A 128,891-nucleotide genomic window follows, 5' to 3' on the forward strand; every position below is an offset into this window, starting at 1 on the left:
TTCAAGCCAAACATTACGCTAAAATATTTGCAAGGTCATAAGCTTATATTTTCTAAGATACAATCGCTCTCATAAATAAGACTTCATTACTTTTTTTGGCTCGGACCAAGTCTCTGATAGCGATCTGCGATGGTTTCAATGTGATAGTTCCGGAGTACAGTCCAAAGCAGATCAGACTGTATATTTTTCTTGGAAAATAGCTCTTATTGCAATGGTATTAAGATGGTACAGTTAAGCTTGATGTGCTCTCGTTTGTAAGCGAATATTTCGAGTTACGTCATGATCCGTCGGAAGTAGGCGAGCCGGGCCGGTCGAGAATCTGTACGGAAACGTTGCCGACTTAGGAATGTAACCTTTGATAAACTTTAGCTTGTTGCTACGTAAGTTACGGATGTTTCATACATTTTTGCCAATCGTTCGTTCGTTCGTTTCAACCAAATGACGTCCACTGCTGGACAAAGACCTCCCCCAAGGTTTTCCACAATGAACGGACCTGCGCTGCCCGCATCCAGGATCTCCCCGCGACCTTTACCTGATCGTCGACCTTTACCTAGTAGGAGGCCTGCCCACGCTGCGTCCTCCAGTCCATCCATTTTTGCCAATAAAACTCTTAAAACTAATTTATTTATGCAAGTAGGCTTTTAAAAAGCACTTTTACACGTCCCAGTATTAACCCTACCACTGCTTCAGGACACTAAATGGGCCAGTGCTGAGAAGAAGCAGCGCAAGAAACTCAGTCACTATTGTCAGCCTCAATGGCTCAAACGTCGACACCATAAGAAATTGTATGAACAAGTGGTGACGTTGTTCTGGTCAAATGCGTAAGAGTAGTTAGTTGTGAAAATGAGAGCCAACTTGAATTGCGTGGTTATCGATTTCCTCGACAAAAGAATTGAGATCTGAATGGATGCCAAGTTCTGAGGATGTGACAGGGCTAGTTTTGTTATTATGTTATGTAATATAAAATACAGCTGCTACATTGCCAGGTCCATTTCCTTGGCTTGAACTTGGCTTCGGAAGTTCTTAGTCACTGTTTTACTTTTTTTTAATAATAATTTTCGAAAGTGTTTCCAACCACTCTACCATTAAACCACTCAAACTTTTATTTCACACGATAATTATTCAAGCTTTAGCACTAGATTTGCGATAGTAAAATTATAAGTTGAGTAACCTTATTATTAAATGACACGCTGGGCAGGTTATTAGTGTATAATTGAAGTGACGACATTTCCTCTCTCTGGTCTTAAGCTGATGTTTTTTATATCATTTCCGTTCGATCTAGATTAATCATCCTAGACCATCGACAAATTAGCATAGGAAGGAATTGTAGTACAACAATTTCCTGTGTACTTTACGTAGGTGAATTTTAATAAGGTATAATTTCGAACAAAAAATAGAGATAAATCGAGTAATTGGTTCCACAATTATTACTGAAACGTAGCTGGAACATGCGCCGTTCTTGTCCACATGAAATTAATTAACCTTTAGAATTAGTTGAAAAATATAACTTCCTTTTGCATACCCTAGATTCACATCCTTGATGCAAATCAACCGGTTATTGATTGTAATCTTACGGACAAAATCAAAATTATAAAAATCTATCTAAACTAACTTAAAATAAAAACTGAATAATGAAATAAATCTTTCAAATAATTTATGTAAAACAACCATTATTGACTGATCTATCAACACATATTTGGCATGCAGTTATTATGACATACGCGTCCGCTAAAAAAGGATTTTCAAAAATTCCAAGGGGATGAAATGGGGGATCAAAATTTATATTGAGAGACAAGACATAGTATTAGTAAACGTGGCCAAAAATCTAAAGTAAAACGAAAACTGAAACTCCGTAGAGGCTCATACGTCTGGGCTGCGCGCGCGCAGACGCGTAGACGGGAGCCGGTCGTGAGTCACGCGCGTGGCGGCGGACATGTTAATTGCAATAGATTCATGGGCCTATCAGTGCGGATCGTTTCCGTAAATATTGGGTATATTGCTAAATGCTTTGATTGCATACATTAGGTAACATACTCGTAGATCGGAAAAATTTCAAAATTATGGTCGTTTGGTTCAAAGACTTGATGAATTTGTAGAAATATGTAGTAAATTACTGCTGGAATGGAAGCAAAGGCTTCCATTCCAGCAGTAATTTACTACATATTTCACATCAGAGTAGGTAAAAATAATTTCATTCAAGAATTTCACATCAGAGTAGGTAAAAATAATTTCAAGGCATAAAGAATTCTTGACGCTTTAAAATGTTTGAATGTTGTCAAAACTACCGATTTTTTTATGATCACCAATAGAAAACAAACTGTAAATCATGGTGAGTTTAAGGCTGAGTTGCACCATCTTTAACTTTGACAAACGTCAAAAATCTGTCAAAATCCATACAAAAACACCGGTTATCGTCATAGTTACCGTCAAAGTTAGGTGGTGCAACTCAGCCTTAGAATCTGGCGATTATCCCTACTTCCAGGCTCGGTTGCACCATCTATCATACTTTAACTTTACCTAACAAACGACAAAATCTGTCAAACTTCATGCGAAAAACATCGGTTATCTTTATAGTTACCTACACCGTTAAAGTTAGGTGGTGCAACTCAACCTTAGTAAATTTTTGGAATATGTGCGTTATAAATACATAAACTTATGTATGGGCAATGACGAAAGAACTTATTAAAAGTATAGCTGTTTACTAGAGCCCTGATTTATCAAGTTAGGTAACTACAATAAACACATGGGCCCTTAAATAGGTTCTAAAGTCTACTTAGCGGTTATTAAAATGAGTATTACGTAGCGACTGCTCGATTAAATGAGTTAAAGAGCGTGTTTACCGGTAATCATAGTTACCAGAGTAAATTATTGCTGTGTAAAGCCAATCTTGGGCAATGCCTGTTGTGACGTGTGGAGCCTGTCAATGTGCTGATTATAAGGGAGGGTATTATTAGGTAAAATATTATAAAAGTTATTTATTGGTTGTTATACTCGTATTCTTGATTTACTGCTTGAAAAAAATCTTAATTTTGTAATTAATAACGTATTTTTAGGACAAGGTGGACCGACGACCTCATAAAGGTAGCAGAAAGGCGCTGGATGCAGGCCGCTACCAACCGGTCATTATTGGAAATCATTGGGGGAGGCCTATGTTCAGCAGTGGACGTCCTATGGCTGAAATTATGATGATGATGTATTTTTCTTGTCCGTCTCTTCAACCTTCAGCCTTCAGCGTAATTTCAAAATGTTCGTAGGATTAATGTCACATGGTTATTCAATATTTCTAACGTGCAAAAGTAGCGTAAAAAACAAATGACTATCAATTAAAACAAAAACAAAAGATATCTCATGACGTTACAGACGCCACACCAACTTCGTGTGGAATATTTTTAAATCCCGCGTTTATATTTAAGGGCCAGCGTACACTTAAAGCTTGGTTATGGTCACAAAGCAGTACAAACGTTCCTAAGAAGAGCCGTCGAGGAGTGTCGAGGCGTTCACAGGCGCATTTCACCGGGCGGAGATGTCAACCGCCGCTAATTTACAGCTTTGGCATTTACGAGTAATTATGACAAAAATTAGGGTTTTGTACAATACAAGAGTTAGTGTGAAATCTGGTTATTGCAAAGGTATGATTTTCCAAAACATGAATTGGTATGGCGCTATGGGAGGTATTTCTTGGGGATTACTAATGTTTGGCCAAAAAACGTTTCCCAAATTATCACATCGCAAACAACGTTTCGCAAATTTTCATTTGGCAAATTCTCATTTGGCAAAGCAACTTATTGCAAACTTTTAATTCGCAAATGTTTTTTTTGGCATATTATTGTTTAGCAAATTATTGCTTCGCAAAGTATGGTTTGCCAAATGTTTCATTAGGCAAAAATATTTCACGATAAACTATTTACAAAATAATTTGATTGGTGCATAGAATGGTATACAAATTACCTTGTGGTTATTATTTTGTTTAGTGGGGAGTTAATATAAAATTTGTTCTACATTAATTTCCTTATTTCATTCTTTGTATCGAAATTTCCAAATGATTCTTTAACAATATAGGTGATTCTAGCGCTCGGCGGCCGCTGCCGCGGCACGCTTCGCTCGCCTTCGCGCATTAAGGGTCACTGTTCTAACCTAACCTAACCTACTATTTTCTGCAATACCTACTTTTTGCAACCATACTATTTTCTGCAATGTTTTACATAAAAATTAAAATTATTGTGAAAACCATGATCATATGCCTTATGCTTTGATTTGTGGGTAACGGTGGGTAAGTATGTGAAGTGTCAATTTGACCAAACAAATTATTTGGGATATAATATTTGGCAACATAAAACATTTGCTATATAAACATTTGCCAAGTAAAATTTGGCCAAATGATAATTTGACCAAATGAATTAGTTGCGAAATGTACAGTTGCTAAAAGTTCATTTGGGAAATGAAACTTTGGCGATAAGTTGTTTGCGAAGTGAAATTTGGCGAAAAGTAATTTGGCCAAACGGAAGGATACCATTTCTTGGCGTGTACCATAATAGCTCTGAACAGACTAACGATTGGATCTTGGCGCCATAGTAACTTTTATAGTTAATAGAAGAGTTATCCAATGACGCATCACACTCATTACTATTAGAGGTGAGTACCAAAACCATAATCCTTTAAATTATTTTCTTATTTTCTTGTCTGCGCTGGCCCTAAATGCGCTTGGCGATAGCCACCGGGGGAGTCCGATAGCGGGTTACGCGTTGTATAATGAATGACAATCTCTGTAGGCGTAATGTATAACTAGTTTATCTTTGGTAAACTGGATTCATGGACAACACGTGTTTTGTTGATGGCAGAGAGTGTGGACATTTGCTCTATCACTACTGCTCATCAAGTATGTAAGTTTTAGTGAGGTACTATAGCAACGCTAAGAAGAATACCGCGTAAGTAAAAACTTGCTGGTAAGTATGATATTTTTCCCTAAAATACTTCTAATGAATTTGGAAAAAAATTAAGTATAGGATTTTTGTTAATATTCAAATTAGAATTATACAGATTAAGGAATACGTATCTAGATATTCAATAAAGTACATTGCGTAATCTTTTTAAAAACTAGCTTTCGTCAAAGTAAAGAAGAATATTCTTATTAAACTAACCTTGCCTCTGAATCAAACGTCATTAATTGTCATTGAACGAAAATATCTTCATGCATTAGTGATTCTATAAATAAGTTTTTGTTACGGCGAAAGCCTTCATATGGCGATAATAACATCATCTCTATTCAAGTATAAGCTTCGTGGAAGGTCAAAGTTCCCGACAAGGTCACCTTAGCTGCCATTAATATACTAGAGGTTGATTCATTCATTAATCTGAGTTATCCGTGTTATTTAAAACGAGCAATTTATTTTATAATACTAGCTTTCCGCCCGCGGCTTCGCACGCGTGGAATTTTGTTTGTGACAGAAAAACCTTATCGCGCGCGTCCCTGTTTCAAACACCGAGATAAAAACTATCCTATGTCCTTTCCCGGGACTCAAACTATCTCTATGCCAAATTTCATCAAAATCGGTTCAGTGGTTTAGGCGTGAAAGCAAGACAGACAGACAGACAGAGTTACTTTCGCATTTATAATATTATATTAGTATAGACGTATAGATTAGTATAGAAGTATAGATTAATTTTGTGCGAGGCTTGTTACATTATACATTGAAGTAATTCGACAGCACATCAGATTATACAAGTTTATTGGGAAATGACACTTATTTTAAGCAAATAAGGTGCCTGCCCGAGTGTTTGACTTGATATGCAATCTTTCGAACTAGTATAGGAACATAATCTAAATTATATAACTCAAAGGACTGACTGACTGACTGACTGACTGACATAGTGATCTATCAACGCACAGCCCAAACCACTGGACAGATCCGGCTGAAATTTGGCATGCAGGTAGATGTTATGACGGACGTAGGCATCCCCTAAGAAATGATTTTACGAAACTCCACCCCTAAGGGGGTGAAACGGGATTCATGCGTACAAAGTCGCGGGCGGCCGCTAGTTGTACAGCAAAAACTGAACGTTATTTTCATGCCCCGTCAAGTTATTTTCTTTTTGTTTGAAGTTTAAAGACGAACTTCTCTTTAATTGACCACACGTTAGTTAAAGTTCGTGGTTTGTGTAAAGTACAAAGCTACCGACAAAGGATTTGAGTGGTTTGAGCTGTGTTTGATAGCTCTGTCATTTAGTAACGGTTGCTATTAACAGAAGATGAAGGAATATTGACAGAAGCCCTCATAAAGGTAGCAGGAAGGTGCTGGATGCAGGCCGATACCAAACGGTCAGTCTGGAAATCATTGGGGGAGGAATATGGTCAGCAGGGGACGTCCTGTAGCTGAAATGATGATGATAAGGAGATATCGTACATTTTCAGACAGAGCCGTCTTTGAGATAAACTATTGGGCCAATTTTATGTTAATTGCAATAATTAATTAGCTATACCAAATAGGGTTAAAAGATGGCTACAAGAACTTTCACAGCAGGTTGGTGTGAAGGCTGAATAATATCATTACACCGAATAGACAATAAACATCTGAGACGCGGCTCTGTCACGACCCGCAGTGCATAAGGGGCATAATGACAACAGCTAAACAAGACCAGCAAAACCAAAGAAAACTAATCGCAGCTGCCGAAGAAGATGAATTTAAAAAATTAAAATAGACGGTGTGAATTCCTGATTTAATTTTTAAGAATTTGGTATGAATGTGGTTTAACTCGTGGACTTGTGAAAATACTAGGCTCATGTATCAACTTATCATCATCATCATTTCAGCCATAGGACGTCCACTGTAGAACATAGACCTCCCCCAATGATCAACTTATACCACATTATTATTCTGTGTTACTACAGAAGCAGGAGTAACCTTTAAATTTGAATAACATGCCGGTCAAAACAGGGAATCGTATTTATAATGGCAAGTTACAAAACGTTCCAAATTATAACTTACCTACACCATTTATAATCTCCATAATTTACCACGGTGTCGGTGATTGTAACACATTCGTTTGACCTTCATAACGTACCTGCAACAATAACATAAAGCTATTAATTGTTTGTTTACAATTGTAATTATAACTTACAATTATACGCTGTTATAATTTTAATTGATCAGATAAAATGGATTACTTTTTTGCAACGTGTTAAGCTAACTAGGTAACGAGCAAAAGAAAAACCTCAAGTTTATTTCTTGACTAATTATGGAGACCTATTAGTAACCAATCTAGGTCAACACTTACTATGTTTATTGACACTAATATTATGAGTCTTTATCAATTTCTGTCAAGCATACGCACGCCCAGACTTCGACATTCAACATTTCTTATTGAACTGACAGGGCAAAGAGCTCCCGCGCAAGCTGGCTGTTCTTCTCCGGCTGTGGCCGCGATGGGCATAAGGGGCATCATGGCTCAGTGGGAATGGACGAGCCATTGTGATGTCAGGCGCACGCCGAAGCGAGGATGCGAGTGATAAATTTGCGCCGGGTTGGGGTTACGGACACAATTTAGCCTAAGGGAAGCACTACGCTGCGCAGGAGTTGGTAGCGAAACGAGATCAGTAAATCAACGGTGAAATATGATCGGATCTCGAGCGTGAGTTACGATCTACAGCCGATAACAGCTTTTGTCTGGAGCACAGGAATTGAAAGTATGTAATAGATAGAGTCGGCCGTTTGGTGTAGTGGTTCAGAACGGACTACTATGCCGAGAGGTCCCAGGTTTGATTCCCGGCCGGGCGGAAATGGAAATGATGAATTTTAATTTCTGTGACGGGTCTGGGTGTGACTATGTATAATATGTATGTATTTAAAAAAAAAAGTATATAGTAGTATATCCGTTAAGCTAGCACCCATAACACAAGCATTAAGTTGCTTACTTTAGGGCTAGCTGGCGCTGTGTGAAATTGTCCAAAAGATTTATTATTATTATTATTATTTTGTTTCTTGAAACCCTATAATTTAGAAAATCTAAACGTGAACGATTGTGAGATTGGATGGAGAATTTCGACACTTCTTTACCCAAAAGCCGTTGGAGAGATTTTGATGGAACTTCACAATTTCATAAATTATACGTGTGGACAGCCCATAGGCTGCAAGAACAAAGCCGCTGGCAGAAGCTAGGTAACGAATAAATAAAACAGTGCATTTTTTATCATAAAAAGCCACTTGGTAACAGCAAAGATAACCGCATAAACTATACCATTAATCTTAATGGCGGTGCATTTTTACCGTGGCATGTCTTACCCTATGCGCGTGCGACGCTCGCACGTTTTGGGTCAAGGCAGCTGGGCCGGTGCAAGATTACAAATTACGGTTTAGTGCCTTTATCACAACCTTTGAGTGAGTTCAAAAATCGTAGTTATGCTAAAATACTGCTTATAGTTATATTTATACGTAATAGCTTTAGTGCTGTCTTAAGAGATTTTCGTTCAAAAAGTAGAGCTAAGTTTAGAAGTGAATCAAAGGATGCATGGTGTTGATGGTAAAAACAATTCCTGAAAATTCTATTAGGTTTAGATAGGGATTCCCTGAATCAATGGCTTTATTATGGCCCAATATCAATAAAACGATAAACTACATACATTTATCTCATAAACGGGGAGTTCCTTATGAGTCATAAGACCAGACGCACTTATACATAAAAATATGAAAACCTACTTATTGTATTTTTGGGCTCATTCATTTAAATTTTCAATTGAATTGTACAAATGTATGTAAACCCAATTTAATTAATCTACTCTATCGCATGTTAGAGATATGATTGTTGTTCATTTAATAAATAAATAAAAATAAAAATAATGTAGATTCTATTTTTGCCATCCTTTAGTTATTATTGTAACAAATCTAATTGGTAAGAAAGAGAGAGTTATTGGTGTTCCGGTTGGCAACAATAATTTTAGTTCAAGCACTCAAATAGTGCCAATACTCACACTTCGCGTACACTATCAATATGATAAATTCATTGTTAGTTTCCGCGAACCGACGCAGGAATAGTCCTATTTGTCTTCAAACGATCAAAAGCAGTTATTTTGAACTCTACCCCGATAGACATAGAGCGAAATGTGTAATATTTCCGGATGTACCAAAATACAAAGTAAAACATTCTCGGCGTTGATATATTACATACGTATGACGTATTGGCCGCAAAGCTGGAAATATTACGTACGCGTCTGTGCCAGTTATTTGAAGATATCGGAAATTGACATAAGACTGTAGCAAGAAATTCTACAAGACGATTTAGATCTCTGTCTTCTTCTTTCAGTTGAAACACCGCTTAAAAAATTAATAAGAAGCTAATTCAAGGTGTTTACAGTTATTTAATTTATTAGCGTTAAGAGTCGCATCTCAAACTAATTTGAAAATGTTAAATAACTTGAAAAAATGGAACTGCCTAAGGCGGGAATGTATACCCAACATTAATGAAACAAACGCTGGCCGTAACAGCGTATTACACTTGAAAATTTCGACGTGCTTACAGTGTTCATAAGACTGTAATATTAAAAACTTTATGCGAAATTGAGCAATTGAAATTCAAGTATGCGATTGGTTAAATTCCAACGTGGTGTTTTAGAACCATTCTACCTACTTTTATCTGTAAATAGTTCCAAATATGAAATAAAGCTTGAAAAGTAACTCAATGGTTAGAAATCGCTGCTAAACCATCGTCTGAGGGTTGACTGCATTAGTTGAGTCGTGCTGATGACACAACTGAAAAATCCAACAAAAAGCGAAAATCCCTTACGTTCACTCACAAAACGCAGCGTTTCATAATCGTAACTATCCATACGCTTTGATGCCGATTGCTTTTCTGGTAACCGACGTTAACTAGAAATTGAATCTTGATTCAAGCCCTTTAGGTAACTGGCCAAATTGGCATTGCATAAAGAGGTATCGTACCTATATTTACATGATTGTAAGGTAATAATGCCAGAATCTAGAGATGTCCCTTAATGTATTAAGCAAGCAAGTTATGTTTCTAGAATTTAACGTATACGATTCAAGCACTAATTGATTTTTAATTGGTTATTAATATCAATTTTGATTACTTGATTCTTTTTCACTATTTTACAGATTTATAAACACTTCAAGGCACATCCTAATAAACATAATGCCAATGTATTGTGAAATAAAGTACTCGTAATTAATTAAACGCCATACTGTAATTTACATTTCAAAGGTCATGCTAAACCATGTTGGTGTAACCGTCACGATAGAAGAAAACTTTTTAAGGATCAGTATGTGGTAAATAATGCCTCTTCAAAAAGGCTCATCCAGGATTTACGAGTCTCTACAATTATGGCAATACGGCGATCTAACATTTAAAAGTAAAATAGGAAATATTTGCATCATTTTAGCATTTCAGCACATCACTAGCTAAATCAGAAGTCGGCGGAGCCGCGGCCGTGGGAATGATAATAATTGAACAGCATGGGAATGGCCGGTGGTCGTGATCGCGACGGATCCGCGGCGAAGGACCTAATGGGTTCCATGATGGAAGAGTGACGACTGACGGTAGACTACACGATGTTATGTTATTAATGGAGTGTTTAAACAGTTGGTTATTGCCTTTTATTTCGAAACGTCTTTTATTTAACAAGGTGTTGTATGTAATGTTTTGTAATTAGTGCAAATTATTTTCTTGTAATTTTTCGCTTCCCATACTAGCACTTTTCCTCAAAAGAATCCATCTTTTTTAGACCTTCATTCACGACTCACTTTTTTAGAAAAAATTATTTACGTAATCTCATGGAAGTACTGTACTATAGGTAATATTTATCGCTTCTATTGCACCTTATAATTTTATTGAATGACTCATTTACAGTCATTAAATTGATTTGCGTCTCATAACACTGGTAGGTAAATAAAATTTATCAGAATCGCCTTTCAATTCCATTTCAAATTACCCTCCTCACATTTCCTAGGCGTCATGAGGAAATAATTTTGATTCCCAATATGAATAGTCGAATCGAAACGTCTTTACGACTTTCGTTTATGTAACAGTTGATAAAACGGACTGAAGTCACACGGGGAGTTTGTATAGGTTATATAATATTTAAAAACCACTGGCGCTGTTAATGTCGACAAATAACCACAATTACAGCGTTTTATGGCCTTCGATGGCGACGTTAAGCTGCATAGTGGCGTTTTAAAAAGCGGTAAAGAACACATAATTGCTTTTTGCGAAGATGTTATTTAAGCAAGCGGGTATAAAACAACGTAAATTGGCGATCGGCCACGCATTGCAATATTTTAATGCTGAAGCCTTCTCAAAAGTGATTGAGAGAGATCGTCCCGCAATAACTGATGTGTTTATTCTAGTAAGTGCTCGCTTGAAGATTTATGAGCCTTTTAAAGGCAACTAAACAGAAAGTTGACAGTTTTTAACCAATTTATGGAAGGCGATGGAGAATAAATTGAAAATGTAAGTAACTATTGTTCTGAAACGTCTTTATTTAGCCTTTCTCCGACTACTTTTTTATTGTCTATCGCAGGAAATGAAAGACTTCCACAGTTTATTAGAGCCTTAATCAAGCATGATACCCTCGAATTCAATATACAAAGTAAAAGTGGAGGGACCGATCCCTTCTTATTACTTATACACATCCTTCCGTGGGAATAAAGACAACAGGTGACGTATCACATGTGTTGTCACGGAATGTGCACACCGAGGTGCAAGACCGAACGGTGAAATGGAATATCGGATGATAAGTCACGTGATATTTATGCTTACGAATCATGTGATTTTAAAATTAGAATCGCAACACCTGAAGCTGACTAGAAAAAGAAACAGCTGTGACTCAATACCTTCGAACATCACGCTCGGTCATAGAAAACAAATATAACTATGTTTTATCTCCCATCGAGCCATTGAACGCGAAAATACACGATACTTCCGCCCGTTAAATCATTTCGCGCTAGAGAAGCGAAAATTGATGCATTCCGATGTGTCCCAGTGTCACACGTTAATCACGTTATGCAAGTTATTTACGAAAAGTGATTTTGTGGGGTAATTTATCATTTATCATTTGGGCATAATTATAGGGCTCAAAGCATCAACTGAAATGAAATACGTTTCTTTATGGGCATAATAATATGATTTAAATTGCATATTTGTTATTTCGTATCTTGAACATTATCATTTGTCTTATGCTTTTTATCAAGGCAAATATAAATCAACAATGTGGTAGCGCTTTACGTAACTGCTTCAGTGTTGATATTAATAAAATACAAATGACATTGGAGAGTCTTTACATGTAAACAGATATGGACGATCAATCATTCATTGTTAAGTACATTGTATCAAAATATGTAGAACTTATTACGGCAATCAAGATACAAATAAGTATAAAACAAGACCTAGAGAATATCACGCCCTAAATGTTAAATAAATGTATGTGCCTAAAATGACGGATTTTTGACGTTTCTTAAAGTTAAAATAACATGGTGCAACTCAGCCTAAAAGAAGCCACAAGATTTCCAGGTTGGGCGGTTGGTAGCGGCCAGCATCCGGGGTGATCCGGGCCTCCATGCTATCTTTATGAGGTTATGTCTAAAACCACCAATCTAAAATAACAGTAAAATACTTTTGTCACAGTTTCAGAGCTGTGACAATCACCCCCCACTAGTTAGTGTAACGGAACGTACCGACATTTGCTAAAGGTAAAGTGGGGTGATCGTCGAACTGTGTCCCCGGTGAGGGGCATACCAACGTTTTGTAAAATTACTTGTACTGTGTAGAAGGGTTTTATTTTCAAGACCATTTGTATCGAGGAGATGATATGAAAAGTATTGAAAAGGGTATTTGACACCACCAATCAATTGAAGTACTATAAAAAACTGTCAAAACGAGACTCTCCCATAGATTTTGTATTGCAATACTAGCCAGTGATGTCACTATTTTGTCAACTCAATTAAACTACTTTTATCAAAATGCAACCAAAAATCTAAAAAGAGGTAATTTAAAATTAACTAAGATTTAATAAAGAGTCATTTTTAAAATCTTTGTGCTTTAGAATTATTGGAGAATCGTGTCAAATACCAAATTCTCGTCGTGACATTATTGGAACAGTTAGTTATACTACTAAGCACCACTAGACTGGAATCTTTTCAAGTGAATCCAATCATAACTTTTACGTAACTATCTAAACAAACACCTGTTACTTCAATACCATTCTATTATTGCGTCTAAAATAAATCGAACTTTCAACAATACTTGCTGATATTAAAACACAGTTGTTGGATTTTGGCGCAACATACAGACGACATTAGACTATACATTTTTATTGCAAAATATCATTTATTACAACGACTTAAGTTACTATAATGTTTAAGCTTGATATGCTGTCGTCCGTAAAATCAGCGTCAAATAGTTCGTGACACCCAAAGTGGCCAAAAAGTTGAAACACAACCTTATTCCAACTGTAACAAAGACGTATTGCGAACTTTTTGGCTACTTCGGGTGTCACGAAATATTTGACGCTGACTGTACATCGTTCCTTTGGGACTAACAGATGTTGCGCCGATATTTTTTGCTGTAAGAACGCCACAAGTGAATGTTATTGTTACTTTTTGTAGTGCCCTTTTATTTAATAGCTATATTTTGGAGTTGGGCAAAAAGTTATGTGGATTTAGGGTTTTGCCTTTTGGTGGATCATCGATAAATACAAGTCATAGTTATTTCAGTGAGAGATATGTATTAGAGCTTGTAAAATTGACATTGTATGATATTTAGCTAATCCTAAGTTTAAAGTTAGTTTTTAGTAACATTTTCTGGGATCATAAAATACATACATAATTTAAGTATGCTGTTGTTTTATTATGTATTCCACCCATTACACTACGATGTTCATGTCAGAGTTCGATCCAAGATTTATTTTAAAATCCATCCCAACTAATATTATAAATGCGAAAGTAACTCTGTCTGTCTGTCTGTCTGTCTGTCTGTCTGTCTGTCTGTCTGTCTGTTACGCTTTCCCGCTTAAACCTCGCAACCGATTTTGATGAAATTTGGCATAGAGATAGTTTGAGTCCCGGGAAAGAACATAGGATAGTTTTTATCCCGGTTTTTGAAACAGGGACGCGCGCGATAAAGTTTTTCTGTGACAGACAAAATTCCACGCGGGCAAAGCCGCGGGCGGAAAGCTAGTAATCAATAAAACCAACAATATTTACATCACAAAACAGTACAGCGTTAACCCTCCGAGCACCCGATTTAATTCTGTTGATTTTTTGCTTTTTCACATTAATCCTGTTTAACAATGTCGCGCTCAACCTAAAGGACGATGATCCATGACAAATGATCAGATAAAGTGGGGTTAACTTGCCATCATCTGGGGGATAACGTATTAAAGCAAAATGTGTCTCTTTACTGTACAAATATTTTACTAACTTGAAAGATATTTATGTAGAGAAATTGTGGAACTCGCGCCTACTTTAATATATTATAGACCTGTGTGATATTTCTAATGGCCTGTCCTATAAATAACTGAAACATATTGAGGTTGTCTGAATGTTAATATGTTTATGAAGAGTCTGACCTCTATAACCAATATGATTAAAGTTAGGCTACACTATATCTGATAAGCTACAACATACTTCTATGATGAGCGGAGTTACTCCGAAAAACGTCCGAAGTTTCGAATGTTGCCATCTCTCTCAAAGATGCCAGCGAGAGACGGTAACACTATACGTTAACAGAGTTTCGGAATTTCAAAATATTTGTGTCTTTATAAGCCGCCAAAGGGTTAATTGAAAGCTCTCAGTCAAAAGCACTAAGCCTGAGTTGCACCACCTTATTTTAACCGTGACAATAGCTATAACCGGTGCTTTTTCTATGGTATTTGACAGATTATTGACGTTTGTCAAAGTTAAAGTAAGATGGTGCAACTCGGCCTAAATATTTATTTATTGAATACTGGTAACTCAAAACTAAGTACACATAAAGAAGTTCCGTTATAGGTAATAAGTGACTAAGTCATTGTCTGACTGACCTAAAGCTCTACCATTATAGGTAGTAAAATACTACGATGATTACTGAACCATTAGCTTTTCACAATATTATGAAAATCGCGTTTGCGTACATCGGTAGCGCGAATTCGCTATTAATTTTGCCGCCATTGTCGCCGCGCGCGCAGCGTGACCCAACTGTTTTGCGCAACGCTTTGTTAAAAAATACGGAGAAAAATTGTTTTATAATGCGCGTGCGCTCTTTGTCGTAAGGGGGGCGAATAAAACGCCCTCTGTGGAGGGATGTTATTATCGGTAATCATTTCTCACGGGTACATTTAATATGGTCCATTTCTTTGCCAATTCAATATTTCATCATCATCATCATCATCATTTCAGCCATAGGACGTTCACTGCTGAACATAGGCCTCCCCCAATGTTTTCCATGTTGTTCGATTGGTAGCGGCCTGCGTCCAGCGCTAAATTAAATATTTGTAAGTTAGTAAATAACTTACCTACCTTAATGAACAAAACATTTTAGTGATTTTGATTGGAGAGAATCAACTGATTTTGAAAATGAATTTAATGAATGAGTGATTTAGAAACATTGATTTTCCGACATTGTGTTTCATGTACGTTAGAGACTGTAGGTTTTATTACAAAAAGTTAAAAGTAAGTTGAACACTAGCTTAAAATTACATTTCCGTACTAAATGTCAATTTAAATCAGTGTTTAATGCGCGTTTAACTTTTTTGTAATGTGGCCCTGCATTTCAGATACATACACGGATAAAGCTAAGGCAAAATGTAATATTAACTTTAAGAGAAGCGTTTTATAACGTAGCTTAGTATATCAATTCTATTTCACGCGGCTAACATTCTCACCGAACCGAACCAAACGCCATTACACACGGTCGAAATAGCAACGGCCGTTCAAATTGCGTTTCCCATTGATGAAGTTATCAAACCTGATGCAGAATTCCCGTAATTTACAGACGAAAGCACATCAAGCTTCAAAACTGTTGCAATATAGACCTTATCACAACGACATAAGGGATCACAGTAAAGCTAAGCACAGTGATGCGTTGGCGTTGGTACCACACGCGCCGCCACGCGTCCCTTAGGCCCTGAGGGAAGGGAGCGAATGTCCCTCCCTGAGGCACCCCACTGTCTCGCAGATTCATTATTCACGCATGCATGGCACATATTACTGTTATGTGCATAGCATACTGATGACGCAAGAATATGTATGTTTTGGAAGACAATCAGACTAAAAGGTTGGAAAAGTCAGACTTGGGAATTTTTAAGCCGATTGAAGGCACAAGGCAGATTTGTACCACATTACGATATTAGACAATTACCTGTCAATATTATGGAGTTAATAGAATATTAGGATCAAAATAAAACAAAAACGCAACTACACACCCATATGCGATTGAGAAAAACTCCGACAAATATTTGCGTTATTTTTAGTGACATGCATAATAAATCATAATGTAAAAAGAAAGACTGAACGGTGCAAAATCATTTCTAAAAATAACGATGAATGAATCGTACGATATTTTACTTTCGTACGATACTTTTCGGTGATCGATAAAAGTTTATCATGAAGAACAAATCTTATCAAATTGCTGTGAAATGTTCAGGATAATATTGATAACTTTCTTTTTTCACGAAAATTATTGCACAATCGAAATCCGTGATCTAAATAATAATGTCGTACAAGTGTCAATAGTAAAATGTATGTCACAAAGGTTGTGCGAAAAGATATCTCTTTTTCCAGGACGGCGAATGTTTGGTTTCCTTGCCAAAAGTATACCTTAAGAAATGCCACAACCTTATTAAGTCAGCGCCTGAAGCCATCCAGGGAAATGTCCCTGCACAGGTGGAAATGGGACCGTTGACCTTTCCGTCCCAACTTTCCGAGTTGTACCCTAATAAAATTTGATTTACATTTATCCTACACTGACAGGCGGTATTTGGCCGTTTTGTCCCGAAATAGCGATAAAGGATTGAAAAAATCGACATTATCACGTTATAAATTTTCTTTCCCATTGTCCTGGAACGGTTTATAAATCGTCAAGCTATAGCGGGGTAATATACGCAGGGTACAACCCTTCATATTCCGTTATTCCCTTAAATCTCCAACGCGAGGGGTAAACTCGCAGATTTATTGGAGTATTGACAACGTCAAACGCATGCTCTCCCTGTCGTATTACATAGGCTTAGATAGGGTTAGGTATAGTGTGAGATTTGCATGGGGACAATTCGACCCCTGCAATTTGCATCATGATGTTATTACAGCGAACAATGGGGTTTCAAATATTTTCCCTTTGATACTAAAATAGTAATCATCTGATGAATAAAGTGCTGTTTTAGTCTTGATTAATTGGAAACATTTTAGTTCGATAAAAGCCAGCCACGGTTCATTTTTATTTAGCAAATAAGGATAGTTATCTATATAGTTACATACATACGTTAGCACTATTAGCATAGAAGTATAAATAGACTGTCGCATAAATAGGTATGAAAGCCAGTAAAGCGTGATGCGCGCTCCAAATACCTGCGCGTACGCCGACGCAGCGGAAACGCACGCGCAGCGCACGCATATAACTGTTGCGGTGTTGTTGTTTTACGTACTTTGTTGGTATAGTTTGCAAACAATGCGTTTTTGCATTGTTTATGATTGTGGTCGTTCGTCGTTTCAGCCAAATGACGTCTACTATACTACTGGATATACTACTGGACACAGGCCTCTCCCAAGGGTTTCCATAGCGACCGCTTCTACGCTACCTGCATCCAGATTCTTCCCGCAACCTTCAGCAGATCGTCGGTACACCTAGTGGGGGCCTGCCCACCTGGCCTGGGGATATTTTTGCAATTTTATGTCGGTCACTTTGGTTTTCCTGGGGATATCCTAAATTCTGTTCTGATTCATGGTAGTTTGTGGATTGTGTTTTAATTTGGTAGTAGGTAAAGTAAATTGATTTTTAAATGTCATAATTGCTTGTAAACAGATAGAGCCAATTAAATGACTCAGTAGCAATGTTGATTTTGAGTTAATAGCTATGTAATTAACTTTATTGATAGATAATATATCAATTTAATATAGTTATTATTTTACAAATCCGGATAAAGGCAAGTTGCTATTAGCTTAAGTTTTTCGGTGTCAAATGAGTCTACAAATGATTGAAGTAGGTAAACACGTTCAGAGCATATGATATAATATACACTCGACATCAAATAAATCGCACCTCCCGCGACAAGCATTTTCAAACGTATGCTTCCCCACTTCCCACCAATATTGGCACCATTTGAAAGCCTAGTTCTAACCTTCATTTCATTAAAGGAAAGGTTTTTACCCCAAAAATGTGTCTTTAGAAGGATCCAGAGTCACTTCTTCAAAAAATAGGTAGTTACGCTAGAGCCAACTTTTATGGCTATAAAACTGTTAAGTTGGGATTAATCGCTATCCATCTGTTAAAGAGGACACGTGAGATCATTATTTGGTTTTATAACCATAAAAATTGGTCTAATTGATCCCATAGGTTGGCCCAAAGTGAGGTATTTTTTCAAGTCACATTTATGGTATATGTTAATCATTTATTAAGAAATTAAATGTGTTTTTCTTTAAGGATATTTATTGGGCTTTCAAATAACACCAATATTGTTGGGGCACCATGATTGTGTCAGAAGAAAATCGTTAAAGTTCGCGTCGCGGAAGGTGCGGTTTATTTGATGTTGAGTATATTTTGTGTGTGACGAAAAAGTTTTTAATTCACCAAACTAGTAGTTTTTCAATTACCAATACATACTTTATTTCTCGACATTGTCAGTTTTGTATCGTGTACAATAATGAGGATATACCTACCTATCTAAAATTCACATAATATAATAGCACGAAAAGGAGAAATGAAAACGAACCGCTTCGGAAATTGAAAGCGCTGCACAGATCACTATAGCAATACCAATTCACGATTTACTTGGAAGCAATATCGGTGAGAGTTACCACAGTGAGTTTACAGCGGAGCTATTTGTATTCTATGATTGATTTCCTATTTTCCCTCGCGACCAGAGACCAGTCTTGAGCGCTAAGTAGCACTGGTGCCTTTACACCTAACGGGTTTGCGAGGACAGTAGCCTTTGTGGTGGGCAATTGTTTTAATACCATGAGTTTACATTAAACGTCATCGCTAGCGTAAAAACCTCTACGAAGAGAGATTTCGTTCTTGAAAGGAACCGCTAGGGGCGTTGTACAATCTGTCATACATTTCATATCATTTTTTTACGCAAAGCACACCTAATGCAAACTTACATGTTGATCTTTGCTTTACAAATTGAAACACTGGTTTTCATCAGTTAATAGAGTCGCCGTTCAGCCGTTGAATATTTTTTGGTTTCGAAAATTATGGCACAAAAGCTTTTTAGATTTAGTAAAAAATTTATAATATGGTAACAAAAATCAAAGGAACTACATAGCAATGACGATTTTTGTAATTCTGTGCTGACTTTGCAAGTATGACGGAGTGTGCACTCAAGCAGGGTAATGAGACTAAGCAAAAACAGTCAAAACGACAATGCAATCATTTAATGATCATATGACTGTCTGTTCAACAATAATTTATTAATGATAGGCATATTTTAAACTCATAAAAATCGTTCTGTGTAAACGCCCTTTGCCTTTCAAACCCGATACTTGGGCAAACTTGTTTCAGCAGATTAAACGTTTATCTTCCGAAGATAAAGCAACAGCTTATTAATGTCAAAACAAACTATCTATCATTGGAATCAAGTTATCTGAATGATGGGTGGCCATGATCTAGTGCAGATACACTGGTTTGAAGGTATTGTGTTTGAGTATGGGGAGCTTGGCGCCATAGGATAAGTTTCTATGTTTATTGAATGTTATGAGACTGCTTCTATACAAAGACTAGGAAAATTGTTTTTGAGTACAATGTAAGATATTTTATTTTATTTTATTTTATTTAATAAGTACACATACAGGTTACAGTCATTTACATATCAAAGTACATAAACAAAATGAACACTGTCTAGACTCCAACCTACAAGTAGCGTACATTTAAGTTACGATGATTTCATTTACGTTGCACAATTAATAAACACATACAAAATGCTCAAATACACAACCCTACAAACTGTGTTAAAAAAGAAAAAAGGAAAAAGTTATCAATTATTTTTTGTATTATTATCAATATTTATATTTAAAACTGTGTCAATGCTTCTGCGAAACGAGTGTAATTTTTGTTGAAATATATCAAATTCCGGATTCTCTAACGCCATGTCATTATAAAGTCTGCGCATCCTAACCAGGGGATTGTAAAAAGAGGTGTTATTTTTGTAAACTTCTAGTGGGAACAGTTTAGAACGTCTACTTCTATAATTGGTGTTAAAATTCAGTTGAGTCACTAAATCGGGACAGTCAATGAATGAGTGTACAATTTTGTGTAGATATACAATATCAATTTTCTGGCGACGAGTATGCAATGAAGTTACTCCGAATTTAACCATTCTGTCATTGTAATCTTTAAGAGTTCTACCAAATCCACAGCGAAATGACACTATCCTTAGGCATCTCCTCTGGACACGCTCAATGCTATCCGAGTGAACTTTATAATATGGAGACCAAATAGGACAGCCATATTCCAGTATACTCCTCACCAAACTGTAAAATAATTTCAGGGTGCTACGTGGGTCCTTGAATCGACTAGTGCACCTCACAATGAAACCCAGCATTTGGTTTCCACGCCTAATAATATCATCGTAATGAGAACGAAATGTCAACTGGTCATCAAAAAGAACACCCAGATCCCTAACTACCGCCTTCCTCTCAAGGATATGATCCATTAATTTATATTCAAAAAGTAATTTATGTTTTTTATTAGAAAAAGAGATAACGAAACATTTGCCTGTATTCAAGAACATTCCATTACTGGCACACCAATTGGAGAGAGTTATCAAGTCGTTCTGCAGGCGCTGACAGTCGTCAGAACCATTGATTTCCGAGTAAACTTTTAAGTCGTCAGCGTACAACAGGCAGGGGCTATTTATAATATCGATAAGGTCATTTATGAACAATACGAATAAAAGTGGTCCCAGATGGGAGCCCTGAGGAACACCTGACGTAACCTCCCTGGGGGAAGACAGAAAGCCCCTAACAGCAATCAACTGACTTCTATTTTCCAAGTACGAACATACCCAGCGATACAATGGACCATGAATCCCAAAAGCTTGAAGCTTACTGCAAAGTAGGCTGTGATTTACTTTGTCGAAGGCCTTACTGAAATCGGTGTATATTGAGTCTACTTGTCCCCTAGAAGCAAATGATTTACACAGATAATCTTTGTAGACCAGCAGGTTGCTTACAGTCGACCTATGTTTAACAAAGCCATGCTGTTTTGTGGATAATGACGGTGATACGTGGCGGTAAATGTGTTCATAGACTAGGGACTCAAAAAGCTTAGGAATGCAAGATAACATGCTAATCGGCCTATAGTTTTCACACCTGGATCTGTCACCACTCTTTAATATAGGTACAACATGAGCAGTTTTCCACATGGTTGGAAATGTTGCAGTTTCAAGCGACTTACTAAATATTATTGCAAGTGGGACAGATAGTTCTTTGCAGCATAGTTTAAGGAAACAAGCCGGTATTCCATCCGGTCCAGGTCCCTTGCTTGGATCGAGGCTTTTAATATTTTCCTCAATGACATCGCATGTGAGCTGTATGGTAGAGATACAATAGTTGTTAGTTGTATATGCTAGGTCATCGCAGCGATTATTAGTCTGAGCCTCGAAAACAGAGCCAAAGTACGCAGAGAACAATTCGCATATGCCTGGTCCATCGGAAGCGGTGTGCCCATCGTAACACATGGTTTGTGGGATCTCCGACTGAGATTGGTTATTCTTAACATATTTCCAAAAATACTTTACGTTGTCCTTTAAACTATTTTCAACAGACTTGATATATTGGTCGTGGCATTTTACAATTAGTGACTTGCAGCGAGCCCTTAGAAGCGAGAAAGAGTCATAGTCTCTTGGGTTACCGAATTTTTTAAAACGCTAATATTCGTCTGTTAATACGAGTACTTACTAGAATTTAAGGTAATGCATTATAATTTATTCAAACCTATCATGACCTTATCAGGTGCCTACACTTACATAAAATAGAATATATTTATTTGTAATAAAATATTATCTTTTTGGTGCAAAATATAGCTGGAAAAGAATATCCGTAGCCTAATGTCTAATAAAAAATCTCTAAGGCCAAAATAATTAAATATAATTCTGCTTATCTGGGCACCTCAGTTCCATTAAAGATAAAAAGATAACTCTGATGGCAACTGTGGTCAGAGAGGCGAGAGCTAGTCGCAAGTTTCATATTTGCAAATAGAGCCAATCTACCCGCGTTCAGTTCCCGGTGACAGCACCAACTTTATGGTCAACTAGTTATACACCATGACTAGTTGGGCCCACAAGATACGACTAGTCCAACAATAATTATCAAGTTGACATAATTTTTAACTGCTACGGGTCTTCATAAACCAATCACATTTAAATGATGTGACAAGCCATTAATTTTTATCGACTTGTCCGAACAAGGTTTATCGATATTAACTCATAGGGATGGTTAGTTTTTTGTTCCTTGAAATTAATAAGATTGTATGAAAAGATCCATCATTCCTTGATTAATTTTGTAATATTTTTGCTACTTCCGCGTCCCTGAGTGATGAAAATGTAGCACAGTAAGAAGTGTGGGATTTTGATTCTATTATTTCTGGTAGTTATCAAAATAAAATATACTGAAAAATTACCTGAAAATAACTATGAATTTCTAGCTTTAGATAATAGACACGTTAGAGAATTGGCAGTTATAATGTTTTGAAAACATACCTACTTGCATCTGTAATGTGTTATGACGTGAAAACTTCAAACAATACAGTAACAAAGGACATTATTATTATACAGACTTAACGAGAGTTTAGCCATAGCATTAGCTGAGAACAAATCAAATCAAATTAAAAAAACAGGTTTGACCAGTATTTTGGCACTTATGAAATAGTTAATATTAAAAAATAAAGGTTGTTAGGGGGCACTTTACATGTCTCCTTATTCTTATGGCCCTAACAGCTATGTTATTACTTTACTAAGAGCAGTATCAAATATGAAGAAACATTCATAAACTGTTTTCTGCCTCTTTTTCATAAATACTCGTAATACGAGCCGGGCAAATTGCAATACATAAATGTGTCACTATTTTAATTAATCTTTTATGCTCTAAAGTACTTTTAATATGTAATTTAAAATTACGAATTGGTGTATGAATAATCTTATAAAGATACGAGTAAATATAAAAATTATCATCTACAAAACAACACTCAATGACTGATAAGCTATCATAAACAATAAATAAACATTCGAGATTCTACAATCAATTGTTGTTGATATGTTGAAGACACGAAGTAAATAAAATAAGATTACTAAGCAAGAATAGCTCCTATAAGGGTGATCACCATGTCTACCTTATTTAAACCTGAAACTGCATAATTTAACTCTTCAGTAACTTCAATGAAATCAAATAAAATATCGTACAAGCCAAATTGTTTCCAACCCATTAAAGGCTTAATTTTAATGTGTTGCTTAACTTTTTGCCCCTTTAAGATGTACAAGGCATACATTGCCAGAAGTTTTAAAATATTTAATACCAAAGTACGTAGTAAAACAAACTTTAGTTTAAAGCCTCAAAGTTCATTTTAAGTTCTGTCCAAAGTTACACAAGAGACAATGTATGCTCCAGTTCCAAGTACGGCGTTAAGTTTAAATTAGTTAAGTTTTGCCTTAATAACCACTCCCTGGCTTATAGTTTACACTATAGTTAGTTTATTATTATTGTCTCTTTAACAAGAATTGAATACTAATACTATAAATGCGAAAGTAACTCTGTCTGTTTTGCTTTCACGCCGAAACTACTGAATCGATTTTAATAAAAAAAATTGGCATAGAGATAGTTTGAGTCCCGGGAAAGGACATAGGATAGTTTTTATCCCAGTTTTTGAAACAGGGACGCGCGCGATAAAGTTTTTCTGTGACAGACAAAATTTCACTAGTCTCAATGGGCGGAAAGCTAGTACTTAATATACCTGCTTTTGAAAAATACCTTTAACTAGCTATGCCCCGCGGTAAAACGTAGCCTATGTGTTAGTCTAGGATTTCAGCTAACTCCATACCAAATTTTATTAAAATCACTACAGCCGTTTAGATGTGAAGAAGTAACAAACATACGCTCACAAACTTTCACCTTTATAATATTAGTATGATTTCTTGAGAAAAAAACCCAAAAAAAGTATTCGGATTATTTCTTCGAAAAACTTCTTTATCCAATGACCGAAAGATTAATATTTGTTTATAGACGGATAAAAGTTATAAATGCAATTTATCATAACACTTTATAGTGATAAATGATATGGATAAGATAGATACTGCAATATCTGCATTGTTTTTAGTACAGTTGATAAGACATCAGGCGATATTTACATTTGAGTTGCAAAATATTGCTTATTTCCAACTAAGTAAGATTCCACTTTACCTTGATATGAGATCATTGGTACATGATACTAAAATTTTCCTTTTCTTGTTTGATAAACCTATTTTTCTGATTTGTTTATTACTATTACTAATAATATCTTATCCTTGTTGCTTATTACTAATAATATCTTATCCTTCTTTCGGCATAGAAACTCATTTTGTAACAAAAGGATTATACATTACCTTTTAACAGAATACCTATTATCTTGCTAATGTCATTTAAATGGATAGCAAACAATGATTAAATTAACAAGCGGTCTTTACATTAAAACTCGTTTTGTAATCGGTGTATAAGTCCAGCAATATTATAGTAAATAAACGTTACAATAGTGAGATAAAAACACGTGATTCGATATTAATAGGTACCTACCACAACAGCTGGCAGTGGAAGAATAGTGATACAAGTTCAATTTTTATATTTTAAAGAAAGTAGGTAAGTTGTTTCAAGACAATTTCAGGTAATGATGCCGTTCAACATGGTTGCTGATATTTTTACCTCTATTAATTAAAGTACCTAACTTATTTTTGACTGCAAAGAGAAACAATAACGAATGTACTATGGTAGTTCATAAATGTATCACAATCATTTTAATCATTAATTGCATTTTTTTTTTAAATTCACTGATTTGTGTTGCTGTTACTGCACCTTACATGAAGAAGATGCGATGTTCCTAGACCATATTATAACATTTTCATTTACTTATAAAATAAAATAAAAATAAATAAATAAATTGCATTAGATGAATCAAATAAATGCACGTCAGTTGTTGATCTACAACAGCAGTTAGACCACTATGACTATGCTCCCAAACTCACCGAACCAAGTTGGTGACCAAATCAACACTTATTCAAACGATCGTAATTTGTTTATTCATGGCCCCGTATCATCCGCCCGCATGCCGCATGCCACAGTGCGGGCAATGAGTTAAGTGCGATTGACGATCTTTATGGCCATCGAGGTGGTGACGGTAGGAGGTATAGAAGCTGATTGAGAGGACTTTGATGTAGCCGAGAAAATATTTTTTAAGAACATCAGTAACTTGTACAAATCACTAATAGTTCCGATAAATATACAAAGATATACCTCTAGAGATAAGAATCAGTGAAAAAGTCATTAGACAAAATCTGTCTGCCTTGTTCTGCACAAAAATTATAATTTAACCAATAAGTATTTTATTTGATGTTTGTCAGCAGCTAGATATAACCTGCTTATTTTGAATCAATTCGAAAATCAACTAATTGATTTTACATTTTAATCGAATCAACGTACAACTACCAAATGGAATGGAATTAGGCGAACTGGAAAAAGTCAGTTTAATGCAGAAGCAGAATATACTTGTAAATATCACGATCAATTTCAGTAGTTCCAAACAGTTTTCATCAAAATTTCATTTGGACGCCCGCCGTTCTGACGTTCAACTTTATTCATTAACTTTTTAACTGCTAGTTACAGTTTGTAACTCCAGTTTTAATTGCAGCACTATAAAACTCCCATATTGAGTTCAAAGTTGCAACTGCATTTCCTGTAAAAATGGACTCTACATATTAATTTTCCACTGGATTTCATTTATGAGGCATTGAAAATTCACAACCCCAGGTGTCCAATTCACTAACAAACTTTTTTGTCAACACTAATTAAAAATACATTAGCGATGGCCCTAGTTACTGATTACGGGGAATCCCAGCTACACTCACAGATAAATAGAAATCAATAGATCCAATTATCCAAGAGAAGACCCCAAAAGTCACGAGCCACATCAATCAAAAGCATTATTTTCAACAATCTAGCAGCTCATTCTCCATGATAAAGATCGGTCGTGTGATAAGAGTCCATCCGACGAGGCGGGTCAGGGGATCATCCGTGCACCATCCGTGATAGGTTCTGAATCTGAACTTGACAGTGCTGACCTTAAAAATTGTACAGACGAGCACTTCAAGCTGAACACAGCTGTGTCTAATGCAGTTGGAATAGATGCTAAAATGCAAGAAATATGTTTAGGCTGATATGATGTTGTAGTCCTACTCTTATAATGATAGATTTCAATGTCAATCATTTATAGACTCTATAGACGAATGAAATGACAATAAAATTGAAAGAATGCTTCCTGGAAATATCATTTTGACTCCATTCAAATTGGGATTGATGATAGGATAGTACTTATCTTATAAAGTCAAAGTATCTTATAAAAACTAAAAAGTTGCTAGTTGTCAATTGCGAAGGTAATATTGCGTAATGTCACCAATCGTCATTGTAATTGTGCCATTGGGGCCAATTTCTTTTTACTCTTGTCGATAAATGAATAATTAAACTTTCTGATTTCCAACTAATAACCTAGACCTAAACGAAACAGAGATAGTGAAAAATTAATAAAATGAATAAATGCGTTTGACAATAACTTCGAATAATAAAACGCTCGTATTCTCACACTAAAATTAGCCCTTTGCAGGATTCGAACCCATCATCCCAGTCATCTTTGTAGACCGTTACACAAACCACCAGGTCTAAATGCATAACAACAAACCATTATTATATTGGTCGTAGTATCAAATGAATAAAACGCGTTCAAACCGATCAAATAATCGCGTGACTTCTAACCGGGATGGCCGGAAACTAGATTAATTTATCAGTTAATGGCTTGAACTATTTGTTCTAGTCGATATTTGTTTATAGATAGTTAGCATAAACACCGGATAACATACCAGCTGCTACTGGATTAGGTATAAACTTGGCATTATAAACTGTTTCACTATAGACTTAAGGCATAAGAAAAATTATGTTTATATTCTTATGTCTCATTACTATTTTAACTAAGTAGTATAACTGTATCCCCACGAAATCTCAAGTAGAAGATAGACCATTTCAAGAATTAAACGCAAAATAATGTTGAATACGATTGCACTAACTTTTGTGAATTTCAGTGCAAAAAGTAGCAATATGCGCGATAAGAAAATTCGCTACGCGGTGTACTAAAATACGCGTAAGAGTAAATATTTTTCTGGCTGAATTTTATGATTAGAAAGATCATTAAGTATAATTGTATATCAAATATCATTCAGTATGTAACATATGCTCAATAATCACTACGATAATAAACTTTCTGTATATTACTGGACACGTAACTAGACAGTTTCTGACCATCTGCGATTGATTTACGAAAAAATAATGACGCAACAGAGAACATCAATGAATTCATTACCCATTCATTCATTTATCTACGCACCACGACAAAACATTGATTGATTCGAATCACGACACAGGCAAATTCATAACAATATTTAACGTACTAGTACACACTCTTATACGCAAATCAACTTCTGTTCTATAGTTAGTAATTTCAATGATAAGAAGCATACAACAGTGTATAGAATTATGGGAAAAAATATGGAACCATTATAGGCTTTAGAGTCTTGGACTGCAATAGCACAGGCGTTTCTGATAGCTTAGTAAGAGTAAAGAGCAAGAAAGAGAGTTGATTGTGACGTTATAATTGTAGGTACACACACTAGGAGAGGTGACATTATTCCATATTAGACTTTGGTATGGTGAAGTGTCAGTATCGTGTAGATCTCGCTCGACAGAATTACCCGCTTTGCCAATTGTGAACATTTCTACAAATAAGTTTGAAATCAAACACCAACTTTTACATTCTCGGAGTAAAGAACGCAGCTCGCATTAGGACCGGTACAGGTAAGGAATTTTCTCTTTCCCGCTACTGTAATTCGCGGAAAAACTTCAATGTGAATTTAATTAATTGCTTGTCACAGAGATCTGTCTGTGACGAGCGATTGAGGTCTCTAACCTAAAGAGATACGGCTCACACTTAAATTGCAATCAGGGGAAATTAATGCCTGCTTGATTGCCGTGTTCGCTGTAATTCATTAGGTCTTAGGTTACCGAGACGGGTGCAGGTTGCGACACCTTTCGCTGGAGCCTATATGGGCCCAGCTGCCGTTTTTTCAACCATAAAAGACGCGTGCTCACCTGGACCGGTCGTTTTATTGTTACCAGGAACATCACCGATTGCTCGAAAACGGCAAAAAACGAAAGTAACGCAGAATACACTTTCACGTAACTTTTGTGCATTTTTGTCAGAATTAACAGAAGACAGCCAAACAGCGATCGTGTGGCTCCGTGTGTTTGCTCGCGATAACCAGCGCTGATCGGAACCGCAAACATTGTGTTTGGACATGACAAGACGCTAATCTCGTGAGCCAACGATCCAAGCCCGGTCGATGATCCACACAATGCTATAGATCTCTCGTCAATGTTTGACGTTACAGTTCTCGGTATATTTATGTCATAGTCAAAGGTCGATATGCAGTCTCTTCGCGGAATGACTGGTCTATCCTAGGTTTGACCAATGCTTTCGGGCCAACCCCGAAATAAATTTCAATTTCTGCCTTTGACTAAGTCAAACCTAGGAGTTCCTAAACTGTTCAGTCAAAGGTCGATATGAAAATAATCTGTTTCGGGCTTTGCCTAGTCAATCCTAGAAGCGACTGATAGACTCGGTTAAAAGTAGACGCGGCGTTACAAAGGCCGGCAGCAATTATAGAAAACCCACCAAATTCGAGTCGGAATCACGAAGAGTTCCTTACGACTCTTTTAATGTTGTATAGGAGCCCCCCCCCCTCTAAATATTTATTTTATTTTCATTTTATGATTTATTTTTAAGTAAATATGCCACTAAATATTTGAATATTTAATATTATATTTTTAAAGTGAATATAAAACTAAATATTTTGGGAATGGTTCATGAGTGCTGTTGACAGACAAACAGCGAAGTTATAGTAATAGGATCCCATTTTTACCCTTAAATCCTTAAAGTACAGAACCCGCAAAATAGTAATTTCAAGATCGGTCTAGAAACCCTGACAAACATCACAGTTACTGGTACCTTCACCTAAAGATATAGCTGCGCATGCGCGAGAAAACCGACCGTAAAGCCTATGCAATAACTTCGAAATCAAAATGAAGTATAGTTAGTTAATGTCTTAATTTAGGTTTGACTAGTCAAACCCCGATTTAATTAAAGTGAGTTTCGACGTTTGACTGACCAAATTAGTTACTCCTAGGTTTGACTAACATTATTTAGTCAAAGGCCGAAATGTTTGGGCTTTGACTAAGACTTCTAGTCAGACCTGAGGATTGACTAGTCAAACCTAGGAGCGCCTGAGCTTCGAGGTTTGACTATAACATTTACATTTCCCTCGTGTTTTAGTGGGACACGATCGCTTTGTTTCCAGGTAATCGAATCTTTTACAGCATTTCTCTTGCACCATCAAAATTTATTGCACACATCACTCATAGGATATGTTACATTGTTATGTTTTAAGAAACTAGGGTACTGCACTAAACGGTTTCTCGGAAGAGGTTTAGATACGTTCAACACATTCTTGAGTTAAGGAGCAGTGTCCCATTACTCCAGACTAGTTGATAATGCGACGTTAAAGTGGTGTACCGTTACCCACTCTCGTCGTGAGTATTTTTCTCTTATAATGCCCGGCATTTAAAACTATCTGGTTCACGAGACAGTGTAATTACGATAATTTAGATACAGCTTCATGCCTTTTAGCAGACCTCAAAACAAGATACAACACGCTCGACCAGATAGCTGAGTAATTATAACACCTAAATCAACGGTTAAAAACGTGGAATTGGTGATCAATCAATTCTAATGCCGATTGTAAATTCAATTGTCAATTTAGCTACTAAAAATTTGCAACTAACTGGATACTTTCAATTGATTTCCATTTTGTAGGAAGGACGAATTTATTACGACTGGATTAATCATAATAAACATAAACTTAATTACAAACAACTAATAGCATTAGATCTCTACATTAATTATACGATTTCAATTTCATTCGTACGGAACGATTGAATGTGAAAGACCGTAATATTCAAGATACTATCTACTACAGCAACAAGAACTGGGCGTAAAATATTTTTCTTCGTCCCACGACGATGTTAATTGAAATTCTATTTTAATATAGGCTCCAGGCGGACGGTGGCGGCCGTCTTTCCTTTTGGGACAGATCTTCGTCGACCACATTCCAAATGACCTGCCAATTACGCGGGATGGCAACACTGAAACGCATTTTTTGCTGCAAACCAACCGTTATTCGACGACTTCGACAATCGTTAACAACCCAAACCCGCCGTATAAGGGCAGTCTTGTTCCGATTTTCTAGCCTCATCGCACATTTCCACTTTTTTCCCACACCCGCGACCCTACGCCTGACATATTGGTGTCAATGCAACAATAAAACTTTACGTGCATTTATTCATAAGAAAGACGCATCCAGTTTGCAGCGTCGTGCGAATTGTCGTCGAATTCGATTTTACCGATACGCGACCTCTTAACCAATATTTGGCAAACATTAAATCTTTGGCCGAAACAAATGAGGCCCCACTGTTTTTGTTCGGAAACGAATTAATTTAAAATAATTGCAGCAATCAATCCGTACGACACCAATCGTGAAGCCGATCTTGCTGCGATCTCGGACTGAATCGCATGAAGGCTGTTCACGGATTACCGATACAGGATCGGAAAGTGAAACCGAATCGATATCTAATTACAGCGATTAGTCGAACACGAATAGGTCACATGGACCGGTCGCGAATTTCTCGCTTCACTTTTTTGGCGATGTGACACGAATAAATTAAGTCAAAATTATAGACTCATTGTTTTTTGTTTTCTATTGACACAATTAAACATCCTTGATGCAATTTACAACGCTGAGCTACATTCAAATTCAACAATCAAATAAAACATCAAGTAATCTATCCCAGAAACTCATCCGAATCTAACATCTGCAATTAGACGCTTGACGCTTACAAAATATTATCCAAGGTTACAAGACGAGGGACCTACATAACAACGTAAACGATCCATGAGAACTAATAATAACAAGTAACAATGAGTGCGCTGGGTGTGTGGCGTCATAGCCGCGCGCGCCACTCGTAAAACTAAATCAGTCCAAGCAATTCCCAGCTCAAATGCAGCCGGGAGTTGAGAAACACCAGAACTATTAATACTTAGGACTAAAACCACCGCCAGTCTGGAAAACCACCCAGACAGATGTTCCTTTTCTCAATGAACAACCACTTGCATAAATTCAAATCAATCACTCGAACATATAAAAATATTAGTTTATAGCTCGTTTAAAAACACATAAAACGAAACCGTAAATTTCAATCCGTCTCAGATCACGATATTGGAGCTCACGTTTCTTGCAGAAATTGAAAAAAATTCGCGCGATGCTGACGAAAGTTTTACTTTTATGTTGGTCACCGCTGGAATTGCAAACGCGGTCGACAAAAAGTGTCGCAGAAGGGGCTTTCACTGCGCCCGTAAAATGTTAGCCCATCAGAGAGACATCGGGCGTCCACGGGAACGTGATTCAATTTCGCAAACAAACTACACGCGTCAATGTAAAAGTGGATCGAACCTTGGCATATGATGTCCTGGCCAAAGGCCAACACAGCAATTGAATGAGTGACGATTAGCGCCGACCGAACCAGGGGTAGACGGTCACGCACATTCGGTCTATTTTGGTGAGGTCGGATCTTCTGAAGTACCTGATTCAGAAAGCACTTGTAGCGATCCCATTGAATTAGATCAAAACCGTAGCGATGTGTGCCGTGCCGTAGCTGCGTATAACACTAAATTTACGTCGACCACAAATGCGTCTGCCGAAAGCAATATAATTTGTTACCAGTGAATAGAATAAAACAAATTGCCTGAAGTTCAACCAGTCATATCATTTAAGATAATTATCTCGTATGATTTCTATGAACATACGCAATAGCAACATCAGAAACAGAAATAGATATGCGCAACGGATTTTTACGGGTCCTTTAATAATTTCGACACGTTTAGGGTCGGACCGTTTTAATGTCGGTAATTTCATTTTATGGGAGCCCAGGTCGTTGATGTTCAAAAATCCACGATCCAACGGAGGTTTGTAAGCAAATGGGCGTTTAATACTGACTGTTAGATATGAGGCAGCACCGTCGAATACTGTGTCAGACGTGACTGGCCAACCAAAGAAGCCTTGTTGGTGTCACGTACGCGGCGCGCTGTCTGACCACCGACTCTTATCTGACCACCAGTCGCAGACATGATGTGTTCCACAATCGTCAATGTCAATAGATACGACAAGTTCATCAATCAGGCGAAGCGAAGCTAACAAATTGTTTCAAGAACCGGTGAAAGATAAAAATAACACGGATTATGTTGTTCGAGGAATCTGTCCGAATGTAGACCGTATCGACAAAAAAAGGTTCATTGAACATAAAGATCGGGTAGTAGCATATGTCGACAAGATGTTCGCTTTGTCAATGTCATCAACACTTTGTAATGCAAATTAATACGCTCAAAATATAATCAATTATCTCAAGATGCCGGCAGCCCGCGGAAATTTAGGTGGCATTGAAAGATAAATGTTAAAATTGGCCTAAACAACCTGACTCAACAAAATAGGATCATCATTTCAGCCATAGGACGTCCACTGCTGAACATAGGCCTCCCCCAATGCTTTCCATGTTGATCGATTGGTAGCGGCCTGCGTCCAGCGCTTCCCTGCTACAAAATAGGATCGCTACGATAGATTTATATTCCCACCTAAAGATCTAGGAGTTATCGCACACCGAATAGTAATCTCTTCATTTCTTTAGCAATGTTGTATGAGTGATTGGCTCGATTGGCCAGCTCGTCTGATAACCAGCCGAAGAATTTGGCATCGAATTCGCCACAGAAATACAACGTCATGCATCAGAGAATATTTGAGGTGATTCTACATAAATTCCTGTCGAAATATCAGCAATGTAAATAGTTCGTAAAAATAGCATTGTTTTAAAGTTTTTTCGGATAGCAACGGTGTTTTTGCGTGAGGTAAATTTATTTCGAATGTTGCCTCGTACATGTTAGACCTAGTTAGTTAAAAACAAGGACCTTTTTCTGAACTCACGTTAAGTCAGTAGGTTAACGACAACGGTAATGAAAAAACAACGTTAATGTTAGCGAAATGAATGATGTTGGATTCGCTGAGAATAATATGGCGGCAGATAACTCGATAACCATAATTGTGCCCTTGATAAAGTACCTACTTGATAACAAGCATAATAATGATAATGACACGCTTGTACCGTAACCTTGGATAAGTACAAAAATGATTTATGCTTTTTTGGTTGCGGAAATTTTCAACGATACCGCGCATATTATTATAATGTATAATTAATATTTGCTTTATCGATGGGAATAATAAGATATATTGGCGGTGCTTTTGATCCTCGAGGTCTCACAATAACATAATATATTTAAAAAAAAACATTTATGTTCTTTACCAAAATCATAATCGACATTGCCTCTTGAAATTCTTTCCTAGTATTAATGGGATGAGGTCAATTATTGAGGCGTGAGGAAAACTGTAACTAATGACAGTATGTATTTGTAAAATAAACGTAGAGCACGTAACGCAGGCATAAAACAATAGATTGCGTGCAATAACATTCTGTTTTTCCGTGTAACAAGTTTCTTCTAAGGATTACTTGATGAAACGGTATTGCGGTTTTTTGAAGAAATTGACTTGTGCTCTATCAACTTTACTGTAATTTATGCATCGTTCAATATTACGTATTTCAATTCGACACAGTAACTCGGTAGGTTTTTCTGGTAAACAGGAATTGGGCGTAGGTATTATAAAACTGCGACAAGCGGAACGTTAGATAAGACTCCATTGACGCAGATATCAACGGTCCATGGTTTTTGCAAAAGATATAGCGAACGAAATACATCCGATGTTTGGTAATTTCGCTCACCTTAGTTGCGGAGTTGTTGGCGTTCATCCAACTGTGGATGTGGACTCTTTGGCTGTCGCCGAAAACCGTGTACCACCTCAGTTTATGAATCTCCAAAAAACCGCAAACCAACAGCACAGTTCAAAACACAACACTCACACACCGTTCTATTGAGAGATCGTTTTTTGTTTCGATATAACACAACAACCAATGCTGGTCTTTCACATCACATCAAATATTTGCGTAGTCACAGGTGTATGGGTGTAAATAACGCGGCGTAAGATACTGGCATCGACACGTGCGCTTTCGTCGGAAAACCGCGAATAATTGTGGACGGCGCGCGCGTTCCCCTCTACCACGACCGTAGCTCGCACGCGGCGCAGCTAGACTGTCGGCGCGCCGCTGCCGCCCAACCCTCGGCCGGACCCCGGCTCACAAAGCCATACTTTTTACCCCGAGCAAAAAATGAGATGCCAAGCATCATCCGAGCACTGCGCGTTTTAGCCGTGGAATCCGACCGCTTTTTCTGTCAACCGAGTAATTATTCACGCCTTTTAAGGCTCCCTGAATTTAACGTACATGCGTAAATAATGACAGGCGACAACGTCATAACAATTCTCGTGAGAATGCGCCCCTTTTCCTGAACCAGTGTTGGTGCCCATAAATTTCTAAGCGGTGCGCGATTTGCATTTTTATTGGAACAATTTTTCACAATTATTGGCGCTGCTGTCGAGAAAGCTGATCGGTAAGAGGCAATTAATTGTTTTAATCCTCTGGTTTCCTGCTATTATGATGAGAAACGAATTTTAATGTCACGCTGACTTTATCATTATCGGAATAGGTAGCACCTGCAATGAGTTCGTTGCCTTCATTGATGACAGTTTCACTTTCAAATTGTTCTAATGTAAAATTCTAATCCAGGCAGGTGTGAGTAGATAGTAGAAGTAAATTGGATATGTTATTCAAGAGCAAAAGTGTGTCACATCCTGGAGGCAAGTTAATGGGTCGATAATGATAGGCACAGTGTGTCCCGCTAGGCGCTAGGATCACGTACAGCCAACGGTACCATGTCTGCACATCACCGACGCCAAAAAGGACAGCCAGGTCGTTATTCAGACGCGGTATCAGAGCGCACATTTCGACGGCATATTTGGAGCGATGCCAATAACTTTGCTGAGAATGCAAGCATACTTCCAAGTTCATTCCCGAATGGAATTTACTTGGACCGGATGCTGCAAACACTACCGATAAAAGTGTATTTTAAGCGCAAGATAAAGCCGTCGCTGCTGGATAAACAATGCCAAAAAATATAATTATACCACTATTTGCATATCCGTTTCCATAACTATTTGCAAATTATTCATCAACTAATTATTATGTTGACGGTTTATAACAAATAATAATTCGGATTTAGCTTATCTTCTGTAAACAACATTATCGATAACTTCATGTTGGCTCCTGATTCATCACCATATAATCGTTTGAGTTCCGAAACGTGGATGCACGCCAAAATCGATAAACGAAGATTCAGTTGATAGACACCAGCGGCTGGGCTAAATTTTGAGGCTGTTCTACCCCACCTGTGTCCAGGGACGTATTTGAATAATCGTCTCACCTTAGGTTTCGGGGACAATTGGTGGTTTGATATAACGAGTCGTAATTACCGCGGCCGGCATAGTTCGCCGTACATCATCCGGGGCCATCGCGGAGGTGTTTCAGATTTACGATGCGATATCAATTATTATTACGAGTTTATTCTGACGTGTAGCGGTTTGTGCTGTAGGGTTGTGTTATTTGATCATCATAGATAGCATTTCTTCAATAGAGTTTCTGGGTTAAAAGATAGGATTCACAATATAATTTTTAGCATACTTACTCTTTATCTTCTATCTAACTTATTTTCCCTCTATCTTTTGTCTTTTTCACTTTGGACATAATTATGTAGGTAGATCAATTAAAGTGTCAAAAAATTATACCATTCGGTATTATGAAGATTGAAAACGTTAGTTGCATCAAAAAATCTAATCCCTGGGTTTACCTCAATTTTTCAAATCTACTCCAAAGAGAAATTTGAAATAGGTAATAAGAGCAACAAAATAAAAATAGCGCTCAAATTGTAGCTCTACGAAGGAAAACTTCCCACTCAGGATAAAATAAATGATAATTAACTTGATTAGAAGCTACGCAAAGTTATTTAGAATTACATGAAAAGGGATTTCAACGGAAGCCATCGCGCGATGGTTTAAGAGAAGATATTTCGTAACGAGCCATCGCCAGTCGGCGAGATTAAACGGAAATCTATGAAGTGATGTTATTAATCATGGCTCGATTGAATCTGATGCGACCGGTGTAGGCCAGGGGCTGGTAATTAGTTCAATCACTTTTTAAAATATATTTGAATATTTGAAAAATATAATAAAAAATGGTTCGGACAGAGCTAATCTACTGCAAGGATGTAGTAAATACTTACTGAGGTAACATAACTATTCTATTACATAGTACTTTACATAGATACTTACGTATCTATATTTTTCTACCAGACAACTAAGAATAATGTGTCGAAATAATTATCATTAAGATCGGGTAATAATAACTCCATAAGTTTTTTTGTTTTGGTGCATTTTTCATATTCTATCTTTATTAACGAAGTCGTTAGCCCCAATAATAATTTTAAACCTAATAGTTAACCGTGTTTCTAATTTGATATTTTATATGAAAAACTAATAAGCGTCAATTCTTTAAAATAAAGGTACTACAGTCCCCAGGCCTTTTTACCCGAGTTCTCCCGTAAGGGACGGTCGTGTCCGCGCCGTTTGATGAACACATAGATTCGATCGGGCATGTCGCTCGTTACGGCCTCTTCCGCATGCTCGCCGCACGCTCGCGCGATCACGAGCGCATTGATCGCTTCATTTGAGAACAGTCTACATTGTCGAAACAATGGGGGTCCAATTCATGTTTTGTCATGACGTATTTTTTATTGTTTAAGGCGCGTTCATCTTGGTACCGATTTAAATCTAAACATGAAGTATTAAATGTGTATGTAACTAGTATGGTGTTGATGAACTGACATAGCCCGACGGATTAGTAAGCTGAAGTGACAATGGGCAGGGCACATAGTACGCAGACTGACGGCCGATGGGGCAGCAAGGTTCTGAAGCGGAGGCTGGGCCACCCACAAGGTGGACCGACGTCCTCATAAAGGTAACAGAAAATCACTGGATCCTGGCGATGAGGAAGTCATTGGGGGAGGTCTATGTTCAGCTGTGGACGTCCTGTGGCTGAAATGATGATGATGGTGTTGATTGTTATTTTTTTGTGCTATTTTGTATGACATTATTAAGGATCGTGATCGTTTTAGTCTTTACTGAATAAATCTTAATTCGCTAACATTATACCGAATGAACTTCCTGTATGGCAGTGCAACGAAGTGCCTATTTATTTAACTAACTCTTCCGACTATAATCACAAAGGTCGACTTTCTCAATTTGTCACGACAATTATCACAAATCGTTATTTCCTCACGACTTAGCGTATTTCGTGAGCGAAATTGGAGTCATGATTTGTTTGTGTGCGTGCGATCCGCTATTTATTACTGAAAGAAAAACAACATCAACATGCAAATCAAGCTTGACACTGTAGCATCTTATGTGGTTGAAGTTGGAGCTATTTCGCCACGAATATGTAAAGTTTTATGTGCAGTAGACTGTAATTTGAATGATTGCGTGTGAATAAAAACAATTGACGTTAGGGTTACCGTGGAAGCAAACAAGAAAGATCGAGCAAAAAAGGCAAAAGCAGTTAATAGAGTTAAGTTTATTTACCTGTACTTTAAAATATTAGCAACCTTAGCTATGAGCTAAGGCTTGGTAGACCAATCACAACATTAGTGCCAAAATATTTGTCTAAGCTGAATAAAATATTATTGATTGTGATTTGATATACTTTATACTCTACATGCAAAATATGTTTCAAGTGTTACAACAATGGACACTATAGCTTGTCCACTTTATTAAGGAAATAAGAGCACTTACATTTATTAATAGCAATAATAATTATAGCGGTTAATCTTTTACTAATTGTTGTGTTTATTTTCCCTGCCCATAATAACCTGTCAAATAGTCATTTTAGTTCAATTTATGGACGCTACTTGAATTGCATGAACTTAATAAGCAAGTTCCCTTATAATCTGTGTAATTTCATACCTACTTTATTAAATAGTTTATATTAAGGGCTATATTTCACCAGGACACCATGGCGGCGCAACCAGTCGCCGGCTACCAACAAAATGTATACAGCTCTACATATAGAGAGTTACTCACCTGGTATCCGTTTGGTTGCGCAAAGCTCTATACATTTTGTTGGTAGCCGGCGACTGGTTGCGCCGCCATGATGTCCCGGTGAAATATAGCCCTAAGTACCTAATATTAATTAATTGAAGCTTCATAAGTTTTAATCGTAATGTAACTTCTTTATAGTAATCTTTTTTTTTTAATAACCTCTCGCCTCTAGTCCTAAACTAAGCAAAGCTTAGACTATGGGTAGTAGACAACTAAATTAATAACCATCTTTAACATTAATTAATTTCTAGGTTACGTATTCGAACAGCAACTTTGTATTTGGCCAATCACATTTGCAAATAGAAACACGGTTGTAAATGGCCTCCGAGACCCCATGCAATAACACACACGATATCCGCAATGAGAGAGATCATATGAAAACTCTACTAATCTGTTGGTGGTCTTTTAGGCTTAAACTACAATGTAAACTTCCTCGAATATTCAAGATTAAGCCTAAAGGCGACGATTCGCGCCGCGACAGAAACAAGTGACCGAGACGGTAGACCGCGAGCGTGTCTCTTGCTTACGAACTGATCCTTATGCCGTATGTACACTCTCGTCTCGTCAAGTCTCGTCCGAGGGCTCTCGCCCAGCCTCGCCCGAATGTTTCGCGAGACAGCCCCATGTGCCAACACGGGACCGAGAGCGAGAGAGCGCCAGCGAGAAACCCCGAGACTTCCTGTACTCTCTCGCACGCGGCCTGTCTTGTGGTCTCTTGGAGAGCTCTGGGAAACTGCAACTGCTAGTTACTTTTGAGTTGCATCTAAGTTTCTGCCATAGCGTCCGTTGAGAGACCACACATGACGCAACCAGTTTGAAACTTTCAGTTTCAGTTTCATTAATCAGAATCATCAGAAAGTTGCAGTTTCGTTGCAGTTGCGTTTCACTGTCTGTTCTGGGCCTAAAGGTTCCGTCAAACCAACTCGATCACACGCGATCAGCCGGCGTGCAGCGATGGCGATCAGACTTAAATGCATTGATCGTCATCGCTTCACGCCGGCTAATCGCGTGTGATCGAGTTGGTTTGACCGAACCTTCAGTCGCGGCGCGAACCACCATTAAGTACGTAGCATATACGTCACAGAATTTATAGTTTTACTGCTTGCTATTACGGATCCCCATTTACGCGGGCAAAAGCCGTTTACTGTTTTATTGATCCATAATGACTCGTAACTTTGATTAATTAGATTGGCCATTAGCACCGTAATCAGACCTGGGGCAGGATAATATCAATTAGAAAGCGGTATAGCGAATTATTTATGAACGCGATGATACTAATTGTTCAACTCTTGCAAGGGACGTGTGGGAGGTACAGTTAGTAACAGTGATATGTAAATGGTATGTTCCATTGACCCATTTGAGAGGTATAAAGTCTTGTTTGATCACGGAAGTACGGTGTTAGTACTTGCAGCAATAAGTTAAGGTAGAGTCGGGTTTTTCAATATCTTGTATCTTAATTAGAACTCAATTAATATCTTCTTTCTTCTAAGTGGAATGGCATATTAATATTTTCTTTAGGTTTAATAATGTTATAGGAAATATGAAATAGATTTTCCGATTTCACGGAAAAAAATAAGGCCTTGCAAGTTGACTCTCTATGCAGGTTTATAAAATAATTTTGCGATAAAAGGTGTCAATTTTGATTCGTCCTCAGTCCACATGACTTAAAACCTCTTTCTATGTACCCTAATTTCCATATAATGCTCTTTCATATACTTATGGGTAGAAAAATAAATCCTTCTACCATTTATTCTTCTTGTTTTTGCCCATTCCAGTAATATCTACTTTCTCTTCCCATTGTAGTGTTCGTCGCGATTTATAGTCGAACACGGACGACACGACTCGGGAATCGAACCCGTGATAACAAAGCCATAAACATGCCCGAGCGGGTTGCGACTGACCCGTTGGTACACATATGGGGCTGTATGGTGAAATAAGACGTTTGAATGTTGATAAGAGATTGTCTATGATGTGTTACAGTGTGATAATTTTACGTCAGGCAGTGGGAAGAAACTATGTTGATGGTGGTAAGATTTTGACTTCTTCTTTGCCTGGCCCATTCCCATTTTATTTGGGGTCGGCCCTCCGCGTCATGCGTCTCCAGGCAGCTCGGTCCTGGGTTGTCTCACTGTTTACTTAGTGGTGGTAAGATTTGACTGTGGAATTTTAATCATAGAAGGAGTAATGTTTTCGCACATCTAAATAAAGAGTTAGTGTCACTTTTTACAGCAACAACCAGTAGTTTTCGCGTGTTTTGACGCGAAAATTCTCGATTTTGGATTACTTTGAGTGGTGCTACCCATATTTTAGGTGGTTTAAGAATCATTTATTTAGTTTACACAGCATAATCTATTTCATGTCGATTTAGGACTATTATAAAAACCGTTTATGTATCCGAAACCACTCTTACACGGATCGGATTGTGAATAATTCAGTAAAATGTTAACGAAGCTCAAAAAACGGACTAAAAGAGTAGTAAGTAAACACTGGGCCATGTTAATTGAATTAAATCTGAAGTTGGTAAATTCAGCAACATACAGACCGTGGCTAACGGAAACAGCATATCACGTAGCGATAAATGCTACCAATTAATACCTGCGCGTGCGCCTGTTCGGGGCAGCTACCGCGGGAATAGGGTTGCCACTTTAACTAAAATTAGATTTTAAGCACTTTATTACTTGTAGTATTGCTTATGAGTTTATGAGTCTACTTTGGTGATTTGGCTTGATTAATTTAGGTATATTGTACCTATTTAAAATCACTAGAATATGTATAAGTAGATAAGCACCTGGATGCGAATAGCCAGGACCGACTGTTGTGAAAATCCATAGGGGAAGCCTTTTTCCAACATTGGACGGAAGTGGAAGTGAACCGAATTGCCTTGCCGTCATTAGAAAAAATTAGAAAACATTCATGCTCGAACAAATATGCACCTTGAAGGACAATAAATGAATGTTTATGTCTAAGTTAGTGTTCAAACCATTGTATAATAAATTAGTAAAGTTTTCTAGTGTCCGACCGAAACTAGTTTTACGACCGAAACCGAAACCGAAAACGAATTTCGGCAACGGTGTCTGTTTCGGCCGAAACCGAAACCGAAACCGAAACTTCCTTACAAGGCTCATATTTTGAGGGAAAAATAAAGAAAACGTTATTATAATCAGTCAGTCTTTATTGTTTTCTCTTTAAATTGCATTAAAATTGAACTTATAAAGCGCCTTTTTATTCTAAAAGGTATCAAATTATGTATTAAAAAAGAAAAAGAAGGATTTATATGGTCTAGATTTTTTTTTAATTACTCGCAATATTCGTCCCATGGTCGGGTCTTTTACCTTAATAATTTCTCAAAACAAAATTGGTAGTACGTAAGTTAGTATCTACTGTACTTGCCACTTGGATACCTTGGTGATAAATACTAATTTACCAAATTCAAAATAAATCACTCGAAAACTAGCCACCACAACAAAACAAAACTATAGTCTGGTCCGTGAGCACGTAGAATTTTGTCCAATGACCCCTAGCTACCCATCCTTATCGCTCGCGCGTAATTACATTGCTATCGCGTTCGCACACTCACTGCGGGTGCCAGTCGCACAGTCGCGACAGCAATATAATTACGCGCGAGCGATAAGGATGGGTAGCTAGGGGTCATTGGACAAAATTCTACGTGCTCACAGACCNATTGCTATCGCGTTCGCACACTCACTGCGGGTGCCAGTCGCACAGTCGCTTGTTTGTTTAATAGCAAACAAACAAGCGAGCGAATCACGACATTGGCTCTGATCGGATTCATTCACTCATTCAACGCGCCGAACATGACCGATAACAGCGCGGAAACTCCCGAATGCACATTCGGTTTCGGTCGTAGTTTCGGCAAGTTTGCCGCCGAAAACGAAACTAAACCGAAACTCGTGTTTTTACCGAAACTCAACCGAAAACGAAACCGAAACCGAACATTCGGTCGGACACTAGTTAGGGTTCTACTGGACATGCGTCCGCGCACATTATCTGGTGTAGTTGGTCATTTTCAGATTTAGGTTTCAGGGCTTTTTAAATCTTCTTTCTTAAACAATTCATAACTACCTATATTTCCTAGAGTCGAATCTACTTCTTGATTCATTTGTCTATACTACTCCTAGTAAGTTAATTCTGTGATACTAGTATAGCTTTTTGAGTTTGTTTGTATGCAGTTAGAGATAGTCTTCTGAACTGAAATCTACATAGATGTCTCTTTACAAACGTCACCATTTCAGAGGCACACTATACGAAAAATAAAAAATTTAAATATTTATAGCCAGATCAAGGAGTATCAAAATAAAAGATAGACTTCCACACTAGGCATTGCCTGTCCTGTGAATACCAAGAAATGTTAAACCCGAACGAAAACAGGGCAGACCACTAGATTTACTCATAAAGATAAAAATTGACTTTGATCACTATTATGGTTCTACCTTTAATACACAGATGCAAGTATTGTATCAAATTGCATGTTTGTATTCCCAATAAATACCGGCAGCATATCAACCTATTCATTTTATTGCAAATTCACCCTTATTGCATTGACATAAGATGCTACAGTTCGATTTGATTTGCCTTATGAATGTCGATCTTTTGACGTAAGTACGTGATACTAAATGCCATAGTAAAGACGAGCACATCAGACTATACATTTTTGTTGCAAAATCACCCTTACTACAACAGAATAAGAACTAACAATGTTTAGCTTAATATGCTGTTGTCTGTACTCGTAGCAATCCCAAACATAAAGTTCGATGAATCGTATGGACGTCAATCAATACTCATTACTCCTACACGATCGAGTTTAAAGCTATTTTGAACTCTATTGCTTAAGTGATAAGGGTCAAGTCGAAAGCAGCGAAGACTGTACCAGAATGCAGTGACGCATCAAAGAGAATTCCATTCATCGGATATTGTGGAGATATGCGTCCAACTTTGTAAGCCTACTTACGTTGTACAAATATCTGTTATTATTTCATATTACCTACTTAGTAGAAATCATATTTAATTAGGTAATCTATTTTTAAACAACATGTCACACGATTTTAAAAAAAAAGTATTTTATTGGAAAACCAAACTTAAAAATGTGAAAAAAAGAATCATATTACCTCTGAAACAGTGAACTTTACTGAGATATTTTTTCGTCAAGCTAGGTGGTCACCATTTTTAATAACTCTCTTCTTCTTAAGTTTGACACGGTCTGCACCGAAGGTAGGTATGCACCATCCATCTTGAAGAAATATCTTGACATCAGTAAGTATCTACTATTTGTACCATTTTGTTCAGAATTTTTTATTACCACTACAAACCATTTGAATAAAAATTTCACGCAGCAACGGATAAAAAAATACGTTAGGTAGGCAGTACAACTAAAAAATAAAAAATATTTTAACACGATAACTAATATCATGTCAATATTACATTAAATACATAATTACATTACATGACAACCCACAATAACTGCCCGACTAGGCAAATCCTTGTCTCATTAATAACTTGACAAGCTTAATTAAAAATACACACATACATTACAGAATATGTTAATTATAATCACGGCTTTTAATACGCGATGATGGCCATAGCTATAAGTAAAATAAACATTAGTAAGACAAGTATAGTTCTTGCAACTCACGAACGCGAGTGAGCTTTACATGTGTGTGTGTACGACGACGTGTACCTAACCTAACCTTTTTTTTTTTAACCTAACCTAACGATAGCTATCAAAACTTTAAAAAACTAACAGTAGCGACGTAGCGAAACTAGTGAGCCACCATACTTGTATTGTAAAGCTCACTAGCCTTTAGCCTTCGTGAATTACAACAACTACTTTTATCACGGTAAGTGTCCGTCCATCTTTCTAATGTTAATTGTCATTTCATTACCCTCATCATCGTCATTTCAGCTACAAGACATACGCCTGAAAGTTCCTAACTTTAAACTGGTATAATCTGTGGTATAATTTCCTAAGCTGAGATTTTTTTGCAAACGTACTTAGTGAAATATTTCAGTTAACTTTACAGAGTTTAAAATCCGATATACCTACCTAAACACGTTTTATCTTTACCTACTCGTTTCTTTTTTAATTCACCACTTGACACTTTGTCCTTAAAACCTTTTTGCAGTTTCATATTAATTAGGTAATCAGCAGTCATTAAATAATGGGGTTATTCATTGTTATCATAGGAAATGCGTTGACCTTAGGTGAAGGCCGCGACTATCGGTCGGAAATAACAAAATACGAATGATAATGAGAAATTGAGGATGAGCTCACTTGGTGTTAGGGATATGTAAAAATAATATTTGCAATAGTTAGTTGTCCTTAGTGTTTTCTCACAGGACGTCCACTGCTGAATGACGTCAATATATTATATCATCCCCAAAATCGTCATTCGACGTGTGTAACATTGAAATTAAACGTTCATTACTTAAGTATAATAAATAAATTTTTTATTTGGCAGAAAAAATACATTGAGATAATTCTGTGCTTTTCTGTGGTGAGTAGTGATTATTAGAACTTACTGAATCACCATACCTAGTAAGTTTTATATAATCTTATTTTGCTTTTCCCTGTGAGAGTGAAAATAATCATTTATTATTAGCATCTAACTTCATATTATTATGAAAATAAAGTCCTTACCTACTACTACTATTAGGTATCTAATAATGCTGCGTAAGATAATCGTATGATCTCATAAGTAAATGGCTTTTTAAATAGGTTCTTTATAACCTAACCTAGTTATGCCTATTACATTAGTCATGAAATGCCTACTTACGAGCTTTGAGCTTTGGGTACACCTAACTAATTAGGTTGAAACATAGAGCTTTTTATCTATTTACCTGTGTTTGCGTGCCGACATAATTGGAGTATTAATTAAACCGTTTATACATGTCAGTTCCATTAGTATTTAATTCGTAAAAAACAAACTGCTCACGGGTAACGAAGTTTTTAACTTTTTCTTTTAAAATAAGCAAAAAAGTGTGATGGGAAAATGGATTTTTACTAATTAATATTATGTAAAATGTATAATTAATATTTTATAAGAACCGGAACAATCATTGATTGTCAATAACCTATTAATTTAAATAATACATGCTTTATTATTCTCTGTGCTTTCTCTACATTAGATTTCTTTACAATAAAAAGTTTACTTTTCCATTTAGTAAATAAATCAGCTGATTTGTCATTCGTCATTTATTAAAACTGTAATTTATACTTGCAACTCTGGTGAATAGGGTTACCACGCTTTCAACAATATTTAGGACCGCATTGTCAACTGCTGAAAACCTGCTGAGCGCCTTTTCAGCATGGCTTCCAAATTAAAAAAAAAGGATTATGTTTGTAACTTGATTTTTGTATGCTGAATAAAGTTTTCTTATTCTTATCATCAGCGAATGGCAGTCCTCAGCTGAGCGTAAACTCGCAGCACCAAAGAGTATGAACTCCAGCTTTTTTTATCATGGTGTCGGTTCAGCGAAAAGAATGAGAAAAAGAAAAAGATCTTACACAAAGTTTATAAGACTTGTTATTTCTCTACAATGAAAGATATTTTTTGCAAAGTTCAGTCAATCGCTAATCTGTGTGCCAAAATCTATATTTAATTCAGTGATTTCAGCGTGAAAACTTTCCAAACATGTAGAAGGTATTGCTTTATACACGTGAAATTAATTAATTCATTAACGCCCCTTTGACATTCCCATCAAAACAAGCAAATCGTTACAATTCAAATTCGTTCCATTAACCACTTGACCTGCAGGTTATGTATTTCCTACCAACATATAACATACATTAGCGGACGTACGAAACAATTGAAATATACAGCGTAATGTAATCACTCACGATATAGGCGGGGCCACGGCGACCAATAAAAGTGGGTTATTATTGCTAGCTTGCGTTTGAGTTTGCTCGTGCGCAGAATTCAGCACTGCGGCTACTCCGAAAAACGTCTTCCGAAGTTTCGAATGTTGCCAACTCGCTCACTCAAAGCTATATGCCAGCATGAGCGACCGTGACAGGTCGACCTGAAACTTCGTAAACAGCGTTTCAGAGTAGCCCCCCGCTATTTATCGATAGCAATTTGTGGCCAGAATTAGTTTAGAATGTGTGGGATATGATCTCAATGCACTAACTAAAACTAGTTTACATTTTATACGCAATTGCAAGGTTGATTAATAACTTTGAAATGAATTGAGTAGAACTAAGTAGTAGTTAAGCTTTTTATTTTTTTGCACTGTCCTTTTTAATTTGTCTCTATTTTAATTGAAATGGACTTGATGGAACGCGAAAGTTTAAAAAAATAATAAAGGTCGCCTTTTGTTATCTAAAAAACAGGAAATCCATGTGTAAATAATGGTACTTATCTTACTTATTGTATAAACCCAAAGGCATTAGTAACTTATTATACAGCTTTAAGTTATACAATACTAAGCACTGGTTATAATTGTTGAAGAATCTAACATACAGTTGACCAGTTTATATCGCATTGAAACCGCTTAAGTTATTTATAAATGCCTATCTGCGCTACCTGTCAGGCATTTCATAAATGATGTGAACAGTACAAGCAATGAAGAAAACTTGTGATCAAATACATTGGAATTATTCATCGATTTAAAGCTCTATTGCTTAGAAAAAAAGAAATTAATGCCATGAGACAACTGATGTTTGGGATATAAATAAAATAGAGTTACTGAAAGTGAATAAACGCAGAGAAAAAGTAGAGAATAAAAAAGAAATTGACGTTCCTTATAAGTGCATCCCTTTATTCCCTTTTCATTTAAAATTTTACTTTTAGTCTGTACAGTATTAGAAATGAAGCACGCTTTAAATAAAACTTTTTTTATTGTTAAAGTGAGTAAAATAAAATTAAACAAATTAAAAAACAAGTCTTGTTTTACCTAATTTTGAAAATTTCGGACCCTACTAAAAGGGTAAGTAAGGCCTGCTTGTGAAATGTTTTTTCTTGTTTTTTCTTGCGCAGTTTTTTTTATCATGACCGACTGTACAGTGCGCACTCAGATCATAGAAAGAGAATAGATATGAAGTCGCGCGTAACTACAACGAGAACCAGTGTCCCCACATTTCCCCCACCACAGCTCCCACACACACATTCAACTGTGTAAAAACAAAGCGACTGAGAGTCTACGACAACATGTGCAACCGGCTTAAAAGTGCTNTGGAAACTCCCGAATGCACATTCGGTTTCGGTCGTAGTTTCGGCAAGTTTGTCGCCGAAAACGAAACTAAACCGAAACTCGTGTTTTTACCGAAACTCAACCGAAAACGAAACCGAAACCGAACATTCGGTCGGACACTAAAGTTTTCACTTGATTGATTTGTTTATTTCATTAAAAATAAATTAATGATACTGCCAACCCTATCATGAGAGCGGGTAACATTTCCCCACTAATTGATATTTGCATCGGCTACTGGCTGCTGCACCGCTCGTTAGGGCCGCCATACGGAACCCGATTGCATGTTATTATGCCCGTGGGAAGTGCCACTTCGTAATTTTTTTAACTTAATTTAAGTGACAATTATAATTGGCAATTAACACGTGCTTATCTTTTCCAAACGCTTCCAGTTTTAACGGATGTACAATGTACAGCCGCACATAAAGGTGCTAACCTTATGTAGCTGGAATAGATGCGATTTCACAATAAATTGATAGTCTAAAGTGCGACTGTACTTTTACGAGTATGCGGATATACTTAAATTTATTAAGTGTTAAAAGTTGAAACAGTATCTTTATTAATTCAGCAATTTCACTCTCGGAAAAATCATTAAGGCTGAGTTGCACCACCTAACTTTGACCGTAACTATAACGATAACTGGTGTTTTTGTATGGTGTAGACTTTTGACGTTTGTCAAAGTTCAAGTTAGATGGTGCAACCAAGCCTTAGAAGGAATATAAAGCAATTTGATCATTTCAGTAATAATAACTTCGATGTTTAAATGACAAACAGCATAGAAAATACAAACTATTAATAGTACCTAACCAAACAGACATTTACAGCGCAATAAACACCTACTTACATACCTACTTAATACCTAAGTAAACACAATTACTGGGTAATTTAATACTGTTCATTATCAAATCAGATAAAACCATTTGAATAAGCATAGTGCTAATTCCGCGCGTTATTTACATACATTAGAATTTGCTGTCATATCTACTGATCCGGACAAATTGTGTAACGTATCACTAAATCTTTAAGGTGTTCCTTCACTTGAGCATTACATTGGTAAGGGAGGCGAACAGAGCATTACATCTAATGCGCAAATTGCCAATGTCTTCATACGTTTAATAAGACAATTTTGTTTTCTTTAAGACGAAGTTCTTTAAAGGTACTTTATGTATTTATTTAAACTTTTTGCACTAAAGATTAAACATTGGCGAGCTTAATGCCGGGTGCTATTCTCATGTCAGTCGGTCTTTCTTATCTACTTCATTGACATCATAATTATCTTCATACGACCAGTACAGGATGGATGGATCAAAATTGGCAATGTTACATTACATAGAATAAAAAAGCTCGTCTAGTCAGAGAGGCAGTTGTAATAATGCTCAAAATTGAATTTGGAGTATTACATTACAGACGAATGCTCCAGGTGTGGAAGCACCTTAAGTAACGTATCAGTAGAAATCTTTATGAAACAAGCTATTAGAGTTAGAAACACACGGAAATGTCTTTATCCGTAATGTTGTGGTAATTTTAATGGCATTCAATTAACATAGGTTACTGAAAGTAAAAGTTAAGTTTAATAGAGTTCCTTAACATAATATGATTAGGTAAGGTCATTTCTTGATTCTTTCTTTTGATGCAAAAAATCTTGCTGTGGTTAAAATGAAAGTTGGATGATTCAAATAAGTACATTGACCAAGTGGGTGGTAAAAGCCACCTACCAGTGCAATCCACCACCCCAGTGGCACAGATGAGATGCGATTATTTATTAAAGAAAAAAAAGTATTTCTGATCAGGGATGGCGAAGCGAGGGCGAAGCCGGAATTAAATGCTTGTATATTTCTTACACTGTGACTAATCATTTCACTTTCCGTAGTTCATTTAAGCATTAGATTGAGAAAATGCAAGAATATATATTTTTTCTTAACGGGTACTATAGTCTTTTTCACCTAAGATGATCCGTATGACGTTTCGAGTTTGAAAGATTTAGAGATGTCACATACTCTCAACTAAACCATAGCGATATATCTATCGNCAGTACGACTGAATCGCGACTAACCTGGCGTCGCGGGCGATGTTCGTTTCTGGGCATATCGCGGAGACACGCGCCACGCCCCCGTTTCACATCTATTCCCTTCTATGATCTGAGAGTGCGCACGATCACAAGCCCATATGACCATTTACGGTTGCTTTTAGTAAATCAATCATCTTGTATGTTTGATTTGAAGCATTACTCTCTGTAACAACGAGTATAAATATTACTTTGAGTTATAACATGTTGCCGTCATAATTTTTGTTGACACACATGACTGACATTGTGCTTACAAGTATCTAATCAATGAATCAATGATTTTAAATGATTTAATTATGTTTTTATCTGTTTAGTTTAGACCTTTCAGAAATTCAAATATTGTCAACAATAATGCCAGTTTGAGAATTAAGAGTTGTAAGCCTGTATAAGCCTGGTAAAATGATATTAATTTGTTACTTGATTGTACGTTTACAACAAATTAAATATTATTTAAATAAATAAATTATTGCGTGCGCATATTGGGGGCGCGCGCCGACCGTTCACTTTAAAATGAAGTAGTTAGTCATTATTATCTACTTAAATCTAAACAATTTAAATAAAGCATGGCTTCCTCAATCTTCGCCAATTACACCGCTACCAACTTGATTCCGTTCCACCTGGGGGTTGAATAAAAATAATCAGAAACACGTATTTATCATTTCGGTGAGCAGCTGCCCTTAATTGTGGAGATTTTCAAAATTTGCATTTCGAGTCGGCCCGTATCACGCAACTCGCGATAGGGGATCACTTATTGTTGAAGACTTGTTCCTTTTATTCGAATCGAATTAATACAATTCAAAAATAGAAATTGAGTGAGATCAGATTCAGATGACAGTTTATAAGTTTTTTTTTAATAAAACGTATGCAGCCAGGACATTCCGGTTGAAATACTAACGTGTGGGGAACCTATGATTATGACAGCTCTGAATTAAAAGACGAAATTAAAGTTTTTTAAATCTGAAAAGAACTACTATACTTACTTATTATAGCTAATACCTAGCCTTAAGAGAATTACCTACATAGGATGATAGGATCTAGCTAACTGCTAAGTTATTTTAATCATTGATAATCAGCATGTAATTAATATTCAGGCGAGATGCAAAGCACGCGCCGCTCAATTGTTAATGTGGTATGCAAGTGTTTAGAAAACTTTAACTATTTCCCGCGATCAGTATCTCAGCGTCTTCAATCGCCAGCCGGACAGCGAGAAACAATGTTGCTACAAAAATACCGAGATATGTATCAAACTGCAGTAGAAACTTCATATCGCTCGATTCTTCTTCGAAGTTTTTATATGGGCACGTGTTCGCGTACAGAAGACGGCTGTTTTCCGTGTATTTTCTGCTTGGTTGGCGAAGAGGGGCGCGGCGGGAGGGGGCCGGCCGGCAGATGCGCCACGCAGCGCCATCTAGCGGGGCTCGCACGCCAGGTGCGCCTGCCCGCACCGCGGCCGCCGCCCGCCGTCTCTTCAGTCCGCCGCCACGCGCATCCGTGAACACACGTCCTTACGGCCACCATACGCCGCTACACGCGACGCGCGCGTTTCGAACGTAGTGCACTCGCGACCGGTTCGCCGTAGCCGATGAGCAAACAGTGACATCTCGATTATTGTGCTGTGTGACTTACAGTGAAACGCTCAGTGTGTACTTGTGAGTGATGGATTACGGATCACACGAGTGCTGACGCCGGGCCTGGACCCGACGTATATGCCCCGGCGCCGCTAGCCCGGACGCGCCAGCATGCGCGCCCCCGCGGTGCTCATCGCCCTGCTAGGGTTTCTACCCCAGGTACTGATACTGACACCCAAAACCGCGAATCCCCGTGCTAACGTGCCGAATCGAAATCGCTAGTTCACATCAATAGTATAAACAACTTTGTAATGCAAGCCGGTGGCCGTAGGCGCGAGGCCGGTCTGCATTACACGACCGTCACTTTCCCACGAGCGCGCCGGGCTCAGCAGATTGTCCTGGATATACCTAGCCGGCCGAGGGTGTAGGTTAGGTGATCTCGCCATGAGTCGTGACCGGGCCCACTTCGCCGGACCGACTCGAAGATGCTTGTGTGTGTTCGTTTGCCGAGCAAACATAGCTAGAGAAGGTACATAGTTATAAAGAAAGTTCAGGTTTTAATACGGACGGCGCGCGGGGTCAGCTAGGTCGCGAGCCTCTTCGCTTTAAAATTAGATGCATTCCAAGGCTTGGTGGTGAAGTTGAGTCCGAAAGAGGCAAATCTGCGACGATGTGCATACTGCACGACGAGAATAACTCTTCCAGACGTCTCTGAAGGCGAGATATTTCGAGCAGGGTTAGTAGTTCGGTCTAGTTACACGACAGAACCCTTTTCGTGTTTATTGACCGTTGCTAATAGTCGGAAAATAGACTCCGAAAGCTCTAAAACTAGACGTAAATAAACAGTAACGTTCGAGTTAGGAGGCCGATAAAAATAAAAAGTTACAGTGTGTCGTGTTTTGCATGTGTCAAAGTGGAAATATGGCGAGATTTAAGGTCATTGCCCTATGATCCGGTCAAGGTTACCTAATCTGCGCTAAGGGCTACCGCACTCAAGTAGTTGGCTACTGAACTTTACCATCGTGCAAACTTGATTTTCAAAGCTTATTTCCATTTTCCATAAAAAATACTAAAACAAAATCCTCTCAAGTTCTAGAACTGTAAATCGATCAATCAAGTCGGTCCGAACAATCCATTGCACCGCTAAAGGCATTTGTTTATTTATATTACAAACAAGAACATCACACTAACATCTCAAATAGCAAACGCTCGCCGCATGATTCACTCAACATCGATACCTACATAGGTTGACTCGATACTTTCCCAATCGATTATGGAACCTGTGCATTGCCATTTCCTATCGGTCTATCTAGCATTCCAGCAACTCTAGCCCGAAATGTCAGCCACATCAACAACAGCCGGCAAAAAATCGATACTCAGATCGCGAGTTTTTGTTCTCCCGCGTCGTTCAATGGCAATTTGCGATGAGGGAACTATTCCCCGATGGCTGCGTGTGCGCACACTAAACGTATACTTATTTAAGCTCAAATGTACCGTTATTAACAAACACAAATGCAGTCGGGGCGAATTAAAAAACTTGTTTGTCGGGAATCGATCCGCGGATCTGGCTCATCCGTGTGATTTTTGTGCACTTTGTTGTGAATGGCATGTTTACTTAATCGTTTTTGAACACAGACCAATTAAACTCCGGACCAAGTGCTCACACTGCTGTGTATCTCGTATAGGTACTTATTTATAGTTTGCGTGTGTCTGCGTGCGAGTGAGTTTTCAAGGAGGCGCTATAATACATTATGAATGAAGTCTCGATACTCCATAAAAAAACGGTATTTTGCGCGGACTGGTTTCCGATGCCCCCGGTCCCTACGTGACGATCGCCGTGCATTGATGTAATTGTCCACCGATCGGTCAACCCGCCTCTTTATCCTCGGTACATCCGCAGCACTTTTATTATTTTTAACCCCCACGTGCAAACGCCAGTATCATCTACTTAACTCTTTCTCAGATCGCGTTCGAAATACAAAATTGCGTGATCGCTCGACCGTCGATCGGAAGCGGCGTAGGAAACACGTCTGCCCCAAAACCGCAGTAATAATTTCCAATTTAGAATAAATAATTCACTGAAGGCTGCTTTTGTTCGATCGTGACGTGTTCATCCCTAAGAAATTAAGGAAAAACGGTTTAAAACGTTGCATCCTTAACCCGTAAATGGTCGGTTGGTATTTTTTGCAATATTGCACTATTTATCGAATAGAATGTTGCATTGATTGAGTGCGCCGGCGTCTACCTGTCGCATATCTAGGACATAGCATGTCATAGCTAGCTCGGAACGTTAAGTGTAGTGCGTGTATGTTGCGTTATGATTTGTGATATAATCGATTTGTGTTTAGTTATCGATAAGTCGACGTGAATGTGTGTCGCCACTCGCTGGTGCGCATAGCTCTGTGGCAGGTGCGAATAATTAATGCCAACTCTTAAGAACGACATCTGCTTTTTCGCAATTTACTCGCGCACACGAATTCTAATTGCCCTCATAATGATTTAAGTCTCAATTCAGGATTGCGAGTTCGTTGTCACAGGCAGTGGCTACCTGTTTAATAGCTATTTTACTACCCAAAGCGCCATTAGTTAGTACTGTTATAATATTAGGCAACAAAAAAACAAAATTAAAAGGCGGATGTACGCGAATGCTAGTATTAATAAAAGATTCCATAAATATACTAGTTTTTTTTGTAACAACTTACGTCATCGTCGGATTTAATAAAGAGAATAATTGATCGTGGTCGACTTTAACAGTGTCTCTCCCACAATTGTTCAGCATTGTTACAGAAAGTCGGGTATATTTTCTTCAAAGACAGCCTTATTTCCTTGGGTGAGACATAAAGTATGTTTAAATACCTGACAAGCCGTACATGGCACAATAGCGCAGTTTCACTTCATTTTCTCAAGAATGACACTGAACAGTTAAAATTGCCGAAAACCGCCCGCAGAGTGGAAACGTTATTCCAGAGTTTAGCAGCACGAATTTTCACAATAGCGCAATAATAATTAATCATCATATGACATGTTAGTAGCAATGAGCGTTTAAGTATGTGAAACCCTAACGGTGAGCCTGTTATAATTTCGTCCATTGTCCAAAAGGTTTTGTTCTATGAGAACCGACTCAATTATAAAGTCTGTACGAAATCCGTATAATCGTCGGTTTTTAACAGCTTAACTATGAGAAACAGTATTTTCGTCTCATTGTGGAATGTAATGGTAGCGAAGCGATCGCGCCTGTCTATGCTTGCATCTGTGACAACTTTGACAAATGACGTATTCATTATGCCGCCTCATGGCACCGTCCCATTGTTCGACGCTGCCGATAACCATTTCTTTCACTCGACATTTTCTTCTTAACACCGGACGTCGATACATTTTCTTTCAATTCCGACCGGACATTAATTGCATCCCGATGCAACGAAAAAAACATGGCCGCCAGGATCATTGATCAGATTACGCAATGTCGCCAAACTGGATGCTCAGGGAAGACGAACGTTTAATGTTTAATTTATAAAGACGTCATGCTCATCATCATTTTACCGCGTAGTAATTAGGAGTTCTAAGTATCGGTATCGGCCCCATTAATACCTAATACACTCGATTTATACCACCACAGCATTTTAGGGTTAATCCAGTCGATATTTCGTAATGGGCAATTATGCGAATCCGATTCTAACCTTCTAATTTAAGGTTCTATTGTTTAGTGTTGCCAGTGTAATTTATTAAATTCCGAATTGGGTAAATGTGTCAGTTATGTTAGCGAGCGTGGGTTGCTCAATGTTTCAGGCATAGTTGTGAGATGAGTAGAGCCTCTTTGCTCGTAGGTTGAAAGTTAAGGCCGAAAGTTGACAGTTATGAATACTAAACACTTGATGTGCGAACTAAAACGGCGTGGGTGGCACTTAAAATAATGACGAACTATTAATTACACCGTCTGCTTAAATACTCGTACACACACTTTAATTTGATACTTATTAAAATTAGTTTTGAAGGCCCTAAAAGCTGATAATCAACTTCGAAACTTGGTCAGACTCGTACTCGTATCGCGATCGGAAATACTTAACATTCCGTTCCACGTAAAAACGTATATTTATTTTCACATGAAACTGGGTCTATTCATCGTTTCCCCATTCGTAATTCTAGCTCATATGTTGCCAGTGTTTATTTCATAACGTTACAGCGAGTTGCACCGCAATGCATTCAAACTAATTTGATGTAATCGCGAAGTCAAGTCTTACCAATGCAATTTCATTTCAATTTATCTGAGCATGAATCTTGCTGTCCATACATAATCAGTGGATTGATTTAGGTGACGCGTTACGCCGACCGTGTGATACGAAAGTATTTTAATAAGTTCCGTATTGGATCCCGGAGCGTCACACGTACATAATCCTAACAACAATTCAGGCAAGAAGATCTGGTTTGCGATAGGTGTACACGAGTCGTCTCGTAGCGCGGTACACCAACGCACGAAATCTCAATTCGCTTGTGCAACACGCTTAAATAACCGCAAAATACCTTATTATGCGCTTTCCATATACGTTCCAGGCAATCTACGGGCTCTATTACGCTCCACGCTCATGATTCTCCGTTAATTTCGAATTCCTGAATCGTATGTTTCTTTTACAAAGCGCAGCTGCCAGCGAAATTAACAAAGAGATCGCAACTTTTGTCGCTAACGCCGAATTTCGTTTTGTTCCCTTTAAGACGAGTGTCCTTTTAAGACATTCTTTGAAACGGGACGCTCTTTGTTGCCGGCCCGACTTGCGTCCCCTTACACAATAGGTAACTCTACTTGAAAAGTTCCCTGAAGTTAGGTCAGAGAAGCAATTAGCAGCGCTCGCGTCAGCTGTGGCTAAAGGACAAAATTAATAGTTTTTTTCTCGGCCAACCAATTTGATCTCGAGTTCGCTATTTTTATCCATCACCATCTTTATGGCATGTGTACGAATGCGTAACGGCGAGATACCTACAAACGGCTGGAAAAAAAAGATCACGCCTTCGTCATTCCAAAATTAAATTTTCGAATTGCGAATTTGATGCAGTGGCCACATCGTCGCGCTATTAAAAGACTGTTTGGATGTTTATTTTAACACATTTCGCGTGTGTACTTATAACGGCTGAGATGAAAAACATTCCCCTGCGTTTCATTATTTGAGTTATTTTTAGACTGCGCTCAACCTGCGGACTGGAACGTGTTTACTCTGTTGGCTTACTTACATACAATGGTGTTCACATTATTACTCCTTATTATCAGCAGCAATAAATGTGCCTAACGTGAAATATCTCCCATAACCTCTAAAGTGCGCGAGATGAAATCCCATGGTAATGCGCGATAGATCATTTTGACACAGCAATTCTTTTAAAAAATATGTCTAGATCGTGAGCATAGTCAGATGCAATTAAATTGAAAAAAGAATTAATGTAACACGATATATTTGAAATGGTGTTGCGAGATCGACGATTAGGTACTCAAATCAATTTGGACGGTTTTTTGGGGCCTGCGCCGGAGCAATTAATGTTACATGCCAGTGTAGCTTTCCTTACGAAACAAAAAAGGAGTTTTGATCTTCACGACTCATGCGTCGAATACAGACCTTAATGTTGCTCACAATTGAATGTAAACACTTTGCTTTGATGAGTCGTAATGGTCCAAAAAGTAGAGTAAATCGATTAATAATGTTCACGAATGCCCGTCAATTCGTTATTAGAGATTTGTAATACCGAAAGTTAAGCCTGCAACAAAAAAATCGTTGATGCAGTTCTAAGTACCGCCAAAGAGGTTTATTACAATAAATTATCAATTACATCAGCGACAGTTGGTCGTAAAGCTTAACGCCTTCTTAAGGCTCTGAACAACATTAATCAGCCAGTCAACGCGTCAAATCGCCCGGAGATATTATAAACACAACTTATCCGGTAGTCCGTAAGTATTATTTAATTGTTAGTTTGTGGACGGCCCGAGGCAGAAGACCCGGAATGGGCCCAACACGCGACCATCTTTAGCCCCAACCGAGCTACTATAGCTGCTCATTAGCCTTTGACCATTTACGGGTTAACCGACTTTATTTTAGGACGCTATAAAATTATTCCTAAAAGCTCTTAATTATAAACAATGCCCCCGAACAGTAAGCCGCAATTCATCACAATCCGTGCTACTATAACTCCTTTTATAAACAATACATCAACAAAAAAGGGGATGTTTAGAGTGTCCGTATCTTTTTTGAAGCATTTTTTTGGTTCCGCTCCTACCTGGCGTCTAGTGGATATGCACACGTCCTGCTCATCCTTATGGTGCAGGATAGAGATGCAACGTTGTTTTTCGCGTTTAAATTCGAGTAAGTGAGTTCAACCCTGCGATAGGCAGGAAGTCAGTAGAAATCTGGTGTGCTTTTTACCTTGGTTTGTTTAAACTGGGGTTGATTTTTGACATACAGACTCGCCGTCTGCGCGAGAGATAAGCCCGCCTTGAATGGCTCATTGTTTCATTTCTCTCGTTTGTAAACTTTTGACAGCAAGATAAGCTCAGACGTGGGAACTTTTAATTGTTCAACGATCAATTTTCGCTTAAAAACCTGTATAATGGGTACATTAACGCCGATATCTTTTACAGTCTTAGCCACGATTAACGATTCAATCCACGCAAAGTTTAATGAGGGCCATACCGAGGTTTATGAATGAAATTTATTATGGTGCAGCCCAGTAAATAATGTAATCAATTGTATCGAAAGTGCGCAGGAAACGATTTATTTTTTGTCGTCGCCACACTCACACGTACACTGTTATTATAGACGGTAATGATTTGCCAAGACATGCCCGCCATAACTTAATACCTACCACTTCCTTCCGATGCCGTATAAATAACGTGTTCCTTTAACACAAGCCCTAAAAATAATGAGCGACATTTTTAATATTCTCCAATTTTAAATACCTCACAGTAAAAACATAAAGTTGCTTATTATTCAGAAAATGCTCACGCGCATTCCCTTATGCATTAGCTTTGAAACTAGTTGACCCCGCATACAATGCGACCAACTGCACATTCTTTCATTAATACAAGGGTTGTGCCACCCTGGAGGGCAACAAAAAACGAGTTATTATTATTCATAGCTGACGAAAAAACACGGAGAATTCCAGTCGTTAACTTGACGACTGCGTATCTATCATCACGAATCGATTCTATCAAAATCAGTAGTCCTGGCAACATAGACAAAAACTAATCGTTTAAAACTACCCGGGGGCGCCAATTTTTGACAGTTCTAAATATGAAAAATAAAAATAAACGTGATCAATATGGAACGAACTGTGCGTTCGAATTTTAATTCAGGTTAGGGGTGTCGTCGAGTACAGTCACCCCACATGTGCTCGCAACCCCATTTTTGTACGACCTACATAAACTATGTCCAGTAAAACCGTTAATGTCTCAACGGGATCGATCGCATGGACAGTTGTGCAAATAGTTTGTTTGAGGATTATATCTTGGGGGTGTCAGAAACTTTAGAAGCTAAGCTGTTTGTATTGTCCCATTGACATTGATAAATTGACTGAAGCTGACAAGATTGTGTGTTCAGTATACTAATACGAATTTTTTCTTTTCAGGTGCTGACGTCTGGTTCATTCGAACTTAGGATAAAAAGTTTTACGAACTCGTTGGGTAGGTTAAGTAGTGGCCAGTGCTGTGATGGTTCCTCAAGTAGTGATGCGCCGTGTTTGGCGCCGTGCAGGACTAAATTCCGCGTGTGCCTCAAGATTTATCAAGCGAATATTGATACAACATCACCGTGTACGTTTGGTGACATTACGACACCAGTGTTGGGTGGAAACTCATTGGATGTGCCGAACCTCAACGTGGAGGGGTTTAGTAATCCCATCGTCTTTCCCTTCGACTTCACATGGCCGGTGAGTACTTCAACATTTCATGTTAACACATAATTGCGTAAACAAAACAACACCTCATTAATTTTGTAGGCATAAAATCAATACATCGTAAAAGAAGCATTAAGTAGCAACCCTACATCAATAAATCAACGCCATCGATGTTACCAACATTCAAATTCCAATAATCCACGAGGCCAGTGTGAGGCATCCCATTCGTAAAAAAGAAATTAAGGGATTCGATATTCAAATTTGACAGAAGCGATGACGATAAGAATAGGTACTTGATGATTTAACGAGCGGCCGCGTGGGACGATTACAGCGTTCTATGGTTCATTTTTAATTAATTATGAAGTCGCGTTGTGTACGGCCAGTCGTGTGTTATTAGAGGCAGTGTCTAACCTTCGATCATCTTCACCGCGATTAGAGCGCAGAGGCCGAAATCGTGATTCGATAATGTAATTATTTACAGGCCTACTTCATTTATTTACAGATCGCGTTTAGATCTCGACTCCAAGGATAACGGACGCCTTAATTGGGGCTTAGTTACGGTTATTTCGCTGGCGTGAATTGTCTATGGTTTACACAGACTCGTGTGGACACTCGAGGTTTCGAGGGCTGTTTGTATTTTGTTTAGCGGCCCGCTTCAAATGTCGTACCGTCTCGTAATGTTTGAGCAAACAATCGCTCCTAAGCGCTGCTTGCACAAGCTGAACCATCTGGGGAAACGTGGCATTTGCTAACCAAACGAAACTGCAGGTAGGAATTTGTGAATTGGAAGAATTTCCAAACTTTTTCGGATCATAGACGCATCCTGCTGTCGGCGGATCGTTCCAAATGAATTGGCACTAAATGGAAACTTCCTGCTGAAGTACACATAGCTGGCATATGTTGATTGTTGACATGCGATCAATTGAGCGAAAGTGACGCAAAATAAAAAATAATCCTGTCTATCGAATTTCTAACGTTGATAAGTTGATCTGGGTATCGACACTGACAGATAATTCACGCCATATGCAGTTCATCTCTTCCTCATCTCCCAACTGCCATTTCCCATATGCCGCGGTGAGATCTTGATACTTTAAGGATTCACTCCGCCATATGTTTAGACAAAACTTTTGTCTTTAGTCCACCCCAGTTTATTGTCTAGCTTGTGATGTTTTCTCACAATGAGGTCATCGGCTTGCGAAGTGCTTGTTCTCCGAGCCATAGCGCTCTCAAGAAATTAAATGTACGCGCGTAATTTATTTCGACGTAGGTATTTCAAACGGTCGTAGGTACGACCGTATCGAATCGCTTTTGAATTAAAAGGAACGTTCGATTTTCGAATTCAGTTTACTCATTGAGATGTGTAGGTAGATGGACAGCATCACAATATTATGAAACTGGACGCCTTCCCGCGGCCCGCTAACGGTCGCGTTCGAATTACAATCCTCGAGTAATTTAAAACGCAACTGCATCCGAACTTTTTTATCTGATCGGTCATGAAATAAATCGGTGCTAGACCATGCACGTACAGATTTGACCCCCCGATAGTAGGTCATGAGCATATTAATATTACTGACAACATCGAACAGTAAAATTACAAGTAAACCGGCGTGCACGTTAACGACGCATAGAAACCATTTATCATACAGCGTTTAAGAAAAGAGATGGCTCACTCCAAAAAGAAATCTCATTTGTATTCAGTCGCTTACGAACCGGCGTGCTTTCATTTATTTTACTCTTAAACAATTTGTGTTTGTAAATCACAAGTTTATATTGTAATGGACCGTTAGCCCGTCCGGATGTCACAAAGGTGAGAAGCATTATATTAGGCCTCGCACGTACTTGTTAAGAGCATGTTTAAATTGTACGATGGAGAAAGGTTAATGATACTGGGGGGTAATTGCGCCCCGGCCGGGGTACTGTTACACCCCACGTGACGGCCCATTCAACTTTGAACCGTTACACGTTTTATTGCGAAAAAATGTAGTTGCACTTATGCAATTGGTCGGAATTGTGGGACACCTGCTATGAGAGTGCGCAAATGTCAAAGTGTGCTTCCGCGCATGCTCGCTCCTGCGGCCGTGAACTATACTTTTTATGGTTTCTGAGATCCGTATTGCGTTTAGCTCATCCATCCTATTGTAGTCTTATCTCGACGAATTTGTTACGGCAAGAAATAAAATTAGCAACATGCCCGGTCAAGCTGTTTAATTTTTTTATTGTCTGCTGTAACATGGTGTCATTTCCGTATGTGAGTCATCATTTCATCATGGTTAATATGGTTATCTACCTATCTTTTAAAATAACGTGGCTTGTTAATATTTGTCGCGAAATAATAAATCGGTGTTGTCAAAATTAACACCATTGAATGAAAAAGGAAATGAAAACCAAAGTCATCGTGTTAACAAAACGACCCTAAAGCTCTTATTCATCATCCAATCCCATTCTTGTAACTCTAACCCCATTCATAAGAAAGAACGCAGAAGTAATCGTGTTTTTAACTTACTCGTACCTACGTAACTATATTAAGAAATACTACATGTCATTTCATCCAAGAACTTTATTTCCCAAATTCTTGATGAAGATGTTTATTCACGCATGTCAAACTTTCCGTACCCCAAGACAGGTAAAGATCGGCGTACGAATACGTCCCTAACAAAATAAGTAGTTACAGCAAGTCACTTTCCCACAGACAACAAAAACAAGATACCACCAGCGACAGATTAAGGACGCACGGAATTTCAATTACATTTGTAGAACACTCGCACCTTTTCGAAACGCAGGTATTATAACCACAGATTAAAAATAATAACGTCTAAAAAACCGCGCGAAATGTGTCTTTTCTTTCTCACCCCCCTTTTTTCGTCGACATAAAAACTGACAAAAGCCTTAATGCTTTTATTAAATTAATTAGCAAATCCTAATTATACACTGTAATGAAGCTTTTATAGTCCACATCTGAGGTCTAAACAATTGAATCTAAAAAAGCTACTGTACTAATTAATCTAAAATTCTAGAAAACAACCAATTTCCTAGATACGCAGCGAGCTACAACGCAACAAAGTTTGCTCGTTACCGTGTGAGTTGAAAACCCGACATTTTTCAACTTAATTAAGGTTAATTAAGTCACGAACTTAACATAGTTATGGTCATATTTTGTATCTTATACTTATTGTGGGGCAGCAGCGAAGCGAAGAAAGTTCACAGCGTTTATAATGCTCTAAAAATTCTTCAACGCTAAATGAGCTTAAGCTTACATTCTGGTTAATTTAATTCCAGTTTCACGATTTGTATGCAAGATTAATTTACTTCTTCATTACTAGTATTTTCCTGGTTTTTTTCAAATCAGCCTGTCATGTAACTTTGGAAATTAATGCGTTGTGTCCTGTTTAGTATTCCGAGTTCTAACCTCACAAAAAGTCAGTACCTACCTGATTAATGTATTTGTGTCGTTTAGTGAAGAAACACGCATCTTTATTGTAGAACAAGTAGACTAAGCAACAGCGTAACTAATTCGAGAGATTGTTAGTTATTTTGCATGTTTCGTAAATAGTTTCACGCTCTAAATAGTGGTATTTAAATGAAAGTATGGAAACTCCTTGGTCTGCGTATGAGTGATGCGGCCAGTCGCCCGCCATTAATAAATAAAAAATGTAACCTTCGCCGGTAGCGTTCGTGGAAGATAGCGTTTCGGTGACGTCACGTTCGATTCGAATTTCAAAACAAGAGTACGGTAAAGCACGCTCGTCTGCCGTTCTTGAGCCATTGTCGCGCGTGTGAACGTCATTTCTTTCCCCTCTAGCGGCTTCTCCATTAGAAAGTAATTAACCGCCCGTATCACGTCGCGTAAAAACTCACACCTTCACGAAATCGAACACGAAACTCGTCTCTAGGGCGCCAAATCGGCCATAATTATGTTCGAATTGTAATCGGCTGCACGCTTCGCATTGTTATTCGGCCGGCGAACGCCTCATTATATAAGTTTCCACTTCGGAAAACGTAAATAAAACCTTCGCACGGATCATCGACTTATTACTTCATACTGTAACACGATACGTTCCCGGGACGCTTTATAAACCATCGAGGTGGCTTCCGTCTACGAAGTTTTTGTATAGTGGAGAGAGCTCTTAGTAATTTCCTTTATTTCAATCCGCTCGCGCCGAGATCCTCTTAAAATACTTACCCCTACATCCGCTTCTTTTAATAAAGTCTACCGAAGCTATGGAATGCCCATACGACGTTGTTCCCTCTTCGACAGCGTCTTTTATCTCTCTCCTTTCCGACGAGCGGCAATTAATGTCGAACAAAAAAGAATCGCGAAATAATTCCCCGTAACAGTTTGAGGCATGACAGCCAGCGCCATTACAATACCACTTGTAAACCGATTTCATAAGTCTCAAATTTAAATAATCGGAGCGTGTATAATTGCATTGCATTGTTCAAAGCCAGTGCGCAGGTATTCGGCAACCTATCAATTAGCGCCCGGGTTTTCTAGTAAATCCGCCTAAATAAACTTATTACCGCACAATAATTTTCAAGTGCCGACTTCCCGGGTGCTAAAACAACAATGAAACGAAATCCGAGATCTTAAATAACGATTAGTCATAGACGAGATAAAGAAAATAAGCTCATCAACGCAGTGAATAGACAATAAAGTTTACCGGTCTTGTTATTACAACGCCTCGAGGCGGCCGCTAAAGAAAACACTCCTTTTTCCGATGGACGCTCGTTTACGGTCAGATTCTGACATTTTAACTGCGAGTCTCTAACATTTATGACCGCTAATAAAATTGTTCAAAGAGACCGATTTATGGTAGCTGAAAAGTAATTTGCACTCATTTTTGGTGGCCAGTGAAACAAATGACGGTCAAAATAGAACGACGTCAATCAAAATTCAAATTAGGAATTCGGTCTGACTCGCGCGTCTAATCCTTCTCTATTTTGGGCCGCGTTCCATTTTTATTGGTTTCCGAGTCGCAGCGAGTTCTCACGTAGAGCGAGGGCGAGAGTAGCCCTCAAATCTGCAATGATGAAATTCCTCGCGCTCCTGTCTTTATTCATCACACGCGCGCTTCTAGGAACTGCGAGTGTGAGCCAGTGTGAACACCTCACATCAACTCACATGCTCGCTCGTATCCGCGCCCGCGCGAATAAGTCGTCGACATTATTTAGTATGAGAGGTGCGCCAGTACTTAAGTTCTTGCGTACTTCGACGAATTTATGGACCCGTCAAAGGCCGATCGTAGGCTGGGAACCTCCTCGAGCAACACATGCAAATTCCCTGATGACCGATTTCAGTATCGCATCACATTTGCCTATTCAAGCGGAGGCGCGTTCCCAGAAAGGCAAAACAATGTTGAGATTAGAGATCAACCTCTTTTCCATTTGAAACAACTAGTTTATATCCGAGCCACCGTGCCTCGAATACAAACTCCCCACAACTATATGGGTAATATTACTCATCGAATATACTCGTACCCGCCTAGTTTTATGTAGTTTTACTGCTCGTGTATGCAAAGTAGATTAGGTAAAAAATTTAGATAATATCGAATCATGTCGAAACTTGTGAGGCTGTACGCGTCATTCTCGGATAAAATCCGGATGAACTGATCATAAGATTGTTTATTTTTTAGTGCGGTTTCGGTTTCAACGCTTAACCCTTCTCATGCTTATCAGATCTATAGAGTCGGCCGGCGCGGACGTCCCACGAAATTTGTTAAGTTTTATTTTTTAATTCTTGTATACTTCATTCAAATCGTTCGGTTGTTTATGGTCGACATTTTCATATTTGGAATTCTTGGCCGGCCGGGGTCCCGCGGATGCCATGCCACGTGAAATTAAAGCCAGCATCTTCGTTTTTCACTTCGCGTCCGATTTAAAAGTCCCGAATTCCGCCGTTGAAGTAACTTTTTTCGCGATGATTGTAATTGAGGGCAATAAATTGTTAATGCCCGACTTATTTCGTGTCGTGTACCGGACCGGTCGTTACGGTAAAAATGTGGTTACGTCTGTCTTAATGTTTGCTAGCGTTTCATAAAATCGTCACAGATATAAAAGTATAACGTTTCGTTTTAAGTTACGAGCTACTTTTTGAGTTTTAATGTTTCCCGGTATAGCGGGTGTGATAATTAAAATCCTGTGGTAATGGAGCTCTAAACTTTGAGCATACGGTCAATTTTGGGCCTGCGCCTGAGTGTTTACCTTCGTATGTGGCAACGATGGAACTTTATTATCGCCTCAATTTAATGCTTGTTTTTATGATTGGCGTGTGAAAATATTTGACAGAGATAATTGGCTGAGCATTAATGCCTCAATGCGTTTATTAAATTAAGTAATCAAGCAATTAACGGTTTAACACGGATTATATGGATTATTTGTAGCATTTGATGTTTCGATAGTCTGGCATCGAGATAAGAGTTGTAATATAGTTGTCTGTTTGGCGAAAAAAAACTCGTAATTTCGCCGCAATAAATCATAAGAAAGTAAGGCGTTTTAGTTGGACGATTTCCAAAAGTGTTGTTACGTTATGACTTTATTATGACAGCGATGATTTAACGCCGAAAAAAGTTGCATATGTAGTGAGGTATGAGATAGTAAACAAAGGAGTAACGGACTCGCGAACAAATGACGGTGCACAGGTGGAGGTCGCACTCGACTCATACGATCCGTGATAACCGGCCAGGGATGGGAGGTGTCCTCGGACGCGCGGGCGCAGGACTAGTCCTGTCCTCACAATTTGCCGGTTAATACCAAACCTAGAGGTACCACGGTGCCTAGCTAGTTGACGACATGATATGCCAGGGTTGTCAGTTTAAGCCCAAAATATCGGCAAAAATAAAAAAAAAAAAAAAACAAAATTAAATGAAGTCTATTCATGATTACGTGAATAGACCGTGACCTGGTTAAACAGTGACCTGGAAAATGCAGCTTCCAGGAAAATCGTAATATAAAATCGACTGTACTCAGTCGTCACTATTTCAATGCCAGCAATTTAACAATTTACAAGTTAGTTATTTTGTTCTATGCAAATTAATGTAAAACAAAAAGCTTTACAAAGCGTAGTTAGAGCAGACTTAGGAGACATCCTTGCGAGCTCGAAGCTGCTTAGCATTCAACAGAATGCATGTTATACAGTCGCCAATAAAACGCCGACCTGAATATTTTTATACATTGCAGGAAGTCTCCGTTCAGTTTCACACGGCATTTAGCCCGAGTATCAAAACCGACCAATTTCGCATTATTAAATACAATTTGTCAAAACTAGTTGACGCTTCCGACTTTTTTTTCACCAAATATTTGCTCAGTGTTTTTATTGAAGCTATTCTGGTTTCCAGACATGATTCACGGCACAGGTCAACGCACTTGCGATCGAAATGCCAAAATAGAAGGAGATAAACTTAATTAAAAGCATTAATAATCGGAATTAAATGCGCTCGGAACACTTTAATAACGATACACGTACGGATTTATCTGGCCGACTTGAGATTTGCATATCTTTTTCATTTGACGAACTTTGGAAACAGGCAACGATCGATTGATATACAATCTTAATTAGTCACAAGAAGGCATATTTTCATTTGTATACTTTAAATACTATATTTTACTTGAGATATTTGAATGTAAAAGATTTCGTGAGTGTCGCGACGCTATCTACAGTGGAGCGAAAGCATATTAAAGCAACTGGCAAAGTGTGAAATATGAAATCACGACTCCTCAACTCAGGTGTTTGTGTTCTAAATATTTCTCGTGTCGAAACACGAAAGCGCGGTAAAATACCCTTTTTTGTGATGCTCTCATAATACTTTCAATGTTGTACCAGTATTGACCGAATATACCATGGTGGACTGACCTTGTTCCATTTCCTTCGGTAAGTACGCGACGAAAACTGTTTGGTTTGTGTGTCATAAAAATGTCCACAGTCAAACTAACGATAACAATAACGTCAATCCCGACATCTGCTGCGATTTCTAAATAAGCAAACAAAAAGTCAAACAATGATGTCCGAAACACGTGCGCGAAACAACAAACAAAAGTATCCAGTACCTGATTACCTCTTTTGTCCTAAGCGGTGTAAATCCCAAACACATGGCGTCCAGGCTCACGAAATACGGGTCCGTTCCCACGTATCCTTACCGATATGTCTAATTAATAACAAAATAACGTCAGAACAGGCTCCGATATGGAAGTAGCCTCTTTAGGCACCCTCATAAAACGATTATCAAATAATTCCCCAGCATTCAGACCGCACGATATCATTCTATTGCTTCGTTTAAGTCTTTAATACAATTTAACGCATCGCATTCGAGGGAAAGAATTAATGCGTCGCGATACGCCTCGATCTCGTCTCGATATTGTATTTTACGTCATAAATAACTCTACGTTTAGAATAAGAAAAAACATTTGAATTCGGAACGGTAATTACATTTTTTGATGGCCAGTGCTCGGTTCGAAATTGGAACACTGCGTCGATTGTGATCGATGTTCAGATTTTTTAATCAAAGTTACACACAAGACATACTGCCACATACAGCATACGAGTTAGCTTAATTACTGCCAGATCTAGCGAGTTGTGTCTGCAAGTTGATGTAAGTATACGGTATTGCGAGCTCGACACGTCTATAAAGGCTACCTGTACACGTACGCTTACGTCGGTCGCTTTTTATGGGCAGCTCGAGAGTCACTGTCGTGGGAACCGGCATATACTTACAACCGGCCACCAGTCACCACAGCTGACCGAAATGCGCTCTCCATACTCGATTAACAAATCAATACGTACACTACGACTGGCCATATTTGATCGCCAGTACACGACACAAATCATAATAAAATATTTTGACAACCGTCCTTCGCTCCTTATTTACACCGAGTAAGGTTTATGATAAGTCGATGTTTCATTACAAAGTCGGATAAATTGATACAGGAGCATAAGGCTCAAGTTGGTCGGGCGGCGGCGGCCTGCTTAGTATTCAGCTTCGGCCGATAACACGTCCGCTTGTATTGTCGTCGTATTTAACGAAACCTTATTATAAATTCGTCAAAACTCACCACCGTCTAAACTTAATGGATCTATGTCAAGAAACGAGAGAAAAAGCTAGTTTTTTGCATCGGAGAAACTGATTTCTCGTATTGGAGTTCTCGCATGACAATCATCATTGTTCATTAGAGAAGCAGTATTGGTTCATGCAAATGCTTTTATTGTTCGCCCATGCAAATGATGTTTTCATTCATCAAGCTCTTAATTGACAACGGGCGACATCTGTCGGGGAAAACTGAATCACTCCTTAAGAGAGTAGGTGCTGATCAGATTAATATGGTGACCCTTAATATCCGTTGCAGCTGCCATGGCGACCCGTGACGTGCTCTTTGTAATTACAATGCACTCTCCATCCTTCTTGGGTGCCTTATTCCATAAAGCATTAGCGACTTCGTTTCCTACGCGCCTTATTCTGCATGGCAATTGTATCCTTATTATTTTCGTTGTTAATCTAGTGGCGATCTTCGATTGTTTCTTGTTTTATTTAACGATTACGGAGTACGCAATTAAAGATCGATTACAGATCTTAAGGTCGTGAGGAGCTCGTTGTTCGGAGCCTGAACGTAGTGTTTTATGGGCAAGCAGACCGGTTCTTACGGTGGGAGAAATTTCATAAACGAATAGTGTTTCGATAAGGGGAATATTCCTTTGTCTTTACTAAAAGGGTTGTTTTTCTTGTGAATCTGTGTATCATTTGTTCAGCATTGATATCGCTTCTTCCACACGTCATTGCCCTTTGTGTAGCAATATCTTCGGGCATAGAACGTTTAATCCCATTGAACTAAAGTGTCCATTTTCGCATGAACGCTCCTCACAGGCCATAAAAGCCGCGATAAGCGTCGCAGGCGCCTGTAAAGTGTTTACTCCCGCCTTATCACCCCATAATCGATTTTCGACTGCCGTTTCGCCTCCTTATGTAAACATCCACAAATGTCAATATCTTACTATCTGATATGTGCTCGTTCCTGTTTTTTATAAGGCACGAAACTATTACATGATCCCATATTGGGTGCTTTAAGTGCGCGCGTCTCGGTCGCCTCGCGGGTATTTTTAGACTGATATTGAAACAATTCATGCCATCTGCTGCCTGGTTCACCTGTCTATCATGTTAATTTACGCTCGTCCGGCATGCCGGGCTGCTACAACAATGTTGTAAACTAAAGGAAATATTTGAAATGCCCAACTGCCTCTGTAAAAGGTCTCATTTTTATGTAACTTGATTAACTTAAAATTTCAACTGAAATTAATATTGTATTCTGCCCGTAATTGCCTGTACCGTCCGAAAATTGAATTTGATGGATTTGAAGTGAGGTTATGCCGAACCGATGGTATCTCCGGCTGGCATGGATGAGTAAAAACAAAACACGAGCGGAATCGCAACGATCCGATTATGATGGTGATATCGATGCGACATCGACACAAGAGCGCCGCGCTTTTATTATTGGGTTGGCTACTATCTTTGTTGTGTTTGTTCACGATAAGATTCGCATTTATTTCCTGTCCGTGAAACGAGTTTAATGTGTTTTTCTTTTCTATTTCAGGGCACCTTCTCGCTTATAGTCGAAGCGTGGCACGACACGAACGAAACGTCCAGATCTGATGGTGAGTCCTCATCCTAATACGATTATGATAAAGAGGATCGTGAAAATCCTCGTCTTGTAAAATTCAAATCACGTCGCTCACGACTCACTCGCATTCAGGTTTCACTGTAATTCGGGGTGTTTATCGTGCATTTAACGGACAGTATGTATATTTGAATGCTCATATTATCATATCGTGGAAGACAAAAATGTTCCCATGGCGTGGACGATTGGCGTTCCGAGCACGGGCGCTGCGCGTGAGTCGCGTCGCAATGCGCACACTATTCTAATAAACTCAGCCTTCTGTAGGACGAAAATTTAGTAGAAATGTTCTAATGTATTCCGATGGCCATTGACCGGTACCTAGACGACAGAGAACGCAACCGTCCAAAAGTAGGCGAACCGCCACCGTTTCTCACACGCGAACGTATCCACGAAATTACCGATGCCATGTGCACGAATAATTTTAGATTATTATCATTAGACAATCGATTCGAGTTCGACTCATTTTGATATCGCGCGGTCTAAACGCCCAATAAAGAATCGACAGTTTGCCGCGTGCATGCGACATGGCGTGACCGAAAAAACGATTCCGAATGAATTGTACCCGACCCGCTCGTAAATACATCATCATGATAATTCGCCCCGTGCAATATACCAACAAAACTCCTTACGCTAAAAAAACGCCTGCAACCGCAACGGGAAGGTCTTCGATTTTCAAAACTATCAAAATGGCGGACGCGAATGCTGACCGGCGACGCCCATTTCTTAATTAGATTCTCATCCCGCTGCACTCTGACCGACATAATTACTACTCCTGACCGAATAACAAAAACCCCGGTGATTTACTTAAAACAGATTTAGAGATACGGCGAGGTGTGTCTACGGCCGGTTTACCGAAAATCATTAGCGTCTGAAGTGGATAGCTTAGAGGACGGGTATATTTTTAATACGGCGCGGGAGCGATGGGCGGCGCCGCCTCACTACCGAGAAATGTTACCAACAGAAATCTAATCAACCTTAATAACAGGTTACACCGCGCCGTTTGTGTTCACTCACTATCGACTCACTGGGCTAATGCTTAATTAAATCACATTCGGTTTTTTATCTAATACCGAACTCAACAGCTGCAAGTCCCCTTTACCGGTTCAACGCAATCGATTACGACCCCTGAATCTTTCGATTTCATACGCCAAATCGAAATCTTAAAATATGGGAGTCACTAAATTGTCCCATTTATCATAAAGATAAACACGCGATTGTGTTGAGAATAGCGCTAGCACACGGAGTCGCATAAAGGCATTCTCTTGCTAAACAAACAACAATGGTCGCCGGCGATTCTGATGTTGTCGCTCGTTCCTTCACCGAAATCTTTTGTCTGCCCGAGGCAAGGCCGCACCTGGCCCGTCTTGCGGCCCGTTGTTTACTCGACGCTAAAAAACGTACCTCTGAGGGAAGTAGCTCTAAGTTTACACTTCATCTTTCGTCGTCGTAGGGCTTGAACTGGATAAAAAAGCGCGGAAGACGTCCCGGAAGGCTCAATTTATGATGTAGCAGGCGCTGGCCAGGAAGCGGCGTCGACAGATGCTGAGCACATGGCTCGGATAATAGGTGGGCACACTTCCAGTGTCCCGCAGCGCTGTTCCGTGGGCGACGGTGGTGCAGAGCGTGTGAAGTGTATCGGCAGAGATTCGGCGAGGCAATTACGTGTGGGCCGGTGCTCCGCCGCGGGCCCCGCTACCGCTCGCCGCCTGACATTACACGACCGAGATGCGATTATCGATACAGTTATGTTGTGACGGCTGCTTATCTCGCTATCCGGCCGTGCATTATTAGTCAATTCATTACGCGCTCTAGCCGTCCTCCCGTTCCCAGAGCTCTCTTTATGATTACAACGCTGTTAATTGGCTTTCTCAAAGGTTAAACGCACCACGTCAGCCGTCTGGAAATGTAACGAGTGCATTGCACAATCCTCCGCATTCATCGGATTCTCTGCCCGGAACGAAAATGTCCGTGTTCTCACTGAACAATGGTGAATTTAAAGCCGCGTCCTCCGTGTCGGGTTACGCGAAATCCGCCGTCTTTTGTTATTCCGAATTGAACCTCTCGAAACGCTAACCTCTAAGCCTAAACACTCGAGTTATTTATCTAGTGCGAGTCGCAGGCGCACCTCTCAAACGTTCTCGCCGCTAGGAGTGGACAGTTTTATAAACAAAAGTTGTGCGTCGTTGTGTACACAGTCCATTGAAGAGATGGCCGTTTCCCACAACGCTGGCGGGCAACCGGCCGGGCAGGTGTCCGAATCGAGAAGTGGAAATCGAGACGGCGATAATGATGCGGGCTCAGCTGCGGAGTCGTCGAACCTCGCGAAGTCGCGTCACCGATTTCGATTTCGTTGCGACGCCCACCACTAATTAGAGCGTCGATCCAGTTCGGGCGATAGACGTTGTCAATCCGCGAGTGTAATGAATGAGCCGGCATCCGGCGATCGCTCCATCGATCATAGCGACGGAAGCTGAATCGCGTGATCGCATCCCGCGTTTCCCAAAATCGCGTTTCGAACATCCCAAATCGGCCGCGTCCGCCTCCGATAGTGCGGCTCAAATTATCGGTTATTTCGCTTTCTTTTGTTTTTGTTTATTGGCGTTTGTACGGATTTATTCTCGGTTTATTTGTAGTGACCTCTGCTCGGTAATAACATGGTATCTTCGGCCGGCCAGCACGTACGCACAGTTACGGCTTCGTCCTTCTTTAAATGTGTTATTTATTTGTGAATCGGGTTTACATTAATAGACGATAGTGGGGTACACCTTCATTTAATATAGTTACGGTTGGGAATTAGGATGATGAGTGTAATTTGTGCGGTTGTTTGGTGGCAGAGCGGTAAAGTTTCTCTTGATGGAGAAACGTCTTAAGACGCCTGCGTTTTCCTGCGAATCACTGCTATAGTTTAGGGCTGGCTATAAACAACGTTTAAACACTCGAAAAAGTTCGCAAACTTGAAAATTATACCCATCAATATTAAGTGGTAGGTGTAACGAGAGCTATTAATAATGTTTTAAGCGTTTTTCGTTTAAACTGCGCACTGACAACCCTGCACCTGAATCGGCAGTGGTCGGTGGCCATAATTCCCCGGTACGGTCGGCACAGAAGTTCGCTTCGCATATTTCCCTTGCTGCCTTGACCGTAAGGTTGAAATTACTGGGTGACTGTTGGCGTTATTGTAAATTCGCGGCAAATTGCAAGAGGCCCGCACTCCGTTCCCACACGTCATTTTTCTAATTCCCGTCGAACCCTGCACACTTGACTTTAATAACCTTCCTTTGTACTTGAATAATTTCATAGCACACATACATAAAACATTGCAAATCATATTCTTGTAGAATCATGAGCCATAAAAACAAGCATAGTTTTCATTTTCCATTTTATATTTTCCTGTACATTGTTAATGTTGACTTTCAAATGTTTTTTTTATTATCCAATTCAATTACTATTTCTGCCAATTAGCAATAGTAATAAGAAATGTTTATAGCTGGCATCTGAAAAAACAAGTTAGCTAAGTAACGTAAATAAAGAAAAGAAATTATCTTTATTAGTTACAGCTTATCTCGCGCTCCACATATGAAATGTCCGTATAAAAACTAAAATACAAGAGTAACTGTATTTTCCGGTGTAACCATCTTAATTGGTCTTTTACGATTAATCTGTCGATCGTTTATCTCGCCGTATGTCAATTTTATTTGCATCCATATAAAGACACGTTTAAATTGTTTTCGAGTTCCGTTCGTATCAAATGCTTGTCTCGACTAAATCAAAATTGTTTTTCGCCTCCTTTTTGGTAGTTCTTTTTAGTTAATATAAAAAGAAAATAACCTAAAGAGCCCTACGCTTATGCGTGTTCGAAAGGTCCACTTAGCCAGTTTTTGTTGCATTTAGCTTCAATAGCGTGCCTTATTATTTCAACTTTATCGCTATAATTTAATGTTTAGCACTAAACTACTAAAAGGGTCTTAAACTCTCGTTACATACATCTGAATCTGGTTCGGTATAGACGTGCGTATGAACCCGCGCGTATCTTTTGAAATTTATTAGAGCGATAATATCTTTGTAAGCCTATCCTTCATCGACGAGTCGTGTTCAATTCTACAGATATTTCAGTCTCGTGCGTCGACAACTCGATCGGAACAAATGAATATCGATACGTTGCCGATCATCGGACTCGTAAACAAAACGGAATCGAGTGCCGAGTGCCGCCTCATTACCAGCCCCATATCGCAACCCCACAAAATAAAACAAAGGACACGTATCGAATACCATACGCCACAAAATTAGTCGGGATCGATCGTTTTTATATACCTTTTAATTTTGTTTCGCGTCTGGTTTAATTTTATCTGCTGTCGGGATTACCGGCTTAGGAATGTACCACCGAGGCAACAAGAGTAAAAAGCGGGCATACACGACGAGAAATAAATAAAGGTAGGAACTCGCCGGCTCTGAGATTTCTCAGCATGCCTTCGACTCGCCACTTACATCGCTTTGATGAATGGACGGGCAGTTTTTTAATCACGGGTAGTTTTCAGGGCCGGGTTTTTATTTTGCTTAGTTATGTCACTGCTTCGTTACTGGTTAAGTTGGTAGAAGAATGTAGTTTAAAACTATTAATCAATCACAACGGGCGCCTCGGAATCAAAACAGTGAATCACTCCGAACAATGAGATCTCACGGTCCAATGCGGGCGTCAAACGGACGGTTAACAGGTCAATTTACTTCTGTAACCCTTTCCCACGGTGATAAACAAATATTTGATTTTCTTCAGATTATAATCAGATTAATTGCGCCATTATCCTTTTTAAATTCCGACCGCGTTCACCAGTTCGAGATTTATGGTTGGACTGTTCGCAATATTTGCTCAACAAGCTTTTAGCTTACATAAACTTAGAAGATCATCTGTACTGTCTTTGAATTACTATTTATGTAAATTGACTCATGAGAACCTCACGTGTTAAAACAATCCACCTACAAGTGTAATAAGAACTACATAAATATTTGTAATGTTGTCAAAAGCTATTGATCATATCTTGACCTTGACTCTACCAGACTACATCAAGTCCTAACCAGACCGCATTCTTTTCCAGATACCCTAATCGCGCGGATGACGAAGCAGAGCATAGCTGACGTGGGGGGTCCATGGGTGGAGGAGGAGCAACGATGGGGCGGCGCTGGTGGGGCCCACCTCAGGCTGTCCTACCGGGTCACCTGCGCCGCGCACTACTACGGAGCGGGCTGCGAAGTCCTCTGCAGGCCGAGGGATGATGCCTTCGGACACTACACCTGTTCTTCCTCGGGGGAGATCGTCTGCAGAACGGGCTGGACCGGGGATTATTGCTCGAAACGTAAGTTTGCTCTATTTTGATGCGAAATCGTCCTTTTGCCCCTGGATAAATTGTTCACTCCTGTCACATAACAAAAAAAACTTGCCCCTGGATCCATGGTCCATTGACCCTGGATCCATTTGCCCTTAGATCCATGGTCCTTTTGCCCCTGGATCCATGGTCTATTTGCTCCTGGATCCATAGTTCATTTGCCAAGCGTCCTTTTGGTATTTAAAGTAGGTCGTGCTTTTGTAGTGGAGACCAAAACATGACCTGATGATGATGAATGCTAAAAGGAGACTTTGGACAGGTTTAGCAGTAAAAGCTTATTCTATTTAAAGTCCCACGTCCTTTTAATTCCATTCCTTTGCCTTATTATGACACTAAATTTGTTTAATCACGTGAATGAGCCAGATAATTGATTTCTTTCTTGAACATTTGCGTACATTGTAAATGCCAAGAAGTAGGTTAACTTAAATAATGTCGCCGCAGTCACCGGATGCAACTCTGGTTTTACAACGTCATATTTAAGCCTCGAAAGATCAAGGACGGAATGCTATACCTAACATTTACCATTAATATTGTCATGTACCCATCAATTTTACAGCTAAAGAACACTGACCTTTGCTTGTGAAAGTTGCCTCCGAGCTGAATACTATCTTCGAATTGACATAAGCTAATCAGTTTTATACATTTCGCTATTCGACTCACATTTATGTTGGAAGCCGTTCCAAATTCCCAAATAATTTTAAATGTGGCCCCCAATTCTCTCTTCCTCATTAAAACGGGCATGACAATTTTTAGCGTAGCATCCTCTCATAAAAATAATTGAAACGGCCGTCCTTATACATGAGAACGAAATTATATAATTGGCGGTATACGAACGGTTTATTTGAATTTACCTTTAGTATTCTGAAACATTTTGTAAGGCTGTCCAATTTAGTTACGTTTAACATTAGTTAGGGAAACAGCGGTATGTTAACATGTTGAGAAATATCGAACTCGTGTGACAATAGAAACCTTCGCGTGTAAATATGGACATGCGACCGGCACAATTTACTTTGACGTGTCTATTTTCATTCGGGGGAACATCTAGTTGTTTAACTTCAGCTCTATCCATTTGCGGACAAAAACGGCGTTCGTAAGCATATGCCTGGATAATAATGACTCAAATTATCTGCTAGCATCGCCACTATAAATCGTTGTTTTAATTAGCCCAACCATTTTTATATTCCATAACCGAGTGTTGGACTATTCATAAAATTTAAAAAGTTTATCAGCTTCCTGTGGGCATCGGCCGACCTCCAAGCAAATGACTCGTAATAAATTTCTTTTTTTCGTATCACGAATGTTAGAACGTTGTACCTTCATAATTACGCATTATTTTCCGAAACAATCGCTTTATATTTAGTTTCCACAGTAACACGAACACTTGGTTTTTACGAGGCCTCCTCGAGTCGTTAGCGGATTATTAATTTTTGTATAATCGCAACTAAATTAAGTTTACGGCCGTCTCAAATGAAATTAGCCACTTGAGGAGATAACGCCGCTCCCAAAGCGAGAAATGTATTATTAAGATGTTTGGAAGTGTCTGAGTGACGCGACAGGTCCAGAGTGACACGGGCATAATGTGAGCTCATCAGTCAACCGAGCACCGGCGTGCGACCGCGTGTGGTCGCGCCTCCAAAACGCATTTCATTTGTAAACAAAAGCCGCAGTCGCCGCATCATTAGCCACCGCGATCGATGTAACGAGTTTTTCGTCATTGCAACAAACCCCGCTTCCAGCCCGACCTAAAAACTATCTATTCGTTTCAAACGTCATTACAAGGTTCTGACGTATGTTAAACACATCGCGTCGCGTATTGTAAAACAAAGCGGTGCGTCTTGAGATGCATTGTGGCTGGGCGGATGTCGCGTCGCAATCTCGGCAGCCCCACCTGCCGGCGCGTTCCCACACTCCGGCGCCGCAAAAAACGCGCCCGACAGAGACGGAGGAGCCGGCCCCGCTAGCGCGCCCTCTCGCTCGCACGCCAGGGCTGCCCGCCCGCGAGCCATGAGCTCCTAGTACCACCACGCGACAGGATCACCGCGAAATCATAATTTTCTGGAAAAACAAAACATTAACCGATCAACCCACGATTCCAAACAAAAAAAAGCACCACAAAAACCCACAACCAGTAAATTGAACGTGTGAAATCAACTGCTTCGCGAATGCAAACGATCGTACGTTATTACAAATGTATACCAATAAAAGCCTCGGCAACCCTATCAGTGGAGTTTGTATCGGCGATTACGAAAATGTAAAAGCGAGAGAAGCGGCCATAATGAAATGAAAACAACGCTGTACGCTCGCTCACACACACATTGCGCGGCCGCAACACAGATGCCGCGAACCGGGTCAAAAACACCTTTAACCGAGAACTGAACACCAATCGAAATAAACTCTGTACTTGACCGTGTCACGAAACTTGCCTCACATCTGCCGAACGGTATCTGCCTTCTGGGAAAGCTTAACAATCCAGAAAAACTTATTTGCATGTCCCGACGGCATTATCCCGCATCCAGCTCTCATTCTTAATGACGGGTTAACATCAGAGAGGAGCCTTTACAGACGCTTAATTTCGCCTAATTGTTAACAACAGTGGAGTTCTCACGAATATTACTTTCTGTATTGCATCGCGAATCCCACGCGCTCCTAATTTCCGTTCGGATGAAGGCAGCTGTGTAGAACAGTTAATATTTGCCAAAACCCGAACACGTGGGAAGGGCCAAACATCCTTCGGGAAGGTCGCTTTTTGTCTCTTACCTGGCCTCGGCAAAGGTCGAAGATTGTGCTCGGCGAGACCTTGGTCGCACTGCGGCACGCTACTCCATTAGAAATCGATACTGTTCGTGCCCATTGATAATTAATTGATGGTGCAGGAGGACGCATAAACATCCTCCCCGCGGCTTTTTAACTCCACTTACGGCTACTTCTGGAGTAATTTTTACGACTCCCGTTTTACCTACCGTAATACCGTTCAAGGGTCACGATAAGTCGAGTGGTACTCTGGCTAGAGTGGTGGAGCGCAACAGTCTGACACTTGAGCGCGTTTGATCTCCTTTGTTGGGCCGTCGAAGGCGCCTCCACTCGTTCGGCTTAATGTATCTCGTAAAATGTTATTATTCTTCGCTATAATGGCCATGAGAATACATATAACTTAAAACACGTATTCGTGAAAGTGTGAAATCCTCCGTGAAAGCTGATTGTCTTTTTCGTTTCCCCTACAAACAGGCATAATAAAGCTCCAGCAATTCGCCCGAGCGCGCCGTAAGCCGATTTGCGAACAAGTTTAGGGAGCTTTGCGCTCGCTGGTTGCGCTTAAACCTACGAAGTGGAGAGCCAGCGGGGTGCCTAATCTATTTCAATTACCAGACCGAATTAAGCTCTGAAAATCCACGGTGCGAGGAGTTTCGCGCAAATCGCTTCCTTATTCAATTCCAACCGAGAATAATCCGACATTTGCATCGGAATAGACTGGCAAGATGGCGTCTAGTATTTTTCTAGCGAGTTAGGGGAATAGTAACGGTCGAGTGACGGTTAGGCTCCCCGCGCTATCTGCCCCCTTTGTATTCGCTCCGATAACTTGCCCATGCGCACCCGACCGATACGAGTTCGCGCTCCGACTTCTTATTTCAAAACACTTTCCAACGTTCACCATACATCGCCGCTCGCTCTTTTGTCGACGGACACTTAGTGCATTTTTGCAGCGCGATGCACGCCGGCCGCGCCTCGCATACCACGGCACTTTCTTCACACTGTAACTTTAGAACAGGGTAAGGTTCGCCGTGTATAGAACGTAAATCACACAGTTAACGATGCGCACATATTACGCCTCTAATACATCACGAGCCGGACTTAAATATTCATCTTTCTAAGCCTTTATAAATATCTCCGCTCCGCGATGGTTTTAAATAGCGAAGGATTCGATTTATAACTAGGAAACGTATGACGGGAACTTCTAGTAAAAAATAATTTATTATAAAGTTTATGGTGGATCGTTGCGAGCGGGAGATAAATTGTTGGAGCGCGACCTCGCCCCCGGCCGGGACGCGAACCTCTCTCTTTGCGGCGTGTCCTTTGCAGAACCGCGAGATTCCAGCGCAAATGCCTTCACATCGGTTCTCATTCACGTGATTAATCGCTCGCATCCCCCCCACGTAAATTAAAGATATCCTCCGCTCATTGTGTTCGCCCCTTTGTCTCGACGCGCTAACGAATGTACTTTTTGTTGCAGCGAGGTGCCTACCCGGCTGCGACGCGGAGCACGGCCACTGCCTCAAGCCCGACGAGTGCATGTGAGTGTCCACTTCACACTTTTGTGCTAAACGCCGACCCGCCTCCCTCCGCGGCTGAATCATTCATCCTCCTCATTGTTCCGCACGAAAAGAAAGGCGACGCTTTTTAGCCCCTTGTTATCACGTATTCTTTTCTGACGTGTGTTTTCCTTTCATTTCAGTTGTCACACGGGCTGGGTGGGCGAGCTCTGCGACCAGTGCCAGCGGCATCCGGGCTGCTTCCACGGCACCTGCTCCAAGCCCTGGGACTGCATCTGCGAGGAGGGCTGGGGCGGGCTGTTTTGCAACCAGGACCTCAACTACTGCACGAACCATCGACCGTGCAAAAACGGGGGGACTTGTCACAACACCGGCCAGGGCAGCTACACCTGCGTCTGCCCCCCGGAGTTCACCGGGCTCAACTGCGAGAAGTCCCTCCATTCCTGTGCCGTTCGACCGTGCCTGAACGGAGGAGCGTGCGTGCAAGAGGGCAAGGAACTGGTGTGCGCGTGCCCCTCCGGATACGAAGGAGCCCAATGCGAAACGCGAATTTTGACCTGCGCCGACCAGCCGTGCCGAAACGGCGGCAGCTGCGAAACACGATCGTCCGGCTACGTTTGCGTGTGCCCACCCGGATTCGCCGGACCCGACTGCGCGATGGAAGCCGACCCGTGCGCCGGAAACCCTTGCAGAAACGGCGCGACGTGCTCCCGGGCCGGCGACAGCTACCGATGCTCCTGCAAACCTGGATTCAAGGGCAACCGGTGCGAAATCGACATTGACGACTGCGCAGGGATTGTGTGCGAACACGGCGGGACCTGCGTGGACCTGGTGAACGACCGACGCTGCCAGTGCGCGCCCGGCTTCGTGGGGGCTCGCTGCGAGACGCGCGTAGACTTATGTTTAGCGAAGCCCTGCGCAAACGGCGGCAAGTGCCTGGTGCTGGACAACGACTACGAGTGCCGTTGTTTACCCGGTTTCGCTGGAAAGGACTGCAGCATCGACATCGACGAGTGCGATTCTTCACCCTGCCAGAACGGCGGAACGTGTCGCGACCGAGTGAACGGCTACCACTGCGACTGTTCTGCCGGGTGGGGCGGGAAATCGTGTACGGTGTTGCTAGCGGACTTCGTTTCGAAACCGGCGGGGGATCATTTGAAGCGAGTGGGGGATAACATGGGGGAAGAGGAGAGTTTGTCGGGCCGCCACGTGGCGTTGATAGCGGCGCTGTCGGCGCTGGTGCCGGCGGTGGCGTTGGCGGCTGCGGTGGCGGTGGCGTGTGTGAGGCGGCGACGGAAGCGTGCGCAGAACGCGGCCGATGCCGAGGCGCGGGCGCAGAACGCAGCCAACGCGGGGGGAGGGGGGCGGGTGATCCGCAACACGTGGGGCAAATGCGACGCGCCCGCGGCTGAGTGTCAGAACGCTCACAACGCCGCGGCGGAGGAGTGCAAGCGCAAGACGCTTAATACTGAGAGCGCGGCGCGGCTGCTGGCTGCGCTCGACCCGAGGCTCTCGCGGCTATCCGCCGACTCCGCGTATTGTGCTAATAGGTAAGCATAATCATACTACTTTATCTACTTTAAACTATCTAATCTATATCTATAAATTTAAATTTTCTGTTTTGCCTAACTTTCTGGTTAGCTGGTAGATAATGCCTCATGGCATTAAGCTCGCCTGTTAATTATTATTTATTAGGGGGCGTCCATTAATTACGTGAGACGATTAGGGGAGGGAGGGGGTCCAGAAAAATCTCACTAAATCTCATGTAGGGGAGAGGGGGGTCTCGACAAATATCACGTAATTTTTTTCAGCAAGAAAAAGGGTCAAATTGTGAGAAAACTGGATTATTTTAAATTAAAAAAATAAATATATTTTAAAATTATAATGATATTTTTTTTTTATTCTGAACCGATTAAACAATAAAGAAATTAGAAGAAACGGTTTTTTTAATATTAAATCCTAATCGAAGCTAACCCTTACATTGCAAATATGTATTTTAAGAAATCTCACGTGAGATTGTGGGGAGGGGGAGGGGGTCTGGAAAAATCTCACCATATCTCACCAAGGGGGGCGGGGGGGTTGAAAAATTGCCAAAATTGTCTCACGTAATTAATGGACGCCCCCTTACGTGTGCAATAAATATTTTAAATAAATAAATAGATATAAAAGCGAAAGGTCACTCACTCATCACGAAATCTCAAAAACTACAAGCGCTAGTAGTCTCAAATTTTGCATGAGGGTTTTTTAGAACGTAGGTGCTCACTAAGACGGGATTTTGTAAAATTCAACCCCTAAGGAGGTAAAACGGGGTCCACGCGTATGTAGTCACGGGCGGCCGCTAGTAAGTCATATGCTTTAAGTTACCACTGATCTTCTTCTTGTCGTGTCGAACGGTGTCAGTTCAAAACTCCGCTACAAGAGTGGCGTTGTCAGCTTGTCAGTATTTGCGCCATCTAAGAATCCCCACCTGAATAGATTGTCCTTACAACGGCCGACCTGCGTCCGAAGTTTGGCACTAATAAGAATAGACTTAGACACGAGGGCAGCTTCTTAAACTTAGTGAAAGTGTAACAGTAGCCCAATGTACGCATGTAAATGGGCTGATTGTGAATCACTTACTTAGTTACCTAAATTGAATACGTTGTGCAAAAACGTTACCAAACTACCGGTATGAGCAATCACAAGCATTTTCTCAAAGTCAAACAATTTATGTACGTGAAACTAATCTCTAGACACGCCACCGCAATCAAGTTGTTCAGTACAATGCCGTTAATTTAAGCCAACGTTATTGAATCGACGTGTTAATTAATGTTATTTGTTTTGTTGCAGCGATACATCGCTCGTGAAGCGGGCGCTGGAAGGCGGAGGGGTGTATGTGCTCGACGACCACTGCTTACCGCCCACGTTTGCCACGCAAGTGTAGTGCTCGACCTCCCCCAGTGGACAATATAACTTATTTATTCAACGGACGCTCGTGCGAACCAGGCTGTGCGCCGCTTGTAAATATAGAAATAAAAGTGTAAAGTGACACCTGTATAAACGGCTAGATTTAATCGTCGGTGTATTTATTTGCGATTCGTACGCCCTGTAAATAGTAATGGCGGGACGGATCGCGTTTTCCGCCCTATATCGGTGAACGTCGCCTGGAAACGGACGCGTAACGTACACGTGATCGCTCCGAAGCCAGCCTTGCGGCTGCGGTTGCCAGAGTATTATCGTATTATCATTTTTTTTTTGTGGCAACCAAACCTCTCTGGGAGGTTTATATTTGCCAATGTCGAGTGAAAAATATTGACATAGTTATCAATAGAACGTGGGTGTTTCAGTTCTATTGATTTTTCATGGATTCCGTGGAGTATGCCCGTAAGCAGGTTTCGAGACGCCACCGGGTCCAAAGCGGGTTGTTCATACGACAACCCACTCGACACTCGATGCGCGCTCAAATTCGAAGTATTTCATTGTTTTTTATAATTTATCACTTCACTGCACTTTAGAACACAAAATAACACCAAATTTGTACACTAAAGTCCATTAAATAATAAATTGAAACCATTAAAACAGATCGACCATGCTTCCCGTTCAACTACCCTCCACGGAATCCTATTATCATTATTCGCCGAGTATCTTCACCTGTCAAACTTTGGATCAAAATTCACTGCCAATTCTGGCAGCCGCGGCCGCAACCGCTCGGGCGAGGACCGCGTTCGCCGAGGGGCCGGGTGGACTTGTCCACCGTCTGCGATCTCTGTAGGTAACGGTGTGAAGCGACGCCGATGCACTACGGTCCGATGCGCGGCACGCCCCGCGGGGCAATACTGACCACTCAACCTCTACCGATCCGAAACTTTATTCTTCGATCTGTCTCATTCCCAACAATTTCCATTTCGACTCACTCGCTCAGTATCGCCCCGCGGAATCTCGCACTACTAACGCTATCCCCTAGACTCGCACCAGTACAGAAACCAAACCGTGCGTAAAATAAGATTCTTAGCCTAATTTATGAAAAACGCGAATGATGCGTTCATCAGTTTTACATTGATTTATTTGTGATTGACTAATTATTGTCGTTTGTTCCTATGATTTATTATAGTGAAAGTTATATTTCAGTTAAAATCTTGTTCAGGTTTTCTTGAAAATCGACATAGATTTTTTCACCCTTTTTAGCTTCCGTTCTTGGGATGTAGATCACAGTTAGCACAATAACTTAACGTTCCTGCCTGACGGTCATTCTTGGTCTCTCTATATCGATGTTCCATATAGAGGGGGCGGGAGTCGCCGTCGGAAAAAATCAGTTGTGAAAATCACGCGCGTTGTTAGTCCATAGGTTAAATATCAGGAGTACTTATAAGAAACAAATGTCGAAACCTAAGTCATGTATAGAAAAAAACTATTAAGTTTTAGAATTGTAAGTATATTCTCCATTACTTTCGTAAGAGTACTGTGACAATATTATTTGTGTCATCAGGCAACATAGGACTCGATATTTCAGGTTGTTTTAACTTATTTATTTTAATAGGTACAGTTCTTGAAATATGTTGTGTTTATAGGTTCGCTGGATGCGCCACAAGCCCCATAGGGCCTGTCGCTCATCGATCGAACCGTTTATGAAATAATTTATGTTAAATTACCGTTTTATAAAACTCTTGTAGATATTATTTGGTAAGTGATAGGCGTTACCTCTTATGTTGCCTTTTGTACCAGGACGTAGATTAAAATGGTAAAAGGACAATTGTAAAATTTATATTGAGATATGAATAGACTGATGATCAATAATAATGTTCTTGTATTTAATTTTGTAAGATGACAAATTGTAAGTTTAAATTATGCGGAAATAGTAATACACAGACAATTGTACTAATAACATAATGTTTTGTACTTAAAATTGATCACAGTGAACTTCTTTCATTTTTCTTTTTGAGAAATTTTAATGATACCATTTGTATGTAACTTAACTGTGCACCAGACCAATAAAATGACAGTATTTTAATTAATTTATTGATACTTAATTACATTATTGTGAATTCCCTTAATTTTTATTAGAGAAATCATTGATTGAATTATTTTTTGAGCTTTGTTTACAATTGACTGAAGCGAATTGACTTCTTGATTATTTTGGACGCATTTTACTGAAAATCATGAATGTATTTGTATTAGGATCTGTGAGTATACTGAAAGTAACAAATTCAAATCATTCCACTAGCTTTATCTTTTAAAATCTTATTCTTGCTATTTTCTTAAATTGTTTATTTTGCATGCGAGACCAGTGATCATTATGTGTTGCAGAGTACAATCTGTCTTTCTATTTACTTTAGTATATTCACATATTTTCGATTTCAAAAGAAAAATGAAAGTAATAATTGTCAATAGTTGGAAACTTGGAAGTAATGTGTAATTCCATAGATATATTCACACAAGTCATTGTATGGCTGGCGGTGCCTGGGTGGCCAGGCACTGCACCAGTGATAATTTGCCAGCGAGTGTATGTGACGAATTAATAATGTGCAGCGAGACCGCGGAAAATAAAATGTTAATAAACAATTGTTTACAAAAGATTACAGATGCATTTTAATTCCTGAACCCTTGAACACACTGAGTATACCTACCCTAAATACATGAATAGCAGTGTAAGTATGAGGAGTAGAGTTTTTCGTGAAAAGAAAAGATTTGGGTTTTAAAAAATAATAAATAAAAATCATTTATTATCAGACAAAAGCAGTCCATAGTTTGGTTAGTAACAATTTGAACTTAGAGACTATATTAGTAGAGTTAGTAACAATGTTCACACACGTTTTACTCAATACTCAACAATAAAACACAGTACAAGCAATATAACACTGTTTAGTTAGGCATACACAGTACAGGTACTGTGTAGGTGCATACCAGTACAAACCAGTCAAGTTAACTGCGAACTTGGCAACCGTGACGTCACATCGACGCTCTGTACGGACGCACGGTGGTCCCGATTTAATAAAACATGGACATTGATGCTAGAAGCACGAAATTTTTTTTGATGGTTACTGCTATGATAACTAATAAGGCAAAAAAATATTACAATCCTACGACGTCTATTTCGTAGTAAAAAAAAATATGTAGATATTTTTTGTATGGAAGAAATTACGTTTCTGTAAATTTTTCGAAATTCTTAAACGATGTCAAGATGCCGATCACACATGTTATAAAACAAGTGATTCTGAGTATTTCATGCGAAGATACTTGTCACTTATCTCTGCGTACTTTTGAGTTATCGAGGGTTGAAAAATCGATTTTTTTGTATTAAATATTTCCACGAAAAATTGCCAAAATTACAATATGGTGTACAAGGGACACCTTTGATGACACATAACAACGACTCGCACTCGCGCGCGCTCGTATGCATCAGCTTTTAATAAAATAAAATAAAAAATAAAGGGAAATACTTAATACAACGTTGTATCTATAGGTCCGCTGGCCGTCAAAAAGTAGCTTATACGAGAGGTTGCCCAATTTACAATATGTCCATCATTGATAACTCACACAAATATCATCTCTCTACTACCTATAATCAAAGAACTGTTCCAAAACGAAGAACAGTGTGAAATAGTAGACAATCTTTTAACTTAAAACTGTGTCTACCTGAAGATAAACGTTAGCGCTAGTTGCATCATGTAATTTGTCAAAATGGGAATATCGCAATTTGAGATTCATTCTCGCTTCAGAGAGTATTTATGGGCTTCTGGAAACAAAAAAAACTTGTTATCCTTCAGAGAGAGAGACGATATTTGTGTGAGTCTTATCAATGATGGACATATTCTTGTAAATTGGGCAAACTCTCGTATAAGCTACTTTTTGACGGCCAGCGGACCTATACATACAACTTTGTATTAAGTATTTCCCTTAATTTTTTTTAATTTTAGTAAAAGTTGATGCATACGAGCGCGCGCGAGTGCGAGTCGTTGTTATGTGTCATCAAAAGTGTCCCTTAAACACCATATTGTAATTCTGGCAATTTTTCGTGGAAATATTTAATACAAAAAAATCGATTTTTCAACCCTCGATAACTCAAAAGTACGCAGAGATAAGTGACAAGTATCTTCGCATGAAATACTCAGAATCACTTGTTTTATAAACATGTGTGATCGGCATCTTGACATCGTTAAAGAATTTCGAAAAATTGACAGAAACGTAATTTCTTCCATACAAAAAATATTTATATATTTTTTTTACTATGAAATAGACGTCGTAGGATTGTAATATTTTTTTGCCTTATTAGTTATCATAGCAGTAACCATCAAAAAAATTTTCGTGCCTCTAGCATCAATGTCCATGTTTTATTAAATCGGGACCACTGTGGGACGTGGCGAACGCGGGGAGGGATTTGCATTCCAGCGAGGTGCACGGTTAACTCCATCGCACAGTATGTTATGAGACTGTAAAATCGGACATTCTCATTTATTTGATGAAATAGAGCTCAGTTATACAAACTAGTTTTTTATTTAAAAAAATGAAATATAATTATTGTTACTCGATAAAGAACTACCTACTTACTTAATAGCAGTTGATTTAGAAAAGTTACAATACTTCAAAGAGCTCTTAAAACTACACGCAAAAAGCGTTAAAAGTGCTTCGTAAATGCTTTCAGTTATTAATTAGGAAAAGAGCTGCTGTCGCCCGGCAAGCAAAAGGTCGTGGGTTCGATTCCCGCTTTAGGCAGTTCGATTTTTTCAAGTTATTTTTAATTTCAACTCTATAAATAATTTTAAATAATACCTACTCCCTCAGCACATAAAATAAACTATTGTAAGTTTGTTATTTAATTTAAATCTGTAACTTCTAATATTGTTCGAAGTAGCATCCTTCACTTGCTATGCATTTTTTCGCTCTATCTAAAGTAGGCAGCTACAATATAGCTTCTCTTAAACGAATTTTAGTATTACCTAAAATATAGTTCATCTAAGTCGTTTGCTCGTGCACTGTAGATCCGGGACTATTATAAAAACCCCACAGAAAACTTACCCGATCGTAATCGGGAGATCTAGAGGCCAACGAATGTAGTAAATGTGGCTGAACTAGATAATGCATTCTGAAAATATTGAATTTTCGGATAGATCCGATCAGTTTATTCGATTTCTATAACCTGTTATTGATACTGTTTGATAGAGCTCGTGAAGCACTTACAGGATCAGTAATTTCGATATAAACTAGTTTAAAAATAATCCAGTGAGGACACTCGTTTCCTGCACCCTGTAATATCATCACGCTAAGACCAATAGGAGCGGAGTACCAATGAAGAATACATTCTAGCGCTAGCCCAAAGTAACTGTTCCACGCGGACAGAAGCTAGCATAATAAATACTGTAAGTATGCACTTATTAGAAAATCGACCAATTTACTTTTTTTAACCATATGATCATAAGATTAAATAAATCGATATTAATTTATTTAAATAACAATAAAAATAAATATTCTACACTAACCTGGACTTGCAGCTCGAACAGCATCCCCGCCTTACATAACACAAACACTTCACTAACTTTGCCTCAACACGTCTGTTCACTGTGGAGGTTGGAGAGCAACTGACAATTTGGTACTCGAATCGTCATAAAGTAAACTAGTGAATGAGTGAACCGAGTTAATGATTTTCGAAAATTCGCTTGCTTCACCCGGGAATCGAACCGAATGTGGTAAAAATTACACCCTGTATTTTTTATTACACGATCGATATGGTTAATTCTAAGGATAAAAACTAATAAACTTGATAAATAAACAATAAATGTAATAAGGTATAAAACCTGTGTAATAAAAAAAATAAAACAAATAGAAAAACCACATGAATACAAAAAATGGTAATGGTGATTTTTTGGAAATCTTTGAATGCATGCAGTCCTTTTCTTTTAAAATATTAAGGTATGTTTTCTTGAGTAAAATATTCTCTATCTAAATTCTAAAGCATTCCCTTCAAGTGGCATTACAAAATTTCCACCCTGTATAACCTAAAGCCTGCGTTGCAACTTGTTCCAGTTTGTCTTCAACTCCTCCACATAAAAAAAAAACCAACCAGCGAAGGTAGTTTGCAAGTTGTTTCTCAAGGTATGCTACTAATAAGTATTGAAGGCCATCTCTCATTCATCAAATCTTATTAAATACTTGTCTATAATACCTATTTATGTCAGTTGTTTCCTAATGTATTTTCCTACCTAGGTACAAAGGGTTCGAACATCCCTAATGGCAGGACTGGATGGTCTCCCAAACCAAATAAAGGGCGTAGTTAAATGAAACAAGTTGTACCTATAACTTATTTATTTGGTTATTAGTAACAAAAATCAGTATTTACAAATACCATATAACCTTACCTATCTCAAAGGAAATTAATTCACAAATTATACCCTAATACCATGGGTAGTGTAAAATGTACTTTAATTTGTTTTAGTCGTCAAATATCAGCAGTCAACCAAAATGAGTGAATGGTATGCCATTGCAATAATATGACAAAAATGCATTTGAATGGTAAACTATATTGATCTTAAAATTAGTCCATGTTACCAATGTTATCATTACAAGTTCCCTGTCACTTTAAATTAGAGACTATAAAAATAAAATCTTAACTCGTTAATCAGCGCACTTACACGACGTTTACAACTATATTACTGTGAATAGTAAAGACGACACAAATTACTCGTGACCGATGCCAAAAAACGGTGCGTTTAAAAATCTTATATTACAATCGTGACTTCAATCAAATAAACGCGTACCTACAAAGCGTAGACCTATTATTGCAAAGGGATGAGCTTATTTAGATATCTAAGAGATCAAGAATCGTAGCGGTCATCCAAGAACAAGAGAAATGAAAGTGGCTATAGCTCGTTTCATCAACGAAGTCGGGCCCCACCAATTTTTGGTCAAGGGAAGCGCGGGGTGCGTGGAGTTTAATCCGAGCAATCCGAGCGTCGTTATTTTAGTGTGCGTGTGCACTTATGGACAATTTAGCGTGTACCGATAACACTCAAACATTAGCGGACGCGTCTTCATGGATGAAACGATCTATAAACCGTTTAGGTCCACGAAACAAAAGACGAAGTCAAGTTCATAAAATCAAAGTCCTATCCTAGCCTAAATGTCTTAAAAGTGTAATTTTAACTTTAGTCTCCGCTACGCGGGGAGCGGTCTGTGCTCGCGCGGTCTTTGCCGTCTCCGTTTTGTCGCGGGGATCCGGAGCGAGAGCGGGAGCGGGAAGCGGATCGGTCGCGGGAAGCGGAGCGGTCGCGGGAGCGGGAACGAGAGCGGGAGCGGGACTTGCTTGCGGCGCGGCGCTCCTCCTCACGCTTGGGGGACGCCTCCTTGCTGCGGGAACGGGATCTGTCCCTGTTATGGTGAAAAAAGAGAGTGAGTAAAGATACTAGAGTGTGACGCAAATCTGAATCTCTAATATTGACATTTGAATTTTAATCAATAAAACAAAATGCATAAAATATAACCCTAAACATAAATCACATCAGTTTCATTAAAAACCACACCAATGACAGTTTACTTACAACAAACTAAAATAAAAATTAAATAAACACAAATCAAACCATGAAAATAAGCAGAATAAGCTTTAGATGAGCAAACAAAAACGACAACATATAAAACGCTCACCTCTTGGTTGCCGTCTCTCTGCGTGGCAGGAAACAATGATCAGAGTTAATAATGACATTAAATTGTGCTATCAATATTATTCACTTATGGATAACGATGAATTTTGTTAACAAAAAAGATGCCAATGGTTAAAACTATGTGTCATCTGACAATAATGCACTATCTATGTGTGAAGTTATGTTTTCAGATTATTTAAAGTGCGGAGTTTAAATGAAGTGTATCGGATTAATAAAGCATGCAGTTTTGATTCCATCACCAATGATGACGTATTTGAGGTAATGAGATTTGGAAGCGGTTATCACTGGACAGCAATGTCTTTAGAAGATATTTTTAGCTTTAAATTACGTTAGATCATATTTTAGAAGTATGTTGCGTATGGTAATCTTTTGTATTATGAGATCTTCAAGCATATTTTGTTTAGAAAAAGATTTAGCACAAGACGATTGTGTGCCGTTTGCGCCAAATCTTGGTCTAAGATGCTTAAGATTTGATAATATGAAAATTAAGCCAATTTTCACCATCAATCCCTAATTTTTAAGTGATCCCTTTGAAAACAAAATTCCTGTGTGTTACCATAGGGCTCACTTAAAAATTAGGGATTGAAGGTGTAAACGGGCATTAGACTATTGAATGATGGATCTAAATCTTCTACCGACACGAGTCCAGTGCAACCGTACACAAAAAATATAACCTCACAAAACGCACAACCGTCAGATGTCAATTGAAAGCACACAACTTACCGTGAGCCGTCTTTCGGCGAGCGTGACTTAGACCTGGAAGCGGAGCGGTGTCCGTTGCGGTCCTCCACGGGCGAAGCGGAGCGGCGGGAAGCGGAGCGGCGCTCCGACCTACGGGAGGCGGAGCGCGATCGAGACTTGGACCGGCTGCGGTCCCTAGCGATGCGCCGCGTTTGGTAATACGGGGTTTAATATACAATTACAACTACCGAGCATGTTGCCGTCAAAGTTGGAAGACCGTTACTGCCTAGCTCGCATAAATATTTATAACTTTGTACATTTTAAAGCATGTAAACCTTTGAAAAAGAGGCTGACAATAGTGACTGAGTTTCTTGCGCTGCTTCTTCTCAGCACTGGCCAATTTATTGTCCTGAAGCAGTGGTAGGGTTAATACTGGGACGTGTAAAAGTGCTTTTTTAAGCCTATTTACAGAAATAAATGAGTTTTAATGAGTTTTAGTTTTTTGATGACCAATAGTGTCTAATCAAATCATTAATGCCATATTCATTCTCTTTTCAAGATGGTTCCTACAGAATACCAGCATTCATGTTCTGAATGGAACATGATACAAGCTGAGTAAGAGCCATTTTGGTTCAATAAATTATGTGTTATTTAAATTGTGTAAAACGTTTGTTAGAACCAAATAAACTATTTTTCTTCTTCTTCTAAACACAAGACAACTTACGCCCGTATTCACAAACAATCCTTGCTTAAGCGAGGCAACAAATCGAACGCACAGTGTTGAATAGAGCTCTGTGATTGGTTGGTTCGTGTCAACCTGTGCGTCCACGCACACTGTGGGACCTCAAAGTAACGTTTGTCAATACGGGCGTTTATGCCTAAGGCATATTCTTGCAATAACCTTTGGGCTAAGCATGATGCGTATGTTTTTGGTAGGGGATCGTCTTCCAACGATGACACGAGATACAGTATACAAGAATGGAATGCTGAATGACTATGACAATAAAATAATTGACTACTGAAAACAACCATGCAATATAAAAAAAATCGATATTGTCAACACCAAATCAGCATGATAAAAAGAAGATACTACAGTATAATATACATACAGATTACAGACAGATAGAGTACTATTTTATAGCTAAGTACTTACATCTTCAAATTTTGCTCAGCGCAAGTTATAACACACCTAGCCAAATGAAGACTATGTTAATTTTATAAAAGATCCATGCAGATTTTGTTTATTTATGCCGCAGCAAGCTGCTCTTGTGGGATTTATATTGAAGAGGGCAGTTGCAGGCAAGCATATTAGTTGAGTAAAAGATTAATTTAAAAAAGGACATTATACAGTCTTAGTTTGGATTTCATGATATGACATGGGTGAGCAAACTATAGTTCTAAATGTAACTCCACTAGATCTATTGCCTAACATCTATTGCAATCACCTTAAATAAACAGCTCTTTAATGTTTTTGTCATTTAAATGATTTGGTGGTCAAAGGTTTTTACAACGATTTTATTTATTACATAGTCACAGCATTAAGTAGCTATCTTGATAGAGAAATACATAACCCAGAAAATGTTGAATATTACAATCCAACTTGTTATATTTAATTTAAACAATGATTGCAATAGAAGTTATTGTTAGATAGCTAGCCTGCTGGTCTTCTACCTGACTAGGAAGGTTGCCTGGCGATAACTCTAAATATTAGTATTAATTAATATAATATGCATGTTAGTAGATTAGCAGACTTTTTAGTGGGACCACTGGCGTATCATGTAATAAATTATGGTTTGTTTTTTATCATGAAGGAAATGGTGAAGTTAACTAGAAATACTAAACCTCATAATAAAAGTTCAATTAGTATTTGCAATGCAACAACATGTTTAAATTGACTTTTCATCGAGATGCAAGTAATTTTTAGGTCAAATAATCAAATTAGTTGATCATAACTTGCCATCTCAGTCATTAACTGCGCAACGGGCGTTGCACACATTATTGAGTTTATAACCAAATCCTTATGCACTTCCCATCTTAATAACAACATAAACACTATGGTACACGCGATCGTAGCCCCAAACAGTTTTCAACAAATGCTTATAAAGCCGGATCTCCACTGAAAAGTCAGCTCATCCAGCTATTCCCATACTCACTTGGATCGAGACCGGGATCGCGACTTGGCCGCAGGGCTCTTGCTCTTCGGGCGGGACTTGGATCGGGATCTGCTACGCGAACGGCCAGACCTGGGCAAACGTGTAGTCAGGTGCGAAGGGAATATTGTAGGGGTGTAACGGGTGGCGTGACGTCAGCGGTAGAGTTGTCATCAAGAGCGTACAGCCCCGAAAGATGGTTAGAATGGCAATATCATCATTTAGAAAAAATATAGGGCTTGAATATTAGGTATTGTAAACATTTGGACTGTCAAGTTTTGTAAAGTCTACTGGCTGTGAAGCTTCGATAAAATAAATTAAGGTCTCCATGATTGCAATGATCATATTCCCACTGAATATTAAAAAAAAAAACTATTTTTAAAACGATTGTTGTTTGTAGGAAACAAAACTTCAGAAGATAGTTTGTAATATTTTATTCTTTCTTAACTTATTGCATTGATTCTCTCCAGCTCTCTGTCTGAAAACTGTGCGATCAAAAGTTGTAGTTCATCTAATAGGTTAATCCAGTGTTTTTCAACCTTTATGACATGACCCCCTAGTATGAAAAAATATTTTGCGACCCCCCAACCAAACGTTCACACTGAGTGAGTCTATCAGTTGGACTGTTATGTGAATCAGGCCCTCAAGCCACGTTAAGTTCCTGATAAAATCTATCTGGGCGGTTGTCGGTTGCTAAAAAATAAAAATTATCGGTTAATAAAAAATAAAAAAAATTGTGTCTTCGGCACTTTTGCGATTTTGGTTAAAGTGCCTAATAATGTGCTCACAGTTTCTATTGAACTTCGAAAGTTCTGAGCTCCAAGGGCGTTTAGTTGCAGTCTGCTAATGGATACAGTCTGCTACCAAACGTGAAAAGAGATAGAGATCCAACAATACGTAGCTTACAAGCTATGTTTTGTTGATCCCCTTGAGTTGATGGACTATTGAGTTGATGAGGGCTATGAACGTGACGATTGGTTGGGATTTTGTTATGATTTGTTGTGGTTTATAGGGGTCAATCCGTAAATTGTTGCATGTCATCTCGTGCTCATGCCGGAGTCTGCTAAATATTGGGCAGTCTCGCATGAGATGGTCAATATCCTGTCCTTAAAAATAAAAATTATCGGTTCTAACCTGGAGCGGCTACGACGGCGATCGCGCGATCGGCTGCGCGAGCGACTGGACGACGATCGAGTGCGACGCCGCGACGAGCGACGATCTTCCACCAGGCGTATACGACGACCGTTCAACTCTGTACCGTCTAGCTTCTCAATAGCTGCGCGCATGTCAGAATGGGTGGCGAATTCGACCACTCTGGAAAAAAATAGGGGGGTCGATGAGACTTGTTGAGGAAAAGATGGGAAATGATATGGGTTGGGAAAGCGTCAGTGTAAGATTTATCATCAAGGTCTTCAGCCCCGAAAGATGGTTAAAAATACAATATCATCATTTGCGACTGTAACAGTCACACATTGTATGGTAATTTAATAGTCATTCTTGTATTCCAATGCCGTTTTGCTTTGCTAACGGATGGACAAATAAAATAAATAATAAGTAAAATATGGAACATAATTTCTGAATATAAAAACAAAATTTCAAGATTACATTATCAGTAAAATGTACATCATTATACCTATCAACAAAACGTTATCTATTGACTTGAATATTAAAAATACCTACGTTTTATTACGAATAGCATTGTTATTGCCGAACGTAAGTAGAAATAAATAAAAAAAACTCACCCTTCATTTCTGTGTTGTTTGTGAGCGTCAGCGTAGGTGACTTCACCAGCTTGACGCATACAATCCTTCAAGTCCTGTAAACCAAGAAAAATGTCATTCACTGGCCAACGGGATATCGTAGGCCTTTTCCAGAAGTCTTCCTCAGAAAATATATTTATCAACAAGAGCTTTCTGCCCCGAAAGATGGTTAAAATACGATATCATCATAAATAATTGAGTGTTACAGACTCCTGAAAAAGTCAAATAAATGTATGTAAGCCCTACGAACCTAGCAATGCCTAGCAAGTTTAATATTGATAAGAAAAAGGATCCAATGAACCATAAAGTGAAAAAATACAACCCACAACACTGTTTCGTAGACGGTTACCTGTCGGTTATCATCGTTTACAATCGTCCAATTGTTTTGGCTGCCATGTCTTTGTTTTTTAGATCCATTCCAGCTCTTGGGCCTCAAGTCGTCTCAGGTCATCATTGCCTTTCCAAGTGGTTTTAAGTTAAATCCTCAGAATCATGTGAACACCATAAGTTTCAACCGCTGGTCTGGGAATTTCTGCTGCCCATCCGTCAAATGCATGCTCTGCTCCATCCACGATTGCTTTCATTTGTCAAGACTCCTCAAGATTGGGTTCTTTTCTAGCTATCACCAAGATTGGGTTCTTTTCTAGCTGTCTATCATTTGTCTGTCATCGAATAGCTTTTATGGGACTCCCGTTCTTGCACTTGTAATTGTAATCACTCCAGAATGATCCTCTATCCTCGCCAAAGATCTCGTCAGTCCATGTCCTCCTGGCTCCATGATCCACCGTGTGCCTCGCTGCCTTCCAGATTTTATGTAAACAATGATACCTCCAAGGAATTGCCAAACACGAAACATTGTTGGGGCTATCAAAAAAAATTGACGAATAAAAAAAATGACGTTCGCAACAGTCCACGCCCCGATCGAGTGTTCGAAAGGGTCGCGTTCATATTGCGAACGAGTTGTGGTAAAAAGGAAAAAAATTAACGATGAAAAAATGAATTTAAATGGGAGTTTGCACATAACGAGAGCTGCTCCGGTTGACTGTGCCCCCCTGTGGTCACTTTACCTTGGCCACGAGAGTCCGGGGCGGGCGGGCGAAGGCGACGCCAGACCACCAGGCAGCAGGACCGAAACCCTCCTAACATCGCCTCTGATCACATCACACAGCGCTACATCGAGGGCTCTGGGCACGAATCGCCACCTTCTGTTGTTTTTAAAAATCATCTATAAGCTCGTTGGAAAGTTCGTTACATGTGTACAGGAAAAAACTTTTAGAAATTAATGTTATGCAATGCTAATTCTCTGATTGTTAAATTGTTAAACTAAGTTACAGAGATATTTGTGACTAATTTAATAACTGTCTTATGATTTGATTAGTAAAGCAAGTTCGAAGGAAGAGCTCTCGGGTGGATGTGGTCCGCTGATTGGCCCAAGGTGGAGTCTTCAGTGCATTGTCCCATCTGGTTTGTTCTGTTTCCCATTTTTGTCTCTGGCTTTGCGTCTTCGTCATTGGATCATGGTCATCTTGCGTTTGGTCCTGGCATCGTGATCGGTGGCGAGGTCCCTCAATGCAGCGTCCGTCATCAGTGAGTTTCCCTCCGTGTGGTAGCGCCCTGCCCTCATGTGACGTGAAGCGTCCTGGACCCTGGGTGATGGTAGGTGATGGGTGATGTGGGCGTGATCCGGCCGATTCTTACCTGCCAGCTAATGCGGCTAGACAGATTTTCGACGATTAGCCGGTACTCCGTGCGCGTCGGCGGCCCGTATCTACAATTGGAGTCACTGTTAAAAACATGTTATACGTTACATTACGATGCTACGCTTACTCTATGACCTTGTCAAAAATAAGGAATGTTAAAGGGGACTTTAAGTAAATTCTTCGTAAAATAATATTGGAATTTTGCAATAACTATGAAGGACAAAAGCTTATCATTTGTACAGTTGTTTTACAATTCGATGGCTCCTACGTATACTGGCGTAAGTGAAAAAAGTAAATTTTACAGGAGAGCCATTTTAGTGGCCAGAACCATATTTTTGGGTCATATCTTCTGACCTACTAAAACGAATTTAATGAAATTTCACATTTAGCCTTAACATGTAATGCTTTTGCTACTGCTGTTATCAATTTTTATATTTTTCTTATATATTTTGAGATTTTACGCATTGCCCTTTTACGTCGGCATATTTCTATAATTTCATGTATATTGTTCAACGTAAAGAGACTTAAATGACAACGTAAATATAATATTTTAAGCGATTACTCTCTTTATTTATGCATGTAATTATTTTAATTGTTATCATGTGCTATATCAATAATAAATCAGTTAGAAAAAGTCGTTTAATGTACCGTTTTACGTTTTAACGCAAATACGCCCATATACTGTGCTCGAGATTTAGTTAGGTCTTTTAACATAATGTGTCATATTTTTAAAAAATATAAATAACTTGAAAAAATCAAATTGCCTAAGGCGGGAATTGAACCCACGATGCCTTAGGCAGTTCGATTTTTTCAAGTTATTTATAATTTTCAAATTAGTTTGAGATGCGACTCTTAACGCTAAAAATTAAATAACTATATAATGTGTCATAATTTATAAATAAAACAATTTGCTAAATATTTTCATGGCTTTATTTAAGATTTGGATTATAAAAAATATATGTTTATGTAAGCAACTACTCGTATAGATTGACGAATCGTATGATTGGGCTTTATACGTGGCGAAGTTTTGCACATACGCCTATTTGCCTAAAATTTTATTTTGTATCTAATGGAAAAAAAAATTTTTTTTCTTACTGATGTTATAGATTAGAGCAAAGTGAAATCATTGCTTAAATAATTGGAAAAAGGCGTAAGCGGCAGTTTCGCCCATATACGTAGGAGCCATCGAATTATGAATTGTGCGAATGTTTTATCAACTGTTTATTTACGTTTCAATGACTCTCAAGGTTACTTACAGATAGCTGTAATGCGAAAAGATATCTAAATGTCAAAAGATCAAAGAAAACGTAAGTAAGCGATAGCAAGTGAAATACTCTAATTCTAAAAATCTAAATAAACGATGTGATGAGTTAATACCAGCTAGATTAATTAAGGAAGCACAGGTACTAAACTAGGAGAAAACATGAGGATGAATACAAAATAATACATTGACCGAATATGCAAAAAACAAAAATAATATCAAGACAGATTAAAAGAAATTCAGAATATTAAAGAGATGTGGATGTCATCGAGCTCGGTAGATGATGGTGTTAAGGTAGGATGATTGCAGTGCCAAGATTCTAGAAAGATGGTGGTTCTTTGGAAAGAGACGACTGGAGCATGCTAATAGGAGCATTCAAAAATATCAAATAAAGGGGACATCTAGCATGGACAATTTCAATAACTTTAGGAACATTCAGGAAACTTATTGACATTATTCAAAGGGATCGGGGAGACGAGAACACGGGTATTGTTCGAACTTGGACGATTCCGAACTAAGGACACGACAACTGACAGGCATGTAGTGTTGCCAGATGTTGCAGTTCATTACTTGTATACTTCAGTTGATGGTAAATCAGCATAGACGGTTTGCTACCTAATTCCCCGAAAGACAGGAACAAACAGCTACAAGATATTTTGGATATATTGTAAGCGAAGAACCATTAGAGCAAGGATTCAGCGAACAGCTTCAAAGTCTTGCAACACTACAGCCCATATCCCACAAAACTTAAGAGCTCTTTCTAAAAAGACGAGACAATCGAGTCCAACCTTAGTTATACGTTTGCAAGACCGCACAGAATCATCATCAGGATCTTTACTTTCCGCTGCAGGAGCTTGACCTTTAATTTACCCGAGCTAAATGGACGAATTGGTCTGCATTCTCCACGCTGGTCAGAAGGGTTGTGAAGGAAAAAAAATTTGTGAGCGGGCTTGCAAACGAATGACAGAAGTCCAGCTCAAAACGTCCGAAAGAGCCCTCAAAAAGGCCACACTAAGTTTTTTGCATAATCGTCGTATACAGACGTATCTCGTCTCGGCGGCGGGCGTCGCGGCGGCGGCGGCGGCAGCTCTCGACAGCGCCACCTGTCCGAGCCGCGAGGCATGCCGCGCGCTCGCTCCACCGACACCCTGCGGTACGTAGCGCACAGTAATCACTCACTCGTATCGCGAGCGGCCGCGGTCGCGTTCGGTGTAGCGTTCGCGTCTGTACCGGTCCGCGCTGCGGTCGATGCCTCGCGCCGGCTCCACCACCACCCTGCGCAACATCTGCTGTTAGCCACTCGCACACCACTACAGCCGCTATACGCTTGTCACAGCTAGCCAGTTGATAGCTACACCCTGTATGTATCGTACATCACTGTTACTCATAGTACAGGAGATAAAAAAGTGGCTGATGATGTAGGACATTTATAAACGTTCCCAGGATGCACACTTTTACAGTTGCAACAAATTCTATTTACAGTTAATAAATCAGCGTTAAAATATTAATTACCTACAAATTGGTAACTTAATACAAAACTAACAAGATGAAATTTTAATTTATAGATATTTAGAGTTGCTAATTTGTGGACAATAGTCAAAATCTAATTAATTATAAATATTTGACTAAACATAATCTAAACTTAATGACCCCATATATCAATTGGTTAGCTGATTGTTTCTAATGCGTTCAATAGAATGATTAGAAATCAACAAGTATTCAATAGACGGCCCTTCATACAGTTATCAAGCACTGCATCGTCTACATGCCTTTAACCTAATTAAAAAAATACATATAATTTTGTCATATCATTTTACGATAAAAAAGCCAATATGTGCTAAGAAAAAAAAAATAGAAATCATGAAAACAACTGCCACACAACACATGCTCATTCATTCAAAATATTCTTTTACAAGTTTTCCATACAAATCTCACACAAAATGTGGAGCCGGCTGATAAAGAAAATTAATCATTAAAACTGAACAAAGATTACAAAAAGAAGTCAAGTACAAATGATAAGAGGCTAAAGATAATAATTTAATTTAATGTTTGTTTACTAAAAAATCTACTGGTTGGCTTCAAATTAATAATGTGGTGATACTTATGATGGGTCTAACCTTTCGCCTAGCAACTCTTTGCCATTTAACTCATACACTGCATCGTCTGCGTCTCTGTAGTCTTCAAATTCCTGTAAAAATAACACAACTTAACGTAACGATACATTAAAATCTCAAACTTCCCTGGTTACTGTCCCATACAAATAACATCATTAGCATATTGATTAATCAAATAAAATAACACCATGGTAACATGGTTTTTTATTTACAACATGTTACCATGGTGTTTCTTTATTTGAATGAAAACTAACTACTCAAATACCTACTTAAGATTTACAAACTGCAAATGGTATTAGTTTTTAATAAAATTATTGGTTACTGGAAAAGTAGATTTCTATGATGAACGAAGCATAAATGATTCGCTACTAACACATAGGCATTTGACAAGATCAATCGTTACAAATAATTGAGCTAGTATTCAAAGTTAATTTGGGGACATAGTTAGTGGTCGATTGGGTAAATAGGTATAAACCAAAGCCTATTTATGAATGAAATAATTTAAATAACACTTACCACAAAGCCGTAACCGTTCTTGATGAGGATATCTCTGATTCTGCCAAAGCCTTTAAAGAACTTCTCCAGATCACGGTCTCGGACGCCGAAAGGCAGTCCACCGACATAAACACGCGACCCCACCATCTTCTGTTATAAAATACACACAAAAATGTAAATAGCATTCAAGTTTATAAACAAAATGGGGTTTGTTGCTACTGTACATTGTTTTGACCTCAGTGTCTCCTTGTAAATAAACAGAATGCTATACAGGCCAGCATTTATATACCACGTAATTACTGCCGATTCGGCACAAAATCCGCGGTAAAATACCACTTTTGATCGCTATTGAAGGTTGTGAGCGAAATAGTATTTGTGTATGTAGGTATAATCATGTGAACACAGCCAACATTAGCAATTAGTCGTGATAGTTATTATCGATTAGCAAGTAGGTGGGTAAGGGCAGAAACTTGCAATTCATTTAGGAACCTTATCACATTATTATCGAGCTAAAGATTGGTCCAAAAGTAGAGTCAAATGACATCATTTACCCCCGGGGTGATGCTGTCTCTACTTTCACAACACTATTTACGTAACACCAATTCGCGATGTAGATAAACTGCAGATTATGCTCAAGTGAACTAGATCTAACAAAATTGTATCCGGGCAACTACGCACTTCGCCATAAATTGAAGTAGAAACGGATAATATTAAACACAGTTTTTAAACACGCGGTAATCACTCAAGACTCCTACTTTATCGGCGGCAATCTACTTCATCAAAAAGCCATGCGCTGCCAAAATCCAACCAAGCCAACACTACAACATGGCGGCACGACCGCACGCCGCACGAGGCTATACGAAAATTACCACTAAACAGCCAACATACCTTCTTTGATGCTATGATCACCGAATAATCCTCTGAGTTGAACTTTGTTATTCACTCTTTGTTTACGTAGAACACTTTATTTACTGTACGAAGTGAAAAATGAGAAATAAAATACAACACACACGTGCACTGTCAACTTGGACACACCCGGAAATGCGCATTGTCAAATCGCGCAGGCAGGCCGACAGTGGGGGAAGCGGAGCGGGGTGCTTAGTGTTGCCATTGCAAATTTAAAAACTGCATGTACACTTCCGGCAAAGAAATAATAACAGTAACGCTATTATATTAAACGCTACGAATTAAAAAATATGGAATGCAATATTGAGATTAATGTATTTTGTATTATTCTCAATCGCGTTACGACAATGATGATATAGGTATTATACAGGAATATAATTTTGATATAATTTATTAATTGTAGGATTGGATTGAAAATAATATGAGATATTAAACCAGCATTTTGGGAAAACGATTCGCATTTTATAAGTACATTAAACTTTGTAAATGTCAATAATTATCTTTTTACAAGTTGGAATCAAAATTATACCTAAAATTGTGCAGACCTTCGATTTAAAAAAATGCCTGACACTGTTGCATTGGGCTTATTCCACTATTCCCCTTTATATTAGGATTTTATTTATAACATTATAAGCTCCAATTGGCGTTAACGGGGAATAGTGAACAAAAAGTTCACTAATCCCCGTTGACGGGGATTGTCAATGGGGAATAGTGGAATAAGCCTTACTTTGCAGGGCAGCCTTTTACTTGACTTAAATATTTTGCAGTAAAATTAGAGTTACGAAGTATAGGTACCTATGTACGAATTCTAATGTAATACCAAGTAGACTTTTTATGAACTAGAGGTGATTCTAAAATTTCTGTTTCTGTTTTGTGATAGTGTTTCGAAATTTGCTCCACCAGGAATCGAACTGGGTGGCATTCTTTCCGGAGCATTTTACCGCGCCACGACGACCATGACTGATGCTTTTTAATAGAGTTGAAACGTCAATTAATTAGGCTTTCAACTCTAGATAAATTTATATTATGTAATTTCCATGTAGCAAATAAAATGATTTAATTGAAATAAAAATCGTTTAAAATTTTCAACATTTTATTTCCGTTCCAAAAGCCAACATGCCATTATGCAACCATTTACTTATTATGCTTAAACCATCCTTGCAAAGAAATGAAAATTAAATGCACATTATTAGCATGTCTATTTTCTTTCAATTGTCTAGTTTATTTATACTAAATATAAAATTAAAAGAAATATGACACACTACAGCGGCATTAACTGCCCGTTTACATGAAATTATAGAATGTTATAATTCAATTGTTCCTTCCCTATGGTTTTATTCATTAAAAGTATTTAAAAACGACTAAAAAGTTGCCTGCACAAAATATTGCGGGGCAGCTATTATCAAAAACAAAATTGCAAACCATAGAGAAAGACTTTCAAAATTTTAAATCTAGTTAATTTTATTCATACAAGAATGCGCCACACTACAATCACACATAAAGGCAGTTTATATGTATATCATTTTGTTACAAGTAGGACGCTATTATGATGATAATCAAGTATTATCATGAGCCGAAACTCTATTCAAAAAAATTTTGAATACATAATTGTCTGAACCCTTGTATATAAAATTCACACAATACATTATTACAAAATTATTTTATATTTTAGAGTTAGATCCTACTTACTTCTGTAGTAGAACTTTACTAACGGCATTATTCAAGAAAAAACTATTACAAGCTTCTTTTTCTTCAAGATATTATGTTATGGAATTTTTCACATAAATAAGTAGGGATGCATTTTATTTTGAATAAATAACAATGTATTATACATAATCAAATAACAACATACATAATAATATTACTGTATGTTTGATGTTTATTAAATAAAACCAATATTATGGTTTTCTTGTAGGTCAAAATAAGACCTAAACATTTTTATATTGGTTGGTGGTCCATTGCGACAATAATAAAATTATTAACTAACTTTATTATTGTATTGTAAGTTTTTAACTTGAGAAGCATTCACTATTATTATGCTTTGAGAAACAATGTTAATGTTTTAAAATAAATGTGTTATCATTTATAGAAAAAATATTGTAATCGTAATTAAAGATATTTTGATGCTTCAAGAAAAAAACAGGCCTCAATTGGCATTTTTAAAATAAACAAATAACAAAAATAATATCAAATTAAAATAATATACTACTTTATAATTTGAATAAATAAACATTTGAAAAATAAAAGATTTAGATATTATTTTTATGAATAATCATAGTACCAAATTAGTAATAAATAAATATTTCAATTTCAGATAAATTTATGTATTCTCATACATACAATAGGCTTTTCGCCCAAATTTCAATAATTAGTTAATAATATACCTTGATGCCTATTTTATACAAATGCGCTCTTATTTTGGAAAAAAATCTCATCTCCAAGGATTATTTTGCATTTTCAATAATATTTGACATATAGCCCTCAAAAACGCTCACGACCGTCATGGCGTCTTGAATGACGTCACGCCTTGCAAAACACAGCTGTTTTAGTACGGAAATTGTAAAGTTAAATTAATTACAAATGGATCCATCGTATTTCAAGTCCTGTATAGTGCCCCAATGTACATGCACAAGAATAAAAACGCCAAATAAGTTATTTATAGGTATACGTACCAAACAATCAGCAGATACGTAAAATATGATGTCCATTGTTTATCAACAAAATCAAGGATGTATTTTTGTGAAGATCATTTCAATGTAAGTTAGATATTTCACACAACATAATCTGATATCATGTACCTACATATTATAATGAAATTGTTGAACTTTGTTTAAGAATAATGATAACAACAAAATGAGGTTAGGAACTATTCATGACATATTTACCAACAAACTTCACTTTTTTACTTTTTTTTTTTATAGAAATTCACGGCTCTGGGTCAAGACTTCACATGAAGAAAAGTGTTGCCAGTCGGGTCTTGTCAGAAATTACCAGAAATGTAAAAAAATGTAACCTATTTTTAAAATGTACTCTCTCATCTTATTCATAAATGGGAAACTATAGTATTATTATACTATTTATATCACTTAGTTCTACTGTACAGTACCTATATCTAACATTATTTGCCAAAACTCGAGACATAATGTAAAATTATTTGTTGAGCCTTATAAAGAAATAATATCTACAAATTTCGAAAAATCACCTAAACGGTTACAAAAATAACCTTCTAGCAACACTCAAATGTTGGCAATGACAATCTGGCCTAAAAGGGCTCGCACCCAGAGCCGTAAAAAACTATATTTAAAAAGATAGAAAAAATGACGTAACGCTTTCTGATTGGTGTTTGCTGTCACGTGACTTATGGGCCATTTTTTCCGAATTTATTTGCTAAAAATATAAATAATCTTTAATTATTATTTTATGTAGTTTCGTTTTTCATTAATTATACGACTATCTTAATAGTTATACAATCTTATACTGCAGATTTATTCACTATGGATACAAGCCTATTACATTTGTATAATATTTAAATATGTATACCAAAATATGGTAGCTGAGTAAATCAATAAAGAAATAACTTTCCAACAATACAAATTACTAAATTCGAAAATCAGATATTATTCAACTAATGCAGGTTAAATCAGTCTTCCTATTTCAGTATTTTCACTTCCTATTTTATTATTCAGATTACCTAAATAAGGCCACTAATGTTTTAGATGAACATAATTATGATATTTATTTATAAAGTCACACCTGAAAATATTTAAAATATATTATTTCATATAGGTGGTCTCGTAGTTAGTCATGTAGAGTTTAAGACAAGTGTCGGGTATTTCAAATATATTAATAACTAAATCAAGGTACATTGATAGTTGACTTTCACTCTTAGCGCACTCTCACCTATTTTAAGTAATCTATTAAATAATTGTACTAAAATAGGCATGCTTCTAGTCTACATACAAACTTAGTATTGTTTGTCAACCGTTAGTAAACTAATGCTAAAACATAGGTTATACCTAGTTTGAACTTCATCTGATACAGACGAATTTTTGGAACACTTTTTTTGTTAGAATTTTTTGCTGTGAGCAATTAAGATTGTCTAATGTTAAGGAAGTCTCAATCATATCCAGTTCCATCAATTAAAATATTAGTAATCGTTCAAAATGTATCATCATACTCCTTTAACTCCCGTTTCATTGCGTCATTTACTTGCTTATGATTATAAAGTTAGTATTGACAAAATATCGCACGTTCATAATCAAACCGTCACTATACGAAATTGGGAGAAATTGAGTTAACAACGCCATCTTTCAGCGCTCCGCGAAAAGTGCATGCTGTAAAAATCCCACGCTTAAAGCTCAAATAGTTCGGCAGATATCACTAGTGTCGTTATGGAGTTTAATGGGAAAACCGGCATTTGTTGTGAGTAACAGTGACACGTTTTTAGTAGTGACGGGATCTGGACGGGCACGCCGTGATAGTTATGTAAACTCTGTGTTGAAAAACGTCATTTTTAGCATAAAGACGCTTTTACTCCAAAACCATAAGATAAGTCACAATAAAGTAATACGAAAAACGCCTTAAAACAAAAAGTGACAATATTTCTCTTACATTTTTAAAAAGATTGTTCATCACTTCGTAGAATATTGTGTTTATCCAAATAGTGAAATATTAAAACAACAAGAAAGATTTTTAAATGATTAAGTAGTTATAATTTTATCTAACAAAAATGCCACCAGGCAATCCAAACACTAGTAAAATCAAAGAAATTATCAAGGTAATTACTACTTTGTCTAGCGTTTGTGGACTATGAAAAAGCCTTGGATTCGATCGAGATCTGAGCAGTGCTACAGTCTCTCCAACGGTGCCAAATTGACTATAGATACATCGAAGTGTTGACAGGCTTGTACGAAAACGCCACAATGTCGGTTCGTCTCCAGGATCAGGACTCGAAACTCATCCAGTTGCAGCAAGGGGTGAGACAGGGAGATGTCATATCTCCGATACTGTTCAACACCGCCCTGGAAGATGTTTTCAAGCTTCTGAACTGGAGCGGATTCAGCATAAATATCAACGAGTACATAATCCACCTTCGATTTGCGGACGATGTCGTAATCATGGCTGAGACTGTGGAAGATCTAGGCATAATGCTCGATGGCCTAAGTAGAGCCTCTCAACAAGTGGACCTGATAAATGAGTATGAAAATGAATATGGACAAGACAAAAAACATGTCAAATGTCCATGTAGTATCCACTTGTCTGGAGACTCTACACTCGAAAGTTTGTTGACCTGGGACAAACAGTCCAGTTACGTAGGTCCAACTTCGAGAAAGAGGTCATTCGTCAATCCAACTCGGCTGGGCAGCGTTCGGGAAGCTTCGTGATATTCTCACGTCCGAAATACCGCAGTGCCTCAAGACAAAAGTTTGATCATGTGTGTTGCCAGTGATATTTTATGAATCTGAGAGGTCACCCAAAAGGTGATGGAGCGTGCGATGCTCAGTTAGTTTCCCTACATGATTGAATCAGAAATGAGGAGATCCACAGGAGAACCAAAGTGACCGACATAGCCCGCAGAATCGCTAAAATCAAGTGGCAGTGGGCGGGGCACATAGCTCGCAGAGGTAATGGCTGCTGGATAATGATCCAGAATTTAAACCTACTTCTCTGAGCCTTTTTCCCATGAAAAATCAAAAATCACTATCTAGTTCGTCAAGTTCATCGAGGTCATCAAGTTCTTGTTGTTTAAAGGCTGCCTGAACAAGAGAGTACCTTATTTTCTAAGAAGTTGATTTATGTGATGTAATTTTATAGTAATTTCATGTGTGTAACGTATTTATTTCTGATCGAGAATTTACATTTATTACTGTTACCATTGGTACCACTTAATCCAAATTATTAAGTTTTAAGTTCATTAAAATTACTGATTTTTCTATGTTAGTTTTATTTAATAATAATCATTTTGAAATTTTCATCGTCAAATTTATATGAAAATAGTGACATTTCTACCGGAATTAATAATACAACATTAACATGTTTTTAATTGAAAACTGTCACTGTCTCAATTTTAGTGGAAAAGTGACACTATTTTTAGGGAAAAAATTAAATATTAAATAAACCATTATGATAATTTGAAAGATAATTATATTTCCGTAAAAGCCAAACAAGCCACTACTGGTATTTAACAAAAAACAAAACATTTAATAGCATTTTGCTCATTTTGCAAAGGTTTTAAAATTTGAGCATTTCAAATGCTTTTCCTGAAAAATCGACTTTTTTGTATAGTGACAGTTTGATTATGAACGTGCGATATGTCCTGTATTAGAATCTATCTACCACGAAATTCTTAAAATGTCACACTTCATACATTTTTATAAAATTTTGTTTATACCGTGTTAGTAATAATGATATTTCATCGAATAGTTCTTTCTACTTAGCCACAACAATTCACTTCTTCAATAGTTAGTAATAAAAATATTTCCTAACGCAATCATCTTGGTATACCATTGTAAACCTACAATCCTCTCTTCTACTTTCATATGCCTGGAATCATCATTTCACGACTTTTGGGTACAAATAAACCCATAAATGTTAGTCGAAGATGTCAAAAGATGACATTCATCACAACGATGTATATCACAACCATAGCATTGGAAGTGCTAAAGCAACTTGCCAGTAACCTCGCATCAATTCTAAGTAGCGAGGTTAGGCGAATAGCTAGTCATGTAGCTAGTGATCACAAAGAAACACATTTTAAGTGTTCAGACAGGTGGGGGTCCTCGAACATAACGGAGCTGAGGAGTCAGGGTTTGAGCGAGCGAGTTTAGGGCATCACAGCATCGTGGTCGCTCAACGAGCCAAGCTGCCAGTAGTAAGGCGACGAGGCAGAGTTGAATGGGCAGCGACGAGCGAAGCACACGCCATACCCAGCCACCTCGAGGGCTATAATCTGGGTCACCAGCGCCGGTCTTGCTTCCAGCCACCGTGCTAATACTGTGATCTCTGCTGAAATAGAAATATCAATGAGTAACATATTACAACGTTTCTATTCAACTTGTGATTCTATTTCAGAAATGTACACTTACTCTTCTTCAATCTTAAGGTCAGGAATGCTCTGCTCAACCAGTGCCTTGCAAGATTCTTGCAGTATACGCACTTCATTCTCAGTTTGCTCCATACGCTGTAAAAATATATTTTCTACGTTAATTTCAAGTTGGAGGTTTATTATTATGATTCATTTTGTATGTAGAAAAGTTATGTCTACAAACGAACAAAGAAAGACTAGTGGTATTCCCACACTAAAAGAGTGCTCTAAATATTTTGCATTCGTCTAGTCGTTAAATTAAATGTTAATTACCTTAGCAATAGCCCTGTGTGCAGGTGAGTTGGGAGCCAACGCGGCTTGCAAGCGGCGTGCCAACTCGCGCAAGGCGCTGAGGCGACGCGCGCGCCCGCCGGCTCCCTCACTATCGCCATCGGAGATGCCAGAGTCGGACAAGGAGTCGCATGTTGAACCACCCTGGAGGGAAATTAAAACGTTAGTTATTGTATCTGGAATTTATAGCGCGATAACGGTAACGGTATTGGAACTGTTTAGGGTTGCCAGGTTTTAAAATGAGAAAGCGGGATTAGACTCTTTATTCAGCGGATATTACGTTTTTGCAAACTTATTAAAAACACTCTGTGTAAATAGAAACTTTATTGCTATAAAATTAAAATTATTATCGATGTATTTAATCGATCGCTTTAATTAGCCAAAGGAAATTAATACCGGTGCTGCGGCAAGTATCTTTAATATTATGAACGTGTTACTGAAATTAAAATTAAGAACTTTAAAAACGATTAAGATGTCAAATACACGGATTAATATTTTATAATAAATCAAGTTAACTACTAATAATTTCGTTAAGGAAATGTAAACGCTGCCCTCATTTAAAGTTTTAAATAAATTATGTTTTAACACAGAATAATAATAAGTACTGTTTTAATAACGTTAAAACATAATTTATTATTTTAGAAGTTTAGACTTTACTTGAATACCTAACTTAACGCATTCTATAACATTGAACATTGAAATAGCACTTAATTTAAAAAGTATGTTCTCAAAGAGCGCTTTCACATTTAGGCGACTATAGCAGCGCGACACACGTGCGAGTCGTGAATTCGTGATAGACGCGCTGCTGATAATTTCATATATGACAGTGAATGCTGCCTTCACGTTATAAAAACGCCCTATAATTGTAAAAGCAGTCTAACTAATCACTAAATAAATTTTGAAAAAATAACAGGCTTAATCTCAGAATAAAGTTAAAAGTTACCTTTTTCTTATCCACCAGTGAAGCAGCCAGCTGCCTAATCTGAGCAGCCACTTCGGTCTGGTCCCCAACTTCGGCCCCCTTGTCCCTCAAGGCCTCCAGTGTGGCCAGGTCTCCCCTCAGGGCGCCTTGCAGGTCGCGGAGGGCGTTCTCCCACTCAGCCCACGCGCATACTGCCTTTTCAAGGGACAGTAGCTCGTTGGATGTACTGGAATAGGAAAAAAATATTTGTAAATGTAAAATGGAGAAATATTTCAGGGTGTTATGATTGATCTTGCATTGATATGCAGGTGATATCTAAAATACTTACTTAGCCTCGGCGCAGCGCGACTTAGTTGGCCGATAGTTGGGTCCGACTCTAAGCATGAAGAATCGGCCGATACCAAATCGTTGTACTTAGTGTGAGCACTTATCACCATACTGATCAACAGCCCGACCCAACTATCGGCCAACTAAAAATCGGGGGTCTGCGACTAGGCTTAGTGCGAGTTTACATCAAAGGAGTGTGCGCGTAATAGATAGGTACCTAGGTGACGTGCAATGTTTGCCACTTTGTGCGGTGGGACCATGGTTAAAATAAATTACCCGTAGACCCACTGGCAAACACTGTTCAGAACGGTGGGACAACGGGTAAAAAAAATTACCCGTGGACCCACCAGGGGGACATGTTGGGGGGACCACGGGTAAAAGCCGGTAAAAAAGCCATTAAATGTATGACGGATTGTACAGCGCCTCTACTAGCGGAAACTTTCAAGAACTAAAATTTTCACATATTTTTTAATGCGCTCACTAGTGAGGACGGTTGATGTAAACTCACACTCAGCCCACTGGACCGCACACGCAAAATTGTATGATGGCGTTGGGATAAAATTGACAACAGTAAGGTCCTTTTCACACGTCCCGGTTGCCGGCTAACCGGCGCCGGGTATCCGGTGGTGAAGTGTATGGGCATGGTACGTAGCTTTCACATGTTCCGGCGTAATTAATCCGGCATGCCCATACACTTCACCACCGGGTACCCGGCGCCGGATAGCCGGCAACCGGGACATGTGAAAAGGGCCTAAGTATGCGGACGGATTTGCATACGCACGACAATCGTCCGGCTCAAAACGACTAGTTTGAAAGAGCGCTAAGGCATTTTATCCTTTACAGAACAAATCTTACCGTTGATGAGCATCATCCCACGCTGCCAGTAGACCGGACAGCTCGCCAGCCAACCCGCTGTCGTCGCTCTCCATTTCTCCCAGCGCTCGGCGCACCGACACCGTCAGCTTTAGCATCGACACCTTGCATTCTAGGAGGCGAGATAGCCGGTCCTGCGAAAAAAATAGCGTGTTAGTTTGGGTACTGAAATATGAGTCACTTTTAACATGACCTGATGTTAAAAGTGACTCATATTTTAAGGTTAAAGGTACAAGTTGGAAGCGGACGACATCAACATGAGGCAGCAGAAGACGACGTGTCGCAGGCTGCGACTCGCAGCGACACCTACTGGTTTCTATGTTATTTCTATGAAATGCCATTCGTAGTAAGACTAGTAAGCGACAAGTCGTCTGCTGCTGCTGCGCTACCTTTAAACTCCACTGCTGGAACAAGACTCGCTTTTAAGAAGGAAATAGAGGTTTGGCCTTCACACCTTAGGCCTAGGTACGCTGGCCAAACAGGTTAGGGACTATTTGGTAAGCACATTTAATTTTCTCCCTTAGTCGCTTCTCCACCCTTAGTTTCTTTGGTGGCTAAGGTGCAGACTGCAGACTGCAGTTAGCTGCCTTGATATTTTTGAATAAAAAAGCAACCAATCCGTACTGCTATCAGTAGGTATCCAAATAATCAAGTAGCCGCAATGTTGGAAAAAGTAGGCCAGTAAAGCTAATTTTGCCTTTGTATGCGATTGTGATTGTGTGTGATGCTTATCACTTATCCTAACAAAGGATTGTTAGTTAATAGTCTTTTGTAAGCACACAATAGTGGTAAAATGGTGGTAACACACACACTGTGTTGGTAGGATTTTCGTTATTTGTACCTATTTCCAGAAAAAATGATTTGTTTTTTAAATTTAATTTCAATTGCTTTATACCTTTAGCTCCTCAATCCTCCTGTTGAGCTGTGCCTTGGTGTGGGGCTGCAGGGCGCAGTCTCCAGGCTCGCATATCTCGTCCAGAGTGCCATGGAGGGCTGCGATCTCCCTCCTCAAACGACGGGCCCCACCACGCCGTGTGGCTGCTACGCGAAGAGCTGACCATCTTGCTGATACAGCTGTTGACAAAAGAAAAGGGCGGTTAAGTCAAAGTTTTATAGACTTAGAAGCTATGGGCCTAAGGCTGAGGTTACAAATCTGAAAGAACTGATGAAGATTTGGATAATGTTGATCATATAACTTTGCACAATGGAAAATGAACTCGTTACTATTGCGAATTGAAAATTGGATCCGAAAATTAATTCACGAAGCCGTATACGAAGCACTTGAAGTGCCTTGCCGAAATTTGAACGTTTACCGTTGCTGCACAATAGATTCTTTTGCCAATAACAAGGCGACTGAATAGTTACTGAATACAATAAACGACCTTCTTTTGTGAAAAAGTTTCATTATAAACTAAGGTCAGAACCAGTTAGGCAGCCTAATTTCTAGAGCATACTGATAACGTAAGCGTCGACTGACACAATAGATCTAAATGCGTTCTGGCAACTGTTGATATTACGGTACGTAGATTAGTCTACTAACATAGACAAGTGCAGGAACGACCTACATGCATCGCAGGCGCATCAGTGCAAGTAAACAAGCGTATTTTTAACGGTACTCTTATGGTATGTGTTCTATGGGCACTTAAATCATCGAGCCAGCGAAGGCCTTATGTGTATGGTAGCTGATGGCAGCAATCAGTGTCGTGTTCTTGGAATCTTGTTTAACGGCAAATGGGTTATGTTTTAGTGCAAGACAGACATCAAGTTAACCACTGGTGAATCCTATCCAGTCGTAACAAAAGCTATTTTGCAACCAAAATGCAATAGTCTGATGTAAGGAGGCTCTGTATCATCAACTGTAGAAGTCATGTTTTTTTGTGGACTGTTCATAGTCTTCCTTTCTGATATTTGCCATCTGACTTCGTGTTTATGAAGGAAATTGTACCACTATAATACATAAACTACTAATCCACAGCTTGGTGCTTAAGACTTCAAAAATGAGACAGTTACGACAACGTAGTAGATGTGAGTGACTACAAGAAATATGGATGTCATAAACCTGACGAGTCCATCATTTAAAACTAAATGGGAAGGGTTCTCAAATAAATGTGGTGCAACTGGTTTAAAAATAGTCAAAAAACATGTCAGAGCCCAAAAGAAATGTGTAAAGAGTGCTATGTTTAAACAGGTTAACAACTAACTAATTTTGGATGCCGGTAATGAAGCAACCGGTTATTTTGAAGAAATTTTATGTGCAATTCAAAACCCATAAAAGTATGGGAGTCGTTGCCAATACGGAAAAGAGAAACGATCATGAAGAACAAAATGCTACTAATGATAACAAATAAGAAATTAGATAAGGCAGAATCATGACTGAGGTATTGCCTAACATCTATCTAGCAAAGGAAGAAAAGCTGATCAATTTCCAACATGGCAATATCGTGTAATTGAACGGATATCGATTACCGTCCGAGATATCGAGTGCATTAGTGGCTGCTTGCTTTATGCGAATATATCGGAAGCACTGGCCGGTTTCAAAGGACGGGGCACGGATTTATGATTAAAGTGATCGATTGAATTTCGAAATAGGAACGCAAATAAACAACAGCCCCCCTAGACAAAACGCACTTTTTGATCGAATCGAAAATCGAATCCGTCAAAACTCCATACAAAAAAAGGGGCTTTTCGACCACTTTTCGACTGGTTTGCGATTATAATTTGCACTTTGTCTAGAGTTCCAGAAGGAGTCAAACTTTGTTGTACCACAGATTACTAATAAAATTATAGTTGGTATTATTTTATAGTTTAGTTTGCAAAATAAAAACTTTGACTATGTAATAACTCATCATTTCACAAAAGAATATAGTATTGTTGAAACGCTTCAGGCAACAAAAAAGTTAATCCGCGGAGTTAATTAGCAACGTAATTGCAAAGCACGAAGTCGAGCAAATTAAATGAATGTTTCTATGGGTGGGAAAGTGAAGTTTTTTAGGATTACCTTCATCCATTGAATAGCATATGGCGACAGAAACTGCTATTCATACGCTTTTTCTCTTAAGTTTTAGCATTGAGTATTTATTTAATGATGCAATTTGAAATTTTATTGATCTCAACGTTTTTTGTTTAGAATATACTTAGAACATGATTTTCTTTGATAAAAAGCTTGAAGAGAAATCAATTATTGATGATATAAATTACAAAATTCAGCCCTTAAAGGTTGCACCATTTTACTTTAACTTTAACAAACGTCAAAAGTCTGTCAAACTCCATTCAAAAAACAACAGTTATCGTTACAGTTACGGTCAAAGTTAGGTGGTGCAACTCGGCCTAAGTCTTATGTATTTATATACACAATCTGTGAAATCTCAATTATAATCTGTTTTGCATCTTGTATAAATAAATGAACATCAGTAGTAGAAATTGTCGTCACTGTTTAAACAGACCAAAATACGAGCTCGAACAAACCGTGCTATGTATGGCATATCTATTTGAGTATAGACGAGTAAGTACTAGCCATTTTGAATCCGTTAGTTCTGCTTGTTTTGTAGATATAACCGCGAGATTTACGGCACGCATTCCCGACAATGCAGGAAATCGGCTGGCGTACCGAAAAGGACAAAACCGACATCGACCGGGGAAGGCTCGTACTGTATGTCCATAAAGTGGGGTATCTGCGCACTTGTAGCAAATGTAGGGCTGGCAAAAGCCTAAACATAAATGAAAAATTAGATTATATCAAATCAAAAATGAACGTTTCTATTAAGTGGCTCTTGAAAATTAGTAGGTATCAGTTTAGTTTTATCCTTTCGAGAAAATTCACAAGAATATTTTCTAAAATGTAACCATGACAAAGCTATATAGGTAATCCTGTTAGATCATGCTTAGTCAATTATAAATAAAGTATCGTAAAGTAAAGAATAAAGTAAAGAATTTGATAATAGAAACATGACTTAATTAAATTTAAACATGCTTACAACCTAAGATAAAAGAATATGCCAAATAGATAATGTGACCGCTCAGCTCCTCTTGCTCTGCGCTTGGTATTACGGTAGTTGCTAGTATATAAATTTAAATTAATTCTCACACGCACAGCCCTAGCCAGTCGGAACCCCGCAATAGGATAGGGCTGCGTCACCGAAATAGCGTCCTAAATGTCACTGGGTCCATGAACTTGGCTGTTCGTAAAACCGCTAATTTGCGACGCACGCGCAGTTGTGCACACGCTCACTTTGATCTTCCTTGTTGGAGACATCTTGCAAGGATCACGGTAACATTATGTAGGTACGTGATATCACGTTTATTTTAGATTTCAGGATGGTATTAATTGTAATGGTTTTCAATGAAAATTATTTTTATTGTTAAATTTTATACTAGCTAACCCAGCGAACTTCGTACCGTCTAAAATAATGTTATAATAAGTTCATCAGAAATAATGTAGGATTCTAATGGTGAAAGAATTTTTCAAATCGGTTCAGGTATTTCAGAGCCTATTCAATACGAGTACAAACAAAAGAACAAACAAATCTTTCCTAGTTTCCTAGTTTCAAAAGTTAAAACTCTCTGAACTAAAAATACCACTGCAGTGTAGCCCATAAAACAAAAAAAACGATTATTTAATTAGCAGAAGACTATAAAATCGTCATCACGTTAACAATTGAGCATCAACTCACATTCGAATTTTAACAACATGGAAACAATACAAGCTCGTTCCAAATTCGAACTTTCTCAAATCATTAGACCCCTCCTTCCCCCGGAAGATACCGATGACGATGACGGTGACTCAGATGACGAATTGATTGAGAGACAACGATTTAGTTCCGCCAACTGAGAGGAACACAATTTGCAAACAATCGACCTACTGCCGTTTCCTACTGCAGGGGTCGCTAGTGCATCTGATCTGATTACAGCCGTGGATATTGTTGCCAGGTCTAGGGGACTATTCCCACCTCTTATTCTTACTTACTCTTGATCTACAGCTTGACCCAACCAGGGAAGGCCAAGTTTGTCCCGAAGGAAAGTTAAACTGCCATTGAACTCGCAACGAAATTAATCAAAAGAACATAGGAGGAGTCCGAAGTTAAGGTTCGACCTCCCTCTAGTGCAAAGCGGGAAAACATTTTTAAAAAATAAAGTACGAGACCGCGTTACGAATGGCACATGAACGGTTGAATACCTATTAGGTTTTTTGTGAAGTGCATGGAATGAAACCTGCATAGATCGAGAGTCAAGCGATACAGGAAGAGAATTCTTCATGGAAACCATGATACGCTTTATAACTAGAACTCAGTATTCGACATGTGCAAAAGTAAATCTAAAGTAAACGTTCCGTATCAGGATAGTCTAAAATTCCTATTTTTGTGATTTTCCATCAAAATTTTAAAAAACTTGGTAACAATACAGAAATGCAATTTCGGGTGGCCAATACATAACGGTCATGATAATACATGACAGACAAACGTGACGAAGGAAGTACGAAAAAATGCAATTCTGTTTTTGCAAGCTCCAAAGTTCGGCAGACTTTTCAACCATTGATAGGAAGAGCGAGCAACTGTGAAATGCATCAAACGATTTACCGGATTTTTTAGCAGAAAAAACCCTAAAGGAATTTTCTAGAGCTACAAATCATACAAATGATATAAATAAGACTCCAATTTTACAAATGCAAGGTGTTAAATTTTAAAACCAATCGCAAATTCGCAATACACGAAACATCGCACGGATTTTTTAGCAGAAAAAACCCAAAAGGAATTTTCTAGAGCTACAAATCATACAAATGATATAAATAAGACTCCAATTTTACAAATGCAAGGTGTTAAATTTTAAAACCAATCGCAAATTCGCAATACACGAAACATCGCAAAGTTTTTATACGATTGATGCAGATTCGTATGTAAATTTGAATTCGATTCGAATACTTCAAAAATACCTTGACTTTCTAAATATGACCACGATATGACCCATTCAAATCATGTACGTACACAATGCACTACCTTTTTAAGTGCATTCTTACTTTCTTTGTGCGCCATCATGTTTTCTACTTTTTGATATGGTGGAAAAGTGTCTTCTTTTGCTTTCGAACGTGAACATGCCCGTGTCCATAACAGGTCGTTACAACATGAGACGGGTCCGGGTTCGGTTCCGAGGACGGGTGAAAGCAAACAAATCGTTAAGTCGGCGATTAAGATGCGCCCGCGCATGTCAACACGGCTCATATTGTTTATTGATCAGCTGGAGAAATTGTTTACTTATCCGTCAATTTTGTTCTATCGTAGCTGATACTGATACTGACAGACAATAAAGACATTATTTTATTTGTTAATTTTAGAAAATTATCGTTTAACTATTTAATTGGACATCACAAAAACTTTCGAGACTCATGTTTGGTCATCCAAATAATCGCACACGAAAAGATATCGCGTTTGAAATGATACTAAATCTATCTGGACATTAAATTTCAAATTCTTGAAGACTCTATTAGGCTTTCATTTCCAATTATAAAAGTAATTAAGCGATCTAGGCGGAGTCTATTATGAAACAATTGTTTCGTTTGCTTTGAAGATATCCGTGACGATATAATTAAAACTTGCACACCTACTAATTACAAATAAGGTTTCTATTGCCTATGAAAATTGCGAAATTGTACCAGAGATTACGTGATATTACTAATCCTATCGTAAGACTTAGTAATTGCTACATTACGTCACGAGAGCGTAATTCAATTGATAACACTGAGGATATTATAACGAAACATGACAGTTTAATAAATAAAAAAAAGGGCTAGATGAAACACTTCTTCTTTAGTTGAATCACATAAATAAGATCTGGCTCACTTCCCACTAAACCACAAGAATCACCATGAAATAGATCTCGAAGTGGAAACCATAAATCGTTATCACAAAGAAGACACAAATCACTGGATTATCTATGATACGATACCTGCAAGGCGGGACGCAGTCGCCATACTTTACGGAACTGTCAGCTTCATCATGCGCAAGAGTGCGGCAAGGTCAAAATTGCATGACTATTTGCACCAATGATTACTTAGCTAGACTTAGACCAGTCAAAAAGGAACTCTATTCACATGCTAAAGATCATGATTTACAATGATGCGTATTCAACTTAGCTCTTTTGAATATTGGAGACACTAATACTTACGTTAATGAAGATAAAGTACATTTTCGTAAATTAGCAGTGATTGACGGAAAGCTAACGTTATACTGGTTACACTGTTAACGTTATCCGACGAATGTAAAGGGGTCAGAGGAAAATGGCACTTGCTTCAATAGAGCAATGTTTGTGCAACTGCACAAGGTTGTTTCTGATTTAGGGTTGTCTGGAATAAAATCAAAGAAATAAAATTACGAAATTCTTAAACCATTTGGAAAGATAATTTGCGTTTTCGATGCAGTTGCTCGTAACAGAAACAAATCTAGAAAAGCTTCCATCATCTTCAAAAGATTTGACGGAGCATGGATAGTCATAATGACAAAAAGAAAGGTGACAGGCAAGGAAAGACATATTAAAGTTGACAAGATCTTAAATGTAACATTGAACACACTACCAACATTACCTCGTATCAATAACTATCCATTAATGTAGTCGACAATCCTCGCACCAATGCATATACAATGTAGGTAGATGCTGGCTGATGTATTTGCACAAGGTGACCCCGATACGTATGTATTTAGGTTCTAGATCTTTGTAGCAGATACAGTAGCTTTGAATAATAACCATTATTATAATACAAGCAAATTAACTGCATCATCATTGCAGTAAACGTTTTTGCAGAGGAACCGAGCATAATCTTGAAGCAAAAAATTAAGTTATGAAGCTGCCAAACCATTTCATGGACAACTGATATGTTGTTCCGAAGTCAGAGCTATATTTGGGAGTTTGGGACGTGTGCTACCTTATTGGAATAGTGTCTTTTGAATTAAAGAACATTCTGAATGATTTATAATATTTTATTAAATATTTGAGAGTCAGGTTGATGCATAAGAATCGTCTTCAATGGATAGAAAGAAATGTAAGAAGATTCAATAAATAACGATATAGAACAGAGTACTTTAAAATGGCTTACAAGCAAATAGGATAAAAAGAGCCAGTATTCAGTCACTTGATACTGAAGGTTATCAAGAGACGACGTAGCCTCGGCCTTTTATGAATCGATCAACATATTCATAGTATAGCCACCAATATGGTGTAGCAAAACGGTTTGACCTTACAATATGATAGTATAATTGCTTCAGATATAAATTATAGGTTTAGTCAGAACGTTACGATCGATAATTGTGAGAAAAGTAATGTTGAGCGCTAATAAATAAGTTATTAGAGTTGAATGAATAATTTATTATCGTTAGGTTTTATTCAATAGCTTTAGTATGATTTAGTTCATCTTCATTGATTTTATGCTTCATCAATGTTATTAGATTCGTCTTCAGATTTGCAACATCAAGCTGCACAATTTATTGAAATCTCTTATCGTGTCAAACTATCGTAAATTCTACATTTTAATTACTATACCGTTTCGTTCAAGAATCGCCTGCCTTTTAAATTTGAATTGAAATATAATTTTAACGGTACTTCATAAAGATTATACGTCGGCTGACGTGACTTGACTTGATATACAGACTTAAGACAAGATAGTAATCATAATTATATAACCGACAGAACATTACTGAATGAATTTGCAAGGTAATATACGCTTAATGCAATTAGAAGTATTAGAGTTGCATAAGAATCTTTTCGGCGATGATCTAAGAAAAAATAAAGCTTTTATGAAGACAGACAGTGTTTAAAATTATACTTTAATGATTGACGCAACAGTTCTAAATCAGTCTCTGTATGGCTATATCTTTGCATTTTTACTTCCTGAATCGAACTTTCACTTTTTAATTTTCCTATGCTTATCTTTAAGCATTTCCTTGGCGGATTTGATCTGGTTTTGGCGATTAGGTACGTTTTTTCTTTAATAAATTATTCCATCTATCCCCATTAGTTTATCTTCAACTATCTTTTTATCCACCATAAATTATGGAAATATTGCAGTAAATTCATTCAATTTTTCATACAATTCAAGAAAGGAACAAAAAGTTGAAACAAAAAACCGTGCAGTCGATTCTTTTGCGTCTGAAGGATTTATGAAAATTGGCACATCTGTCTGCTTGCGCAAGAGTTGCAGACATGCAGCGGGTGAACTGAGGCCAGAGTAAAAACCGCTGACCTACTAAGGACTTAATTTTAGAGCGGCAGCTTTGTTTGCCGACAAAGATTGTATGACGAAGCTAAGACTATTTGTTTCTTGTTAAGGCGATGTATTAATTAGTGAAGTGATTGGATTTGTCCGTGGGCGGCTTGGAATTTTTAGACAAACGCTTTAACCGGTTATGTTGAATACGTCATCTATTGTAAACGCCCTTTGTTGACACTGCTCGAAAGATGTTTTGTTACCTAAATAAGTATAACCTTCAGAGAACATCTGTTATACAACATAACCTTGTACTATGGAAGGCTGTCTGTCTGTAAGCATGTAATATTTCACGTGAAATGATGATGTCAACCAAAGACTCGACTATTGTACCAAAACCTTTTTGGTGCTACAGTAGCTCTATCAATAGCCGCTATATGGCTACAAATTGCGTAATTATCACTAGAAGGAGAAAACCGCATGCTGCTGACAAGTGTGGGCGAGCGTGGGCGAACAGGATACTCAGGTCAAGTACAGACATGTTTCAGAACCACTGGGAATTTTGCACCTACATTGTAGACACAGACTTTGGACGTGTGGGCGAGACCAGACCAATGATATCTATAAATACTGTAATGATTAAAGCGATAGATGTTGTTTTATACTTAGACTGTTTTGTTAAACATTAATATTTAATTATCTGGCTGATAAAGGTAGTATTTTGGTAGATCAACATGTGATAAAAGAAATTAAAAGCATCTATGCCAATACAGTAAACAAACCTCTATTGAATGCAGCATAAGCAAGATTGATTGACTTATTTAAAGATTAATAAACAGTTAAAACTAATTAATTTCGAATTAACGTTGCCAATAATAAAACACTTACCAAGTTCATCATTATTGTTCGTAGTCGTAGTCACAGAGAGGCTCATTTTGAAAAGCGTCTCCCTTGTAGCTCGTTAAAGTCACTATAACACTATTATATCACTCTTATAGTGCATCAGTCTATTGTTAAAGTTCATCGGCGTTTCTTCGTTTGGAACATCGTGTGGGATGCTATTGACAGGCCCAAGATGATTATCAATTACTACAGAAACCGTGGAAAACCTAGCACAGGAAATAATGGTTATCTAACTGAAGCTGGATGCGCTCGAGTCATTTGTGCGATTGGTTGCGTCATTTATAAATTTCACTTTTTACTGTCTTAATTTTAGCGCTGTCATTGTTTTAAGTTGAAAGTTTGAATTGTGCATTGAGATCAAGATGTAGATTGTTCAAATGATTAATAATTTAATTACGGAGACACAATTGAACGAATTGAGAATTAGGTAATGCGTTTTAGTAAATAGTGTTAAGTTGATCAACTATAGCTTTATTTGCCCACAAATTCATAGCGTTAGTCTTTAACGATTTATAAACAACTTTCAACAAAGTTTAAAATCAAGTATGTATTTTGCTACACCTTAACATCAGGATAAGAAACACTTAAACTTGCAACTTAAAAGAGCACTTGTTTTAAAAAACAAAATCTCAGTATATCTAGAAAAAATAAGGCATCTTGCACTGATCCTGCAATTATAGTTAATACCGCTATTAACTTTTTGCCACACAATTCATACAATTATATGGAGCCAAGAGATAAACGGTCCCCATCATACAAAAAGGTGACCGCAAATCTGGTATAATGGAGACAGAGAAATGTCTGTAACTTAAGTACTTAAGCTTAAGTAAGGTTTAAAGTGACTCAGATGATAATGGTCTCACTTACTGTTACTTGTCTGGTTTATTTGATACTTAAAGAACTAGTGAATTGGGATAATGGGTTGATATTAACGATCGAGTTTCAACTTAGCCTACTGGTTGTGGCAAATGACGTATACTTATAAGTATAGATAAAAAACTACATTCGCAAAAAAGATATAATAACATTTTTAGTTATCAAACAAGCATTTCTTTGGCTGTTTAGACTGATTACGGTGCTGTCATGTTTAACAAGCAAATAAGTCATGTAATTATCTTAGATAAGATAGTAGTCAAGATAGTGGTGTGTATTACTTTCTTCGACAATTTTGCATGCACTGAACAATTTGCAATTTGGTTTCTATACGTTACTTTTCCAGTCTATGTTCGACGACAATACGGCAAGGTTAAAGAAGAAGGTTAAAAATTACTACTTAGTTCAGAGGTCTACCTACACTACCCTGATCAACTTACAGGTAAAGCAGCGGCTACCCATAAAAACATACTAGATACATAAAATGTAACTTGATTCATGTCAAAGAATTAAGATGTAACGGTACAAACCAGAACTGTGCGGTCTGATTCACCGCTATCCTCCGCCAAACACAATTAATAGGATAATCATAAAAGCGACCGTCATGAGACAAAAAATAATAACATGCTCACGCGCATACTTCATCGAGCATAAAAGAAAACTCCGACAATTTCTAAGCAAGAATGAAAATAAAGCTAGTAATTGGAACAAAGTGTCAGTTGCAATATAAAAGGAATTTATAAAGCCGTTAACGTTGAATTGACAGTCAATCAAGACATCGAGCGTGACTGCTCTAAATCTATTAATATAGATTCGCATCATTGAACTAATTTAGTTATCTATTATTGCCCAAGACAGCCAGCTAGGTCTATTAATATCACTAAAGACTACAGCTATGCAGGTGTAATGAGTATGTTATATTATGAATATTACGATGCGTGGGATTAAAATTTTGTATGTATAATGCACGGTTATATCCTCGTTAATAGATGCATGGATAAATTATGGATTATCTTCAAAACCTTTTATAACACATGGGAGTAAATTTTGGAATTTTCCCTTGATCTAATCTTAGCTGCAAAAAAATGCTGTATATCTGTGAGAATTTAATAAAATATACATACAAAACCTATACTTACATACAAACAGATACATTTGTCTATTTATACTATTTGTAGAATATCCGAAGGGTGCATATTAAAAACTGGTCCCAAAATGGCTCCTTGTACAAGTCAACGTTCAATTGCAAGTTTTACCATAAAGGAGCGAGAAGACAAGTATTGATCTCGAATCTTTTGAATCGATTCAATGGATTCCCTTTTCTGGAGTCGCGACTCGATGCTAACGATGTATTCATGTAGACAGAATAAAAAGAGCGAGGATTTACATACCTATGATGAGAGAACGCTTAGCTCTGTACTGAAGGGTATTTTGCATTGCAAATATTAGACACGTATGTTCCTGCGTTGACAGCTAAAAAGGGGGCATGTTAACATGTTGGACATAGCAGCACCATTCGTATCACACAGCGAGCGGTACATAATTAATTAGGGAACATTCTCTTTTGATGGGAATATAACATTTTTAGAACGAAAAGAACCGGACAAGTACGAGTCTCTCGAGGACTACACGATTACCTACCTACTTTTACATTTTTTAATTGTTTATTATAACGGACATAACAGTACCTTAGCTCTTTGCGAAAAATTCAAAGTGATAGACGGATGAACAATGGACATTATCCCAGACACACAAGAGACAGAGAAACTTAAAATTAAATAAATAAATAATCTTTGGACAATTTTCACACAGCGCCAGCTAGCCCCAAAGTAAGCCACTTAATGCTTGTGTTATGGGTGCTAGCTTAACGGATATACTACTTATATACTTCTTTTTTTTTAAATACATAAATATTATACATAGTCACACCCAGACCCGTCACAGAAATTAAAATTCATCATTTCAATTTCTGCCCGATCGGGAATCGAACCCGGGACCTCTCGGCATAGTAGTCCGTTCTGAACCACTACACCAAACGGCCGACAAGAAAAAAAAAATAAGAATCGAAACCTCCTTACTTCTACGTCTGGTACCTACAGCCTTTAGCAGCTTCAGATTTCTAATACATAAATGGTAAGAAGAAGGTAGTAACGTCATGTCTTGCATGATTACTAATGTCAACGGCCCAGACTGCGTTTCACAGTTTCAAACTGTCCAGTAATTGCTGAGTGAAACTGCTCACATGGTGTCTGGGATTTGTACTTTCATGTGAACGTAACATTAGAAAGAAACTGTGGTTGCTTCACATCATTTATGAATATTATTGGTTAAATGTGCGCTTTCATTTTATACCACAACATCTATTAGGTATCTAGGTATATATCTTTAGGCTTAACTCTAACAATCTTAAAATTTCTTGATCAGCAGAAAGTGACTTGAGTTTCTTTAAATGAATTGGTAAAGAACGTCCAATTTTATCAGTTGTTAGCCGATCTATATCGATCTTTACAAAAGCGTCGCGAAGCTGACCCTGACCTACAAATTGTAGACCAATGCCATAATGAACAGTTACCGGATTGTCCAATATTGCTTTAAATAAGTACTACTATATTCGATAATTTTCTGAATTACGTAAGAAGAGTGATGCAACGATTCGCCCACGAATCGATGCCGGATTTATAATCATAATTGCAGAAATTAATTTATGACAAAATGCGAATATAGCTTGTCAAAATTACAACATTACATGACCAATAGTTAACTAATGATACAAAGTGAAGGAAAAGCCCACTCCAACCTCCCCTCATTTGTTCTCCATTCTACAGAATTGCCTTGAAATAAAACAAACAATTACGCCAGACCCAAATAGAAAGCCAGACAATTGTGTCGGAACGGAAACCTAGTAGACTGGGTAGACAGAGGTCAAATGGTCAGTTGAAATAGGAGGTATCTGTCTCAAAAACGTGAATGGAATCTAGCGAACTTCAGGCACTGTAATGAAGTTTAATGCTCTACATAGCACCAATATAGCTCTTGGAATTATAACTATAAATACAGGGTGTCCCATAAAGACTGTGCCAAACTTAAGGAGAAGAAAGACTAAGGACCATCTAAAAAAAACCCTTTGTAAAAGTGTCACCGATTCAGAGTTAATTAAGATCGTCTTTACATTAAGTTTAACATTCATTTAAAATTGAGAAGAACAAGGGGTATCTTTTAAAGCTTTTTATACTCTTTATAATTTACTTAATATCTACTTTCGACCAACTTAATTAATGTAAATGCATTCCAATATAAAGACGTGAACAAAATATAGATATGAAAAAATTTTAGATACTTAATTAAAATAACGGACACTGATTAACATTTTAAAGTAAATACGTTCTCAAATGAATAAAGAGTACAAAGTACAAATATAATTAACCGCAAATAAAACCAGTAACGCTACTTGGATAACAGCTAGTTAATCTTGTTTGTTAGACTCTAGAAGAAGACAGAAAGACGTATGACAACTTATTACGCGGCAAAGGTAAGGTAACCTACATTTGACAGCTGTCATCCGATTTGGCAATTTCCTGTTGTCCAACGTTGCATCACATCCTGTTATAATTGCAACGATCTTTGAAGACGACCGTACAATTCTTCTTCAACTCAAATTAATTTGCATTAAATGGCTCTACGAATGACATTGAGGTCATCTATGGTTTGTATTCGGAAACAACGACCAGCGCTAATTTCGAACTCAAAAAAGTTATCATCATCATCATTTCAGCCATAGGACGTCCACTGAATATTTCCTCCCCCAATGATTTCCATGTTGATCGAAAAACACAGCGTGGAAATGAAATGAAATTCCATAGCTCATTCTTCTCAAGCTATTTTAACTATTCTTGAGGAATGCTTTAGTAGAAGAGGTAAGAATCTAGTCTTAATAGTTATTAAAACAGACCTCTTCAGAAACTATGATTGAATTGTATTGTTCTGATATTTTACACACATGTAAAATAAACCCATCAACCCACCCAAAATCATCCAAAAAGTAATAAATATTGGAGCAATTTTTAATAGCTACTGCACTTTCCTCGTTCTCATCATGAGAACATACACGTATAAGGCTTCTTGGAACTTGGAAGTAAGACATTACATAAACGTAATGTTTTAAAATACAGAGAAAGATACGCTCGCTCGGCTAATTTTAAGCACTTTAAGGTTTAGCTGTATCCTTATACCTCTTTAAATTTTATAAGCTCTGTATAAGGAGTGGTCGTGATCTCACGCGGTGACGGCGTATGGGAACGATGAACTCGTATCCGTGTTAATACAACAAAACCGTATAATAATATAGTTAACGCGATAAACATTCGTATAATGACTCTTAGAAAGTTTTTAGGTGTTAATTTTAAACTTTTTCAATGCAAGAAGCATTGAGAAACTTCACTGATTTAGTTAGAACATCTAAAATAAATTAATATTCTTTTTATACTTTAGCAAGTGTATCCTAGGCTATAGAACTCTCCCCTTTAAATATCAGAGATAAAAATAAAAAGGTTTAAAATGTGGGATAAAAAAGTGGCAGAGATTAAAAAATTAAAAAGCATGAGAAACTGCATAACAGCCTTACCTAATGTTGATTTGCATCGACGAGAAAGTTTGCATTTAAAACCAGCGAATTATTCACACTGCAAAATGCAGCGTGACATAAAATAAGAATAAAAAAATATAACGGACGCATGCAATTTCTGTGGTGGCGTAAATTATATCTAGAACCAGACCGCGACTAAAAAACTTTCACGTGTGGAGAAACCTTTGTCACTTGGATTATGCCTTTGCCTTTTAATTAAAAAAAAATATTCGCGTAAGTTGTGTGGCGTATTCCTTTGCCTTAAAAAAAGTTCTATGGCTGCAGGGACTTATGCATTTGCTTAATGGAACAGACCGCCTCTGTGGTCTAGTGGTAAGACCACCTGCTTCAGACGCAGAGGTCCCGGGTTCGATTCCCAGTGGGGGCAGATTTTTCTGTTCGGTTTGGTTGGTGGTAGGGCTTGTTCTAAGTCCGCCTGGCTAGCTACCACCATCTTACCTAAGTCTGTCGCCATAACAACAATGTTAACAGCATTATTGTGTTCCGGTAGTTAGAGGTAAGATAGCCAGTTCCTCCGTGGTTGAGGATTCCGGGTGAAGCTCGCTTCCACCTTCGGCCTGATCATCACTTACCATCAGATGAGATACAGGCCAAGAGCTTCCTCGTTGTGGATTAAAAAAAAAAAGACAATAAAGCCACTCACTTTTTCACTAAGCATCAGAAGACTGTTATCCCGAAGTGGTGGTAGAGCAAGCTGTATTTGAGGGACACCTAAGTGCCCTTTAAATGGCCTAATTATAGACTAATAGAGAATTTGAGTTTAAATGCTGAAAAAAGTAAAAAGACTTGTATGTATCTATGCATAATTCAAGCTTAACGCTTTTGATAGGTGACCAGACCATTTATAGAATAAATCGTTTAAAAAACTAAAAAGTTTAACACAACCTTTGATGGCGTAAATTACCTAGAACCAGACTGCAACTTTGAAAAAACTTTCACATGTGGAGAAACCTTGGTCTATGATAGCAACGTGTTATGTAAAACACAAGTTAAAGTAGCTAATTTAGTAGGGTGACGATATGTGGAAATATTTTAAATGTTGATAAGGACCCACAACCTTAAGGTGAATTCTTAAATAAGAAGTCCTGCTAAATAATCCTAACTAATATTATAAATGCGAAAGTAACTCTGTCTGTCTGTCTGTCTGTTACGCTTTCCCGCTTAAACCTCGCAACCGATTTTGATGAAATTTGGCATAGAGATAGTTTGAGTCCCGGGAAAGAACATAGGATAGTTTTTATCCCGGTTTTTGAAACAGGGACGCGCGCGATAAAGTTTTTCTGTGACAGACAAAATTCCACGCGGGCGAAGCCGCGGGCGGAAAGCTAGTAATAACATAAAAACAAGATAATAGTAGTAGCTACGAACATACTCGAAGCAAATAAAAGCGAATTTTTCGAGGCAGTAAAAAATACTGAAAATGGATCTCTTCTATTTTCAAATCACTTTCAAAATTACTTTACGTTAGAAGGCAATATAATAACATGGTTTTAAACAAAAGAACAACGAAATAAAAAAATTCCATCAGTTAACAACATAAAGGAGTGGTTTAGGTTAATGTATGTGTGACCTCTGACGTAAAACAACGTTTTTGCCTGCGTGTTTAGAGTGCTTAATAAATACATTAAACATTATGTAAATAATAAAACACATTGATTATATTGAATAGACGTGACAAAGGTAATTTAATTATTTACAAGTAAAACAAAACATTTATTAATGTTATCAACACAGCAACAAGGAAAAAAAACCACAATAGTATTAGCTATGTGATATAGGATTAATTTTAACTTAATTGTGTTTACGACAATCTTTCTAAACTTATGTTTACTACAGAAGTATGACGAATGATCAATGCATTATAGTACCTACATTATTGTGGGCTTTACAAAGAGAAACTATAGTTACACAACCACACAGCTACTGTGCATTACGACACAAAAATAACTAACTATACTTTAACTATAGTCCTACTATAATTGTGCTCCAATTTGATCAAGTATAATGCTGTTTTGTAACAGTCTTTGTATCATAGTTATTGTTGTTATGCAATATATTGGAGACGTTATCTGATTATTTGTACGAATAAATATCGAATGGAAAATGTTGATAGTAACAATTCTGCCCTTCAGTGCGATTTGGCGTAAACGATTGATTAGAAAACATATTTTTTTTTTGCGATATTGTCTTCTATTTAAACAATGCAATTTAGATAATTAATTTTAAAAACGTCAAAAGTAAAATTTTCCTAATCTAATAAAATAATAACAAGGAATCCTTCAGTGAAAAAATTATACTGGCGATACATATTCACGTGCCATAAAGAAAAGAAAAACAAAGTAAAAATTAAGCAAGTGTTTTTTT

At 38.3% G+C, this 128,891-nt stretch overlaps 3 protein-coding genes across 23 annotated transcripts; 1 reads left to right on the forward strand and 2 right to left on the reverse strand.

Moving 5' to 3' along the window:
- Window positions 1–51,442: 51,442 nt before the first annotated feature.
- On the forward strand, window positions 51,443–82,734 carry Delta (neurogenic locus protein delta). The gene is made up of 7 exons (XM_028321438.1): window positions 51,443–51,781; window positions 59,162–59,461; window positions 70,001–70,061; window positions 75,175–75,432; window positions 79,691–79,751; window positions 79,913–81,280; window positions 82,560–82,734. The coding sequence occupies exons 1-7, from the start codon at window positions 51,734–51,736 to the stop codon at window positions 82,651–82,653; spliced, it is 2,190 nt and encodes a 729-aa protein (XP_028177239.1). The 5' UTR covers window positions 51,443–51,733; the 3' UTR covers window positions 82,654–82,734.
- A 6,257-nt stretch (window positions 82,735–88,991) lies between these two features.
- On the reverse strand, window positions 88,992–101,578 carry B52 (serine and arginine rich splicing factor B52). 20 transcript variants are annotated; one of them, XM_028321483.1, is made up of 11 exons: window positions 101,408–101,578; window positions 100,541–100,669; window positions 100,028–100,098; window positions 99,090–99,185; window positions 96,648–96,717; window positions 94,932–95,005; window positions 94,324–94,503; window positions 93,193–93,261; window positions 91,082–91,234; window positions 90,342–90,359; window positions 88,992–90,068 (listed from the first exon to the last, which is right to left on the reverse strand). In XM_028321483.1, exons 2-11 carry the CDS (start codon window positions 100,664–100,666, stop codon window positions 89,846–89,848), a joined length of 1,080 nt encoding a protein of 359 aa, XP_028177284.1. In that variant the 5' UTR covers window positions 100,667–100,669; window positions 101,408–101,578; the 3' UTR covers window positions 88,992–89,845. The 20 variants fall into 20 exon arrangements, 19 of the variants coding, with proteins under 19 accessions (XP_028177284.1, XP_028177283.1, XP_028177278.1 ...); XM_028321482.1 differs by having other exon boundaries at window positions 93,193–93,264; XM_028321477.1 differs by having other exon boundaries at window positions 93,193–93,282.
- A 6,162-nt stretch (window positions 101,579–107,740) lies between these two features.
- On the reverse strand, window positions 107,741–121,506 carry LOC114365018 (uncharacterized). 2 transcript variants are annotated; one of them, XM_028321436.1, is made up of 7 exons: window positions 120,998–121,506; window positions 111,818–111,996; window positions 110,905–111,056; window positions 109,744–109,948; window positions 108,783–108,944; window positions 108,511–108,605; window positions 107,741–108,427 (listed from the first exon to the last, which is right to left on the reverse strand). In XM_028321436.1, exons 1-7 carry the CDS (start codon window positions 121,041–121,043, stop codon window positions 108,187–108,189), a joined length of 1,080 nt encoding a protein of 359 aa, XP_028177237.1. In that variant the 5' UTR covers window positions 121,044–121,506; the 3' UTR covers window positions 107,741–108,186. The 2 variants fall into 2 exon arrangements, with proteins under 2 accessions (XP_028177237.1, XP_028177236.1); XM_028321435.1 differs by having other exon boundaries at window positions 107,741–108,430; window positions 120,998–121,496.
- Between the last annotated feature and the right edge of the window lie 7,385 nt (window positions 121,507–128,891).

The sequence above is a fragment of the Ostrinia furnacalis genome, unplaced genomic scaffold, assembly GCF_004193835.3.
Source record: "Ostrinia furnacalis isolate ACB-3 unplaced genomic scaffold, ASM419383v2 OfSCF7532, whole genome shotgun sequence".
Classification (NCBI taxonomy): domain Eukaryota; kingdom Metazoa; phylum Arthropoda; class Insecta; order Lepidoptera; family Crambidae; genus Ostrinia; species Ostrinia furnacalis.

Excerpts from the sequence above, each read along its gene's own strand:
- Delta (XM_028321438.1), top strand. The coding sequence starts at position 51,734 with ATGCGCGCCCCCGCGGTGCTCATCGCCCTGCTAGGGTTTCTACCCCAG. Across the intron at positions 59,462-70,000 it reads CCTTCGACTTCACATGGCCG|GGCACCTTCTCGCTTATAGT; the intron begins GTGAGTACTTCA and ends TTTCTATTTCAG. Across the intron at positions 75,433-79,690 it reads CGGGGATTATTGCTCGAAAC|CGAGGTGCCTACCCGGCTGC; the intron begins GTAAGTTTGCTC and ends TTTTTGTTGCAG.
- LOC114365018 (XM_028321435.1), bottom strand. The coding sequence starts at position 121,043 with ATGAGCCTCTCTGTGACTACGACTACGAACAATAATGATGAACTTG. Across the intron at positions 111,997-120,997 it reads GAACAATAATGATGAACTTG|CTGTATCAGCAAGATGGTCA; the intron begins GTAAGTGTTTTA and ends TTTTGTCAACAG. Across the intron at positions 108,606-108,782 it reads CACACAGGGCTATTGCTAAG|CGTATGGAGCAAACTGAGAA; the intron begins GTAATTAACATT and ends ATATTTTTACAG.
- B52 (XM_028321473.1), bottom strand. The coding sequence starts at position 100,666 with ATGGTGGGGTCGCGTGTTTATGTCGGTGGACTGCCTTTCGGCGTCCGA. Across the intron at positions 100,099-100,540 it reads AGAACGGTTACGGCTTTGTG|GAATTTGAAGACTACAGAGA; the intron begins GTAAGTGTTATT and ends TTATTTTTACAG. Across the intron at positions 94,504-94,931 it reads AAACAACACAGAAATGAAGG|AGTGGTCGAATTCGCCACCC; the intron begins GTGAGTTTTTTT and ends ATTTTTTTCCAG.